General features: G+C 49.6%; 3 protein-coding genes across 3 annotated transcripts; all 3 read left to right on the forward strand.

The window, feature by feature from the left end:
• Nucleotides 1–7,045: 7,045 nt before the first annotated feature.
• LOC144158019 (uncharacterized) lies at nt 7,046–15,552 on the forward strand. Its single transcript, XM_077688707.1, has 3 exons — nt 7,046–7,103; nt 13,244–13,440; nt 15,179–15,552. The coding sequence occupies exons 1-3, from the start codon at nt 7,053–7,055 to the stop codon at nt 15,498–15,500; spliced, it is 570 nt and encodes a 189-aa protein (XP_077544833.1). The 5' UTR covers nt 7,046–7,052; the 3' UTR covers nt 15,501–15,552.
• Nucleotides 15,553–33,068: 17,516 nt separating this feature from the next.
• Nucleotides 33,069–98,170, forward strand: LOC144160162 (creatine transporter-like). The gene is made up of 14 exons (XM_077691757.1): nt 33,069–33,276; nt 42,257–42,388; nt 47,336–47,505; nt 50,485–50,669; nt 51,552–51,684; nt 56,694–56,828; nt 63,812–63,915; nt 73,766–73,890; nt 76,233–76,345; nt 78,288–78,416; nt 81,975–82,074; nt 89,292–89,392; nt 97,021–97,176; nt 97,893–98,170. Exons 1-14 carry the CDS (start codon nt 33,069–33,071, stop codon nt 98,124–98,126), a joined length of 2,025 nt encoding a protein of 674 aa, XP_077547883.1. The 3' UTR covers nt 98,127–98,170.
• Nucleotides 98,171–113,826: 15,656 nt separating this feature from the next.
• On the forward strand, nt 113,827–115,872 carry LOC144160163 (uncharacterized). Its single transcript, XM_077691758.1, has 2 exons — nt 113,827–115,219; nt 115,770–115,872. Exons 1-2 carry the CDS (start codon nt 114,084–114,086, stop codon nt 115,870–115,872), a joined length of 1,239 nt encoding a protein of 412 aa, XP_077547884.1. The 5' UTR covers nt 113,827–114,083.
• The last annotated feature ends 28,307 nt before the right edge of the window (nt 115,873–144,179 follow it).

The following is a 144,179-nucleotide window of genomic DNA, read 5'->3' on the forward strand; positions in this document are numbered from 1 at the left end:
ACCTCATCGCCGCCGTTGCGCCGGAGCGTTAAACCCCACAATCAATCAATCAATCAATTAATCAATCAAGTCTCCTCTTTCCCGCTCACCTCTCATGCTGTTCCTCTCCCGCCTCGCTCCTCCCAAGATAAACACGCTAGCGGTTTGCTCAAGTGGAAACTTGCTGTTGCCGTTTGATTTTTAAATGCCGCTAGGGAAGTTTGAAGTTGAAGTTTAAAGTTTGAACCACGGGTGAGTGCTATTGCAGTTTTCTGGACGTATATTTAATTAAATCAACCATTCGTGTAATTTTAATAAAGGAAACACTGCGACTATCACTTATGTATTGATGCCTTGCCCCAGATAAGCGTAATATTTTATTTTCGCTCAACAATGTTGACAACTATGAACACTGCCGCTGGACATAGCCCTTTAGGTTTGGCTGTGGGTATGTAAAAGTACTGTGCAGCATGTTCCACTTTGCCCGGGTGGCTGAATCGAGGAAGAGACAGACAGACCAAAATGTTCGCGTTGAAGCAGCCCAGGAAAGAGTATCGTATTTAAAAGCACCCGAAGGAAGAACGTTTTGTCTGTGTTTAACGATGGTTTGACCTGCTACCGTAAGACTTTCTGTGGCGAACGGATGTGTGCTTACGGTACACACTGTAAGGGTATAAGCATATTTCGCACAGAATCAAACCCCCAGTTTATCTCCTCACGGGATGGACACGGCGCGGGTTGTTTGAAGATGTATGAAAAGACGTCCGAATGAGCACTTCAAGTACCGCGAGATAGAATTACCACCCCTTGTTTTCAAGACGAACTGGTTCACCTCCCTCCTCTGCCCGTTCTAAGCAGTCAAGAGTCGCCTGCCACCGTCTGTGCAGGTGCACTGCTTTCTCCCCCGCGCCAAAAATACGGGATTCTGTGATCGATCTCTCAAGAAGTATCCTGTGGAGTCAAGTTACTGGTAAGTCCTTGGAATACGTTGTAGCGAACACAGCGTGTCTGCGATTCAATATTTCTCACCGGGCTACCTCATAAATACTCCGAGAGCACGCCATCAAACGATAAGCGAGCCCGATTGGCTTGCCAAGCCCTGTTTCTACCACCGCGATCCAAAGTCCGCCAATTGACCAAAGGCCACAAGTAGACGACGAGCATCTCTCTCTAATTCCTCTCGGCAGCGCTAAACATTCAGGGTTCTTAGGTGGCACGTGTAATATGACGCCCGCAAACTGCCCGACCTACCCCCCAAAGAACCGATGCAGACGAGGATATCAGCGGCAAAGGCAGCCTTACCCGCTACGGTGGGGCCCCCGGCGAGAACCTTCCGAACGAAGGGGTGCGGAATCTGCGCGCCAGGCACCTGCCCTTTGATGGTGATAATTGGAACGGCGGCGAGGATGACGACGATGCGCTATAATACAGGCTAGTGCGATCGACGATAATTGGTACGAGCCATGAAGAGAAACTGCAAGTTGGTTTTATTCGAAAGATTTCGTGTTTTATAGTGCCCCCAGCGCTTGTCCGTATACAAACGGTGCTTTATTCACTGAGAAATTAAACAATTTAGGTTAAAATTTTGATTTTCCCGCTAAATCGTTTGTTTTCGGGGTCCGCAATGACATCACAAGAACCGACCGCTCTGCAGCCTACAATACCTTCATTCACGCATCCGCCGTACAGGGTAGAGACACGTATACGCTGGCGCCGCCATTTTGGGTCGCTCGCTCGCCGTCGAAGCAAGTCATTGTGTCAAAACCGCGCCAAAATTATCGCCGCAACGCGGTTTACTGAAGAAGTTTAAATCATATTGTCTGTTCGCGTTGCTAGGTCTCGTGGGAAACGAAAAGAACAACGCGTTGATCACGTTGGCCCAACTGCGGCGGCACGGGACCGTTCAAAGGTTGTCTCCACCCTGTACAGCGGTGTTGGTTTGTTCCCGCGTTTCTTTACGTTACCCGAACCTAGATGACGCCACCATACCGTGTTAAGCGTTTGGTTTGTTTTTGCCCGTATTTAAACCTGCTTGTTTTTGTTCTGGGATAAAGTATTTGTTCGCTGAAACAGTGCTCGCTCGACAAATGTGGTCACGTAAGACACCGTTGCTTGCGTCAATCGGCCAGTGTCATCTGAGACAACCCCAAGCCCCGTAGTGCTGTGCAGCTAAACCAAGCATGCTGTGCGCAGTACGAACAGCAGTACCCATCAGTACTTCTATGTTTACATGTGCTTTCGTAACTTCCACTGTGTGTCCCATCATTCTTATTGCTTTGTAAAGAATGTGCCCTAAATTTAAGCGCAAATCGCTCGTTCGGCTAGTTTGTAAGCTGTACCTAATTTGCGTCTGCTTCTGCCGGCCTCCGCCAATCGCAGAGCTGGCTCGAATGACATCATAGGTTCTGTTGCGGGAAATGAGCTGGTGGGTCGCATGGCCATTCCCTTTTTTCCTAATTATGTAGCTTATTTGAGTGAAGTTTATGTTAAGAGTGGTGTCAGTATGATTCTAACGAGGCAATCTTTTGAATGAACCAAACTTGTGTTTTCTCTTCATGGCTCCTTTAAAAGTTTTTTCCTGAACGAGCCGCCGCTCTGTTCGCGCTCAAACTTCACACGAAGGTCGCATTTCGTGGTCTATTTTGTTTGACACCTGGAACAACGACGGTACCCACCTGTTTATTCTGAAAATTACTAAAAACGATTTTCGCCTATGGGAAAATGGCGTTTGATTTGGACGTGCAAGCCAGCGCAAGTTGATCTTGGAACGACGGCGCCACCTGGGGTATTCAGAGCGAAACGCACGTTTGAGCCAAATGGTGTAGCAGACGATCAGAAAATGTGAAAGCGGGTTTTCTGATCGTCTGCTGGCTTATTTGGCTCCTTCCTAGGTGCATTTTCTCATCGTCTGCTGCACCATTTGGCTCCTTCCTACCGTGAATCCCAGACGTGCGTTTCGCTCTACATACCACAGGTGGCGCCGTCGTTCAAGATCAACTTGTGCTAGCTCGCGCGCCCAAAGCAGCCGCCATTTTCCCATAGGTGAAAAGCGTTTTTATTTATTTTCAGAATAACCAGGTAAGTACCGTCGTTGTCCCCGGTGTCAAACAAAATAGACCACAAAATGCGACCTTCGTGTGAAGTTCGAGCGCGAGCAGAGCTGCGGTTCGCCCAGGAAATTTTTTTTAAAGTGTTTCGGTTATCGCCGCACCACCCTGTTCATTCAGAGGACAGTGGATACTCACGAGCGGGACTTGGCGCACGCATTTTACGCTTCCACAACCTCATGTCAAAACGTTTTATTTAAATCTTATAGTCTTTCTTCAGCTACTTCAACCGCAAAAATTTGATCTGTCTGCCTTTCTGTCTGTCCCTCTATTCAGCCACCAGTCTGTCCCTCTATTCAGCCAAAGATAAAGGAACTTTGAAAGGACAAGTTTAGATAGGCAAAGCTTTTTCAAACAGCTAAACTTGTACCATGCTTCAGACTTGCCAACATTGTTGAGCAAAATCAAAAAAACAAAATTAGGTATATTTGACGCAAAACATCAATACATTACTGGCATAATAGGCAGTGTTCTTTTAATAAAAATAGAAGTACGCTTGATATTTGTGATAACAAATAAAAAGTACGCGTTGAAAGCAATATTTTCATCCAAAAATACAAAAAAAATGAAGGAAGCTCACACTAACGGGTAAGACTTGAAGGTAGCGAAGCTGTACGCAACTTTCACTACCATCACGAAGGTTCGGGCCCAAGATTGCAGCCAATTTGCTGCTTATTCTCCGGCGGAACGACTTTTACTCCATCATTGTTGTTATAAGTGTGAGCTTCTTTCATTTCTTCGGAAGTGAGAATCATTGGACATCACCTTGAAAGGGCTTACACTATGACGTGTCTTTCTCGCTCCGAGCAAGTGTCGCCACAATTACGGTGAACGCTGGAGTTTTTTGGCTAATCTTGGCCAAACCCCTAAGTGGGGAGGCTTGGCTTCTCAAACGCGTGCCTGGGACGCTGGGCGGAGGTCGCGAAGCACGCGCGCACGAGCGCCAGACATTTTCTTGGTTTTGTTAACTGCCGGGTGGTCGCCGGGAGACCCGCGCTTACGTGCGCGCGCTCGGCAATTTCTTGGTATTTTTAACTGCAGACACGAAAAATCACGATTTGCTAAACAGCTTAGCTGTTAAAAAAGCTCGTCCCCGAGCCTACACCTCGTGGCAGCATTCCAAGTTCAACAATGCGAAATGTTCCAATAGACGGCGCACGAGCAGTGGAACTTTGGAAAAGAATGAGCAAACCCCGGCCGTGTTGATTGTGGGAGGAGCGAGGCGTTTGCGTGGGAGGGGCTTTCGACGGCATCTGCAGCGAAGTAAGCAGACACGCGGCCACTTAGTTACTTTGGAGGCTTGCCGATCGAGTGCTGTAGAAATTCAGCATCAAGGGCAGCTTCCGTGTCGTAGGCGGATCCCACTCATCGGTGGGAACAGGAATAAAGTTTTCTTCGAGAGCTTTATATTGCTTGGCGTAGTTCCCGATTTTCTAAAATGCATAGTGGGAGTGTCGAGTTCATCGAGGCATACGAGAAGCATTCAAGGTCTCAATCTTCCTCGAGGAGACAACGCCAGCGGTGAGAGCAGAGAACGTGATAGACGCACGGCTCGCCGTCAGTTGCTTGTCACTTTCAGAAACAACATTCCCACCAGCACAGTTTTCCAAACGACCTGTGGGTGCTGCTTACTCCTGTGTTGACTGAACTGAGACCGCTAGAGATATCAGTGAAGCTATAATGCAGATTCCAGTGACCGACACGACGCCAGAAGCACTCGGCGCCTCCTTCTCGGGGACACATGCAGGTGCCTTTAATAAGGAGCTGGCACCGAGACCGGAAGTCTCCACAAGGCGGCGCTAATGGGCTTGAAGTGGGTCCCCTGCGGCTCATGCACGCGCAAGCACCGTTCACGAAAGCTATGCTGAACAGCCGCCGCAGTTCTCTTCCGGGAACAACTAATTTGTAGGCAGGCTTACAATTCGCGAAGGCTTGGCCCAAGGTCAAGAATACCGCAGGGGAAAGAAGAAAAGACCCGATAAATCGCGTCTCTCAGCCGCGCATAATTCCATAAGTCAAGCGTTATCGCGGTCGGCCGCACAGCAGACGGCAGCACAGCCTTTAGGCTACGTCTGACACGTTTAGGGGGCGTTCTCATCAAGAGTGCGTCTCGTTTCGTTGTTGTGCCAGTGACAACCGTCGATTTCAGGCTGTATTCAACAAGTGGGGCTAAATAAACTGCCCGCAATGAAAATAAAGACCTCCGGCAGCACGTCTCGGAGCTTTTCTTCTTACTCCCTTGGCTACCATTCCCACATCCGCGGCTAAAAGATGGAGGAGGGCAACAAGCAGAGAATGCGACGCAGTGTGTTGTAGAAAAGCCCTAGCGACGGAAAGCTTGTCTTCGAAACGGCTCAGCAATTATCGCACATTTCGCCGGAAGTATGCGCTGTTTGGTTCGCCGGGCACTGGTAGTGGCTTTACTCTGCGCTTCGATCGAAGCATCCTTTCTCCCTCTGCTGAGAGTCGCTGCTAGAAGACTGTTCGGGTCAAAACCAGGTAAGAAAGACGGCGACAGTGCTTGGCAAAGTCTCTCAATTACAGTGCATTTTGCGGTTGGAATCTTGGTGACCATGGTTCCTCACTAACTTCCTTCCAAGCGATTGCTTAGTTAAAGAAGGATGTGCCTTACAGAATGGCTGAGGATATATTACCAGGCGTCTGGCTATACGGAAGCACTTTGGACGAAGGGCAAGCCCTCCGATTCCCTATGCCCCAAGCTTTGCAGCAGAACACGACGTTCTTGCTAAAAGCAAGCGCAGTTTATGATTATTTAGATCTACGAGGTTTTGCTATTTTGTTGTAGCCAGAAGGTTTCCCGGCGGAATGAATGATGTCGCGCTGAGCCGGGTTTTGTCGTACGTGGTACGTACTAACGAACGAACCCACGACCTGTGCGATCCCTTGGAGACGAGAAACCAAGCACTGGGAGCCCTTAAAGGTGTCAAGTGGCATCAGCAGGAAGGTTACGTCATCTGCCCTAGTGCATTTATGCAGTCTACTGACGCCACGACAGGCTCTGCTTTGAGCGACGCGAGTTTATAAAACACTTACGCCTCAAGAGTGCTGACGGAATTGAAGGCGCAGGAAAGCTTAATGGCCTTCGTTTAAAACACCGGCGGGCTGCAAACACACAGCTATCTGCATGCGAGTTAGCACACTGCGAGAGGGCCGTTTACACTTGCAGCAGTGCTATGCATGGGATATAAGTGTTTTAAGTACGGTTACGGGGTGATAGAGCTGTCTTTACGCCAAGCTTTTGTTGAAGACGAGATGGCAGATATTAACACGCATGAATACGCACGCATCACCTTAAATCCCGACTGATGTCTATGCTAATCTGTGGACAATAGTGCGAAGAGAAATTTGCAACGGAATTAAAGGGACTCTGCAGTACTTCCGATAAGCGCTTGTAGTCTTTCCTTCGCGTCTGGAAGCACTGTGAAAGGTATAGTTATTTCCACCACGGAGCGGCACTGCGTGATTTGCACGTCGCAGCAGATACGTCTTGCGTTTCTGCTTTGCTTTTGGGGCTTTCTTTTTAAAGTGGCTATCGAATGCGTTTATTTCTGCAACTAAAAAAAGCCGGACAATAGTCGCTACAGCGCTGTAAGAACGTAATTTGAGCGCTCGAGTAATGCCAAGATCCTTTGTCTGATGGGCATAGAGCAATAATTTTTGGCTCAGGAGGTACTTAGAGACCGCCAAAATTACTAAGTACTGCTTATGTTTGTTGACTACGTTCTGAAAGCATTAAGGATTTAGAAAAAAGTTGAAGAGAGTGTTGCAGGGTCCCTTTAAAGCCCGCATCCGTAATTTTAAGCCATGTGGCGCAAACTCGCGACTATCAACGATATTTTGACTTTACTCAAAGACGGAAAACTTACTCCCAGCATTAAGGCAATGCTCTGATGCTGCGGCAAATAGACAATGGTCTTGTTAAAATTTCGCGCAGATTCCAACGAAATGCCTCCCGGATTCCCAATACGGAGGGTCGTGGTTAATCGCCGTGTGGAGGTAAGTGCCCGTAATTTCACCGAATGCATTTATTGTAATGTGGGGCGTAACACGCCGAAGCTACACCGTGGCTACAAGGTTGGCCTAGTGGAGGGCTCCGGATTACTTCTGCCCGCCCGGGAATCTTTAATGTGCGCCGAAATCTCGACACGCGGGCGGCGTTTCCGCTTTTCGCCTCAGAAAGGCGGCCGGGATTGAGCCCGCAATGCCCTCGGACTCAGCATCACGAGACGCCTTTAGCTAACACTGAGCCGCCGCGGCGGACTGCATTTGTGTTAGAATGAGTGCCACCCCAAAAGTTGAGGGTGCTGGCCAAGGTCAACACTCGGTAAACATTTGTGCGGAACTGAAAAGCGAGGGAGGATTGTCGAAGGAATGATGAAGAGCACGGAAAACGATGGCACGTGATGAGTGTCGTCACACACACGCATGCATGCACAGGACATTCAACGTGAATGTGAGGAACAGGTCTATTCTAAGCACGCTCGCACTCTTGCGGAGTGGCCTGGCACTCCTCATTCCGCCTTTCACTGAGCTTCCGACAGGCATACCTCGGCAAAACTGGGCGCCACTCACTCACACTCACACAGAAAAATATATTTTTCCTCACGCACTAAATCACAACGCGCTCACCAGTCGCGGTGGTGGTGATTTATTAAGAAAGCAGGGAAATTAAAAGAACTGTTGATGTTGTGGAACTCAACGGGGAGTTCACCCTCATACAACCCAGTCCAGGGAAACGAAGGGGGTTTCAGGATAAGAAGAGAGAAAGACAGGGAAGAAGGAGGTGAGTGAGGGACGTTCGTCTCGTCCAAGGCTCGACGGCTACAAGCGATGCACAAGTCCTGTCACGCCCATGAAGTTGAGGAGGTGGAAGTTGAGGAGGAGGAAATCCGGACCCGTTGGGAACAGGAGCGGGGCTCAACGCGCGTGGGGCTTGCAAATTGCACTCACTCGCACTCACACTGGCCAGTCCAAAACGATGGCGAAGCTCACTCACCACTCACTCATGAGGGGGGTGTTAGTGCACTTGTGAGCGAGCCTGCAGACATATGCCGACAGGTGGCGACGGTGCGCTTTGTGACGTATCGAAGCATTCCTTGTCTAACTATCTGCATGTTCCTCGGACTACACCACAAATTTTGTGCGCTCTTTTCTGTGCTGCGGGAAATGAGCAGTGCTTTCCATAACAGCGATCCGGAAGCTGAAGGTCCTCGCCACACAGCAGCTGCAGCCTACGTCCTAGGCTCTCTGTCTTTACAGAACTTCCATCCGGATAGTATACAGAGAGGTATATAGTGCGGCGTTTGCAGCGTTTCCGCACGGGCAACGCTAAATTTTGTACGGCCTCGCAAGCTTGGTGGTGTACTAAGAGCCTTGTGTTGTCCTTGGTCATCTTTGCCGAACGGCTGGGAGACAGGAGGATACAGTGATAGCAGGGACGCGGTTGAATAAATCAGCACGGCCTGTATATACGACGAAGCAAGGCGTAGTCAGCAGCACGTCCCCGGTGCTTCCTCAGCCCCGAAGTGACAGATCATAGGCGGGGGCGAACGGGAGCATCCATACGTAACGTTATCCTGGACCAGGACAAATTTTTCTTCAACTGCAAAGTTTATGAGAAAGCTGTACAACTTTCCTTTGTAGCTGTATGGCTGCATTGAAGTGGATGTCAAATTTTCCTTGGCATTAAGGGTAACAGAGTGGATCCCTAGAGAAGGTAAGCGTAGCAGGGGGTGGCAGAAAGTTAGATCGGCACATGAGATCAAGAAGTTTGCGGGGATAAATGGGTCGCAGTTAGCACAGGACCGGGGTTATTGGAGATTAATGGGAGAGACCTTTGCCCTGCAGTGGGCATAGATAGGCTGGTGAATGATATAACGCTCAATCAAGCGCTCGGGCACGGGAGGAAAAACTTAAACAGGAATTGAGTGAAGCGCAGCGCTGTGGCGAGCAAGGCCGTGAACGTTAAACAGGCGTCTTCTCAATGTGGTGCGCATGGGACGGCCTATGGCCTGCATTCGCGTGCACTCCTCAAAACCCGGGGTCAGGTCGGGCGGGGCGCGGTGTCGTTTTGTATCGAGGTCATCCGCATAAGAAAGAACGGCGTGCCGTGCGAACTATCACTTCCGTCTGGAGTGGTCGCGTGCCTGCGGCGACCACGACCGTTGGCTTGGTTCATGTGATGTGCACTGGGTTTCTCTGCGCCCGGTACCTCAACGATTTCCATCCGAAGGCACGCGCACCTGCTGATGTGGCGGAGGGCTTTGCGCCGTCTTACAGCGTATTCTCGGATTGGGGGAAGCGATGGCCCCGGGCAGGTGTCGCCCCCTGCAGGGGCCAAGGAGCGGCGCCAAGCCCACCCTCACGTCAGCTGGGCGTGCTCGCTGGGGACTGGCCAAAAAGCTACACATATCGGCAGTTATCTTACACTACGGCATGTGGGCTAGAAGTGCACCTGTGCCGCCATCGCTTCGAGACGGCGCGGTGAGAGCCGCTGATAATGAGGTACAACACGTGTTGACTGAACCGTATACAGTGGACGGCATCTAGGGGTTTGCTTAAAGGAGCCATGAAGAGAAAATACAACTTCGTTTAATTTGAAAGAACTAGGATTCAGTATCTCACTCAGCTCCATTAGGGCCACAAAAGATGTTTTTTTAACAAAAGAAAAAGCAAGAAGTATTTAAAAACTTTCAAGTTTTGCGCCACAGTGACGTGTTATAAGCAAGAATGACGTCATACGGGCCAACAATAAAATATAATTTTCAGTGCGTTAACTGCACGTTAGCATTCAAGTGATGCGGTCAAGTGGAACTAGAGGCCCCATTACAGACGTCCAGTCATCTTTCGTCGCGACAGGTCAGTTAGGCAGCCGCCAATCGCAGAAACAAGGTTCCATGACGTCATAGAAAAGTTGCGGGAAATTGGCTAGGGGGTCACGACTGCTTCACACGTTTTCTTTAATATCTCCGTTATTTTTTTCGAAGATTGCGATGATATTGGTATCATTGTTATCGGGGCTAAGCAGTCTTTCTAATAAAGCCAACTTGTATATCGTCTTCGTGGCTCCTTTAAAGGGACACTGAAGTGAATTTGTCAAGCTCCCGTTTTTGCTTGCACTGCGTAGACTGGCTCTTATTAGCACACTTTTCATCGTTTTTACGATTGACAAATCGATAATAATTTTACAAAGCGCGAAAGAAGAAAAACTACCATGCGCGGTTTGCGGCGGCCGCACCAACTAAAGCTGTGACGTTAGGAGGAGCGGGCACCGTGATTGGACGATGTCCAAGGTGAGCAACCAAACAAGTTTCGGTTTCGGTTTCGGTTCTGTAAAACACAACCGTTGGCGTTGTTGGATGGTCATCCTCAATAACTCAGTAATCATCGTACCGCGCTTCTGCCATGTTGTCAGCTGTAAAAATGCATAAAGATAAGCCTCCTAGGACGGCTTCGAATCGTAGCATTCACTAGCCGAAACCTACGCAGTGCATGAACGCCCTCCGCGCACCCGCAGACGCCTAAATGTCATGCGCCTTTCCCCCATATTTGGAGCTTGCCTCCCTCATGCCTGTATCGTAAAAAGCGTGTTCGCACCAGGCCAAGGGTCTGTTCATTCTGGCCTGTGCCCACTGCCTGCAAGCAGTCGGTGCTTACGGCAACAGCACGCCAACGACAACTCGCTAGCGCGCCAGTGCCAGCCTGCGCGCGTTTTGTGAACTAGTTCGTGGAGCCATGAACGTTGCGGCCCAAAAAAAGGTGAACTCAATATAGAAAACATCGGCGGAAAACGAAAAAGTTAACTTACAGAAAAAAAAAAGCACGTACCCGCGGGGATTCGAACTCCTCACTTGCAAAATACTTGCGGTGGCATACCTAACGCCTCAAACCACTCGGCCACGGAGCGGGCTCCGCTGGCCTTGGTAATATAGGGTATATATTGTACAACCAGTTTACACTTTTATTTTGTTTTGGCATTTCAAGCAGCTTAGGTGACTATTTGTTGTATTGCGCTCGTGCAGTAAGCGTCGCCCGAATTTCCACAATAGCTCATGTCTAGCAATTGCATTTCGTAGACGGAAAAGCGTTCGCAGATGCGTAGTCGTGCTGCTGACCGCTGTGCTTGTTCGCCCAGCGCAACAAAGTGCTTCCCGCACCCTAGTTTTACGCTGTACGGTAAAAATATCAGTTGATTTTATTTCCTTAGTACCTATATTGACTTCGCTGACTCTTCTCCCGCCTTCAAGAGGCCTTATATTTTCCTACTGGCGTACCAGTCAGCGAAGCGTCGCAGCGCTTGTGTGAAGCGACCTTGACTTGGAGCTAGATACAGTGTAAAAACTAACCAAGTAAAGAAAGGCAGATTCTACCATTCACAAACGTGTCCTGGCTTCGTTTCAACTGAGCGAACGAATTGCGACGACCCGTCGGCGGCCGGCGGACGAAACGCTGGGCCGACTGACTCTGTCTGAAGGCCGGGGAGCCGTGCAGTAGCGCAGCCAATTGCGAGCTCGGCTCCTCTCGACGTCACACGAAAACGCCTCAGAAAATGGGCGAGCGTAAAGAGAGGAGGACAGCATTTTCGAATTAATTTTTCTACTAAATAAAATCGCGTAAACGCGCCCAGGGTGGTCGAAACATGGTCTGGGGACTCCGGACTACAATTTGCGCAAGTAATCCCGCAATGTTTACATATCACTTCAGTGTCCCTTTAATGGTCTCTTGAAGAACTGTTGAAGCAGACTGGCCATCCGGAACTGGAGCCAGTACTCACTAAATGAGTCCGGCAGAGGACGAGGAGGAGGCAAAACGTTTATTGAGAAAAAAAAAAGTCCGGCACGCGAAATTTTTATTTGTATGTGGTCAAATTGCTTTTCCCATGTAACCCCCACTCTCCCACACTAATTCTGTCCCTTTATTGGTAAATAGTGACGTTTTTGAAAATGCCTTCAAAATTCTTTGATGTTACGACGTAACGTATCATATTGCTTTTTTGACGTTCTGCACCCTGCACCGCGCAGCGAATGCAAGCTCTGTTTCAGTCGGCAACCCAAATGTCCTCCAGGGTGCCGAAAAAAAACATCGGCCACCTCCACAACTGAGACGCCGCGAAGACTGAGGAAACAGCAGAGCTGGTGCTCTTCACTGGCTTTAAGTTGGCTTTTCTTGGGTGCGCCCCTTCCTTAAGAGAAAGAGTGTTAAAAAGCGAAGCTTTCGTCGTGCAAACTGAGTTAAATCAAAGTCCACAATCCACCCTCCTAGAGTCCAAAATACAAATTTACAAAGTCCGAAGCCGACACCCGTGCTATACGAGCCCGTAGGAAAGGCGGTGCGCTTCGAATGCAATAATAGCGCAATGTAAACGCGTCGGTGGCAAAATCACTGATGCGTTATTTAGTGTTTTGTTGAGCACCTGTTTTGAGTCTAAGCAGGCAATAAAGAAAAAAAAAAGCGATTATAGCGCAATCGGATAGACGCCGGTTTCATAACGTGAAACCAGCGAAAGCGTTTTTTTTTTTCTTTTTTTCTTGAGGCGCGGACTCCTAACACCTGCTCGTGGGCTTCCTGCATCCTCGCCACTTCTTCATCCCACCCTCACACTTCTTAGCCTCGATAATTTCTCCTCTGCAATTCGCCGAGCGCAATTTCCTGTTAACGATTCGCACGGACAAAATAAAGCTCAAACAGCTATGCTGTTAAAACTCACAATGGAGTCGTCGTCACCACTGTCCACATATAAAGCAGAACTACCCTAGTGAACCTGTCATCGCTGTCCACATATAAACCAGAACTACCCTAGTGAACCTGTCATCGCTGTCCACATATAAACCAGATCTGAAAGTGACTTAACTTGAGAACTAATCGCCCCAAGAATCCACATTTACCGCCGCAATTGCTGGGTTGGCCGATACGCTTTGTCGAGATGAATTTGGTATCCCGTGACCGCGGGTTGTACTCACGTGCACATTAACTTCCTATTCATTTCATGTTTCCCGTTCAAAACTTGTTTTCGTTAATTTGTAACCTTAATTGTTCGTTTCGGTCTTCTGGAAATGGGATATCGTGATATCACGCGAACCCGCTTTGCTAAAATATCCGGGCGTGAGACGAGTCGATTGGCTCTCCCACATGCGCAGCTACTGCGTCGAGAGCAGCCCCAGATCCGCACAATCGAGCTGGATATCAACATGGGCCGCCAGCTCGTGCGCAACTTAACCAGCGTTCGTGACGTCCTGCTGCTAGAGCTGCGGAAGCCAAAGGATGACGTCGACATGAAAAAAATCCAGCTCCACCTCGACAGGATCGACAGCCTCATCACGCTCGTGCAAACCAGGTACTGCCTCCAGCACGTGAGCTCAACTCACTGCGGAGAAAGAGCAAGAAAGGAGGGGAAACGTCGCTTCCTAGGGCGGCCAGGTAACGTCACAGGCGCTTGGCCTAGGTTAAGCTAACGGCATCCGTCGCGCGCGAGGAGAAACTGCACGGCCCCAGAGATTGGCATTTCACTGCAGCGCAGCCCCGGAACGGATTCCCCTCCTATGCATATCCTTGCTCCGTGGTAAGTTGCGCACGAGTGTTACAAGCCGGCCCTTTGTTTTTCGCAGCTGCGACACACTGGACTCCCCCGATACGCTCATTATAGGGCCCGTAAAGAGGGGCGCCTAGTACGCAGTGCACTACTTCTTTGGACACCGCGACTGCATGCCTCTGACCGAAAGTTATCGAGCGAGGCGAGGGCAGCTCGCAGGTGACCTGTAAACGCGAATGCCTAAGGCATTGTCAGAAGCATCCTTAGCCTGTTGGTGCCCGTTGAAGACGAAGGCCTCTGACACAGACTCGAAAAGGCCCCTACCCTGCGCCACCCAGATTTATCCCCCACTATATCGTACCATCCCTTCGCCATGGTTCTTTCTAAGATGGGTTCAAGCCTGGCATTACCGGTGCGATGCCAAACGTTTGTTTATATTCCTGGCCCCACCTCTAAATCGACCTTACTACACAAAATAACTTCTATTTGAAAAAGGAATGCGCAGAATCGAGCTAAGATACCGTGTTAGAGTACAAAAAATTACGGGTCTTAAGAAAAAAATTCGTGTTGGGGGGCACGAACCCGGGGCGTTTGCTCCGAAACCAATGATTCCACCGTTAGGCTACTGAGGCAGAATAGCGCAGCCCTTTCATCAGTTGCGTTAGGGAATGGGAGCGCTGCAGGCGACGCGGCAGATGGCGCTGGGTGCGCGCGCACAGGCATTGCCGGCCTTGCACCCGCAAGGGTACTGAATCTTTCTGCCAAGTCTATCGCCCCTGTTTCTCTGTAGCAATATCGTGTAATTCGTAGCGATGTATTTACGAGAAAATGTGATTCATTTACAATCCGGCCACGAGAGTTCGAGCAACCTCCCGCCTTCGTTGGCAGTGCACCGATGGCGCTACGCACCTCTGTCCGCTCGCAGCAGATCGCATGCGACGCATGGAGCTGAACCAACGCCGCGTGCGGACAGAGAAGCGGCAGTGCCCACTCCCTCACATCCCCGCCTAGACTACGAGGCCAACACCGAAGGCCGATTTCCGAATGGGGCGCTGGCAGCAACGGCTCTGGCGTCAACGGCTTACAAAGCGTGATCTTGAGCCATCTGTTGTGTCAGCTGAGGCCGAGGGAGCTGCAGAGAAGTTTCTTGAGATGAAACAGCGCCGTGCAGCCGCCGGGCGTCCACGGTGCGTGACAAAGGCGACAACGAAGGCGACCGATGACAAGCAATGGCACGATATCTGTTCTTTTGTTACAAGTGAGTGGTCATATACGATGCTTCGCACGTAGTAGACAACCAGCGGAGTGGCTTCTGCACCTTCTTCCTTTTCGAAAAAGAAAGAGTCGTACAGGTGATCACCTTTCGCAAAGGTGATCATCTCTGCGCTTGTATTCTGTTATCTGTACGGTGGTGGTATTTTCTGTTCAGTTCGAGCAATCAATCAGCGTTAGCTAGAGATTCGTTTAAATAAATTAAACCAAAGTTCGCCGCACCCCACCGTGCGCGTGTCGGTCCATACAGCTTTTTCATATCTCCACGCAGGACGGACGATGCTGAACTTCGGTTTCGCACCTACCTGCACAAGATTTCCACAGGAGAGATCCGCACTGAGCAGGACAGTCGGACATTACTGCAGGCGATCTCAGCAGGCTACCACAAGTCACTCAGGGACCTGTCTCGGCGCGCGACCAGTTTCCTCAATAACATCTCCAAGGGTAATGTCTTCGATGCGCTGGTCGACGCTGGCTTGGGCGTGATCGACTTTAACCGCCTCAAGTTCAAGCCACTGGAGCTCGCACTGGACGCCATCACCAGGCGCGGTTCCTTCGATAAGCCCATCCGGGGTATTGTCGCCCCACAGTGAAGCTTGTACGAGTCACTGTCGCTGCCTCCAACCTCCACTCACGGGATGTACGCATGCGACTAATAAATTCATTTTGGTTCAGGAATAGCAGCTTGATTTCCTTTCAGCGCTTTTGTGATTGTTTTTGTAACCAGCGCGGGGCAGCTGCTCCTACTATCCTTAGTCCTGGATACCACGCGACTTGGCGGCTTCTCGAGCTCTTTGAAATAGAGTCCTGTACAGTCCATAGCAGTTGAGAAAGGCTGTCTCCCAGGGCTGCCTGGTGGGGGAAGGGAGGAGGGGGTTCTTTTGCAAAGCCCAAACCACGTGGAAATTATCGGATATATCTTCACAAAAGGGGCATCTGTTTCTTTTCTGGATAAATTGCCCCCCTCTCTGCTCCCACTACATACGACGTCGCTGTGTGGCGGGTTGCGACGTCTGGGTAGCCCCGTTCGCAGACGAGCTGAAAGTTGTGCCTTGGCCCGAATCTACCGTGCCAGACGAAGAGAAGCTCCGCACGTCATTCTTGTTCTTGGGGAACGAAATGAACCGCCACTTCCTCAGACGGTGTGTCCCCTGGATAAAGCTGCTTAGGCGCCCTTCAAACCAGGCACGCGTACGTATGCCGAAACCGTAAGAGCCTACATCTAGAAGCGAGCGTCGGAGACTATTTTGACCCCATGAAAAGGGCCAAGCAAGGGAACCAGGCAGGACCGGCAGGAAAAATGATGGTGAGCTTGCTGATACTGACTACGCCTCTCAGCTTCCTCCTACAACTGGACCGGCAAATCAGCCAGCTGCAGGCAGTGTGGGCACACGGAGATCTCTACGCGCATGCGCGGTTATTGCAACGTCCTCGGGCTGAAAAAGGCAGGTCGCGCTGCTTCGCCGGGGCCGGGACAATTCAGAGTGGAGGCGTCCGCCTTAGCTTAGGGCACAAATTACTCAACTATACAATTTAATACAGATTTCGCATTTTAAAGCAAAAAAAAAAAAACAGCGCCGAAAGCCTTGTATGTTTCGTTGAAGGGATGACCGCGAATGACCCCGGCGTCGATACGAAAAGTACGAAAACCCAACGAAGGCCAGAAGAGAATCACAGCATGTCAGCCATGTTTAGCGATGATATAAGAGAAATCTTGCAGTGGTGGCGTAGAGGTAGAGCGTCCGCCTCGCGTGCAGAAGGACCGTGGTTGGAATCCCGGTGCCGGACAATTCCCACCAGATTAAAAAAAAAATCCGCGTATTGATGGAATTGCAGATGGGGCTTGGTGTGCGGCCTGACCCCGGCGACCATTGCCGGTAACGCACTCCCTCACCAGAGCAGGATTGGCCACCCTGGTGTAGTAATGCCACAACATCCCATGAATACGCCAACTAACCCACGGCCCTCAGTCACCAGTGGCTGCGAAGCAATTGACCACGGCGGCGGTCAGACCTGTGACGCAGCAGAGGGTGCTAAGAATCCCTGGACCCGGACAGACCGCCATTGGAACCTGAGCCTGGCAACGTTTAACGCGAGAACCTTATCTATTGAAGCGAGTCTAGAGGTGCTGTTCGAGGAATTAAAGGGCATTAAATGGGATGTCATAGGGCTCAGTGAGGTTAGGAGGACAGGTGAAGCCTTTACGGTGCTGAAAAATGGACACGTCTTGTGTTACCGTGGTCTAGTGGACAGAAGAGAACTGTGAGTGGGATTTCTATTCAATAAAAGCATTGCTGGCAACATAGAAGGATACTATAGCATTAACGAAAGGGCAGCAGGTCTTGTAATTAGGCTCAATAAGAGGTACAAGCTCAAGGTGGTACAGGGCTATGCGCCTACATCCAGCCACGACGACCAAGCAGTGGAACGCTTCTATGAAGATGTGGAATCGGCAATGGCTAAAGCAAAAACACAGTATACCGTAGTTATGGGGTACTTCAATGCTAAAGTAGGCAAGAATCAGGCTGCAGACAAGTCAGTTGGGAGCTACGGTCTCGGCTGTAGAAATAAATAGCAGGGGGGACCTACTAGTTGAGTTTGCAGAACGGAATAACCTACGCATGATGAATACCTTCTTCTGTAAACGGGAGAGTCGGAAGTGGACGTGGAGGAGCCCGAATGAGGACCATAAAAATGAAATAGACTTCATATTATGCGATAACCCTGGCGTCGTGAAGGATGTGGAAGTGCTAGGAAGGGTAAGGTGTAGTGACCACCGTATGGTAAGATCTCGAATTAGGCTAGATTTGAGGAGGGACCATAACAAGCTAGTACAAAAGAAACCGACTAATGAGCTAACAGTAAGACGTAAAGTAGAAGAATTTAGGATCGCGCTGCAGAACCGATATTCAGCTCTTACCGAGGAAGCCGAGCTTACGAAACAGGAAGCCAGCGACAACCTTACGCGCATTATGACGGAGTGTGCAGTAGCAGTCGGGGGCACGATGGCTAGACAGGATACTGGTAAACTTTCCCAGGAGACGAAACATCTAATTCAGAAACGGCAAACCATGACAATCTCCACCCCAGCTGACAGAATACAACTAGCGGAGCTTTCGAAGTTAATCAATAAGCGTAAGACAGCTGACATACGGAAGTATAATATGGAGAGGATCGAATACGCCGTAAAGAACGGAAGTAGCCTGAATGCAGTGAAGAGGCGTCTTGGCGTAGGGAAAAATCAGATGTATGCACTTAAAGATAAGTAAGGCAATGTCATCACAAATAGGGATAAAATAGTCACAGTGCCCGATGAGTTCTATAGGGATCTGTACAGTAGCCGGGACATCCAGGATAATGCCGAAAGAGAAAGTAGTTCAGTAGAGATAGACATCCCACCAGTAACGACCGAAGAAGTAAGGAAGGCTTTGAAAGAAATGAAAGGCGGCAAAACAACTGGTGAGGATAAGATAACAGCAGACCTCTTGAAGGATGGTGGAGAAATTGCACTTGAAAAACTGGCAAGAGTACGGGAATCTTGGAAGAACGCGAACATCATCCTAATCCATAAGAAAGGTGACATGAAGGACTTGAAAAATTACAGGCTGATCATCTTACAGTCAGTCGTCTGCAAGGTACTCACCAAGGTAATCGCTAACAGAATTTCTGCAACCTTAGATTTCAGTCAACCTAAAGAACGAACAGGGTTCCGTAAAGGTTATTCAACAATGGACCATATTCACACGATCAATCAGGTGATACAGAAATGCGCTGAGTATAGTGAACCCCTATACATAGCCTTCAAAGATTATGGGAAAACATTTGACTCAGTCGAAACCCTAGCAGTCATTCAGGCATTACGGAACTAGGGGGTAGATGAGCATTATGTAAGAATACCAGAGGATATCTACAACGGGTCTACAGCTACCATCATCCTCCATAAGGAGAGCAGTAAAATACCTATAAGGAAGGGTGTCAGACAAGGAGACACAATCTCTCCAATGTTAATCACAGCATGTTTACCAGAAGTATTCAGAACGTTGGATTGGGAGCAGATGGGATTAAGGGTTAATGGAGAATACCTGAGTAACCTCAGATTTACTGATTACGTTGCCTCGCTAAGTAATTCGGGGGACGAATTGCAAAGCATGCTTTCTGCACTGGACGAACAGAGTAGAACCGTTGGCCTGAAAATTAATATGCAAAAAACTAAAGTAATGATCAATAATCTCGGGACCGCACAGCAGTTTGGGATAGGGGGCGAGACAGTGGAAGTGCTAAGCGAATATATCTACTTAGGCCAAGTTGTGACCCCGGATCCCAACCATGAGACAGAGATAATTAGAAGGATCAAAATAGGATGGAGTGCATACGGCAGACATTTTCACATAATGAATAGCAGCCTACCATTGTCCCTGAAGAAGAAAGTGTATGACAGCTCCATCTTACGGGTACTCACCTAGGGGGCCGAAACTTGGAGGCTCACTAAGAGGGTTCAACTTAAATTGAGAACGACTCAGAGGGCAATGGAGCGGAAAATGATAAGTGTAACATTAAGGGACAAGACGAGAGCGGGGTGGGTCAGGGAACAAACGCGGGTTAAGGACATATTAGTAGAAATTAAAAAGAAGAAATGGACGTGGGCAGGGCATGTAATGCGAAGGCAAGATAACCGCTGGTCATTAAGGGTAACCGGTTGGATCCCTAAAGAAGGAAAGCGTTGCAGGAGCGGCAGAAAGATGGGCAGATGAGATCAAGAAGTTTGCGGGGATAAATTGGTCACAGTTGGCACAGGACTGGGGTAATTGGAGAATAATGAGAAAGGCCTTTGCCCTGCAGTGGGCCTAGTTAGGCTGGTGATGATGATGAAGAGAAATGTATGAGAGATATAATCCACAAGAAAGCGAGTTAGGTGGAAAGAAGAATTGGCCTTATGCAAAAGTACTGCCCTCTGTCGGATCCAAAGCGAACCCTCCTTTCGACGCCATGCCTCCTCCTCCTCAACGCCTTCGACGCCATGACTCCCTCATCGCCTCGTGTTGTCTGATCGCCCATAAGGACCGCGTGGACTAGTCTGTGTTGCCTGGGTTCCCGTACGGCTTGGCAGAGACATTTCATGCGTCCAAAACTCAATCGCAACGGTACCAAGAGCACAGTTTACAGTCTAATCGAAGAAATCATTTTCGGTCAAGTGCTGCGGACAAACTCGGGCTCTCCTGGCGTTAAATGGGGGATACCTTTTCATGGCAAGCAGACATGCCTTACGTGCTTGTTCATCATCAGGAGTGCAGTGCAATGACACGTGCAAAAATGAGAGGTTGGCGTGGTTGTTATGAGGGAGAAAAACTATTCTCTTTAACCTGTTTTTCTCACTGGAAATTGGTGCTAGCTTGTAATCGAAAATACAGCATGCGAGGTTCATCCGCCAACGCTTATGAAAAGGAATCTGTTATAAAATGAAGTGGAGTACAACGGTCACTACACAGAACAATATGGTCAAAGAAACAGCAAACCCACTTTTCTGCATCCTCCTTTTTGTGTCACCTCCTCAAACCCGCCCTGAAAACTTTGTTCAAAACCCATTTATTGCACTAATCGCCTAACTAAAGCATCATAACTTGCCTGCATAAAAATGTACTCAAACTACGCCTCTTTTTCTTTTTGTTCTCATTTTTGCCTTACTGAACATCCTTGCACAGCGTTTTGTTTTACGGTGGGCGCGTTTTCTGCTCTGGAGGAGGAGAGAGGAGAATGGAGGAGAAGAGAGGAACAGAGGAGGTGGGAGATGGGGGGCTTCGCGTGTTTTGTGTTGAGAGTGGAGCTGATAATAATACGCGATACGAGCTGAAATGAAACTTCCATTCTATGTATTCGTCGGAGCAGCAGACTTCAGACTTGTGTGATAGCGGGAGAGGAGAGTTTTTAGGAGAAGAGTAGGGCGAGAGAGGGTGAATTGGAGGAAGTAAATTTACTTGGTCAACATAAATCCGTGTCCCAAGCGGAGTCGCCCTGCTGACGAAGACCTTACCGCATCGTTCGGAATGATTGCCCCAAGACGAGCGCGCATCGAGAAGATGCCCCTACGTGCTAGGGGAGCGCGTATCACCTCTCGTACGGGGCAGAGCGGTGGCTGCCTGCAGAGGTCGGTAAGGGTACGCCACCAGTTACATATATTGTTCCGTAATGGTTCCGCTAAATCACGGGTTACAGTCGTTTTCTGTTGCCATATTCCTTTTGAAGAAGTCCACGCAGAACGTTAATGAAACGCGCTGATACGCCAAGCCCCGAACCTAAACCGACTTTAAAAAACAAACCTCCCTAATTTCCGTAAAGAACAATTAAAACGGAGAGTATGGCGAGCTGGGTACTGACTAATGAACTCATACTTCTTGCGAACTTTAACACTGCACGAAGAAGGAAAAGAGGAGACACACGCTAGACTTCAACTTGCTTTATGCCAAAAAGGAACAAGAAAACACGTCTATATGTACATAAATGTCGGCGAGGTGGTCAGCCACCTAGCTGACCACTGCCGTAGGTGCGAGTGCACGCCGAAATTTATGCAGACGAACATCTTGCTTAGATGTTGTTCACAAACTGATAGGCTTTTGTGATAACACGTACGGAGGGCGTCAGTGCACCATCTTTGGAACTTTCAGCCAAAGAAATTTCCTTTTTGGTGAGAGAAGAACTGTCTCGTGACCATGTGTAATCGGTGACTGGTGTACACACGCGTCTGTAAAGACCATGTCATCTAATGCCACCGGGTATAGTTTGTGCTCCAGTGTAAATAGGGATGAGAGCGAGTGCAAAGACTGCGGCGTTTCATTCCCACGTACTAACGTTTTATGTGTTCTAAATTAACGTACACGTGTACGTGTTTTCTTGCTCCTTTTTGGTATAAATCAAGTTGAAGACTAGCTTGAAGGCAGCAGAAGTGGCTTCACATCCCTCTGGAGGAAAATCTTGCATACCGCGGAAGTACTTCCCCTGCCCCAAGAGAATCGTGTCTACATCGCCAGAACAGGTAACGGACACATGCCCTCTACAAGTCTCCCTGTCATCTGTCGATTTCCTCGGCGTCGCGGAAGCCCACTATCATCGGGCAGTGGCTAGGCCTGGCTCGCCCGGCGCAGATTCGGCGGGGCCGTCTCCGCCGCCGCTGAAAACTCTTACGACGACGGATTCACAACCAGCTGCCGATGCGCCGGCTGCTCCCGGACGAAGCTGTAATGCTGTCCGCACGACACCGACATCTGAAGCACATCAATTGGTGAGTGACCCGGTTTCCGAGCCTGCCGTACCAATGGACACTCAACCCGCGCTTCGGGATGGGACAACAGCCGCATCGAACCACTAGGTGAACAACCAGACTACGTCAGGGAACAAGATGCGAGACCTGTCTTCTGAGACATCCACTTCACCATCAACGCCACCAACTTATCGCGTTGGCCATAAGCGGCCCACAGGAGTTTCGGAAAAGAAAACATCCCCTCATGGTTCCCAAGGGAAGCGGTCTTGCATGACCGTGGACCACCCAGTCGATTTTACACCTCGACTAGTTCGGTAAAAGGCCAAGATTAAGGCTTACACCTAAAAGCCTTGCAACCACTCCGAACCGAATCTTACAAGCAAACGTAGACTCCTGCCTCGGCACAAAAGGCTTTCACGGCTTCGCTGCTCGCCCGAAGTCAAACACCATTGCTGTGTGGCTCCCGAAATTGCCTGAACTGGATCGCCTGCAAATACTCATGCGTATAACGATCATACCTGAAGACGTGCAGATGTACCTAGTTGAAGGGTCTGACTTGCAACGCTATGTTGCGTACGGAGTCGACTGCAATGAAGATCAAGGGGTTCTCCATCGTGAGCTTTACTGCTCCACACATCGCATCATAGCGGCGCACTACATGGAAAAAGTGCTCCACGGGTCTCGTAACGCTGCAAGGACCACCTGCACCGCCCGCCTGCTTGTTCTACTACGGTTGCATTTTGCGACCTCAACCCTATAGCCTAGCGTGGTGTACTGTTACAAATGTTTTAGGCCCCGTCATATGAGCAAGTCTTGTACAACCTTCTTCATGTCCCGATGAGGAAATTGCTGAAAGCCAAGTCTTACGAGTGTGGCATCTGCAAAAGCAATGACCGTCATATCACATCGCCTGCGTGCCCGACCAAGCGAAATGCTAACGATACATTACATCACCGTCTAAACCACAGGCTCCAAGCAGTCAACACAAACACATTCTCCGTACCGACAACAAACAGTTTTTCAGCCCTACAGTGGGTTGAAGACGACTGGTCGGACCTCCCTGATTTGCACACGGCCACTGAAGAACCGCTATTGTACAGTGACACTGCGCGCGCGCGCCAAAGAGGTCGCCATCGACCAAACATGTCCCTGCAGCACAGTCCTATGCCAGAACCCTATGATATCGACACGGCGGCTGTTGATGAGCAAATTACCAACCTCTTAGCAAAATTCACTAAACTCCGGCGGCACAGAGAGTTGCTTTTACGCCGGAAACGAACTGACCAACTCACCTACTTGTCCGCAAAAGCCTTATCTACGATGCACCAGCCGCTGCTCTATTTTGGATTTCAAAAGGTATCCGCAATTTCCGATAACTCGACCTCGTCGCTCTTGCGTTTTATGGTCAGCAGCTATCCCACCTGACATCACTGCTACCACAGTAGTTGTACTCCTGATTACCCTGGTGGCTCCACGTGTATCCGGTGTCTTACAGTGGAACTGCAGGGGCCTGTCATCGAAGATTGGGGAGCTATAGATTCGTATGGTAATCAACAAGCTGCACGTCTGGGCTCCGGTGTTTCAAGAAACAGACGCGCTGCCTATTATTTCGGGTTTCAATGGCCAAGTCCGTCTGTCCATCCATCCATCCATCCATCCATCCATCCATCCATCCATCCATCCATCCATCCATCCATCCATCCATCCATCCATCCATCCATCCATCCATCCATCCACCTATGGTTTATCATCGTGTGCACGCTGCGGCGCCACCGGGCAAGGCGGCCGTGTATGTGGCGGCCCTTTGCCCGCAAATTCAACTTTCTCTAGAACGGTGGTGCAACTAGTATCAGGAGGTACTGGCAGTCGTAGTGAAATTTACAACGGCAACTGGGGTGGTCGTTTCTTATTACGTTAGGCCAGCAGGTGGCTCTCCCTCGAGCATTAATTGGGGGTGGCTATTGGCTATCCGTCTGCAATACTTAGGGTGCCCAATTTTGGTGGGTGGGGACTTTAACGCGCCTCATTTCGGATGGGGCACACGTATCGGGTCCCCGTAGTAGGCGTCTGCGGGACGCGTTTGCGGACGTGCCTTTCGTGCTGCTCATCCAGCCCGGCGCAGCGACACATGCAGAGGTTCTAGCGGGGCGTCTTACGCACCGGACCTTACTCGGTGGTTGGGGCCAGGCACTCCTTTATGGCACCTGGAGCCCGATTGCTGGGTGAGCGATCCCCACCCCATCGTCATAGGACTGAACCCGTCGCGGGCCCGCCGGCTGCGTCGTGAGTTGGGACAGCTTCCGGTCTAGGCTGGCTACCCTGTCGGTGGAGGCGGAAACAGACCTTGTTGACAGGATACGAAGTGCGCTCAATTGTGCCACTACTACCACATGGGTAGACGTGAATCAGCCTGCGCCGGATACCGGCCTTCTTAATCTGTGGGCTGTTCGCAGGCAAGCAGATCTTGCAGCCTCTCGGCATCCTGCTTCTCCTCACGTCCGCACGCATTTACACTCCCTAACAGCAAAGGCACGCCGATACGAAAGGGACCTATCGCGTCGTCAGTGGCAAACTTGGTGTAAGGGGGTTTTCTCAAAGACGTCCAATGCCTCTCTCTGGCGAACTTTCCGGGCGATGGAACGTGGATGGCGACCCCCGGATCCGGCTGCCCATGCTTGCTTTTTTGCTGGGCTGTCCCGAATATTTCGCCAAGAAAGCGGCCAGGGCGTTTTTACCACTTTATGATGTGACACCTGCCCGAAATTTTCTGCCTTGCCCAAGATTCCTCCCTGCACATGTGGACAAGTCTCCATTGCTTTCTGACGCGAAGGTATTGGTATGTCGTTTACGATGACACATTTGCTTGCGGCAATAGACTCTGCTAAGCAGAAGACTACACCTGGTCTTGACGCTATTCTTTACGAAGCCTTTAAGAATTTCAGTAGAGATGTGCGCCCTCAGCTACTCAATTCAATCAACGAGGCACGGCTTAGTGGCGTCGTCTCTGGCAGCTGGAAAGCAGCGCATGTCATTCGTTTACCAAAACCTGGCAAGCCAGCGATGGTTCTAGAAAACCAGCGGCCAATATCACTTACGGCGACGGTTTGCAAGCTTGTAGAGAAAATACTTGCCACTCGCTTGTCGCGGTGGCATGAGCAGCATGGGTAGTACCACCCCGCGCAAATCGGTTTTCGCCCATCAGTTGGCACAGACGACGGGCTTAGTGTCTTAGCGGCATAAACAATATCGTCAGCCCGTAGTCACGGTGTTCAGATCATCCTAGCAGTGTACATCCAAAAAGCGTATGATAACATCAGTCACGCTGATATCATATACGCTCCACGTTCCCATGCGGGTGCGGGAGTTCGTCCAGTCGTTCCTTCAACCTAGGGAATTTGCCATACGTCTTCACGGAGAAGCTGTTGGGCCCTTTTTTCCTGTACGTGGTGTGCCCCAGGGATCGGTATTGGCTCCAACCTTGTCTAATATGGCTTTTCCATTGGCATGGTGCCTTCACGATACACCATATGTTAAATTTCTCATTTATGCCGATGACATCACCGTGTGGAGCACTCACCATGACTTGGGAACTCAAGCGAGTACACTGCAATAAGCCCTAGATGTCACCTCAACTTTGCTTCTTAGGTGGACCTTTAGATTTCTATGGCTAAAACAACATACACATCCTTTTCAAACAACTGGGGCCACCGTAAGCCTGTTGCTTGTGCCATCCGCCTTCAACTGGCTGGCCAACCACCGCAAGAGAGCCCAACAACCAAAGTGCTAGAGTTGCTGATACACCAGTCAGGAACAGCGACAGCTTGGCTTGCTCAGGATAAATACCAAGCTGCTCAAACGCTGGCACTAGTACGCCGTATCGCTCCCAAGGCTGGTGGGGCCAGCTAACATGTGGCACGACAACTAGTGAGAGCAGTTTTACAACCGCGCTTAGTGTATTCTGCTCAGTTCCAGTATTTGAGGGCAACGCAGTGGGATCAACTGGAAGCAATTAACAGAGAGGCTATGAGAGCAATCACTGCGCTCACACGCATCACCCCCGTGGTTGCTCTCCAGGAACATGCCCAACTGAACACGTTGGATAAACTTGTTCATCAACGTTGCGAAGCTCGAACATTGAAGGCTGCATTGTGTGATTCTGCGTGAGCATTAATCGCTTACGCAGTGTCGCATACGCCACCAGCCCTACTTCCGCGAGTACTTGCCCCTTGGAAGTTTGTACAACTGAGTGGCAACAAGCCAACTGACTTTCCAAAAGTCAGTTGGCTCCTGCAGTGATGCGTTGTTGAAGGGCAGACGTCGAATTGTTGAAATCTGGACGACGGTCGTCCAGATTTCAACAATTCGACGTCTGCCCTTAAACAACGCATCACCGAATTGGATAGCATCCTTCCACTCCGCTCCACCATATTATATACCTACGCCATTATTCAAGACACTGTGATTGCCACTGCTATTAATTGCACTAGCCATCCAGCTCTTAGCTAGACGTCCAGATTTAAGGTCTCGGAACCTCCAGCATTGTTCTGTGCAGAACGTGTAGCCATTAAAGAGGATCTGCTGACTATAACAGGCATCACTTTGCATCCCGGGTCACGCATCGTAATTTGAACGGATGCCCTTCAAGCAGTCCACTTACTGCGGTTAGTTAGTCGTAGCCCTATTCTGGCCCAAAATGTTCGCCAACTTGCGGCACGAATTTCTCACGAGATTCAGGTTAAACGGGTTCCGCGTGACCTACGGACAACCCACTGCAAGGCAGACGTAGCAGCCCGGCTAGCAGCCCCTGTTCCAACTCCGGCTTCCCCGTTAGAGATGGATGATGCCGCTGTCCTGCTGCCGAGAAAGGAGTAACTCCGGCGCAGCGCACGTGCTGCCATTCCACCGTGGGCTGTCACCCCCCCCCCCTCGGGTCTTAGCCGTGCAGAAGACGTTGCGCTTAGGAGGATTTGAGTGGGGGTGGCCTTAACTCCCGCCGTGACCTGCCAATGGCCTCACTTCCGAGATTCTTTTGCAAACCCCGGTTGCCCAATTTTCCACAGCAGTGATGCAACAGCTGACCTCCACCACTTGCTGTGGTCGTGCCTGGCCTTGCGTTCGACAAGGATGCGACATCTTGCAGCGACGCGCCTCCGCGTAGTTGACTCTCGCCTGCAGCACCTATGGTAAGCTTACTGCGGCATAGAAAAACGCTGGAGGCAGCAGAAGCACAATCGTACCTTCAAACGTAAACTAGCTCGTCTCCAACTGGACATGCAGCAACACGCAAAAACCCTCGTCCGAACCAACTGAAACCAGCTGTGCGACTCCCTCAACGGAACGCTTTCTACTAAACGTACTTGGGCCATTCTACGCCACCTCCTTAATTCGGAAAACTCCAAACTCCACACCAGCGGTCGGGTACAACAACTGATAAACTCCCTCAATCAGGACCCCGACGCACTTCTTAGCACACTTAAACAACTCTATATCTCCCCTGCTCCCGAAGTACCTGAGCAGCCCGAATACACTGACCCAACCAATGACGAACTCGATGCCTTCATCACTTTCGAAAAAGTGAAAGCCGCGTTGCTCACACTCCGCCGCCATACTGCTGCCGGAGCTGATGGGATCACAAATACACTCTTCTGCCATTCTGACGACCTCACCATTGACCACCTCACTACCGTACTCAACACACACTAGCACAACCATACTCTTCTCACTAGCTAGACCCACTCCGATGTAACACTTATCCCCAAAGCTAATAAACCTCTCGGCATCCTGCACCTCCGTCCAATCTCTATGACCTCTTGTCTCGGCAAATTATTGGAACATGTCATACACGCAAGAATCACCCACTCTTTTGAATACAACAACATTTTCCCCCTGAACATGCTAGCTTCTAGACAGCATCTTTCAACACAGGACGCTCTTGTACAGGTCCACCACGACATTCTACACCACCGCCCTACACGGGACAATGCGGCCATTCTTTCTTTGGATCTACACAAAGCATTTGATAACATTTCCCACACCGCCATACTACGTCAACTCACTTCACTCGGCCTCGGCCCCAACACTTACGCCTATATCCGGAACTTTCTCTCCCCCCGTACGGCAACGTTACGCCTGGGCACCCTGCAGTTCCCCCTTTCCCCATGCCATCCCGCGGCACACCCCAAGGGGCTATCCTATCACCTCTTCTTTCTAACATAGCTTTTATCCCCCTAGCTACAGCCCTCCACACTATCCCACACCTCCGCAGCACTCTCTATGCAGATGACATAACTCTCTGGGTTCCTTCAGGCAGCGACGCACACATCGGGGAAACCTTACAGGCAGGTCATACCACCCTCCGATGCATCTAACCACTCACGCTCAACCTCTCCCCCACCAAGTCAGCCCTACCAAGTCGTCCTCTCGCCCCATAAAACTGCCCCCCCCCACCTAAAATCTGCCTATTTGCACATGACGCCCACATCCCCCAAACCACTCATCTCCGTATTCTAGGCCTCCACATCACCTCCACTCACTCCCCTCACATAGCACTCAATCACTTCAAACAATACGTAGCCCAAACCTCTCACCTTATCCGACGGGTTGCAAACCGCCAACACGGCATAGGAGAGACCGACCGCATACGTATTCTCCAAAGCTTTCTAATCAGCCGATTAACCTTCCACCTTCATTTCACCCCCTCACACAAACCCAGCACGCACATTTCAACGGCCTTATACGCAAAGCCTACCGCCACACATTGCTTTTACCTCCCCATGTCACTACCACGCGCCTTACAGCTATGGGACTCCACAATACTACACAAGAACTCATCGAAGCGCAGCGCTCCTCCCAAATCCTCCGTCTCTCTCGCTCCACCACTGGACACCACATCCTAGCCTCCCCCCAAATGAACCCAACTCAAACGCCCTCGCCCCCACTGCCTATACCCCCACACATACGACGTCTACTCCGCATCAAACCCCTTCCTGGCAACATTTACCCTCTCCACCATGCAGGCCGCCGCATGGCACGTGCCAAGCACCACACCATCTCCCACCCACCCTCCCCCACTACCATCTCTCGGCTCCATACCCGAACAATCAGGCTTACGCCACTTCTATGCACGGTCCTCCCCACCCCACAACCATGTCTGTCCTCACCCCCTCTCCTGCGGTGGCAGAGGAAGTTGCCCTTGCCCTCGCCATAGTTCAACAGCCCCAACCCACCACCATCCCCTCCGACTCCCAGCATGCCCTCTCCAACTACCTTAAGGGACGTATCTCTCCACAAGCTCTCCGTATCATTCTCCGACACCCTCCCCAGGATCCTGTGGAGCTAATGTGGACTCCGGCCCACACTGGCGTAGGAGGCAATGAGGCAGTACATCCACATGCTCGAGAACTTGTTACCCGGGCTCCTGCTTCTTTTGCTTCTAGCCACAGAATCCCCATTCCGTGTACACATACACCGACATTACACTGCACGAAAGACTGAACCGTCGGTACCTCCCACCCCCCACAGCTCCCTATCACCAAAGGAGGCCCGCATGCCGCGCATCATTCTACAGCCCTCCCACCCCCTCCTGTTACCCTCACCCCGCTGCCCGCACTGTGCTGCGCTGGACACGCACTTTCGTTCCCTCTGTCAGTGCCCCAAGAATCCCTGCCCCCCGGCCTGGGAGCAGGCCATGCGGAGCTCCGAGGTTTCGGACCAGGTGCTGATCCCCTCCCGAGGTCTCCAGGCCGCTGCGGGCCTGTGGGGAGCCGCCACCGCCCCATAAGGGGGAGCTCTTTGAATAAATCTCTCTGCGTAGACGACGCGACTGTATACACTGCGTGGATACGTGGGCCTGATCATCGTTCCCTCCTGGACTTCATCCGCGAAGCGAACATTTTCATGTTCTTTTCATCAACTTTCCTCATCATCACCTCATATCATCTATGGCCTGTGGCAAAACAAACGCTACATAAAAAAGAAGTCTAGCGTGTGTTTTGTCTTTTACTTCTTCGTCCATGTGTTAAAGTTCGCTAGCAGTATGAGTTCAGTATACCGCAAATAATGCGTACAAGCGAGCCAATAAACATTTTTCTTGAAAATATTGTTCAAAAATGCTTCTTCAAAAATTTCGAGGTTCTTCAAAAATTTTAGCACCGCTGGAGTTACAACGCAGGTCGTTCGCGCCAACCTGGAAATTCTACGCCTATCGGCTACTGAAGTCGAACAGCCCGGCTCATTTAGCAGTTCAAAATAATAAAAGGAGCGTTCAAGGCGGACGAGAAGGGGGCGCTGGCTGCGTACAAGAAGTGGCCGGCTTGTACCTACGAGAGAATGGAATCTCGCCTAAAGCGTATATTGCGTCTAGAACGACGACGATAACAAATTGCATCCGACGTGCCACGAACCGTTTCGTTGTAAGAAAAATGCGAAGCAAAACAAAAACATTCAATCCGTCAATCGAGGCGTGGTTTTCAAAAACAGACAAAGAGCATGTCTAACATCCATGAATAAAAACTAGGCTACAGTCTCATTTGTGTTAGTAACTCCGCTTTATTTTTGTCTCGGGCGACGCATTTTCCCCTTTTCTTTCGCCTAGCAACTACGCGCCAACTTTTGAGGTGAAGTAGACGTAGAAGAGGACCACCGGGACCTTCCACCACCGGGCGCCGGCAGGTTCTCCAGGTACTTTGTTAATGGCTAGTCCGTGCCGCATGCAAAACACGTGCGTTTTAAACATCGCAGTTTTTGTGCACACGGTTGTTTTACTAATGAGAAGCTTTGGCGGGTTGGTGCTTCACGAGGTCAATACAAAACAGCGTAATATCTCCGTTGCTTGACCGGCGGCGCGGTGTTACTTGTCCTCGTGTCTTTTCACGCGTGATATTATAGTACGCAAGGTTAGGGGTTGCCTTGAAGGGTATATTGTGGGCCGCCGTAACCGCGTCGCGAGTGTACGCTGTTACGAGCATTGCTGTTCTTGTGCGTTTTACGTCGTCGCGCAACACCTGCAACCTGATAAGGTTTTTAAAGGGACCCTGCAACACTTTTTCAAACTTCTTTTGAAATCTGAAATTCTTGCAGAACGTAGTAACCCAACAGACCCAGTACTTAGATTATGGGGTCGCAAATTACCTCAGACAAAAATTACTGCTCTATGCCCATAAGATAACTTGTAAACTCGCTTGAAAGGTTTTGTTCTCTTTCCTGGTCTTGATGTTCTTCGACGGCCCGAATTACGTCACTGAGGCCGTGTAGCGGCTGTTGGCCGGTTTTCCTTCAGTTGCAGCAATGAACGCTTTTGGATAGAAACAAAAAAAAATGCTACAAAAACAAAGCAGAAATGGAAGGCGTATCTGGTGCGACGAGCAAACCACGCAGTTCCGCTCCGTGCTGGCGATAACTATAGTTTTCACAATGGTTCCAGACGCGAACGAAAGAGTGAAAGCGCTTATCGAAAGTGTTGCAGGGTCCCTTTAGGCACTATTTTGTCATCGCTCGCATGCTTATACATTTTTCAGTTTTCGCATAGTCAGTGGCGTCATTATTGTGAAGATATATCATGCGTTAAAGTGGAAACAGCGGAAAGGGTGCAGGACAAGAAAATGAGGCACACACACCCAACACCGTTTTACTAACTGGTTTGTTAAGGAAAAAACACCACGTTTATATGCGTTTCCTGAGTAGGCGCACACTTTTAACAAGCGAAGCAAAGAACTTAGAAATAACTCATTTCCTCCCCACCCGCCCACACTTAGGCCGAATCACCGAAGGTTTGTTTATTTATTTATTTATTTATTTATTTATTTCCAAAAGGTGTTTATTGACAGGGAATGGTAGCGTTCCAGGTGATGGTATTCATGTAGACTACGAGAGGACTAGCCGGAGACCGGCGCTATCTCCTCTATGTCGAAGCCGCAGAATATCGGCATAAAGATGCATTCGCCATTGTTGCAAATCACTCCACGTCATCTCCTCCTCTTGTAACCCTCACCATTCACACCCGTCACCCGCATGTGGCGGAAGAGGCGGTAATCGCACTGGCATTAACCTAAAGCCCCACCCCTGAAAGTGTATTTTGATATTCGAAAATGGCCGTTCAAAATTTTGCCAAAGGGCTCATTTCCGCTCCGGCACACAAAATTCTCTGTCTAAATTCGCTATCCGACACGGTCGAAATCCAACGGTTCCCGGCTGACACAGGCATTGGAGGGATAGAGACGGCCCACACGGCAGCCCGAGCACTTGTCACCCGGGCGTACGATGTGGAATCTTCCCTCCATGGAGCCAGATCGACCGGGGACAGTCTCCTCACATTCAGAGAGGTCACACAGAATTACCGCCTCTCCCGCCGCAAGCTTCCGCCCGCTCACTCATCCCTCACTCTGGAGGAGGAACGCCTCTGGCGTCAACTCCAAACAGAATCTCTACCCTGCAGAGCCGTCCTTCATCATGTACACCCCTCCCACTACCCATCCGCACTCTGCCCCCGCTTCGGTGAAAAGGCTACGGTCCAGCACCAAATGTGGGCTTGTGCAGAGGACCCATTCCCTCCAATTAATTCTCAAGACCAGTGGATGGAGGCGTTGGGCCGCTCGAACCCCCAGCTCCAGAAGGAGCTTGTGACTTGAGCGGCTGAAGTCGTCGTGACCCTCCGGGTCGTGCCCACCGCGCCCTAACCCTTTATGTAAATAAAAGTTGTTTCTCTCTCTCTCTCTCTCTCTCTCTCTCTCTCTCTCTCTCTCTCTCTCACAGTCCCCATTCACCGCATAACCATTATTGCCCATGGCCAAATATCAGAGCATACCCACACGGGGCATAGTGCGTCCTTCGCAGTGTCTAATAGCATGCTCTAAATGGGCGAATCTTGTGCACTACAATTTATTTATTCATCACAAGCTGCCGACTCTTCACCATGGCGGAAGCGGCAAAGGGCACGGCGGCGGGCGCTCCGGAAGTAGGGGACGGGCTCGCCTCCGCAGCGGCCAAGACTGCGGAAGCCCTGCCGCTGGAGCGGGAGCGCTGGGCGAGCAAGATCGAGTTCGTGCTCGCCTGCATCGGCCTTTCAGTGGGACTGGGGAACATCTGGAGGTTCCCGTACGTCGTCTACGAGAACGGAGGAGGTAACCTTACCTTTAATACGCCTCGAGCTTCGCGACCGCTGCGCCGCGTGCCGCCGCTTCTCTGTGGCATCTGCGGGATGAGCGTTGGGTGACTGATAGGGGCTCATGCAATGTTTTGGTTCGCTTTCAATTCTTTTTGCCTTTCCGCACGCTAACAACTTGTCATGGTCCCGTCTGTAAGCAAAGAGTACTTTTGGAGCACTTTCTGAACCAGCTGCGGCTTGGTAGTGTGCTCGCAGGCCAACAAAAGCTATCCGGAGACGCGGTTCTGCGAGCTTCTTGACCGCTTTTACGGGCGTCAGCGACGGCAGCACCATATCTCCACTGTCACCTCCAAACACGTCAGAGATTGAGGGGCCAAGAAGGTTGTCTAGTTTAAGCCGCGAAGTAGGTCACACGGAAGTCAGCTGGTGGTTGATATTCGTGGAATTTTTGGACAGACAGGATGAGAGGGTGCTTATTGACCCGCCGCGGGGTATAGGGAAAGGATCTCAGAACCGCCGGAAGCAGACCAGGCGGTGAGGGTGGGGTCCTTATCAGAAACTATCTGCAAGCCTCAGGTCAAAAGAAAAGATAGATCGGGGGGAAAACTAACTAGGTCAAGAAAAAAAGAAAAAAAAGGAGAAAAAAAAACAGGGAGGGAAACCACATAAACCCACACACAAAAGAAAAAGCAATGACCCGGCAACTGAAATGGCACGTGTCACCCACGGCAACATTCCTGGAACAGGCCTGTCCTGAAACTCAAAAACGAAAAGATAAAGTTAGAGTGACGTACGGGGCACAAGACCACGCGGAGTAAAAAAAAAGGAGAAATTAAAAAAATAAAATTGAATTCCAAAAGCAAAGGTTGGAGGGATGAGGGCGAGAATTAAGCTAGACGCTAAGGAATGAAAAAAAAAGAAAAAAAAAGGGAAAAGAAATTAGGTGACCAGGTACGGAGCAGAGTGAACGGTCATAGTCTTTGGATGAGGTATATGCACGTAAATGCCTAATGCTGCATTCCCGGTGAATATCGCAAGGATTCCAAGTTGCCCTTAGACGCATTAATTCCAGCAGGTTCCATGGAGTTGAATTTGTGAATTAAGTAGGATTCTCGGTATTTCCTGTCCCTAGGAGACTTAAAATTTGACTGAAGTATATATAACTTAAGGTAATCAAAATTGTGGCCTGGTTGGTTGAAATGCTGCGCTACAGCTATGGAGGATTTGCTAAGAGTATCTGCCTGGTGACCATTAAGCCGTAGGCTCATAGGTTGGCTCGTTTCGCCTATATACTGTTTGTGGCACATTGAGCATTCCAACATATACACAATGTTGGATGAAGTGCACGTAAAACTTGAATTAATCTTGTGGACATAATTACTGGCTGTGCTTTTTACAACGCAGTCTGTTTGCAGGTGCCTACAAGTCTTGCATCTGGGGCGGGAGCAGCTGGCTATGACTGGTTGCTTTGAAGGCCCTGTTTTAGCATGCACTAAAATATCTTTTAGATTCCTGTTTCTCCGGTAGGTAACCCTTGGTGCTTCCGGGAAAGTCTTTTTAAGTCGGTCGTTACTGGCTAAAATGGGGTAGTACTTCCGCAGTATATTGTTTACGTTTGGGAGGGCGTTTGAAAATTTAGTTATTAGGGCAGGTGGCCTGGCGCTTTTGTTTTGCCGCTGTTTGTTGAGAACGTCATCCCTTTTGAGATTAGACAGACGTTGGTACGCCTGATCGAGCGAGCTTTTGGGGTGGTTCCTGTTCATAAGGGTGGCCTTGAGTTCGTCTAGGTGCTCTACGTAGTCACTGCCATCACTGCATACTCTTCTAAGCCTGGTGGCTTGTCCTACAAAGATCCCTTGTTTGCAGTGTCCGGGGTGATGGCTTTTATAATCTAGGTACTGCTGCCTGTCTGTTGGCTTTCTAAAAAGCGTGGTTTTAAGTTTACCGTTGTCTAGAATGACGGTAGTATCTAGGAAGTTCACTTCTTTTTCAGAATATTGGCAGGAGAATTTAATAGTCGGATGCGAAGAATTGAGATGGGATATAAACGTTTCTAGAGTCGCGCGACCGTGTCCCAAATCATAAAGATGTCGTCTATGTAGCGGAGGTAAACCTGAGGTTTATGCGGAAAAGAGCTTAATAGGGTAGCTTCAAGTTGCCCCATGAAAATGTTGGCATAGGTCGGTGCGAATGGAGTACCCATGCTAGTTCCAAAAACTTGCAAAAAGTAAGAAGAGTCAAATTCAAAATAATTGAGAGTTAGAACTAGTTTTAACAAAGTTGTGTACACTTCTGGTGCATGTTGGTGCGGGTTCACTGCTAGAGATTTTGAAATCGCTTGAATTCCTTCGGCGAACGGAATGTTTGTATACAATGCAGCAACGTCAAGAGTAACAAGGAGGGTTCCACTGGGTAGGCGCCCGCCCATATTTATCTCTTCTATTATGCGGAGGAAGTGGGGGGTGTCCTGAACAAATGAAGGAAGAAGAGCCGGAATGTCGGATAGGTGATGATTCAGAAACAGAGATAGTGCTTCGGTTGGGGTATTGTTATTCGAAACTATGGGTCTGCCAGGAATGTCGGCAGTGAACAATAATTCTACGGGGACTTTATGGACTTTTGGGAGGAGGTAAAAACGTCCTGCATGCTTATTATTCGGTTTCATGAAATTTAAGTCAGTAGTCGTTATTAATTCTCTAGATCGTAGATCTGTGAGGGTCTGAAGGATTTTTAGGCTGTATTCCTGGATCGGATCGTTATCTAAGGGCTTGTAGTGGCAAGGGTTATTGAGCTGCCTATAAGCTTCATCTTTGTATTTTCCCATAGGTAAAACAACTACACTGCCACCTTTGTCGGCTGGCTTTATGGCTATGTCGGTTCTGGCTGATAAGCAATTCAGGGTAACTTCTTCCGACGGAGTTAGGTTCTTGCGCTTGTTTGATCGCTTAGTTGTTGCCAAAATTTCTCTTGATACTGATTTTAAGTACAGATCCAATTCTGGAGATTTATCTACATCTGCAGTCCAAGTGCTAGGAGGGTGGAGGGTGCGTTCGTTAATGTCAGGTTGGTCCTGCTTCTCCGAAAAAAACTCGCTTAGCCTCATTCTCCGAGAAAATTCAGTGAGATCTTTGTGTAACTCGTATTCATTCACACTGTTATTTGTGGGACAGAAAGTTAGACCTCGTTCTAGGATACCTTTTTCGTCGGCCGTTAGTGTTTTGGAAATGTCAATAACGTTGCTGGGGCAGGTAGCGAGAGAGCTCGTTTTTTCGATAGGATTATTGGCTGGGGGAGGAGGTTCTATTAAAGCGATCTCTGTATCGAGGGGGAACATTACATGACCTAGTACTTCATAGTCGCGGCTATTGAGAGGCTGATCTCCTACAGTACATGCTGCATTTTGCGAGGGAAGTTGGTCACGCTGAAACTTAACCGCTTGCTTATTGCTAAGATCATTTTCCTTACGATTTATGAAAATATTGAGATCTAGTTTCTCCTGCTCGGTTAGTGGAAGAACTTCAATCTGGTCGTTGAAGAGGCTGAGTTGGCTAGTACAGTGCTCTCTAAGAATTTCTAGGAGGGAAAGAGAAGCATTATTCAGAATATCTTGCCACCTGGTAGCTAGTTCAGGAGGGAGCTCACCAAGGGCACATCTAACTTTTAGGCGGAGGCCTTTGGGGATCTTTTTGCTTTGGAGATACGAGGAGTACGTTTTTAGATGAAATGTGTAGTTGGTTTGTCTGCAGGCTAGTTTTCGAGCTTTGAGGAAAGAGCGGGATTTAGCGGTTGGAGCATACGGCCTACTCGGTGGTAGTCATTTGTGTTTGTTCCGAGCAGACCTCCGGGGTGATACTTTTTTGCTTGGAGTCAGTAGTTTAAGGGGGCTTCTAGGGGTGAGGTCCACATCGATGCCTGTTTGGGTGCCTGTTTGCGTTATACTGCCTCCTCCCAAAAGTCCATAAAGTCCCCGTAGAATTATTGTTCACTGCCGACATTCCTGGCAGACCCATAGTTTCGAATAACAATACCCCAACCGAAGCACTATCTCTGTTTCTGAATCATCACCTATCCGACATTCCGGCTCTTCTTCCTTCATTTGTTCAGGACACCCCCCACTTCCTCCGCATAATAGAAGAGATAAATATGGGCGGGCGCCTACCCAGTGGAACCCTCCTTGTTACTCTTGACGTTGCTGCATTGTATACAAACATTCCGTTCGCCGAAGGAATTCAAGCGATTTCAAAATCTCTAGCAGTGAACCCGCACCAACATGCACCAGAAGTGTACACAACTTTGTTAAAACTAGTTCTAACTCTCAATTATTTTGAATTTGACTCTTCTTACTTTTTGCAAGTTTTTGGAACTAGCATGGGTACTCCATTCGCACCGACCTATGCCAACATTTTCATGGGGCAACTTGAAGCTACCCTATTAAGCTCTTTTCCGCATAAACCTCAGGTTTACCTCCGCTACATAGACGACATCTTTATGATTTGGGACACGGTCGCGCGACTCTAGAAACGTTTATATCCCATCTCAATTCTTCGCATCCGACTATTAAATTCTCCTGCCAATATTCTGAAAAAGAAGTGAACTTCCTAGATACTACCGTCATTCTAGACAACGGTAAACTTAAAACCACGCTTTTTAGAAAGCCAACAGACAGGCAGCAGTACCTAGATTATAAAAGCCATCACCCCGGACACTGCAAACAAGGGATCTTTGTAGGACAAGCCACCAGGCTTAGAAGAGTATGCAGTGATGGCAGTGACTACGTAGAGCACCTAGACGAACTCAAGGCCACCCTTATGAACAGGAACCACCCCAAAAGCTCGCTCGATCAGGCGTACCAACGTCTGTCTAATCTCAAAAGGGATGACGTTCTCAACAAACAGCGGCAAAACAAAAGCGCCAGGCCACCTGCCCTAATAACTAAATTTTCAAACGCCCTCCCAAACGTAAACAATATACTGCGGAAGTACTACCCCATTTTAGCCAGTAACGACCGACTTAAAAAGACTTTCCCGGAAGCACCAAGGGTTACCTACCGGAGAAACAGGAATCTAAAAGATATTTTAGTGCATGCTAAAACAGGGCCTTCAAAGCAACCAGTCATAGCCAGCTGCTCCCGCCCCAGATGCAAGACTTGTAGGCACCTGCAAACAGACTGCGTTGTAAAAAGCACAGCCAGTAATTATGTCCACAAGATTAATTCAAGTTTTACGTGCACTTCATCCAACATTGTGTATATGTTGGAATGCTCAATGTGCCACAAACAGTATATAGGCGAAACGAGCCAACCTATGAGCCTACGGCTTAATGGTCACCAGGCAGATACTCTTAGCAAATCCTCCATAGCTGTAGCGCAGCATTTCAACCAACCAGGCCACAATTTTGATTACCTTAAGTTATATATACTTCAGTCAAATTTTAAGTCTCCTAGGGACAGGAAATACCGAGAATCCTACTTAATTCACAAATTCAACTCCATGGAACCTGCTGGAATTAATGCGTCTAAGGGCAACTTGGAATCCTTGCGATATTCACCGGGAATGCAGCATTAGGCATTTACGTGCATATACCTCATCCAAAGACTATGACCGTTCACTCTGCTCCGTACCTGGTCACCTAATTTCTTTTCCCTTTTTTTTTCTTTTTTTTTCATTCCTTAGCGTCTAGCTTAATTCTCGCCCTCATCCCTCCAACCTTTGCTTTTGGAATTCAATTTTATTTTTTTAATTTCTCCTTTTTTTTTTACTCCGCGTGGTCTTGTGCCCCGTACGTCACTCTAACTTTATCTTTTCGTTTTTGAGTTTCAGGACAGGCCTGTTCCAGGAATGTTGCCGTGGGTGACACGTGCCATTTCAGTTGCCGGGTCATTGCTTTTTCTTTTGTGTGTGGGTTTATGTGGTTTCCCTCCCTGTTTTTTTTCTCCTTTTTTTTCTTTTTTTCTTGACCTAGTTAGTTTTCCCCCCGATCTATCTTTTCTTTTGACCTGAGGCTTGCAGATAGTTTCTGATAAGGACCCCACCCTCACCGCCTGGTCTGCTTCCGGCGGTTCTGAGATCCTTTCCCTATACCCCGCGGCGGGTCAATAAGCACCCTCTCATCCTGTCTGTCCAAAAATTCCACGAATATCAACCACCAGCTGACTTCCGTGTGACCTACTTCGCGGCTTAAACTAGACAACCTTCTTGGCCCCTCAATCTCTCCCCCGACACACTCCGAAACCAATCAGCTTGCTCAATTTCCCTTCCATCTTTCCCTCTCCTTTCACCTGGGGTCCTACCCCTATATAAACCCTGCCTGCCTGGCGAGAGATTGCCCTGAGGAAAGCAAGTTCTCTTTGCTGAAACGTAGGCCACAATCGTGCTTTTACCTTGTTCGAAGTTTTTCTTCTCTTATATATATATATATATATATATATATATATATATATATATATATATATATATATATATATATATATATATTCTGGACCGGTATTCTGGAGGTCGTGGGTTCGGATCCCACCCGGCGGGCATTTTTACCACTTTCTTTTCGACTCAAAAAATTCTTCATCTCTCTCTATGACCCACAACAACCTCCCCTTTGCTTTCCGAGGTTTTCTTGACTGCCAACCCTTACTTTCTGTCTCATTTCACGGAGCCCCTCATTTCCCATTTTCTGATTCGCTATATATATATATATCGCAGGAAAATATTTCTTCGACACTGGCAAGTCGTAGCAAAAAAAAAAAAAACGGAGACACGTCGAAAAAGGAAAAGGTTTAACGTTTCGGCCGAGGGACCGGCCTTCGTCAGATAACCATAATCAGAATAACCAGAATATTCTGACGAAGGCCGGTCCCTCGCCCGAAACGTTAAACCACCTTTTCCTTTTTCGACGTGTGTCTTTCTTTTTTTTTGCTATATATATATATATATATATATATATATATATATATATATATATATATATATATAAAAAATATATATATATATATATATATACACAGCCGATCCCGGATATATCGAAATATTGCATATATCGACCACTGCAAACACCCCTTGTAAATGCTATGCGAAAGTATAGAACTTTTGTACGCGTGCATCGAACTCTTGTTCGCCGTCAAACTCCATATATCGAACCCCGCGATTAAAGTTCCCTTGGAAGTCCGCTTCTCCTGATGGAGTCGTAGGGTATAACTGTCCGCCCGTCGCACACTTGGCGGACAATACTTGCGAAGAAACTATACCTTCAATACCTGCTCGACCTTCTCGATGCGCTTGCAGGACCGCAGGGTGTGATTGGGAGGCCGACGGAAGGCGTTGTGACCCAGCGGCGGCTCTGCTGGCATGGAGACCGGTGCCGCGTGGGGCGCGTTTGTTTTGTTAGCGGAGGCGTGTCTTTGGAGCCATGGCCGCGGAAAGAACGGAAGAATTTGGACTTCGCAGTGAAGGCGGACGCCATAAGACAGGTGGAGGCCAGTGAAACGCAGTCGCCGGTTGCAGAGGCATTTGAAATTTGAAATTCCTCACAGTACGTTTGAGCACGACACTTCGTAGCAGGCTGATGTAAGGCGAAGGCAGCGCAGCCCGGCCATTCTGGAGTGTGTCATAGGCGTGTTACTGCAGCTGGTTCAGAAGGGCGACTTCGTCGCGGCTTTGGGCGAGAGTTGTGCGGACACAAAAGAGGATAGCGTTGAGTGTACTGAGTGTGAATTAGAGAGTGCTCAATATTCCCATGCGCCATTCCGGATGCTGCAACAGCACGTAAATTCGTAAGTGTCGATCAACAGTGGGGTAGATCGCAACGATGCGGCGATCACTGCGGAGATCGTCGTTGCCTAAGTAGCCAACCTCATTAGCGACCGTGATGACGTTCCCAATCGCCTACAGCAACCCAGCCTGCGCAATTCGCGGCCTTGCCAGCGCAGTGCACATGGATGGCGCCAGGCTTTCTCAATTAAACGCCGTTAGCAAGCTTGAGGGCAGTTTGGTGAACTTCCTGACGCAGAATATGCAGCAAGCGAAGCTCACGGACTTTCCGACGAGTTTCGTATTTTCCGTGCTTTGAGGACGAAATCGGGTAGCTACCGTTTTCCGCAATCATGGAAATCTCTCAATGATGTGCGGAGGTTGCAGATAAGCTTCAGATGGGCACATTTTCTATTTCTAATTGTCGATATATCGAACTTTTTCGTGATCCCCAAGGAGTTCGATATATCCGGGATCGACTGTAGTCAGAAATGTGGTTTGGCAGTCAAGAAAACCTTGGAAAGCAAAGGGGAGAATGTGGTAGGTCATTGAAACAGATGAAGAATTTGGAAAAACAGAACGAAAGTGGAGAAAAAATGCCCGCCGGTTGGGATCCCAACCCACGACCTCCAGAATACGCGCCTGGATGACCACTACGCTACCGGCGGGGCTGTATTCCCCTCCACTTTCTCGGGTATTTATGTTAGGGTATTTTGTTTTTCTGCGCTTGGGGGTGGAAGCCAGCGCCACTCTGACTTCTCGGGGTGAAGGGGACCTTCTTTTTAACCACCGGGCCGTGACTCGAGCGTCTAAGACAGGTCAAGAGTGGTCGACCAGCGTTGAACCCCCTTAAGCTACCTATGGCACCAACCCTCTTAAGCTACCTATGGCACCAAGACTGCCAGAACAGAGGCCCTCGCTATGCATGTAGCGAATCAGAATTGCAACCACATTCTCCCCTTTGCTTTCCGAGGTTTTCTTGACTGGCAACCCTTATTTCTGTCTTAATTCCTTTTCCCCATTCTGATTCGCTAGACACACACACATACACACGCACGCACACACACACGCACTCACGCACGCACGCACACATATGGACGCACACACATAGAGAGAGAGAGAGAGAGAGAGAGAGAGAATGCGGACCAATTTCAGTTGCTGTCAGGGCTCTCTCATTGGGCAGTTCAAACAGAGCGTAAATAGGCTCAGCCGCCTGGTGCCGTGCTCGAGCGTCACAGAGAGTGCCTCGACTCGCAGCGGCCTTCCTCATCCCCTACATTATCATCGTGGCCGCCATCGGAAGGCCCATGTACTACATGGAGCTCGTCATGGGCCAGTTCAGCAGCAGCGGATCCGTCAAGGTCTTCGACGCCGTGCCCCTGGCAAGAGGTACGTAGGGCCCAATCTCCTTGTGTTCTATCGCGTAGGGTAGAAAGCTGGGCAGCTGCGAACGTTTCATCATTGAATAAAGCTCCACGCAGGCAAAACAAAGGAGATGGTGAGCGCTGCGTACTCGTCTTTTCTCTCCCTTGCTGTGTTTGGCGCATATGCCAGCATCCCAAATTGGGTCCAGCCCTGTTTGAGTATAGGCGCGTACAGTTGTTTCACCAGCTCCTAAACAGTGCGCATATTTATTGAAAAGAGCCCTAGGGATTGAGCACGATGCCAACGACGTGGTCTGTTAAAATTCAAAGGTCGTGCGTGTATGGACGCGCGTGCCGTAACCGCCTCTTGCACAAAACAGTTGCAGTTTCTCCAATAAAAAGAAACTTAACAATACCACAGCGCTCTTTTGCCTTTGTATTTGGTATGCTTAATAAAGTTACTGCACAATACGTAACCCGGGGAAGCTAGCCGATACAGACGTATTGCAGTCAGTGCCCGCCATTTCTGTCATCGCGCCGTCGATATTTACACACGCTATTGTCACTTGTCTTCCTATAACTTAAAAAGCGATCTTTGTCGACAAAAATGAAATTTATTCAAGCAAAATGTAACCCGAGTATACATGTCCCACGTAAGCCTGTTATGTGGTGATTTTATTTGCTGCAAGTATGCAAGTTTGCATCACTCCTGCCTAGGCCACCAGCAGGTGACTGGCAGTGTGCATTAAGTAAATAAATAAAATCAAAATCAATGTGGGTGCGGCTTAGCTCAGCTAACCTTGGATACGCAAACCAGAGGCTCGGCTTGGTCCGCTTGAGTCCTGGTTTCGCTTGGTTAACCTTTGATGCAGCTGTATTGCCGACCACGGCTCGAATCCGTTCGCTCCCGTGCAACGCCCACAGAAGGAGGCCGGGCGAACGCGGCGTTCATTCATGGCGAACGCGCCGTTCCTCTTTGCCGGGCGCGAGACGAGCGACCCAGCGCCGCATGCATGGGAGGCTGCGGGGGTGTTTGGCTTCCTCGGCCGCAGCAGCGGAGGCGACCACTGTCGCCGCCCGCACACGCCAACAGCGGGCCTGGCGAATCACGCGATGCGCTTCGAGGGGTGTGTCTCCGGGGGTGTGTCTCCGGTCAAAAGGTCATTTGCGCATCCTCCATGAAATCGCCGGAAGAAAGTAGTAAAGCGTTTCTTTAAAAGTTGGTAAAATACTATCAAATACAAAAAAAATCTCGCTCGCAGCCTCGGTTGGCCTTCACCTTCTTCGGAGAAAGGGTCGCCGCAGCGGGCATAGCAAGCTTTAGCAATATGGGGGGGGGAGGGGGGGCTACATGCTGTACTGAACTATAATGGCGGTGGCCCGATGTTTACGTCACAGACTTACGACCAACATGATTGGTGGATAGAGACAATGACGTGTCTCTAATTACTGGTTTAATTATTGGGGCTGTAATTATCGTAAAGAAAGTACTGAAATTCATATAATTATCTGCATATGCACTGCTTGCACCGGGAGTTTTAATTGTTAGTTTTTTACAGCCAGATTTGACCACAAGTAGCCAAATACGTTGGGTTATTTTCTTTTATAGTTATTCTTTGTTTTGTTTTTTCGTCAATGATTACACTACTACAACGATTAATAGGGTTAACTTCACCAAAAAATTCATTTTTGTGCAAGTACAGGACCTTGCAGGTTTGGTCCATTTTCGAGATGTTTTTATTTTTCTTTACGTTGGTCTTTTTGAAGCCGCTTTTATTTTTGCCTTCGTTTTTGGGGTGGTGTATAAGGTAACGTGTTTTTGATTTCGTTAGTTCGTTTATACATTTCCTCAGTTTTTTATTCTTGTCATTTGTTGTTTGCTATTTATTCCCTTCGACCAACTGCCTCTGTTAACGCTAGTAGAACGATTTCGCCAATTTTACATTTTTGTGCAAGTGCAAGACGCTGCACGGGGGTGGGGGGTGGGGGAGGGTCGTGGGTGTATTCGGCAAAGAATGCTGCACATTAAAAGCCACAGCCGCTGCCTCGCCCAGTGCTGCCTTAGCTAGGTTTATTCCGTGCAAGAACTATCGCACTGCCACACAGAAAGGGCCCCTGTTAAAGCTGACTCACGGAAATTCGACCCCCTGGGCAATTTGAAGGCACTGTCAAATTTTGCACATGCATAGCTGAAGCTTCACGCAAAGAGGATTCTCTTCAACGGAAAGCAAAAGTCGACGAAGGTAGCAGAAGTCTGAATGACCGCAAACGCCAAAAAATAACACATGCTATGGGCAGGCACAAACGGTGCCAGCGTGGTTCACTTCTGTTCATCGACGTTTACATTGCTATAACAGGTGGGTTCGGACTGATCAGTAAACTCTATGGGTACTTACCGGTGTTATAAGCGTGGGACTGACCTTCCTGGCGGCTTAACCCGCCGTGAGGAGGTCACGCTCCGGAGAATTCGCCTCGGTGTTGCACTGACGCCTGCTGTTCGTGCAACATGGACTTCTGGCCTTGCGGTTAACTATGCAACCTGCCCCTACTGCCCTGTTTCCGCTGCGGAGGCGACATTAGACCATCTCCTGGGGACATGTCCAGGACTCCAACCAGCCCGAACCCGGCACATGGTAGCCCCAGGACACTTACCAGGCCGCCCGCATCGGTGGACGCTCTTGGACTTTCTGACTGAAACTGGCCTATACGGCATTCTGTAGTCCATGAAGCCGCTAGCCTCCCGCCACTTTCGCTTGTGTTATTTTTTTTTTTCAATTCCTCTGATGCCCTGGGGCAAAATGGCACAATAATAAAAAAAGTAGTGGTTTTTGTGATCGGTATTGATTGGTACCCGCCGCGGTGCCTCAGTGGCTAAGGCGTGCTGCTGAGCACGAGGTCGCGGGATCGATTCCCAGCCCGCGGGATCGATTTCCAGAAAGCGGCCGCCGCGGCGGCGGCCGCTTTCCTGATGGAGGCGAAAAGCAAAAACGCCCGTGTGTACGAGATTTCGGTGCACATTAAAGATCCCCAGGTGGTCAAAATTAATCCGCAGCCCTCCACTACGGCGCGCCTCATCACCTGCGTTGCGTCTGCGCGTTAAACCCCACAATCAATCAATCAATCAATCAATCAATTGATTGGTACGATCACTGCGTTTTATGCCAGCAGTCGCTGGATCCACTGCGATCGAGGCGAACTGGCGAAGTTGAGGATTAAATTTAGCGCACCGTCTCTACACCCTCCAGTTCGTCGGCGTTCTGGCTCCTGTGAGTGCCGATTGCTATAGGCAGGTCGCTATCTATAAATCCGGACGTGGTAGATATATGGGCGTTCTTCCGTTTGACTGTGTTCTGCGTGCTCATTCGCTTGTTCGAAGGCAGCCTCGAAGAGGGAAGTTCGTTGAAGACAAGCTCATGCAACGTCTGCCGTACTCGTTTTGTCAACGGAGACGACCCCTCACGGCCGGCTACTGCTGCTGCTGATGATAATTAGTGACTCTCCCTTTGAATCGGGGCGTCGTTTGTAACCAACCGACTTGCCTATTTCATTCCACTTACTTGCCAAGCTACTAGCTAACCTAATACATTTGCCCCCCCCCCCCACCCCCCCCCCCACCCCACCCCCCCGCAACCTCCCCTTACCCTTGTTTTAAACTCTCATCACTCCCACCCCCCTTTTTGTAGCGTAAGCTACACTGCCCGAGGTTGAGAAGTTTTGCGTGGACCCTGAAGGGCCGTGCTGCGCAAGCGCGAAGAGCATTGAAGTGGATTAGATTGGATTGGATTGAATTAAATTGAATTGAATTGGATTAGGTTCCAATCCAATCAAATTGTAGTACAGGTGTGTAGAGAATTGGGTCTGCACATTCGCCGGTCTGCGCATTCCATACTAGTGACGTCATAGCCACGGCACACGCACTGGCGCCGGCGCGTACCCAGCTGTGCGCCTCCGTTGCGCAGTAGCCAAGTCTGACGCTGCGCCGGAGCCGCTTGATAGCCGTTTCGCGTGGCTCCTGGAGAGCCGTGCTGCGCATGCGCAAAGAGCAATGACTGGACTGGACTGGATTAGACTGGATTGGATTGGATTGGATTGAATCGGGCTGCTGAACCTTATAGCTCACGCTACGTACATCCTGGCATAGCCGAGCTAAGCCACTGCTAATTTTTTTTCCTTCCCCCGCTGTTCTAAATTCTCATCCGTCTGATTACTCCGCCTGCGTACCCATCCCTTCCCTACTTTTTCTCCACCGCCATTCCAGTCGCCTCTTCGTCCCCTCTATGGCCCTGAAGTTGAGGCCCCCTCACCCCAAATCCCACTGCCTCCGCCAACGTCGTTTCCCCCTCACTACGCGGTGGTCCTATCTCGGTGCAGCCCCTGACAATACGGTCTATAGTTTCCCGATCACCACGCAGCATGCACATGTTTCATCCTGCTGTCTGAGAACCCGGGTATCCCGTCCAGTAACGGGGTGCCCCGTCCAGTAACGGGGTGCCCCGTCCAGTAACGGGGTGCCCCGTCCATGCTTTCGTCTGAAGGTTAGCCTCATGCGCGTGCGTGTAGTGTAATCTTCGCGGTCGTTAAGTCATACTCTTAAATATTTATACTCTTTTACCAGTGGTATTTCTACTTGTTGCAGTGGTACTGCTTTGTGCTCCGAACCGTAGTTAAAGACCATGATCCCCGATTTTTCTCTGCTAAAGGATAGCCCTATGTGCGTCGCTTCTTCACCGCATATATCCATCAAGCCGTGCGCACTTATCCGGTTGTCCGCCACCAACAGTATGTCGTCTGCATACATTAATCTTGGGACCCGTTGTTCTACCACATGCCCGTTTTTCATGTATGATAAGTATAAGAACCCCAGCGTGCTGACCTCTAGCTTCCTTAGGCTCTTAGGGCTCTTAGCGCGGAGCGACGACGAGCCTCGGAGCGAGGGACCATTCGCTATGGTGGTTCTTCGGCGTGCGCGCAGGTGTGGGCATGTGCATGCCGTACGTGTGCTTCGGCATCAGCTTGTACTACAACGTGATCCTGGCCTACGCTCTGCTGTACATGTACTACTCGTGCTTCCGAGTTCTGCCCTGGACAACCTGCGACCCCGCCTGGGCCGACGAGAACTGCTACGAGCGAGGAGAAAACACGGTACGTTACAAATGTCCTCGTTACGACACTTGACGCACTGCGGAAAACTTCCGCTCGGGGCTGTTGGCTGTTTCTTTTTAATGCGTAACATTCTTTGCAGAGTACCGCCACAGCCAGGACCGTGTAACGCCCTGCATTTCCATAAAAAATGCAGATATCGCGGCAGTTCCACCTGTAATCGCTATAATGGCGTAAACAGAGATAACTGGTCGCAAGAAATTATGAAAAACTAAAAAAAAATAAGAAAAATGCAAAATAATTACGAAAACTGGTGAACCGTGTAACGCCCTGCATTTCCACAGTAATGCAGATTTCGGGAAAGACGTTCCAAACGTAATCGTTAAAATAACGTAAATGGAGATAATTGGTCGGACGAAATTTTAAGAAACTAAAAAATATAAAAATTCAGCAATTACGGAAAATGGCAATTTGTATAACACCCTGCATTTCACAATAATACAGATTTCGCGAATGTTTCACTTCGAATCGTTATAATAGCGTAAATGGAGATAATTGGTCGGACAGGATTTGGAAAAGCCCAAAACTTTGATGGTAAAAACTCACAGTCAAGACAAGCGGCATAAGAATGTGACAAACGGCTTCGTGACACTATGCATTAGTAGATAATACTCTGAATTCCTGCAGAATTTTTCTTTTGTCCTTCAGGCGCCCATTTCCTTCTACAAACGATGTCCAACTAAGTTGAACAAATGATTTTTCACAAGCCATTTGTACAAACGAAGTTTTACCAACTAACCGCCACCAAGCTAACTCAAGTGGATTTCTTTCGGCGCATACCTTCTGATGCGTGCACCGACATTCGCTCTGTCCAATCGGAGCAGGCGGAAATAAAATCGTATCATTTAGACTTGTTTAAGAAACAACACTAACCATATCCCTCGGGGAGGCGTTCTTGTAACGCGAATGCCTCGCATGCCCACACAAGCCTCCTCTGCTCTTCGGCAGAGGCATACGCGCCACCTTGTTATTAGTGCGTGCCGCGCGTTCTAACCTGCAGCGCATCTTTCTTCCCAAATTAGCTTCGAGTGGCTGGAGTGAGAGCTTACCTGCAGGAGCTCCATCTCTTGTGTGGATGCTTTCAGGTGGCCCGTAAGCGGCTGCAGCGCCCGAAAGTCACGCCCAGAGGGAATATAGCGAGCCGGAGAGGAGTGAACCCCGGCTTAGAATACGGTCGAAATGGATGACGCGTCTTTGTAGCGTAATACACTGGCCGAGGTTGAGCAGTTTCGCGTGGACCTTGAAGGACCGTGCTGCGCATGCTCGAGGAGCATTGCATTGGATTGGATTTAGATTGAACTGGATTTGGATCGGATTGGATTGGATTCGATTAAATTGGATTGTATTGGCTAAGAAGAACCAGCTGAACCTTAGCTCACGCTACGTATATCCTGGCGTAGGCGAGCTAAGCCACTGCTAATTTTTTATCCCCAGACTCACGCGTACCGTTTGACTACCCGTAACGTCTTTACGGAAGAGGTTTTCTAAGGTCTGAAGGCGGGCTACGTAGTTCAGAATATTGGCGAAAATAAAAATAAACAACGCAAGGAGACGGAATGGAAGGACGAAGCACTGGACCAGCGCCCGTGTTTGTCAACTTCTTCGTCTTTCATCTCTTTTCTTTGCACTGTTTTTTTTTTTTTTGCAAAGATGTTTTGCGTTCGGTCCTCTATTGCCGGGAGGGGTCTAACTACTTAGCGGGCAGTAGTACCACATAAGCGACGGCCCGTGTGCCTTGAGTGTGCATAACAACACCAAGATTTCAGCCTCGCGCATATTACGAACGCTGACCCTTCAGTGCTGATGATTCAGCGAACAAAACAAATCAGAACCCTTGCACTCTGTGAAGAGGGACGTCCACGGAAGCTGGCGCTCTGGTTGGATTTGCTACGTTAAGGTTTAGCAATATATTGGGTACTGGCTATACTGATTTATAATGGTGGTGGCCCGATGTCTACGTCACAGACTAAGGACACACATGATAAGTGGAAAGTGGCAATGACATGTTATAATAGCGCGGATGCGCCAATCACACTGCAGGCTGTAGTGCGCCGCACAGCTAGCCGCAGAAGAACGCGCCGCATAGCGCAATGGCCGGGGGGCGGGGGTAGGAAGCGCGCGAGGAGAGGAGTACACGCGACTTGGGGAAGGAGGGGGCGGTGCTGTGCAGGAGTTTTTACCCACGCTCCTACCGTAGATGGCCATGCTTCACTGTGTAGCAATTTCGGAAAGCCAGCTTACAAAGATCAATCTTGCATTGAGCCATCTCAAGTCCGCTTCCTGTGTAAAGACGAATGCATTGCCGGGAAAAAAATTTCTTCGGGGGCAATAAAAGCCTTCTTGTAAGAAAATATGGAGAACCCAAGACCTTTTTATTATGAATTTTCCCGTACACTGAACACACGCCACTGAGAAAATTGTTGGACTGAACTTCCTTAGACGAGGGTTGATCTCACGGCCCGAGCGTTGTGCGCGGTTACAGTGCACTAGAAGGGAGAGGTGTGTCGTTCGGCGCCGATTAGGGGGGGGGGGGGGGGGGGTCCCTTTTGCGATGAAAATTTCTGCTGAGGAGCTCCTGTTGTAAGCAGCGTCCCTGGCGGCCGCTGATTACCGATTAGTTTCAGAAGTTTTTTTTTGTTAAGTTAATCCTTATTTATTGCCCTAAATAGCTTTATTTCTTTATTTTATGATATAAAGTTTTATAAAAAAACCGTCACATAACTGTTTAGTTTGATTTAAAAACTTACAAATGGTGCTGGCTGCAAGAGGAGTTCTCCGGGGAACGCCTGCGCTCCATACAGTTTTTTCTTCTCGCAAAAGGTACCCGCGCTCTCCATTGGTTCCCCCCCCCCCCCCTTCCGCACAACCCAGCGCACCTTTTAGCACACTGCAGCTCGGTGGTGACCCATTGCAGGGAGCGTGATTTTTAGCGTTTCGTGCGGCAATCGAATGACATCGCAGACCTGGACGTGCCAGCGGGTGAAGAATGAGCTCTTCATCTTGTACGAGAAGAACAACTCTACCGACATAGATGCCGTGCCGGTCAAAGTGAAGGACAAAGTGGTCATGGTACCGGAGCAAGTATTCGCCGACCACATGCTCAACTGCACCAACGCCACCCACACGGCGACGGAGCAGTTCTTCTGGTGAGCCGTCCGGCTTTGCGCTTGTCTTGCCCGTCGGCATGATGCTGCGGCCAAGGTGTCATCTTCCCTGTTGGTTTTTACATAAAACGGACGTCATAGCAGGCACGTAGTCCTGGTTTCTGTTTATTTTGAGCCTTTAGTCCTTTAAGCAGGTGTTGTAGTTACCTCTTCTGCTTTGTTTTTTATGCGCGCCTCAACAGTTTAGGATCCCCCTATTGCATCGTGTCAAAATGCTTCACCGTCCTACGTGTTGTATATTCTAACCTTCTCTGCATCGTTCCAGTTCTATCATGTACTTGGGAAGCATTCAGAGTCGCAAGCGTGTGTACCAGGTGCCTTTGTTACCGTCCGCAGCACAGGCTCGCTGCCATGTCTGTCGGCGCTCAGTTGACGCGCATGACATTTTTGCAGGCTCTGTGTGGTTCCAAGTGGCCGTTTTTGTCACAATTGTTTTGGTCGTTTGCCACCGTGCACCGCCGACTGGTTCAGTAGCGCGCTCTACTTAAACTGAATGGCCGTCGGGATAGATGGCTATAACTCGTTTATTGTCGCCCAAGAGGGCATGGCAGGCAGCATCTATAGTGGTGCAATGCTGCACTTGCGATGGCTTCTGTCTATCTCTACGTTGCGTGAACTTGTTGTGTACCACCTGCCCTGCGAAACAGTACAGAATTAGGAAAAATTCACGGTAATCATCGCATGCAGCACCGTGAAAAGATCTTGTAAAAGCATGTGCATCAGAATTGAGAGCGCCTCATTACAATATGTGCGTCGTTTACGTGTATTCACGCTTCTGCGCACGGATGACCGAAAAATACCAAATGCGCACTTTGGCGAAGATGCGCTCTAACAGGCGTGCGTGCGCTCCACGGGATTGTGCAGGAAGAACGTTGTGAATCTAGGCACGGGGATCGAAGACCTTGGCCCCGTGCAGACCAAGCTGTTCGCGTGCCTGCTCGTAGCGTGGGTGTGCATCTTCTTCTGCGTATTCAAAGGCATCAAGTCGTCCGGAAAGGCGAGTCCGCAGCCTGCACTCGAGCCACTTCTCAGAGCACAACACCAATTGCAAATAAGAGGATGCAATAGACGCCGAAAGAACGACTTTGCAAAGCGGACAGTGATTTGGGTATATATCGCGCACTTCAGGGCCAATGACACCAATACACATCCCACGCCAATTGTGTGCGGGCATAACGCGATAGTCAGGTGAGCGAATCGACTCACGTCTGATGGCGGAAAAAAACGCGCGAAAACAAGCTTGGGTTCCAGGAAAGAGAGGTGAGTTCCTTGAGGCATTCCCTGTGGAAGGCAAGTGCAGTTGTCTGCTTACAGGAGATGAAATTCTCGATCACGAGCGCGAGCACAAGCAACGCGCTCGACTGGCTCTGTAGGTTTTGTTTCTACGGGCAACTGGTGCGAACATAATTTGCCGACTAACATAGCGTACATATATGGTGAGCGCTCGCCTTGTCTTGTCGCGCGTGCAGCCGCTATACCATGGCGACCGTCCGAGGTATAATTCCGCCCTCGCTTGGGGATCTAGATGCGGGCTTTGTAACAATTAAGGACGCGTAACGTAAACAGGCTCACAAAGTAATCGGGAACATTTTGAGCTTGTACTTGCCACGTTAATCTATTTCAGGCGCACTGATTGGCCGTGTTGCCCTGGTTGCCGTTGGCCAGAATTACTGGATACATTGAGTAACTCAGGCCGTTGGCATCAATTTGTTGCGTTAGATGGAGGTTACGTTCGGCGCAGTAGCTGAGATTTTTTTTTTTTTTTTTGCGCAGCTCATGCTATTGGTTGCCTTGCATGCCCGAGTGTGCAGGAACCCAGTGGATGACGTTCGAGCTGTGTTTGGGTCCCAAATTCTACTTACGAATGTGAAAATCTGCATTTTGTGCCGCTGTTGACGAATCGTGTGTGTTTATCTTATAACCATGTTAGATTATCTTCCTGGTTGACCTTGCCCCCACCCCTCCCACTTTCGTAATACAACGAGAGGGATCTTGAAGAAAAGAAAAGGAAGTTTCATTATTATTATTATTATTATTATTATTATTATTATTATTATTATTATTATTATTATTATTATTATTATTATTAACTGCTTACTTTTAGGTAAATTTCCTTGTGCATGGAAGATCGCTCGAATTTTTCCAATATTTAAGTCTGGTGATAAGTCAGCCGTTTCTAACTATCGCCCGATCTCACTCCTTTGTGTCGCCTCAAAACTCTTTGAGTCAGCTCTGCACAAAGTTCTTGCTGCCTGCGTCAAGAACGTTGTGATACCAAATCAGCACGGCTTTTTCTCGGGTCGATCGACGGTCACAAATCTTTCAAGCTTTATGACACAGGCTTCGGCTGCAGTTTGTGAAAACGGCCAGTTGGACGTTATTTATTTTGACCTCAGTAAGGCGTTTGATGTGGTGAACCATCTGTTATTAATTAACAAGCTTGCTAAGTCCGGTGTAGACGCAAGCCTTGTTGCCTTGTTGTCCAACTATCCCCTTGACCGGTCCTTTTATGTAGATGTTAACTACAAAAAGTCTAGTGTTTACCCTGCAACAAGTGGTGTACCCCAGGGTTCCGTGCTGGGTCCCTTATTGTTTTCTGTCTTTATCAATGATGTTTCAACAGTGTTAACAAACTCTTCTTTTCTTCTATATATGCTGATGATGTCAAACTATTTAGGCACATTAGCGGTGTTCAGGACTGCTGTGCCTTGCAGAGGGATGTGTCGGAATTATCGGTCCGGTGCAGGAAAAACTGCCTAATTTTAAACCCCACTAAAACAAAGGTTGTCACCTACAGCCGGAAAACCCACCGTCTGCTGTTTTCCTACAGTATTGAGGGAGCTCCTTTGCAAAGGGTTGATGAGATTAGGGACCTAGGGGTGCTTTTCGACAGTACCCTCTCTTTTTCTCCTCATATTAGGCTCATCACCCGGCGAGCACTCCGAAGCCTTGGAAATGTGTGTCGGATTACAAAGGAATTCTCTTCTCCAGATCCATTTCTAATGTTATACAATGCAATATGTATACCACAGTTAGAATATGCTTCTGTTGCCTGGAACGGCATCTCCAAATCTAGTAGTGAATTAATAGAACGTGTGCAGAAGAAGTTTTTATCCATATTTAAGCACCGTCATCACAATCACAGTTTTCATCCTGATTCTGACTTACCCATAGTCCCTTCCATCCCTTCCTTGAACTGCAGACGTATGCGTGCAGACCTTACATTTCTTCACAAAATTGTTCATGGCAACCTTTCTTGCGCAGACCTGCTTAACTGTTTAGAGTTTAGTGTACCACAAAAGCCCACCAGGTCGCATCGCCCGTTCTTGACCGCTGCGCGCAACTCCAATCATTCTCCTGTGCGCAGAATGCAGAATTGTTACAACCGCTTCTTTGAACGCCTTGACATCTTTCAGAAATCCTTTACAATTTACCGTACAGCGCTGTTGAATACAGTATGTTAAACACCTATGATATGTCTGTCGCTCTTTTTTTTTCTGGAATTTGGTTTCTCTGCGGTTGTGTCTATCCAACTGATAGTTGCCTATTTTTGAAACTGTTTACTGTCATTTGTTCGTATTATCATTTGTCTCTACACTCCGTTGTTTTTGTTGTATTACTGTCAAACTTTGTTGCTCTGCCTGTCGTGTGGCCTTTACGACAGGCAGAGCAACATAGGCATCTTCTTTTTTTATTTTTTACCTGTACCCAGGCTCCGCCTGTGCTTTATTTGTCATTTTCACTACTTCAATTTGTGTGTCTTGTCGCTTGTTTGTTTCTTGCTATATGTTTCTTGTATTTTGTTTTCATGTAACTACCCGTGCGCCAGCACTCAGGCCTCTGGCTGTTCCTGGGCACGTAAATAAACATGATTGATCGATTGATTGATTGATTATCATTATTATTATTATTATTATTATTATTATTATTATTATTATTATTATTATTATTATTATTAGCCCTCAGTAATTCATTAATTCACGATTGCCACTTTCTCTAATATGCTGACGATGTCAAAATACTTAAGACTGTTGCAAACACCTCAAGCTGTTCTGCCCTCCAGCGAGCGATCACGTCTTTTTAATATTGGTGCTCTCGCAAAAATCTTCTTATTAATACATCAAAAACTAAGGTAATGACATACCCTAGAAAAACTGACAGCATATTGTTCTCCTATAACATTAACGGTGAAGCACTACCACGTGTTGTGGAGGTTAAGGATCTTGGTGTTAATTTCGACGGTAAGTTGGGCTTCTCCCCGCATGTCCGGGAGGTCACTCGGCGAGCCCTCCGATCCTTTGGCGTTATATGTAGCCTATCAAAGGAGTTCAACGAGCCGGGCTATTTTCTCAAGCTGTACACGACTACTTGTCATCCGTAGCTCGAGTATGCTTCTGTGGTATGGAATAGCACATGCAAAACACTCTGGATGCCTATTGAAAGTGTCAAGATAAAGTTTATAACTATTTTCAATCATCGCTTTGCTAGCCATAATCATTTTGGGTCATTCTCTGTACCGATGTTAGAGGGCTTAAACTCCAGACGTATTAAGGCTGATCCTCTTTTCCTGTGCAAAATCATTCACGGCATAGTGTCTTGTGGTGAAATGCTGCAACATGTTCCACTCCATGGGCCGCAAAAATCCACCAGAAGACACGACACATTTTTTAATCCCAGCTGTCTGTGTGGCTTGTGCCCTATGCTTCGCCTCCAGTGTACGTACAATGCGTACTCCAAATATTTAGACATATTTAATAATTCCTGTACACAGTTCCGCAAACACGTCTGTGAGCTTGTCATTAAGTGACATTTTTTATCCTCTGTTCAGGCGCGGTCACACGAGCACGAAGTGATGACAACACAATCCTCTCTTTTGTTATATTCCCCTTATTCAATGTCTGGTTTTCTCTACATGTATGATCCTTCTATGCTCCTTTTCTTATATATAAGCTATCTTGATTCACTCCGTTTCCACGCAACTAAAGATTGCTAACATTTATGTATATTTTTGAAATTATCTGTGTATGACGATCCCTGGCGTGGTGTCACATGCCTTACAGCAAGGCACTGTACTTGTTTTTGAGTGCATATGTGTGTGTGTTTTTTCTGTGGGTGCCTGTATATTCTGGTGTACGACAGTGTGTGTGGGTGTGTGTGTGCTTGCGTGCGTGTGCGTGTGCGTGTGCGTGCGTGCGTGTGCGTGTGCGTGCGTGTGTGGGTGGGTGTGTGTGTGCGTGCGTGCGTGTGCGTGCGTGCGTGTGCGTGTGCGTGCGTGCGTGTGTGTGTGTGTGTGTGTGTGTGTGTGTGTGTGTGTGTGTGGGTGTGTGTGTGTGTGTGTGTGTCAGCAACTCTGTCATTTAATTGCACTACCTATGAGGTGCAGGCATCTTACATTGCCTGGCTTTTTTTCTTCATGCGCCCGCACAAAGGCCCTCCATCTGTTCCTGGGCACGTTAATAAACGATTGATTGATTGATTGATTGATTGATTGATTGATTGATTGATTGATTGATTGATTGATTGATTGTTACATTATCGCAGTCATTTTCATTGAGTATTTGCTTGTATATTTCCTAAAGTTTCACGTGCCTAGAACGTTGCGCTGGCTTAGTGACATGACTTGCACCACTACGATTCTTGTTTTTGCTTTGTCAGGTTTCTGTAACTATTTTTACTTTATTGTTTCTGTAATATGTACGGTTTTTGTGTGTTGTGTCGCCTTAATTTGTGTTTTTTCTGCTTTGTATATGGTGTACCAGCACCAAGATCTTAGTGTTGTTCTTAGGCACCGAAAATAAAGGTTGATTGAGTGATTGATTGTTATTATTATCATTATTATGTTGATGATGCGCAAACTGTTACTTGGGTGCAGCTGCCGCGCGATGTTCCGCAGGGCTCGCGCCCTGAGATGCAGTGCCGTGCGTTGTGGGCGATGCGTGGCGGGCCACTTTGCTTCCCGGAGCGTGTCGTTCTGACGCAGGGCCCGGTTCCCGCTCGCACGCGCAGGTGGTGATGGTGTCGGCCGTGGCGCCGTTCTTCATCCTCGGGGCATTCCTCATCCGGGGCGTCACCCTGGAAGGCGCCACGAAAGGACTGGAATACTACTTCGTCCCAGACTGGTCCAAGGTCATGCGATTCGAGGTATGAGGAGGCCATGATCTGCTTCCTCAACTAGTTTTTTTTTTTTTTTTTTTTTTTTTGGGGGGGGGGGGTACCTCCGGCAAGGTCGTTCCGTTCCTTGCAAAATCATTCCGCCGGGCGGAACGCATCATCGCATCACCTACGGGACGACTTATATTCGACTGGAACTCCCTGAATTCAGAAAATTTGACATGGTAATATGGACCCGCCGCGGTGGCTCAGTGGCTAAGGCGTTGCGCTGCTGAGCACGAGGTCGCGGGTTCGATTCCCGGCCGCGGCGGCCGCTTTTCTGATGGAGGCGAAAAGCAAAAACGCCCGTGTGTACGAGATTTCGGCGCACGTTAAAGATCCCCAGGTGGTCAAAATTAATCCGGAGCCCTCCACTACGGCGCGCCTCATCGCCTGCGTTGCGTCGGCGCGTTAAAGCCTACAATCAATCAACATGGTAACATGGAAAGCTTAGAAAACGACCCTTCACCTGCGCACCTTTACACCCTCACAAAAACTCTTGGGCACCCACAACACAAACTCACTAAAGTTCACCTTCAACTTTCCACCTAGCATATTCAGAAGTTCTAAGCCGGAAAATTGACCCAGAATGCAATACTGCAACGACTAAGGACACGATTACACACATGGTGAAGGGGCGTGTTGTCTACTGGAATAAACTTAACATCCAGTTTTGTTCAGCACACATAAAATGAGAAATTGAAACAAGCAGGAGGAGGAAAAACACCTTTCAAGACAATTAGTGTAAGTGTAAGTGCTTTTCATTCAAGTTAACAATTTTATGCTTTCATATTTCCCACCCAGGATTTTACCAACTGAAGGTAACAGGCTGACGAATATTGATTTCCTTGCACTTAAAGTCAACATTTAATGCCCATATGTAGGTCTTGTGACGTGGCGGCAGATGACACGGACCATGTAGCGATGAAGCGATGTATTTACATAATGGTTAAAGAACTATTTACATAATGCCAAAACGGAGCCCGGCCTGGCAGCGCGACGCACACAGCTCTTCTTCGTCGTCACCATTATTGGAGGTGGGCCATGGCGCCACGGGGATTGTCCGCCACGTCCAGTGACATCACCCCGCCGGTCGAAGACGACCGTCCCGGTCGACGCTGACGCCAGTTGGCGAATGAGTGCGGATGAGTGTGCGATGAGAAATGCAGACGAATCGCTTGCCGTCACGAATGACGATGATGGTGTTGATTGATGCCTGGCCCAGCAACAGCAATGGCTTCAGCCGCGACGAAGCGCCAAAGGTCCTAAGGCCACGTCGGACGGAAGGGCGGGGGAATCCATCTTCGGCTTGTATGGGCACGGCTCATCTCGGCTTGTCGTCACTTGGGTCTTTCGGGCTGGGGACACGAGGCGGGGGACATCGTCGTGTGGTGGTCTCTGCTGGGCTGGGTCAGCAGAGACCACCACACGACCACCACCACAGAGACCACCACCACAGAGACCACCACAACTATAGTGTCAGCTCTCTGACACTATATTTTTGGAGACAAGAAATGCTTAAAAGATGGAAGCATATTACATATTGTAATGTGAAAGCATTAAATGGCCCATCGAGCAAAGAAACATCATCTGGCATATGTAGCAGAAAAACAGATTTTTTATGAAAATTTGGGATGGTATCAGAATACACAAGTGTCTGGAATGTGATTACAGTACGCATTTCCGACACCAGTGTGTATTATTGTGCCAGGTGAAGGTGGGCTTTGTGAATACGTTGTGGCTTTTTACTCAGAAAATGTGGACAACCGGTACAGCTCAATGTACCGGTGCAGCTCAATGTACAGTGATTTTGACAGTGCTTGGAACGTAAACAGGGTCAACATTACAGTAGTAGCCACGGAGAGAGAGAAAGAGATGAAACTTTATTCTGCAGCTCAAGTCCGAGCCGCGGAGTTATGAGTCCTCGAAAGAAGGGGGTGTCCCATGGTCCTCCGACGGGAACGGGCTTGGCGGAGGCGCACAAAGAGTTTCAATGTGGGCAGCCAAGAGGGACCACAGGGCTGCCCGTAGGTTTTCAGGGGGAGCGGCCCAGCTAGACCACGAGTAGGGAATATCAGGGGGGAAGGGGTTGGTCGACAGAAATGTGGAAGACGAGGCCGCCCGTACACAGCGCCAATATGTATGTTCATTGTCCGGATAGCCACCGCATACCTGACAGTGCGGATGGCCTGGTGACTTCTGTATGTAGTGGAGGAACAGATCACAGGGGAGGGACAATGTCTGCGCCTGTCTAATATATGTAGCGTGTCTCCGTGACATGAATTTAGATGGGGAGGGAAGTACTATTCTTGCTTTGCGGAGGTTGCCGAGATGTTCGCGGCGCCTTTTATGGTGCATTGCTCTATCCTCTTTTGGATTGTATTCCTCAGGCCACGGCTGATCGAGGGCTGCCCGGGAAATGAGCGTCGCGGGCCAGAGCGTGAGCTCGTTCATTACCCTCTATGCCCTGGTGGCCAGGGATCCATTCGAGGAAAACGTGTAGGTGGGGATGAGCGTGCATGTCAGGCTAGTGTGGACAAGGGACGGAATGTCATTCGAGGCGAAGCTTCGTAGTGCTCCCTGACTGTCCGTGCGGACTGCAGTGTGGGCGGTCCGATGCTGGTGAAGTGTAATGGCTTCTGCGATGGCTTGAGTCTCTGCAGCTGTGGGCGAGGGGACGTTGACGTGATGCCGTACGAGAGCTGTGCAGGGGCCAACTGATGCCGTAGTCGTTGTATGGTCCACAAAACGGGCGTCCGTGTAGTAGGTGTCATGGATTGGTTCGGGCAGATGTTGAGCGCGAGATGCTCTACGTTCTTGATCTGTGGCTCGACTCATGTGTTTTGGTATGGGTAGCACAGTGATTCTTGGTATGCTTTCCCAGGGTGGCGGCGAGGGAGTGATGGGTGGGAGGTGGTCGGTGGGTAAAATGAATATTGGCATGACGACATACCAACTCAAGTGGATTAATTAGCAGTGACTACAGCTGCCATCAGAAGCACACGGCCGTTTCACCAAATCGAATTTGCCTGCAACTTCACACACACGCACGCACACACACACACACACACACACACACACACACACACACACACACACACACACACACACACACACACACACACACACACACACGCGCGCGCGCGCACACACACGCGCACACGCACACGCACGCACACGCACGCACACACACAATTCTCACATACCCACTCAAAGGGGGTGTCTAACGACAATTACCACTGTTATCAGAAGCTCATGGACAATTCCCTCACTCTCATAACCAACCTAATTCTCACGTACCGACAGAGTACGACTGGAGGCTGACGATGAAAAGTACTGTCAAAATTCACAGTGGATTCTCCAGTTCCTGTTGGCTGTGATGTCAACATACCCACTCAAAGGAACACATTATCGCATTCTTTCTGTATTTATTTATTGCACCATTTTGCCACAGGGCATCAATGTAATGGAGGGATACAAAAAAGGAAAGTGGCGGGACGCATTAATACGGAGCCCTCCACTGCGGCGCGCCTCATCGCCTGTGTAGCGTCGGCGCGGAAACCTCATAATCAAAGGAGAGGTATACAGCTTTGCCGTGAAAAGATAGGGGGTGGGGGGGCGCAGCGTTTCACAGTTTGTGAGTAAAGCACGCGCTGCGCGCTTCTAGCTGCCGTCTCAACAGCGCACTGGCCACGCTTGCAGATGGCGCAATTAAACAATTAACGCCAGAAAAACGGCTGGGGTGCGATCGCTCATCGCCGAGGGCCCCAGGCCTGAAAAAGGCGTCCTGCGAAATAGTAGCGGCCAGCGACATGTGGTGCAGACCCCTACTGTATGCTGGCTCGAAGACGTGAGCCTGGGTAACGAGTCCACAAAGGACGACGACCATTGCGAGCACCACACCCACAAGCGGAACAAAAAATGGCCGCGGCTTAGCTCGGATAGCCCTGGGTATGCAAAACGAAAGCTTGGCTTGGCCTGCTTGTCTTGGTGCCAGTTGTCTACGGGTGTGGTCCCGCCTCGGGCATTTTCCGAGCCGAACGGCTCGCAGGCCAATGTCCGCGGGGTGGCCAGGCGCCGCTTGTCGACGACGGTTCAAAGCCTGAAGGGGCCTCTCGGGTGCACACATTCAGTGGCTTCGCCATGTGTTAGGCGCTGGCCCGCATACCCGCAAGACAGCCGCCGAACCGCCATCATGCTCAGCGGCATATTTCACTGCAAATTTCCCTTTCATGTTTTACCGATTCCTGTGACAGAGGAATCAACCACAGTTTTTTTTTTTTTTGCTGTGCCTTGGTTGTAACTTTGTGTTTTATTCATGTATGCACTCTCTACAACAATGCCTCAGAGAGAATGTCGGCATGTTAAAGGAGTACTGACACTAAATTTCTCGCTTTCGGTTTTTATGCTCTAAGGGATACCTAGTGGTCCAGTAATTACAAAAACCGAACCAAAAGCGGTCAGCCGCCAGCGTAGAAATAATTGGACATCCACGATTTACCAGTCCTGGACGGTCCGCGGGCAGCCTGAGGACTGCGTTCGGACCGGAAGTCCCATTGGAATACATGGGAAATCGAGCGCCTGATCGCGTCTAGGCTGTTCGCGGACGATCCTGGACTGATAATCGAGACCCGCCGCGGTGGCCCAGTGGTTAAGGCGTTGCGCTGCTGAGCACGAGGTCGTGGGTTCGACTCCCGTTCGCGGCGGCCGCTTTTCTGATGGAGGCGAAAAGCAAAAACGCCCGTGTGCACGAGATTTCGACACACGTTAAATATCCCGAGGTGGTCGAAATTAATCCGGAGCCCTCCACTACGGCGCGCCTCATCGCCAGCGTTGCGTCGGCGCGCTGAACCCTACTAATCAATCAATCGACTGATAATCCAGGAGACCCATTATAATGCATTTATTCCAATCAGTTTCAAACTCGGTCGTCGCGCGCCAAACGGCCGTCCAAATGCAGGACGGCGAATCTTACGTCACGGTTTCCGTGTCGTCAGGGACGTTTGCCGCATCGTCTGCTACGATTGCACATGGTCCGCACTCGCCCGCGCAGTCGACATGTCGTCTGAATCGTCGGACTCGGAGGAGTCGATGCCACCCGACAGACAGACAGAACAACTTTATTTCGCCAGGCCAATAGGCCGGCTGACGTCTTCGCCGACGTCCGTTTTTAATAAAATCACTGCGGCTCGAACCGGCGCATACTGTGATAGCAACAGCTTGTCGCCACTCTTCTAATCAATCTGATCGCGAAAAAGAAGTTCCACATGCGACAAAGTAGATGTTAGTGTGGTGAAAAATTGTTCTCGGGGTTGTTATCAGAGCTGAATTGAAAAGCGGCGTTCAGATATTTGCCGTGATGGTAAGCCTACGCTGACCGGAAGCGGAGGTTCGGCCGGTTCGGCGCTCCTACCCAGCACTGCCTGCACCGCGGTGCGGCGAGCGGCCGAAAGATGGCGCCACCTGCGCACTAGAATCAAAACAGGCCACTGCAGATGTCTTGGTCACCGATCGCTGAAACGGCAATTATCGCCAAAATAAAGCTCCACATGCGAAAAAGATTATGATAGTGAGGTGAAAAGTTGTGTAAGGGATGGTCATTCGCAGTTGTACAGATAGCGGCGATCAAATATTCGTCCCGATACTAAGCCTAAAGTTACCAATACCCAAGCTGACCCGAGCAACGCCGAGCCCGCTGGCTTGGCCGACAGTTCTTGCGGCCGCCGCCGCGCACGACCTCAGTCCACGTTTAGCGCTGCATGTCGTCGCGTGGAAAATAATGCATCTTGGCGTCGTCCTCGATTTGCTCGGACAGGCTTCCACGAGCAGTACTTCGCATTCCGCGAGCTTGCCATAGCACAACTTGGGCGAGCTCGGCGACGGGCACTGCCGCGTCGCCGCGGTGCGCGTCGACACTGCGCAGTTTTCGGCACCAGTGCAAGGGAACACCATGGGCCGGCCACGAACTGAAGAGCAAAGACGTCGAACACGCAAAGTGCGCAAAGTTTTCAAGCATTGCTCACACAGGTACACCCACGTCTCCTGCCCAAACGAATACCACCGACAACAGCAGCGCAGGATATCGTTTCCAGTTCCAAAAACGGTTATATAGCCGCGTTTACATGAATGCGACGAGTGGCGCATCGCATCGCATCGCATCAATTTTCTAGCACATCGCATCCATGTTAACGGGGCTAATGCGCTAGGAAAGCGCGTCGCATTAATGCGCCAGACCGGGGTAGATTGAGACGCGTAAGTCGACTTTCGAAGTGCATGTAAACGCGAGCGCATCGCATTAGAAATTATGTCGACAAGAAAAGTAAGCCCTGCAAACGCAGCTTTGCATTTAAAAACGTCTAAATCGAGTGTAAGACGCCAGAAAATGCAAGTCCTGAAAAAAGAACAGAACCAGCCGTGCCGGAAGCTTTGGAAGCGCCAGAAACGCTGCTTTACCTTCGATGTGCGACACCGTATGGCGCCACCATCGCACCACGGGTAATGCGCTACATGTAAACGCTAGCGCGTCACATTACTCGTGATGCGCCAGGAAATCTGACGCGCTGCTATCGCATTCTGTCGCATTCATGTAAACGCGGCTTATGACGTCACCCTGAACCGGACAGACACGCCGGCCAATGTTTCGTCGCGCCGAAAGCGATTTCGCTAGTGCTGCCGATTTGTGGAAGCTCGCGGACGGGACACTCAAAATCGATTTTACACGTGATTCCGGCCTCGGATCGCTGTAAAAATTTCTGCGGGGCATCTGTACAAACTACTGAAGCCAATTGTATCATTTTTTAGGCGTCAAAATTTGGTGTCAGTACTCCTTTAATAAATAAGCCAACGCAACGCATGCAACAGTGCAAGTGCTTGCAGGTGCGTAAATGCATAACGTTGATGAACACCGTGTGGGAGCGTCCCACTGAGGAGCGGGCAGCAGGCGGCCCCGCTGAGGCGCGCTCACGTGAACGCAGGTGTGGCAGCAGGCTGCCCAGCAGGTCTTCTTCTCGCTCAGCGTCAGCCAGGGCGTCGTCATCTGCATCGGCGGCTACAACGATTTCCGCAACACGCTGTACCAGTGAGCTGCATTCTCTTCTCATAGGACCCGGAACGCTCGCGTCATTGGTGTTGCTGACGCGTTTCCCTCTTACGGTGTTTTAAGCGAAGCTTATATTGCCACGGTTCCGTGTATTTTTCTTGCCTGCGAACAAAGGCTCCTGAGGCTCCGCGTGTGTTTGAAACGCGAGCCATTCTAAATGGCGTTGGAGAACTAACGCCCTGGTGTGGGCTATTAGCATGCGGTCCCTACTAAACATAATTTGGACCTCAAGCTCATGCGTCTCATCACTTAGTTACAGTGGATTAGTTATTATTAATAGGCAGCATTTTCAAGATCAGTAGAGTCAAAATACAAGTGTGTGCGTATATGTACGTGTCTTTCTTGTGGATGACCTCGGTCAACGCTGAGGCGAAATAAAATTTGCCCATAGCCTTCACCTAAACTCTCTGTCGCCTCTCACATCCGCTCATGCACATCGACCTCCTGGCGTAGCTGCACGTTTCTACGGGTGTAGGAAAAAATGGTCCCGGAAAAAATGGTCCCGGAAAAAATGGTCCTGGAAAAAATGGTCCCGGAAGAAATGGTCCCAGAAAAAATGGTCCCAAATCCAAGGTAGGAAAAAATGGTCCCGGAAAAATTGGTCCCGAAGCCAAGGCAGGAAAAAGTAGTTTTGTTCGAGTAAATCCGGTTAATCGCACCAAGAACGTTTGTTTTACTGAAATTCAGGTTGGGTTGCTTTCATGGCCTCTCCCATATTTATTTTCTAATTTGCCGTTACGCTAGCTTAATCCACTGATGTTTCGCATTGATGACGTCTCAACTACATATAGCATGTATAAATCTCAGCACATCTCTGTTTTGAACCCGCACGTTGTGTGAAGGAGAAACCACTTCTACACAACCTCGGCAGGTGAAGGTATACCGACACGAAAAACAGGATCCTGGTGATGTGTAGTGAAAGGAACGAGCGTCAGAGGGGGCTGCCCAGGGGGCTAATCAGGCGTGGACGGGGGCTTTCGTACGACCTTTTGTAAAGTTTGTACGAAAGTTCAAGGCATATCAAGAGAAAATTTCGCCTTCACATTCTCAGAGTTGTAAGCACCCCCTGCAATTTTTTACATGTTTTTTTCCTTAACTTTTCCTTACACTATTTGTTGATATTTGTTTCTCTTGAATGATTTTTTCTTATGTTTATTCATGCTTTGGAGTTAAAGATTGTATATTTTAATTGTATTTACATTTTGGTGGCCGGACATTTCGGTGCACGCACTTTTCAGCGCACGGACGTTTCAGCGCACGGACGTTTCGGTGCACGATGTCTCGGTGCGATCATTTCGGTGCACGGGATGTCTCAGACATTAACTTAAAGCTTTAGCTTTAATATTTTAATTTCGATATGACTTTACGTTCGAGAGTTGGGTTTGGGCCGCACTGCGCAGAAACGCAGGCTAAACCAAGGCGGAGCATCAGCGCGTAAATCCCTATTTCAATTTACACCGATTCTGATAAAACCTCGCAGCGTAGAGCTTTAATGACCTTCCAGACACTGAGATAGCTGTGTCCGACTAAGCTTCTAAACCGGCGGTTCCAGTCCTCGCAGTTGTTTGTGCGGTTTTAATCCAATTACTTGCACTAAATTTTTAATCGATGCTCAGCCCTACCATCCATCCATCCATCCATCCATCCATCCATCCATCCATCCATCCATCCATCCATCCATCCATCCATCCATCCATCCATCCATCCATCCATCCATCCATCCATCCATCCATCCATCCATCCATCCATCCATCCATCCATCCATCCATCCATCCATCCATCCATCCATCCATCTGTACATACATCGCCCACCCATCCATCCATATTTTAGCCTCCACAGGAGTTCATTTCTGCGGGTTCGTTTCTCGGCCGCGGCGGCTGCTTTTCTGATGGAGGCGAAAAGCAAAAACGCCCGTGTGTACGAGATTTCGGCGCACGTTAAAAATCCCCAGGTGGTCAAAATTAATCCGGAGTCCTCCACTACGGCGCGCCTCATCGCCTGCGTTGCGTCGGCGCTTTAAACCCTACAATCAATCAAGTTCATTTCTGCCCCTTGTAGGAATATTAAAGCATTCCATCTCTTTCTCAACCCTTTAACTAAAACGCAAGCGCACAAAAGCAAAGCCGCAAAAAAGTTCAGATCTGACTAACTTGAAGAGAAACACGTCGACTGGAGCATGGGACCATTTTTTCCTAGATGGTCACTGGGACCATTTTTTCCGTGACCATTTTTTCCGGGACCATTTTCTCCGGGACCATTTTTTCCGGGACCATTTTTTCCGGGACCATTTTTTCCGTTTCCGGTTTCTACAGATAGGAGTGAGCCGCTTGAATGGCAGAAGTTCGGTAACTTCTGCCGAGGCGACGATCTGCAAATAGCGGCACTTCTCTGGCATCGTCAACGTGCGCAGCTGCTAACCATTCGGAGCTCTCCCGGCGGTCAATCATTGGCCCACCGTGGGTACGTGACAATTCATCGAACGCCGTTTCATCGAAGTGACGTCACTCGTTTTATCAAATGCTGTGCGGAAGCTGCGGTCGCGATGAGTATTGCTGCTAGAAATGTTCAAGTTTTTTCATCATACAGACATGCATGAGGAACGAAAGGCTTTATAATTTAGAGTCGCGTAAGAAAACCCCTCATTTTTCAGGCACAAGTCTTTGTCACTGCCACTTCCCGCGGCGATTATTGGCAACATGCAACGTGTTCCGGGTGGTGATGCCATTTGTGTTGTGATTTTTGAAGTTCCTTTCTTCTGGTGTTCTGATATTCTGTTTAGACAAAGGATTTGATCGCCCAAATTGTCAGAAGACTCTCATTTTCAGGACGCACTAAAATCCCACTGGCAGCAATCAAGTTTATTTTTCAAGGACGATATGAGCTGTTTATGTAACCACATTGTACAATAACATAAACATGTACGAAAACGCTGTAGCTGTTTTAATTGATGAGCGTTTGCATTCAAAAAGCCCTTTACTGGCATGTTTCTCCGGTGATTCCAGATGCACTTGAGGGCCTCTTCTTGGCAAGCACAGCCTTCCTCTGCTTAAGGCGGCTGCCGGCTACGCAAATCACTTACTTTCAGTCGTTTGTCCGTAGCTTTTTGCTCGTGTTGCAGGCGGCTAAGGAAACACCAAACGCCGGGGTGTGAGATTCCCTTGTTCCTCCGAGTGCTGAACAGACCAGAAGGCCGGCAAAAACCTGGGTGGCGTGCGGATCGCCAATCCACCGGCAGCTGGCGTGGCTTTCCACGACCTAATTTTTTTTTCGAACCAGCATGCCAGCTCGGAGACTACTGGCACAAACTCCTTCTTCAGCTCGTCGAACTCCTGCCAGTCAGCAAGATTTTAGTAATGCGCGCAGTAACTCTAGTCAATTGACTTCCCGTCGAATTCTATAATGTGGCAGGAAGGTCAAAGCGCAGAATTGTCAGACGGAGACCGAAAAATTGGTGTCGCGTGTTGAGGCTTATACACTTGTGTAGATGACAGTATCTAGCGAACAGCTAGCTTATCACCAAAACAAATCAAAACAAATCACCAGTTTCTTCTGCAATAAAGTGGCCATATCGAAACGATCAGCATGAAAATAGAAGCTTGCAAAAAAAAATAGCAGTCTCATTTGGTTTCGTTTATGCGCCCTTAAAGCGACCATAAAGACAAAATGCAAGTATGTTTCATTCAAAAGATTGCCTCGTTAGGATCATGCTGACACCACTTTTAACGTAATTCACTCAAATGCGCTGTATAATTAGGAAAAAAAGGAATGGTCATGCGACCCACTAGCTCATTTCCCGTAACAGAACCTATGATGTCATACCAGCCAGCTTTGCGATTGGCGAAGGCCGAAAAAAGCAAACGCAAATTAGGCCGAACTTATAAGCTTGCCGAACGAGCCATTTGCACTTAAATTTAGGGCACATTCTTTTTATACCAGTTATAATGGTGGGACAAACACTGTAAGTCACGAAAGCACACGTAAACATAGAAGTACCGATGCGTACTGCCGTTAGTACTGCACGCACTATGATTCGTTTAGATGCACAGCACTGCAGGGCTTTGGGGCGACACTGGCCGTTTGACGCAAGCGATGGTGTCTTACGTGACTATATTTGTCGAGCGAGCACCATTGTAAGGGTTCCAGGCGTCAGCGACGCTGCAAAGTCGAACGCGTGGGAAGCGGCGGTTCCCTGAAGGGCTTTATGGCAGCCAGCTTGCTAAGAGCGAACGGCCTTTGGATCATGCCGACTGCGCGGAGTCGAATTGTTCTCAGCTGGGCTACGACGTTGTTTTGAACAGTGTGTTGCAAAGCACAGTACGGGCGTGGGAAAGCGTGGGTCGGATGCTTCGGGGGCCGCCTGCGCGCGCGTTTAGCCATTAGCAGGTTGTAAAACCATTTGGTCCGTCGAGCGGCTGGAGACGGGGAGCGTGGAGCTGTCAACTGTGGTTAGACAGTGGCCGATTTATGGCGATAGCTTTCCTTTTGTTGGCCAGTGCGCGCGTTGCGGCCGGGGATGGGCGCGGCAGAGGCGACGCCTGAGCCGGCTGCCGTGACCTTTTGTCCCTACGCGCTGTTTCTGGCCCACGGTCCGATTAACGGGGCATCGCCTGTCAACGGCGGAGAATCTTGGGACGCGCCGGGTCGTTAAGGCGGATGTTTATGGGTTTCAGCTGGCTTGAGTAGCTGTCTTGTCTTGCGTGGGAACGGGCAACGCAAGCCGCGTGCGTAAAAGCTTGCCCCGGGCGCTTGCACGTGTTTCCCCGGGTGTCTGAGTGTTTGTCGTATTTGTTTGGTTTACTTTTGATCTCTTCCTTGTTTTTCTGGTGGGAGAGAGTGACCAGCGTTTGAGGGTTACGGAGGGGCGTTGCCCACTGTGGTTTAGACCCGGATTTACCAATCCATCCTATCAGGTGCCCAGGAGATACCGATTGGCCTGTGTATCGGGGGTGGGGCCTAAGTAACCCATTAAAACCACGAGACACGAGGTCTCGGGGTCGAATCCTCAGGGTTTTAATGGGCTACGCACGGCCGGCGTATTGCCGGGCTAGCCAGGTCAGGCTAGGGAGGATCTCACCACTTGGGTAGTCTTAGGTCAGGGTCCATCGCTGACGGGGGTGCCGCGGGCACAAAGTCTTAGCTGACCTAGAACCCCATTTTTTTTTTACTCTGTCTATCTTCAGTTTGTCAATATTCTGTATATATCTTCTGTGTAAATATACAGTTTGAAAAACCCTCATTCAACCATCGTCGTCGGGTCATCAGTGCCGTCACCATCAGGCACCAACGCAGATCATCATCATCATCTTCAACAACACCGAAAAGAACATAAAAACATTTACTACCATGTTTCATGAAACAATTATTTTCTCCATGAACAAAAACAATCCAGGTTTAAACACGGTCCCAAACAAACCAAAGGCAGAAAACGGCTTGCCGCGGTGTGGTGGCGCCATCTAGGTTGACTAACAGTAAGGAAGTCTCCGCTACCAAGTTTAGCTGAAAGACCTGTTCTTATGATGTCATTGCAAACGTCGTTCAAACACGTTTTGGCGTGAGAATCAAAAATGATTAATTTCGCAGTGAATAAAGCATCGTTTGCTTCCAGACAAGCACTGGGGGGCACTATAGAACAGATTTTGTCTTCATGGCGCCTTTAAGGCTCTTCTCTATTGTGTGCGACCAAATTCGATGAAATGTCCTCGATGAAACGTCCTTCTACCAAACGGCGTTCGATGAAACGGCTTCTATGAAGTGGCGTTCGATGAATTGTCTGCAACCCGCCCGCCGTTGCACCAGCCACACAAGTCAACGCTGACGTCTGTCTAGCCGAGAAAAAGAAACGAGGACGCATTCTACCGCTTCGTGCATATAACATCCACAACTTCGATGCAGGATAACTTGGAGGGTACGCCTGCTCCAAGATGGCGGTGCAACACCACGTTGCGTTTCCCGCGGCGTGCAACATGACAGAACGCAATTCTCTTCCCAACGCGAAGACGAAAAGACGATTACTAGGAGCAATGTTCGTCTGCTAACATCTATGGAGCCTCTCTGTTGGTAATCAAAAGGTCGTCGTCACAGTCCAGGATCAAACACCCCTAAATGCTGAAAGTGAGGCTGAACGCGAAGACATGCCGGCGGGGGCCAGCAACGAGGCATCGCCCAAAAGAACGACGACAAGCCGTAAGAACACAAGCTTGAGCCTGTCGCAACCTTGCGGTGAAGGTCAAGCGGCGCAAAGGACGCTGTGACGCCCCCGATAACCGCTACCAACTGGGCGGGTCCACACGGAGTTGGAGTTAAAAGAGGCAACACAGGTTTTGCTAGAGAAACAATTTAATTAACAATAAATTTGGGCCGGTGCCGACACGCTCACCCGGCGAGATGATGTGACTCGTAGGAGCGGGTCAGGGAGGCGGCTGGCGCTGGAACTTGGGGACGGGTGCACGGTGTGCGCTTGTCCCGGAAAGGCGGGGACACTCGTTCCCGGGCGCGGTGGTCCCCACGCACGCTGCAGGGGCGAGGAGGCGAACTCAAGTGCTGCTGAGGGCTCGCTGGTCTGCGGCGATACCGTCGTCTCGATCTCGGCCGGGATGCGGGCGCGCCCTCTCAGATGTCTCCTACCGCGGTCCCGACGGCGGCGGGTGGCAAGCGTGCGGCGGATGGAAAGCTTGCGGGACTTCTTGTCCCCTCCACCGGTGCGTGGAGGGAAGGCAGAGCTGGCTTGGGGAACAAAGGGGCTCGGCCGGTGGTTTCTCGCTCCGGTGACGCCTCCATCGGGCGCTGGGGTCAGCATGGGGACGTCTCTGAAGGACGGTCGTTGCAAGGCCGCGTCGGCTCTTCTGTAAATCGGTGGCACGCAGACAGCGGCCGGTGTCAACGCCCGGCGTTGTGGTACGCACGGCAGCTCCTCCGGGATTCTGTGTACATAGTCAGAAGCCTGTATCAACATCCGAACGTCACAATGGGGAGGCGACATTCGCCTACTGAACAAGACACGTTTGCCACTTGGGCTGTACGAACAGAAGGCTATTCTGCCGTTATCTCGCAGCGCGTCGCCGCCGCCGAGCATGCTGTTGTAAATTGTGTTTGAACCTCCCGCGCCAATGTCACGTGGTTTGGATGAGCCACGCAACGAGGAGGACGACGACGAAAGACTGATGTACGGGGTGTAGCCCGAAAGAACCCATTCCCGTTTGACCCCTTCCCGTTTGAACCCGTTCCCGAAACGCCCTTCCCGCTTGACCCGTCCCGTGTGCGCTCGTTCCCGAAACGACCTTCCCGTTGGGGCGCTTCCTGTTTCAGCCCGTTCCCAAAACGCCCTTCCCGTTACAACCCGCTCCCAAAGCGCCCTTCTCATTTGAACCCGCATTGTTGCAAACCATTTGAATTTCTGAAAATATGCGTTACCGTCTTCGAAACTGTTCCCCAAAATGTGCTTACAAGCTACGGGTCATGCACTCAAAACTTGTATGCACCAAATTTTCCGGAATCGACCGGTATTTCCGGCCGATAAAAGTTTCCGAATGCCTTAGGTCGATACTGCCCTCTTGACACAAAATTTGTAGCGGCGAAAGTGTACTATAAAGATACCCAATGTCTTGAGGAATGCACGCATTGGATTTTTCTGCAGTTGGTGTTCGTACGTGCGGCTGAAATTTATTCATCAGCCGCTCTTATTCTCATTCTTTGGAGCGTAGCTTTGTCTTCGGGTTCGAGAGATCTATAGATCAAAGATGTCCGTAGGAGAGACTTTAAAAAAAGGCAAAAAGATGTGCAGAAATCTGATAATTGGCTACAAATGCCTTTCCTACGTGAGTAATGGGCAGATATTTTTATTTATTTACTGATACTTTACGGCCTGGTCGGGCTCATGCAGGAGTGAACATAAAAGCACATCAGTATTGGTTGGCGTAGTTTAAAAACGCCCCACACAAATAAGTAAAAGACATAAATATGTAAAAGACGCAAAGGGGTCCGAACAAGGATAGGCATTCGTAATGTATTCCAATTTTAAAATACGACGATTCAACCAGAACACATATTTACAATACGTGGGGAAAATTCTTCTAACGATACCGAGTTCACTGTTCGTTCAGTTAACGTATTCCAGTAAGAAATTGCACGAGGAAACGAAGAGAACTTTCGAATAGTAATTCAGCTGATTGGCTGCCTAATAGTCTTACTATGATGTCTTCTGGCTGAACGTCTGAAAGGCCCTTGGAGGTAGTATTCCCGCGACAATTTTAAGTTTCTGTAGTAAAGAAAATTTAGGCTAGAGACGACCCTGCACTGCTTAGGTTTTTGAAGGTTTGCCCTATTATGAAAATTGAGTACGCTAGAGTGCCGGGAATAAACAGAATCAATAAAACGCAAAGCTAAGTTCATAATTTTCGCCGCTTCTCATGACTGTGATTTTTTTATAGCCAGATGTGGCATATGTATCCAGATACATAGGGTTACTTTATTTTTATACATCTTTTTATCTTTTATAGTTTTCATCTGTTTCTTTTCGACATTGATGTACACTTGCGCTAATATAACGATTAAATGTGTTAGTCCGCCAAATACGATTTCTTTCAAAATGAGGGTGTTTTTGCGATTTTTTATTTGTGCTTCCGCGGCGCTTTTCTGGGCTTTTTGGTTTTATCATTTTTTGGTTTGTTAATTTAAAAGACTTGTTTTTTAATTTAAAAGATTTCTTTATTAATTTGTTAATTGTTAATTTGTTTGTTAGGCTTTGCTCATTTTAAAAAAAATGTTAATTGGTATGACTTGAATTGTAACCAAATTTCGTCGTCTGTAGATTCAAAAAGTGAAGCCCAGGTTTGAAAAGCAGTCAAGGACTCTGGATGTACTGAGCATGCTATCGCAGCGACAAACGGAATTAAATGAAAAATAATATGAAAATGTTTTTTATAACATTTCATAAACTGGGTACGTTATTCCGGGAACGGGCTAAATAAATAGAAAAATACGAAACGGCAAGGTTCTTTCGCCCCGGGTTGAAATGGGAACGGGTTCAAACGGGAACGGGCCAAGCAGGAAAGGGCGAAACGGGAAGGTCGTTTCGTGCCGGGTTCAAACGGGAGGGAACAAGCGGGAAGGGTGAAATGGGAATGGGTTCAAACGGGAACCTCCCGATGTACGTGCAGCATGCAGCGCGTGCTGGGCTTCTGTGCTTTTTCGAGAACTTGAAATAACAAAGCCCTTGCTTTCATGGATGCCTGGTTTCCCGTCTGCTTTCTGGTGCTTCACTGGACGCCGAGGCGCGGTTTTCACACACGCGCCTGGCGCGGCCTCGGCATTCTGCCCTCCCCCTCACACTTCCGCCATACTTTCGTCCTCCGCTTTCCTGCGGGCTCATCTTCGGTGGCCTCTTTGTTCTCTCGGTTATCTCGTATCGTGTCGCCGCCGGGGAGCGTCTCGGGGTGCCTCGGCGTATACCGCCTTCCCTCCCCCTCTCACCTCAGTTTACCCACTGTCTTCAATGTCGCCCTCGTTCGCTCGGGTACGAGGTACGATGGCGCCGTCAAACCACAGCAGAGGGCGCTTAAGTGCTGCGCACCAAATGCGCATTTGATGTTTTCGTTCATTGGCCACTGATAGCGGTCTTGTTTATGAACATCGGGATAGGCAATTAAGACATCTGAAAAAAAGCCAAATAATTTTTGTCAGCACACTCGCAGAAACACCAAGTATTCGCATAATACTCACCCGTACCAACAAAAAATCCATTCCCTTCGGGAGGGAATTGCACGGCCGTCTCGCTGTGTAACTGAACAGGGGCGGCGCTAACGTGTGCCGCCTGCCCCTTCCGCGTGTTAGGGACGTGTACCTGATCGCATTGGCCGACCTGATGGTGAGCTTCGTTGCCGGCATCGTGGTCTTCTCGGTGCTGGGCAATTTGGCCACGAACCTCGGCGTGGAAGTGCAAGACGTCGTTGCTGGTGGTAAGTGCATGTCGCTCGCCTTACTTCTGCTGCTACCGACGATGGTTGTTATGCAATGGTGATGGGTGACTTTTTAACGCAGAAGCTTTAATCAGGTTCTGCGAAAGGCCTGCGCTTTCCGGTAAATAAAATTGAACCAACTGTAGAGTAAAAAAAAATAGCTGCGGCTCAGCTAACCCTGGCTATGCAAAGCGAAAGTTTGGCTTAGCCTGGCTCACTCTTTGGTTTTACTAAGTTAACCTTTGACTTAGCTGTTTTTAATGTGCTATTCGTCCAAAGCCTGCCCTTGTCTGTGGTAGTGGTCCCGTTTCCAGCATTTTCCGGGCCGAACGGCTCGCCGGACGATATCCGCGGGGGGGTCAGACGCCTCTTGCCGACGACGGTTCAACGCCCCCAGCTCCCGTGCAACGCTCCGAGAAGACTTGCGGGCCTCGCTCTCATTCATGGCCAAGCTCGCATGCACGCGGAGAGTCACGGGGTCAGGCGCGAACCAGCTGCGGAGAGCGCATGCGCCAAGCCGGCAGGGCAGCGGAAGCGGCGGCGGCGGCGGCGAACGCGGCCGTCCGTGGAGCTCGGTCTGGCGAATAAATGCTGTCACCACCACTACCACGTGGTGCCATGCCAAGGATACGGCCCAGCTGCGGTCATGTGACAGCCAAATTTACCGCTATATTGATTTCGTTCTCTACTGCCAACATTGCTTCCGTTCAGGAGTCCTAGTTTATTATCGAGGAATGTAGCACTCTTCTAGGAATACGCGTGGTAAACACGGGACCACGCTTGTCCGAGCCTCGTCTCCGGGTGAGGAGTGCGTATCCTGATCCCCCGGACGGGCCCGCTAACGCTTCGTAAGACGCTCCTAGTTAGAGGGTCGGGGAAAGTGACGCCGCCACGGTACCGAAATTATTTGCGCCATGCCTAGAATCTTGATTGGGAGAATCCAGGGATTTACGCGTAAATGAAGAATACTTGAGCCACTGGAGATTCGGAAATGACACCATCTTGCTCGGTGGCTCAGCAGATCGAAGACCCGCAAAGAAGGCGTCCGTCACTTCTCTCAGAAAGTGTTGTTTTGAGAGCAAGAGGGAAGTAATATTCAATTAGTCTAGGCAATGAAATACATGTAAGAAAGGAGGGTGAAGCTCACTATCTAGGGCAAGCTGAGTGCGTATCTGAACCGCTAGGAGAAAATCAGGCATGGAATTACTTAAGGCCTGAAAAGAATTCGGCGAACACTCTGAAGTGATCAACAGTAGCGAAAGGCATAGGATCAATGCGTGCTCCTGGTTACGATTTATAGCGCAGAAACTCGAAGACACGTTCAGAGCGCCTGAAAAGAAAATTTAAGTCGACGAAACGAGCCACGGAAAAAAGATCTGATGGGGGTCCAAGACAGAAAGCGGATGAGGGAGCGAACTCGGGTGGACCCCGGGTCGAATTGAGAGAAATGAGTGGAGCAAAAGATGCAATAATGCGGAGAACTGACCACCGGGGTAACATAGTGGCTGCCTAGAGAGAGGGAGATAACAAACTTCATTCTGTGGCCAAGAGGTTTGAAGCCGATGGTTTGAAGCTTTACGGAGGCGTGCTCAGTACAAGATGCCTTGAGCCCAGCCGGCGTTGACGGCCGTTTTTTTGTGCCTGCTGAAGATACTGTTGTGAACTGTAGATAACCACGGCGAATTTATCGATGGATAATCATGTTAGGACATGCAAGGTCGCTGTACCAGGAGGTAGAGAACTGACGAGGCCAGTACAGCTGTTGTGCCAGTTGAAGTGGGCGAGTGCACTTTGTCGGGCGCGGAGGATGTTGTAAACTGTATTTGATCCTCGTGCTGAGCTGTCGCGTGGTTCGAATGAGCCACGCAAGGAAGAGGACGATGTAGAAGATATGTTACGTGTAGCACGGAGCGCGTGCTGTGCTTTTTTGCTTTGACCATTGGGAAGAACACAACGCTCGCTGAAATGGATGCCGGGATTTGAGTCTCTTTTCTTCGGCGCCATTAACAGCTGAGGTGCGGTTTTCCCACAGATACCCTAGGTTAATGTTCGAGAAGACCGATAATTCGATGGAGCGACGATATAAGGAAATGTGGTGACAATGAAAGGATTCGGAGAGCGCAGGATAGGGGCAGTTTAAAGTCAGCGGGACAGACCTATGGTGCACTGCACATAAATATTCTGAAGATGATGTTCGCCTCTTGCAGTCGTGCCACCCAAATAAACCTAATCAGAGTGCACGACTAGCGTGCTGTTTTCATTTCTTTTTCTTCGTTTATATAGTATGGATCGGGGGGAGAAAAATGGGACGATATGAAATTCGGCGTGACTCTCCTTTGCAGGCTTTGGTCTGGCTTTCATTGCCTACCCAGAGGCAGTGACGCACATTTCCTTGCCTAACGTTTGGTCCCTGGCTTTCTTCCTCATGCTCTTCTTTCTCGCCTTGGACTCCGAGGTGAGTGTGCCTTTATTGGTTGTGCCGAAAGTGTTGATAATACTGCGAAGCTAGACCGAGGGAGAGCTCCCTCTACATACAAAAACACATGCATACATACGTGAATGCAAACATAATCCATACGTACATACATCATCATCAGTAGCAGCAGGAGCCTAATTACGTCCACTGCAGGGCAACGGCCTCTCCCATAGATCTCCAATTATCCCGGTCCTGTGCTAACTGCGACGAAGGAAACTTCTTCATCTCATCTGACCACCTAACTTTCTCCTGCCCCCTGACACGCTTGGCTTCTCTAGGAATCCACTCTGTTAAGCTTAATGACCAACGGTACCTTACCTTCGCATTACATGCCCTGCCCACGTCCATTTCTTCTTAATTTCTACTAATATGTCCACAGCAGGCGTTTGTTCCCTGACTCACTCCGCTCTCTTCTTGTCCTTTAATGTTACCCCTATCATCTTCCGTTCCATTGATCTCTGAGTCGTCGTCAATTTAATTTGAACCATTTTAGTGAGCCTCCAAAATTCTGCCCCGTAGCTGAGTACCGGTAAGACGCAGCTGTTATACGCTTTCATGGTCAGGGACAATGGTAGGCTACCATTCATTATCTGAGAATACCTGCCCAATGCACTCCACCCCATTCTTATCCTTCTAATTATCTCTGCCTCATGGTTGGGATCCGGGGTCACTACTTGGCCTAACACTGCCTCGCCACCTATCTCAAACCTATGTGCTCTCCTGAGGCTATTGAGCATTACTTTAGTCCTCTGCATATTAATTTTCAGGCCCACGGTTCTACTCTGTTTGTCCAGTGCCGTAACCATGCTTTGTGATTCTTCCCTCGAGTTACTTAGCAAGGCAACGTCATCAGCAAATGTGAGGTTAATGAGGTATCCTCCGTTATCCCTTTCACCCACCTGTTCCCAATCCAAATTTCTGAATACCTCTCGTAAACATGCTGTGAATAACATTGGAGAGATTGTGTCTCCTTGTCTGACACCCTTCCTTATGGGTATTTTACTGCTTTCCTTATGTAGGAGTATGGTAGCTGTGGACCCATTGTAGATATCCTCTAGTATTTTTACGTAATGCTCTACACCCTGATTCCGCACTGCCTGCATGACTGCTGAGGTTTCGAGCGAGTCAAACGCTTTCTCATAATCTATGAATGCTATATATAGGGGTTTAGTATACTCCGCGCATTTTTCTATCACCTGACTGATCGTGTGAATATGGTCTATTGTTAAATAGCCTTTATAGAACCCTCTTGTTAATTAGGTTGAGTAATATCCTAGGTGGCAGAAATTCTGTTAGCGATTACCTTGGTGCGTTGTAGACTACTGACTGCATACATACAGCGCACACACACACATACGTGCACACATACATATATATACGCTCATACACGCATACATACGTACACACGTATGTACATATACGTACACACTCACATACACACATACATATACGTTCATGCATACATAAGTACACACATACATGCGTGCTTACATATGTACATGCATACATACATAAGTGCATGCATGCATACATTCATGCATACATACATACATACATACATACATACATACATACATACATACATACATACATACATACATACATACATACATACATACATACATACATACATACATACATACATGCATACATACATACATACATACATACACGCATACATACACACACACATACATACATACATACATACATACATACATACATACATACATACATACATACATACATACATACATACACGCATGCATACATACATACATACATACATACATACATATTCTCTCTCTCACATACATGCATACATACGTGCGTGCGTGCGTACGTAAATTTGCTGATTGAAGTGTGTTACGAGATGGATTACGGCGCAAGAGTCGGTGCTCTTCTCTCATGCCCTGTGCAGTTCGCCCTGGTGGAAGGCGTCCTGACGCCCCTCAAGGACGCGTTTCCCGCGCTACAAGGCCGCCTCACGCTCCTGGCCTTCGCCATCTGCCTCGTGGAGTTCCTCCTGGGCATTTCCATGACCACCCGGGTTAGATGGGCAGCGCCAGTGCATGTCCCAGTCAGCGCGTCGCGAAGGACACCTGTGGCCACGTACACTGACGTCCCTTTAGCCGTTCTTCGTGGTCATGGCACAGATGCGATGTGGTTGCCGATTACGAAACGATCACGACGGTCACATCGAATGCGACTCAGGCTCCATCACGAACGCAAGACACGGAGGCCGGTCCCTCATTCAGCCAGAAAAGGAATAAAGCTACAAATAGTAACAAGATTACGGTAGCAGGCAAACAGCGCCATTCCTTTACCGTCGCATAGAGGCTGGATAACTGCGAGCCCCGCAAGCCGTGATTATAGCTGCACAACGCACGCGTCCGTATTGCGTGCGGCGCCATCGTCCATGCGGGCCACTACGACGCCGTTCCTCGTTGAAGGCAATGGCTAAGGTCCCCTTAGCAATGGCACGTCACGAGCGCCTGGTGTTGCCCGCGTCAGCTGGCGTCATTAGTCGCTGCTTCAGCCTTTGCCGGGACGGGCGCGGCTTAGTTTTTCATGGCCATCAAATGGCTTCTCTCTGGCCTCTGCGCATAGATGGCAAGTGAAAAGTCGTTCCAAATGTTCTGCAGGCGCTGCGGAGACTACCGTGCGGTCGACTATAGTCACTAAAGGTCTTGCAAATGCCACTTCTCCCAAATAAGCCAATAAGCAACCGCATGTATACTACTTACCACATTATTTGACTATAAATGTATAATTACCATCACTAACAATTCTGTTACGACACTGCACTCGCTTCCAGATTATTTAACTATAACTATATAATTAACTATATTTGCCGACTCCTCCGTGACACTGATAATTGAAAACTTGCCAGGGGGCCACCGAAACGGAGGCCGACGATCGCTTCGCTATACTCAATGCGCGATAACTGGAAGGTGCCTGTGACACCTTTCACTTATCGCGCATTTAGTGTTAGTCCTATTGCCTGCCGCAGAGAGGAGGACTAACGCACGTATATCGCGCGCTGGAGAGCACTAACCGGTGCACTAAAGGCCAGATGAGAGGCCCAGGCAATTCGAACAAGTCACAGCAAATCCAAGTAAAATTTTAGCAGACGCAAACCATGGCTAATTGGAATACATTTTAGGAAATCATCGCTTGCACATGTTTCCAGTTCGGTCAGTGCCCATGTTCGTGTCCCTGAATATGTGTAACACGACGCTCAATGCGTAAATACGTACAAGCTTAATGCTTTTCTCCGTGAGAGTGTCTCTCTCTCTTCTGTGCAGTTTAAAGCGAAGCTTTATATGGGTACACGAAAGAGAAATCAGGCGGCCCTGTGTACGCAGAAAACTCCTCCGGTGAAACCCGATAAAGCGTACGCGACTGTGGCTGGGTTGCCTGTCTGCAGAGCGCGCACGCAGCGAGCTACTGCGTGGAGCACAGATCAAGCGATAGCGGCGGGCAGGCAGGTGGGGCGATGGCAACCACCTGCCGCACGTTACTTCGTAGTGGGAAGACCACGCGTCATGCCTACTTCCGAAAAGCGAGGCAGCTGACATTCAGCGACGCTTCGAGCAGGAACAGGAACGAAATACAATGCCACAACCACGCAACTTGCAGTGAACTCCCGTTAAGACCAACTCGGTTAAGGCGAATTCTCGCTTATGCCGAACAACGTGGGAACGTTTGTTGGGTTTTCCACTGACCCACTGCCAAAAAAAAAATCCGCTCAAGACGAACAGCCTTGCACACGTACTCTTCGGTTAAGACGAACAACTTTCGGGGCGACCACCACTGCTGGCGATTCAGGGTAGCGAGCATAGCAGCGGTCTTGGCGGGGGCTGGCGGAGCAATCCCGCGACCAGAGGGAAATAAAAGTGAAAGGAAACTACTGCGCGTAGCGAGTAAGAAAGACAGGCGGATAAAGCTACCACTTCTGCCGCCCTTCAGCCGCCGCGGAGCCAGCGGCAAAGCAAAGTAAAAAAAGAACGACGGCGACTTTTGTAGCCACTCTGCTCTGGAGGAAAAAGGCGCAAAACTAAGAGGAAAAAAAAACTAAAAAAAAGTAGCAGCTCTCCTGACCAACGCCGTTTCTCAGCGGGAGCATGGAGTTCGCGTCGGTTCGCGTCGCGAGTCCCACCGTGTCACCGCCGAGAAAGCGAGGAGTTACCTCTGTTTCTGCTGTGTTGTCACTTAGGGTAGCGGGTGTACGTTCTCCGTCGCCGCTTCGACTGGATAAAATCAGGTACGTGCACTTTAAAACAATCTTCTATCAAGTTGCGCACTCAAATAAATGACTTTCTTTACTTTTTCCTCTATTGTTAGTACATTTCATTCACCGTCCTGAAGAAAGATATTTTCATGCCGATTTTTTTTTTTTTTTTGAAGGCTTTTGATGAGACGTACTTCTAATCCTTTCAGTTCGTCTTAACGGGAGTTCACTGTATAATAAAAAAATAACTTTTATGAACCGTGAACCGTAAGGAGAGAGGGAAATTATTTTTATTCAAAACGGCCCCCCTTAAGCGGGGCGGTGGCGGTTTTCCACGGGGCCGCCACGACCTGAACACCTCGAGAGGGCGACTATAGCACCTGGTCCGAGACCTCGGAGCTCCACCAGGCCTGCTTCCAGGCCTGGGGTGTGGGGAAGGGCGCGTATACGAATCTTTGGGCACTGGCAGATGGAATGAAAGGGCGTGTCCAGTGCCTCTAATGAGGGTAGCGGGGTGAGTGAAACAGGTGGAGGTGGAAGTGCGCTTGGATGATGCGCCATAAGTGGGCCTCCCCTGATGTAGTGGGGGGGCTTTTATAACGGGTCGGAACACATGAGTGAACACCTGCCGCGCGTTCCAGCTTCGCTGGTTAACCATTTGTACAGAGTGCATGGGCGCGCTTCAAGTGCAGAGGGGCTCTCCTGGTCGTAGTTCGCTGTCACGATGTCACGCGACTGCCGGAATCAGGTGTCGCAGCGAGGTAACGGACCCAAGTAGAGCTCCATGGCGTACCTTAAAGGCGTACCGTACCATACCGTACCACAGAGGCTTCAAAAGCCAAGCGGTTTATATAGTCATAACCGTTCGAAACTCCTGAACCGCTGGTGCTTGTCACTCATCTCCCCGTTGTTTAGCGCAAAGACAACTGCAGGTACATTTTAAGATCTGTGTATACAACCAGCAGCCCCCGCGTCCATTTAGTTAGTAACGCCCGTTGGGTTGGTTTTTACGATAGCAAGCAAAAGTGGCCGCCAAGAACGACGCGTTCCGAACTGCGCAGTAAGGCGCCGGCTCGTGCGAGATCCCGCTCGCGCTGTTCCGGGCAGGGGGCGCGCGAGCACTGCCAAGCCGGGAAATTTGAATTGCATTGGACAAACTTCCGTTCAATTAATCAAAGCGGATTGAGACAGGGAGGCCAAGAGCGTGATGGGCGGTAGCAGTGAGCGGATCACGGCGCCACAGCCCGTTATGGCGATTCACTGCTCTGCCCTTCCGCCAGCCTTCACTTTGAGTGGAACGACCTTTTTTTTTTTTTTTTTTTCTTATTCTGCTCCTTCGTTTCCTGGCTGTTTCCACCGGCTGAACCTGTGCAGGGAGGCATGTACATCATCAACCTGCTCGACACGTTGATCGGAGACAAGATGCTGTTCCTCATCGCAGTCTTCGAGTCCATCTCCGTGGCGCTGCTCTACGGTGCGTCCCTTTGTTTCCCGCTGCGAGGCCCGTCGCTTGCTACGTGGCGCCAGAAGCGCACACCCGCCACCGCGTTCCAAAGTCATCACGGAGTTCCATAAATGAGCAGACGCTAGCAGTGGAGATAAAGCGGCGACATTGCACCAGAAAAAAAAAAAAAAGTTCCTTGAACGTTTTCCAAGCAATTATCTAATGCCCATTGTGATGCGAAGAAGTCGGTGCTGTTGGTAAGGATGTTCATTTTCTAGCCCCGCTAGCGTGGTTAGCGGGCTTAGCCCTGAGGAGCCAGTAAATGAGTTGGTCGTGTGATGGAACTATGGGAGAGGGAAATGCAGTAAAAGAATGTGGAGCTAAACTTTACACCTGCCGGCCGAAAACAGCTGAGCTGTTCGACGAGTTGGATGCGTCCGGTCAAATGTAGCCGCGCATTTACTCTGGCCGACGTCCGCCAAGGGGTCCCCATCTGACGCCCACGCTGCAGGTGCTGCTGGTTGACAACGACGCCGAAGAGCTGATCACGCGCTGCAGAATTTTCGAAATGCTCCCACAGCCGAGGCACACATCTGCTTCCGCGGGAGTACGCCAAATTTCCGTGAGAGGCGGCAGCAGCACCGATGACGGCGGGAGCGCAGATGTACGGGGGCAAGATGCGGGCCCGCTTCGTGCGAGCTCTCTCCCGCGCTTGCTTTGGAACCCGGGAACTGTCCCGCCTTACGCAAGTGGATGACCAGCGAAAGCGGTTGGTTAATAACCAAAATAAATTTAGTTTACGTTATTTCAAATAGAATTTAACTTTGCTTTGGTTAGCCCACCAGCTTTGCTGGCCATCCAGTTGTGTAAGACGGGACGGTTCACGAAGGATAGAATCAGTTGGCGCACGCACAGACGCATGAATGCATGTTAAATTAATGATTTTATCATATGATCGTAACAGTACCAACAACAGCCGCATAGACCCTGTGGTAGACTCCTGCGGTAGGTTTTCTTGTCTTTACGTTCGGGCCGTTGTACTATCCGCACCCGGGCCGTTCCCTCGCAGACTTCAGGGACCACGCGTCAATTGACTGGCTTAGAAACATGCACATTAATGTGACTAACAATGATGACAGGCCTCTGCACTCCTGGCTGAAGCCTGCCGCTGATCGACCAGCCGGTTTCTATTTTCTCAAAGTATTTTATCGCGTGGTCATTTTATTAAGTTTCACATTTTTATTTTATCATCGTTTTAAGTTAGATTTGTTTTATTGAGTTATCATTGTATTGTTTTCTTTCCATTATTTTGTTTCATCTATTAGTATTAAAGGGACACTGAAGTGATATGTAAACATTACGGGATTACTAGCGCAAATTGTAGTCCGGAGTCCCCAGGCCATGTTTCGACCACTCTGGGCGCGTTTACGCGATTTTATTCAGTAGAAAAATTAATTCGAAAATGCTGTCCTCCTCTCTTTACGCTCGCCCATTTTCTATGGCGTTTTCGTGTGACGTCAGGAGGAGCCGAGCTCGCAATTGGCTGCGCTACTGCACGGCTCCCCGGCCTTAGGACAGAGTCAGTCGGCCCAGCGTTTCGTCCTTCCGGCCGCCGACGAGTCGTCGCAATTCGTTCGCTCAGTTGAAACGAAGCGAGGACACGTTTGTGAATGCAAGAATGTGTCTTTCTTTACTTGGTTAGTTTGTACACTGTATCTAGCTCCAAGTCAAGGTCGCTTCACACAAGCGCTGCACAAGCGCACATGCGACGCTTCGCTGACTGGTACGCCAGTAGGAAAATATAAGGCCTCTTGAAGGCGGGAGAAGAGTCAGCGAAGTCAATAATGGTACTAAGAAAATAAAATCAGCTAATATATTTACCGTACAGCGTAAAACTAGGGTGCGGGAAGCACTTTTTTGCGCTGGGCGAACAAGCACAGCGGCCAGCAGCACGACTACACATCTGCGAACGCTTTTCCGTCTAAGAAATGCAATTGGTAGACGTGAGATATTGTGGAAACTTGGGGGATGCTTACTGCACGAGCGTAAAACAACAAATAGCCACCTAAGCTGCTTGGAATTCTAAAACTAAATAAAAGTGTAAACTGGTTATACATTATATTATATATACCTTATATTTCCAAGGTCGGCCGCGCTCGCCCGTGGCTGAATGGTTTGGAGCGCTAGGGATGTCAGCACAAGTGTTTTGCAAGTCACAAGTTCGAATCCCCGCGGGTACGTGCTCTTTTTTTTATAAGTTAACTTTTTCGTTTTCCGCCGATGTTTTCTATACTGAGTTCACTTTTTTTTGGGCCGCAACGTTCATTGCCCCACGAACTAGTTCACAGAACGTGCGCAGGCTGGCACTGGCGCGCTAGCGAGTTCTCGTTGGCGTGCTGTTGCCATAAGCACCGACTGCTTGCGGGCAGTGGGCACAGGCCAAAATCAACAGACCCTTGGCCTGGATCGAACACGCTTTTTACGATACAGGCATGAGTGAGGCAACATCCAAATATAGGGGAAAAGCGCATGGCATTTGAGCGTCTGCGGGGACGCGGAGGGCGTTCATGCACTGCGTAGGCCTCGGCTAGTGAATGCTACGATTCCAAGCCGTCCTGGGAGGCTTATCTTTATGCATTTTACAGCCGACAACATGGCAGAAGAGCGGCACAATGATTACTAAGATATTAAGAACGCCCATCCAACAACGCCATTCGCTGTGTTTTACAGAACCGAAACCGAAACCGAAACTTGTTTGATTGCTAACCTTGGGTATCGTCCAATCACGGTGCCCCCTCCTCCCAACGTCACAGCCTTAGTTGGTGCGGCCGCCGCAAACCGCGCATGGTAGTTTTTCTTCTTTCGCGCTTTGTAAAATAATTACCGATTTGTCAACCGGATAAACGATGAAAAATGTGCTAGTGGGCCTCCTCGATTTACCAGTCCTTGACCGTCCGCGGGCAGTCCGAGGACTGCGTTCGGACCGGGAGTCCCATAGGAATGCATGGGAAAATCGAGCGCCGGATCGCGCCTCGGGCAGTCCGCGGACGATCTGGGACTGATAATCGAGCAGGCCCAGTTTGAGTCAGCCTACGCAGTGCAAGCAAAAAAATTACACTATCTTCCCGTGGGGAACCCTGATGAGGATGCGAAGCATCGCGGCGGTTCCGTGTGGTTCCATTGTGTTGCCGTTATGTTGAGTGATCTGGTTTTTACTAGCGCCAGAGGGAATTCCGCGTCCGGGTCCACACCGGTGGCAAAGGCACGCAAGTGCTGTTGTGTTACGGTGAGTAGGCGGTGGTTCTCGAGGCGCCGAAACTCGTCCATCATGTTCTTGTCGATGTTGTCTCTGTGGTATAATCGGTAGTCTCCGTCAGCTTTGGTGAGGTAAAGGTTGTTGACATTGGTGCACCGGCTGAGAGCAATGTACACGCCCTCCTCTTCGCAGCTTTGTCTTCTCGTTTTTCTTCTTCTTCGGCGGTTCCCGTACGGGAAGATGACGACGGTGGTTGAACGCGAACCTATCTCGTGATGGATTCTTTGGTTGGCCAATCCCGAGGGGCATCCTGCCACAATCAGCATCAGAGGCGCTGCGGACGGGGCTGGTTGAGCTGCAAGGCGCGTGGCGCTTCCCGCCACAGCTTTCCCACGGGAAATTCAGCATCCCCCTCTAAAGTTTTCAGTTCGTCGTTTCCGTTGACGTTCAGCTTCGCGTGCCTTCGTTGTATCAGTAGCTTCTTGACGTAGTTTGAATGAGTCAAGGACATAAGGCGCGTTCGTAGCACTTGCTCCTGTCCCGGATTTGTAGCGTAGTGGGAAGAGCACCGCGTACCTCCCGTTGCGGCTAGAGAGTCGTGAGATCGAAACCGGGCCCGCTAACTATTTCTTTTTTTATAGTGTAGTATCGCGGAGCTGTGGGTGTAAGGAGGAGAGTTGCGCATGCGCAGTGAGCGTGTGGACGGCGCCGCCATAAACGACGGAGGACCAGGCGAGCCTAAGAAATGCTCCGCATTTAAAACGGGAGCTTGACAAGTTCACTTCAGTGTCCCTTTAAGTTAACGCAATCATCTCTACTCAACGCCACTGCGTCCCCAGAATAAGCGTTGGCTGGGATGCACCTGTTCGCCTCACGTGCCGTCGCGTTACTGCTTTGTGCTGCGCCGCTGCGAGGCCTCTTTAAATAAAAAATTACTCGGCGCAAAAACAGGGACAAAGAAGAAACACGTGACACACAACACAGTGTTTTAGCGCCGAGTAATTTTTTTTAGCGTAATGTACCAACTCGCCCACATCAAGCTTTTGTTAGTTTTATTTTATCTTAGCAGACGGACTTAGAAATCCCGACCAATACGAGTCTAGCAGCTTCCCGCTGGAGCGATGAGGACACCCAGGCAATTTCTATGTCCCATCACTTGCCTCTGAATTTGGTATTGCGGCGTGGTGTGAGTTGCGCGGCTGCAACAGGTTTCTCTGCATTGCGTCGGCGGCAGTGAACTGGCGCAGCAGAACAGCCGCCGCTTTCCCCGTGGCTCTGCGCGTCCCCAGGCGTTGCGTAGCAGCGCCAGATCGCCTTCCCTGTGCACGAGCTACGGAACGTGTCTCTCGTTTATTTTGTGTTTTACTTCTGATGCACGTGGAACGGAACGCGCCCATTGAAAATTTGGTGTCAGTTCTACCGCCAGAATTTTTTTTTTGTCACGATGATAACAAGTTACTGCAACTGGGCGCATTGAATTTCTCGAATCACATGCCTCCAACTCACCACCACGGAAAGAGCGACCCTCCGCCGGCCAGGGTATTCGACCCCACAACAGCAAGACGAGAAGACACGCATTCCAGGTCCCATTCGACAATACATCAGAGTGGCTCAAATACAACGTAACATGCATCCGACCTATAACAAGGCACGACGAGCAGCAAGGGCACGAGCAATCCACGTGCCGTATGTCCACCTCCCCTTCGCTCGCTATGCAGGCGCCTCTCATGGATACCCCCACAAATCTGCCCACGCTGCCAGTGTGACTGACGCCAACGGAAAAGAATTAACCGCAGTCACGACCATTAAAAAATCTGTAGAAAGAGCTGAACAAGTTGCTATCGCCTTAGCCGCTACCACTTGCGAACACTACACAGTTATACTGGCAGACTCCCAAGCTGCATGCCGCGATTTTCTGATCGTACGAATATCTCTGCCGGCATTGGCTATACTAAAACAAATTAAACGACTTCCAGAACAGATCGTCGCGTCACCTGGCCACGAAACTCGCGCACATACACACCGGGCCGTTTCCCAAGAGGGTGATAACCTACAAGATGACGACATCCTCAAGCCTACGCCCCTGAGAAAATACGCCGACATACTCGCCCACTACCGGCGCGGGCGCCAAAAATACCCACACCCCACCCACACCTATCCATAACCGAAGCTACAATATTCCGGCGACTACAAACGAACTCTTAGCCCCACGCACAGTACCCTACTCCATGCAATGTACCCCACCCTCTACCCCGCATCTTGCAAATACTGCCCCCACCGTGGCACCCTATACCATCTGGTATGGGGGGTCAAAAAACCCCGTCCCTTACTCCTAATCCCCAACCTGCATACGAGCAGTGGGTGGACCGGCTGACCAGCTCCTATCTCTCCTCCCAGCGTAGCCTGGTGGAGAGGGCCCGGGTGGCCAGCGTAGGCCAGGGTATCCCGGACTAGAGGAAACCCCCCCACCAGGCGGGTGCTCAGACATCAGCACATAAGGCTCGCCTAAACAAAGTTTATTCCTCCTCCTCCTCCTGTCACGATGATCCAAGTAGCGCACTCAATGGCTCTGATACTTGAAACGAAGCTTGACATCCCCAGCTTTCGCGCTCAAAAAAGCCAACCCCCCAGGAACATAGTGAAATTGTAGCAGATAAGCGATATTTCGCACAGAGTGTGGAATAAACTTGGATATGAACACTGTAAAATTTTTTTGCAGAAGCCTAAATAGTTGTTGCGTAATTGCTCGCCAAAAATTATTGCTCATATATTTTTCAAAGGGAAGGTATACATTGCCTTGGAACCTGGTAGAGCGACGTTCTAAATTTTAAACTCCGCAGAGCGCAAGCTTCCGCCTTCAGAATTAGCTGAAGGAAAATATTGTTACGAGAATATTGTTACGAAAATATTGTTCTCTCACGGCCGCTTTGCAGATAACACAATAAAACCTCCTTAATTCGAACTGCAAGGGAACGCCACATCAGCTCGAACTGACGAAAGTACAAAGTAACAAAACGGGGAAAAAAGACGTACAATGCCATTGGGGAGCAGCAGAGCATGTCAGTAATTGAATGCTTGGAGAATTCAGCGAGTGAAGCAGCTGCCTTTTATCCTCGAAGGTGAGAGCCGGCGCTTCTTGATCAACGAGGGAATGCAGCGGAAGGCCTCCTCTTCGCCTTCTTCAAGACTCTACAAGAGACGGACGGCATTCCGCACGGTCGTTAACTCCGAGCCATGCATGCCCCACGGGTGCTTCGTCCGCCCCTCCACGGGCTCACTCGCAGCGACAGCTTCTACGCTTCTAACCGCAGAAATAATGCCGTCTGTCAGCACGCCCCGCGGGTACAAAAAAATGGCCGAGTTTACGTGAAAAGCTGCTGGTAAAATGCTGCCGGAGACATTTCCGTAATTTGCACTCGTATCGACGCTCCGCAGAGAAACTTCTCTCGAAAGCTCCTCCATGGACCTTGGAGGTTGTAGAGCGCTTTTAGCTGATTTAGCTTCCCTCTCAGCTTTTCTCTCAAGTTTCCGGAGGCGACGCAGCCTCGATGCGTACGCAGCGGATGCGTCTCTCTGGCCCTGGGCCAGCCAGGCCCCGAGTTGCCGGCCGGTGGCGCGTGGTTCGCATTATCCGTGGCACAGGCCATGACTCGTGTTCGAATTTGCGATCGTTCTTATACATAGAGTTATGTGGGATCTTGGCCGTACCGAACCGTACAGTTCGAATTATCCATGAATTCGAATTATTGAAAGTCGAATCAACGAGCTTTCACTGTAATGTAAACAAATCGCTCGTCACCTTCAACCACGGTGCGCGTCATTTGTCCTGCCGCCACGTAACAATATTTTTCATTGCGCTGAATACCTCCAGAGTAATCAGTCACTCGTGAAAGTTGAACTGCGACGGGCCGCAAAACTGCACTTCTGCTGCGGCCTGGCGCCGCACAATTGACGAGCGTGTAACGCCGGCTATTGTTTCCTCGCATCCCAGGCGTCAACCGCCTGTCTTTGGACATCGAGTTCATGCTGGGAAGGGTCTCCGGAATGGCCGTCAAATTCTGCCTGCAGTTTGTCTGCCCAATCGTCCTGAGCGTACGTACTATATAGTGTTCTCCTTATCACGGTATACAATCTGCACGCACCACGGGGGGGAACTCCTTAGACCATGATTACACTGCAAGAAATACTATTTAGGTGAGGACACTGCACACGAACGGTGCGACAAGGGCCCCTCGGCGAGCCCTGATGGACCGAGACTCGTCCGTCGGCAGGTGACGCTGATGTGAAAAGTTTCCCCACCATTGCGTTGTTTTGAAACGCAAATTTCGAGAGAGCGCAGCTGTCGAGAAAATTTGATTCAGAGGTTAGTGGGCGGGGAGTGATTGGAGAGAGTCTTGCGCATACTCGCAAGTCTGGACCGTCTGCTTTTGCGGCGGCACGCACCACTGGGTCCTGGTGCGCCCCGCTGACCGTCTGCTCGGGCGGCAGCATGTTTGGCAGCAGTAGCCCTAGATCGATAATTTTGTACACTTGAGGCTTGTCTGTATCTCGCGGACGGACCGACATCTGCGAGCACCGTTTCCTCCTAAAGACCAGCACTTCCCGCTTGCAACCTGTGACGCGTGAGCTATTCGCACCGATTGGTTCGCTCCCGAGTGGGCGGCCAAGGAGCAGACGTCGGCATCCACCCATAAAAATGAATACCTTGTAGTACCGTAAACTTGGGCAAGCCCCGAAAGTTAAAAAAAAAATAAAGTCTCGGCGGTTCCACGAATGCACACTTATTTGTGACGCCAAAATGATTTGTGGTACCAAAATGATAGTTTTAAGGCAAACATTTACAAATGCCCACGTGATAAAGAAGACTGCAGCGACTTTAAAGGCCAACTGCACTCAAATTTTCGACAACGTAAAAATAAATGTCACCTAACAGTTCATATAAAAAGGGTGCGAAATGCAAAATATTGCGCTCCAAACATCAACGCGCGCGACGAAAACGGCTCGCGACATTCGCGTTTTCGGAACCGAAACTGAATAGAAAAGGCGGCCATAGCAGCGGCCGGACGTGACGTACGTGAGGGAACGGAAGCGACCGCGCCAGAGCCGGCGGCCGCTCAGAGCCGCCTTCAAATGCGCGTGGTAGCGCCGCGTTTCGCTTTTTTATTTCCACAGAAGAACTCCCACTAACGTTTGCCCATGATAATGGAGTTGGGCGCAATTCCGGCATCCCGTTGCTATCAATCGAGGTGAAGTAGACCAGCCGACAGTAATTTTTTCCATCATAATAACTGCCGGAATGGCAATTTTTGGCATTGCAAGTAAAAAACGGACCCTGATTTACAAAGCTATTTGCTCGTATACGATATCGAAAAGCAGCTTTTATTATCAATCAATCAATCAATCAATCAATCCTTTATTGGAAGAAACCAAAATATATCGTGTGCTACAGGGACAGAGACTAAAGGCTAAATCGCCTGACGAGGACTCTGTCCCTCTGCAGTTCAACAACGTTGCGTGTACATTTTACGCAAAAGATATTGACAAGTTGGGTATCTGTACAGAGCAAAGCTTGCCACAAAAAAAAAATCTAGAACAACTTGTCTAGTAAAAGAACACCAAGAAAATAACTACATCCAAAATATATACGAGCAAGTTCACATCATAATATAAAGCAGTTCATACAACCGATACCCAAAAAAATAATAATTAACAAAAAAAAACGCTTACAACTGATCAAATTGTTACAACAATAATACATGAATTTCTCATGACACAGTGAATAACTATACACACGTGTATAATATTTCGCTAAGCACGGTAACGCCATTCACAAAAGGAAAGCAAGAAAACAAACCAGAAAATTTCAGCTAGATTGCGTGAACAAAAATGGAAGGCAATATCAATTGCTGTAGTGGAGACCGAGTGACTGCAATACATTCTTAATGTGCTGTTTAAACGCACTTGCCGAACGCGTGAAATCTATTTTACCATTTAATTTATTAAGTATAAAAAGTGTTTGATATTCAGTTGTGTGTTTGCCATAATTTGTCCTGGTTTTCGGCATTCTCCTCTTTTTTTGTCGCATTGAATAACCTGAATCGTGATCTACGCCTGGCCTGCAAAGGTTATTTTGTTGTATGTACTGTAGCAGCTTAAAATAGTAAAGCTGGTCTGCTTTTAATATATCGTGTTTCAAAAACAGGGGAGATGTCGGCAGACTCTGGTAGTTTCCGTGATAGTTTTCAAAACATCTAAGCACTTTCTTCTGTAGCACAATCAATTTACTATAATTGCCGCACGTCGTTGTTCCCCATACTAATAATCCATAACAGAGCTTCGAATAGAACAAAGAGCGGTAAAGAAGTTTTTTTAGCCAAAGCGGAATTAATGTTGTTAACTTGTACAGGGTGCCAACAGTTCGAGCCAATTCTATGCATAAGTGTTCAACGTGTGCTTTCCATGATAATTCCTCCTGAAACCAAACGCCAAGGAATTTTTGCTCTCTAACCCTTTCAAGGAGCTGGTTATTGAACATAACTTTAAAAGTGGTGCATAACGGTTTATTTATAGGGCGAAATATGATGTACGTAGTTTTTTTGGCATTCAATTGTAACCTGTTATTTTTCAGCCAGTTCGACAGGCGTCGCATGTAATCGTTAACGCTGCTTTCAAGTGACGCGAGATTATTAGACGTAAAAAAGATATTAGTGTCATCTGCATACATTATGAGTTGTGGTGAAGGGGGTATCGAAACAATATCATTTATATATGCAAGGAAGAGGAACGGTCCTAAAATCGAGCCCTGTGGGACACCCTGTTTCAACATTAATTTTGAAGACATTGTGCCATCAACATTCACAGTTTGGTAACGGTCTTGCAAATATGACTTAATAAGATCTTGGGCAATTCCACGTACACCATAAATGAACAACTTATTAAGCAGCAGGTCATACTGTATGGAGTCAAAGGCTTTCTTAATGTCTAAGAACAGTCCAAGCGTGTATTTTCGATTTTCCATGTTAGCTAATATTGCGTCCTTGATAAGAAGTAACGCCTGCTCAGTCGAACGCCCTTTCCGAAAACCGTATTGGCTGTCTGTTATTATACCATGTATATCAAAGAAAGAAACGAGTCTGTCCAAAATAACACCCTCAAAAATTTTAGATAGCGTTGTTAGCACGGAGATAGGGCGGTAATTTGATGGGTTTTCTGGATCACCGCTCTTGAATATGGGAGTGACTTTTGCAACTTTTAACTTTTTTGGGAAGACACCAGTGCTCAAGGTAAGGTTTATTATATATGCTAGAACTTCGGAGATAAACGGTGCAATTGACTTTATCTCGGACGGCCCGATGTCATCAATTCCTGCTGCGACGTTTAGTTTAAGCTTTCTTATCAGTGATTCTACCTCCATAGAATCAGTAGGCCTTAAAAAAATTGACTCGGAAATACATGTGGCAGATGTCGTAGTTTCAGCATCATCGCTATCATTCCAGCTGTTGTATGAACCTGCGTTCACAAAATGCGCGTTCATAGCATCAGCTACGGCCTCCCCACATATGCTCCTACCGTCTAGTGTAATTGTGGTCATTTTGCGATGTGTTTTCGTTTTCCCGGTAAGCCTGTTGACCTCGTCCCACACCTTTCTGGGGTTTCCCTGTATATATTCAAACTTATTGTGGAAATATTGTTCCTTCGCTTTCTTAAGATCGGTTGTCGACATATTTCGGTATTTTTTATATTTTGTAAACAATTCACCATCGCTCTTTTTAAGATACTCATGATATAATTTGTTCTTCGTTTTTATTCTGGCGTATAGGATTGAGCTCATCCACGGTTTGCGAAATTTCTTTGTTTGCTTGGAGGTACATTTTTCTAGGGGAAAAGCAGCGTAGTGACAATCCTTTAATATGCCCTCAAAAACATCGTAGGCGTTCTCGGCGTCACATTGCAGGTAAACAGGGTTCCAGTCCGCCGATTCAATCGAGCGTAGGAATATTCCTAGAGCTTCGTTAGTAATTTTTCGCCGAAAATATACCCGTTCGTTATTTACGTGTTTGTTTGTAGCAAAAGAAGGTAGTAGAAAAAATATTGGTAAATGGTCGCTCAGGTCGCATGATAGCACACCACTGCGACATTCGTGTGGACGCATGTTCGTCGCGCATATGTCTAGTAAAGTAGCACTGTGCGTAGTTAATCGTGTGGGCACATGGATAAGATTTGCAGCATCATAAGTACATAATAGAGCATTCAGTTCTTTCGCATAGTTATCATTACAACAGAGATCAATATTAATGTCACCCAAGACAACATAAGAATGCTTTTCACATATTGAAGAGGACAAGAACATCTCGAAAAATTCTAAAAAGTTGCGTTTTCGCCCTTGCGGGGGTCGGTATAATAGTAGCACTATCAGTTTCGATAGCCGAACAGCCAAACATTCCACATCTGCCGAGATAAAGGAAAAATCATGTAATACTTCAGAAGTCAGTTCTTCTTTGAAATAAACGGCTAGGCCACCGCCTCTTTTGGTTTTGCGACATAAGTGCTCGGAACGATAGCCATTCAAACGCGGCGCATTATCAGGGTTTGTAACCCAAGTCTCTGAAAAGGCGAGGATGTCGTAGCGCTCATTAAAGGATTCCAGAAAGAGGGTAAGTTCATCCATTTTGTTTTTTATACTTCTGATATTCATATGAATGACTGAAAATGAAGTTCCAGGACTACAGAATTCACGATTAAATTCTTCTGTGCTGTAGTAGTTACCACTAACGTCCGAGTTCGTCGCCATATCGCTACAGCGTAGCTATCATCCCGTTGAAGTCCCGTTTTTTTTTTTTCCTTTTTCTTTTTCTTTTTCCCTTTACGCGATTTTGTCCAGGTCAGCATGGGTCGAAATTTGGACGCTTTTTGCTTTTTCGTCTTTGCGTGCTAGCACTTTGCAAGAAGCCGTCCAAACAAATTTCCATCCCACTTCTTTTTTTCTTTTTGATCGCCGCAGAAAGCAAAGCCTTAGTTGCCCGAGTCAGGTGCTCGTTTACATAGATTGCATCTTTCGCTTCACTGCCCAGAACAGAGGTGGCTACTCTGCTCTTCCGGCATTTTGTCAATATGCTGTCTCGCTTGCTGCGGTGAACAAACCGTACAATAATGTTTTGTGCATCCGAATTCTTTGTGGGCACCCAGTGACACGTGTCGATGTCCGTGCTATCAACTTTGATGCCAACGCTCTTGCCTATATGCTGGATGACGGTGAGAGGGTCGTTGTCAGTTGGCACGCCTTTGATCTCAAGATTATTAAGGCGTTGGTATCGTTCTAGGTCCTCGCACTTGTTCGCCAGCCTGTCATTCTCAGCTTTTAGGTCCCTGTTTTGCTTGACAAGCTCATTCATTTCTTGTCTCAGTTTTTTTATTTCTTCAGTTGCCGTCTTTACGCCATTGCAGACGTCAGTGCAGAACGAAATAGACTTTTTCAGTTCATCAAATTCTGCCCTTAGATCACGTGTGAACTTGTCAAACGCTGATAATAGCTCACGCATGTCCTTCATGTCTGTAACATCTTTTTCAGGAACCTTGCTACTGGCTCCCCTTGTGCCGTCTTTCCCCATCCAAAAACTGACAACACCGCAGTGAGTTCGGCAGCAGTGCAATCAAATACGACCAGTGGGGTAGTTAACTTGATACTAAATTACTCACCTGCAAAAGGTGGCAAGCGTAGTTTAGGCTGGCGTCCCTTGTGCACTGCCGCCGAACTGAGGGGTGCGTCCTTTTCACTGCCTTTTATATTGCAGCAGGCCTAGGAGCGCAGTCGTCGCCGTCACGTGTTGAAGCGCACGTCGTAGATTCCGGTGGAAGGTGACGACCGAAGTAGCCACCACCGGCGGTGAATCCGAGATTGCGACGATCCGCGTCCCTTCTCCTGCCCAGTCAGGATGCGCAGGAAACCAGTGCTGCAAAAGGTCGCAAGCGTAGTTTAGGCTGGCGTCCCTTGTGCACTGCCGCCGAATTGAGGGGTGCGTCCTTTTCACTGCCGCAGGCCTAGGAGCAGCAGGCCTAGGAGCGCAGTCGTCGCCGTCACGTGTTGAAGCGCACGTCGTAGATTCCGGTGGAAGGTGACGACCGAAGTAGCCACCACGGCGGTGAATCCGAGATTGCGACGATCCGCGTCCCTTCTCCTGCCCAGTCAGGATGCGCAGGAAACCAGTGCTGCAAAAGGTGGCAAGCGTAGTTTAGGCTGGCGTCCCTTGTGCACTGCCGCCGAACTGACTGTGCACTGCCGCCTACACACTGTGTCCCACAATCCGACCCCTCGGCTACCACGTCGCCCTCTCTGAAGGGAACAAATCGCACGCGGGCGGAGATAAATCACTATTTCTACTATACATTACATACAAACAGCTTCGTGAATATCGGCCCAGTATTTTTTCCCCTGTGTGCACATCGAGAACCGAATTATAAAAGGGATCTGAAACTATAAGCCCGCCTCCAGAGCTAAATGACGCACTAAAACACGAAAACACTTCCTATCTACCGCTGCTTTCTACTTTAACCAGAGACAGGTACTGTTGAAAACGTTTTACTTTCAAATAAACTAAATCTAACGCTCAAAGTAAATACTTCACTTGGGAATCGAACAAAAATATAATCTATTGTTTAGGAGAGGAGCAGTTTAGTTTTTGCACTTCCCAAATACGATGGCCAATATTTGTGCGGGTGTATTTGTTACTACGAGAAAGGCTGATTTTGGTTCACTTAGCTAGCGAGACAAAAGTCGCACAAATGTTTATAGCCCCGTGTACAAGAACTCTATTTGGGTCGTAAAACTTTTGGAAATGTCTAAAGGATAGAGGTGGCGTAGGGCCAGCCAAAATGAGGCCAATATTGGACGCGAAAGTGCAAGTGGTCAATAATTTATAATATATATCTTTTTTTTCTGTGGTAAGTGCAATAGGAATGACAAATGTAAGGCAAGTGCTTCTTTCGCGCTATTTTTTTCTTTGAGTAAAATATTATTTTCAAGTAAAAAGAGTTTTGCTAACTCCAACACGTTCGCAAGCGCCTGAATACGGTTAGGCTTCTAATCATTTTTTTTTTTTTTTTTGCATTGAGAAAAATGGGGGATATTACTGCCTATGCGGTTAGTTCAAACATTTGATGGCGACGCCGGTACAGCGCGCTGGTGTAGCAGAGAAACCCCGGGTGAACGCATCATTGCGCCCGGCGAAGCGCCCTGCAAGTCGCCGGAGAAGCGCGAGCTTCACGGGACAGGTTCCCCAACCTCCGTCACAGGCCGCTCGGAACTTGTTACGGCGACTCTCCGCCAGGTGCAAACGTCGTCTGCTCGGAGGTACTTTGAACGGCGGTACCTAGCGCTCTTTGTGATTACGAAGCTAAGGATTTCGCCATGGTGATTTTAAGAGCATAGACTACTTATTTGGACAAAAAAAAAATGTGAGTGCAGTTGGCCTTTAAGCCGTATGCGGGCCATGACCATTTGTTGCATACTGCAGTTTTCCCGGATACATACTTGTACCTCGCACTTCTGTTGCGTAGCGAGTTCGCGTATTTGTGTATTTTCGTCAAAACAAGAGCAGGCCATTGGGCGCAGCTTGGTATCTGTCAGTCTGTGGGTGACAGACCAACTGCGCAAACATATAGCACATCCTTGGTGGAGCGTTTACTTCTTCCTTCGTTGTCCTCATTTACCATTGCTACCGCAGACCATCCTGGTGACCGAGTTCTTCACGTACAAGCCACTGACGTTCGCCGAGTACGTGTACCCGAAGTGGGCGCAGGCTGTCTCTCTCATGCTTGTGCTCGTGCCTTTCCTCATGATGGTAGCGGTGGCCATCCGACACTTCTACCGCTGCGGACTCGTAAGGGATAGCCAACAACACCTTGATCGCTTAGTGTTTAAACGAAGGTGCATGACTTGCGCATAGTAATATGCGCAGATTTTTTTGCACGGAAACTTCACTGTGCATGAGAACAGTGGCGTCAAAAGAGTCTGTGCGGTGTGGTGGCACTGTCCTCATGTAGCAACTGGTCGTCCGTGTCGATGCTTACGGGAACTTTTCCTTTACGGGCTTCCAAGGTTTGTCAAATATTGTACGTGTGACTCCGTCAACTGGGTGCATGTTTCTGCCACAAGATTTGGGGAAAAAAGCTTTCCTTGTCAATTAAGAAATCTTTGCAATCAGATGCTTTGTTTTTGCCACGGACACTACTACGGCTGAGATAGCTGTCTTAATTGCAATACTTGGTTACGAACGGACATACAACAGAAAATAACCGGAAAATATGGAAGGAGCGCACAACGACGCCATGAAGGGCTGCCGAAGGAAACGTCTGCACCGAATAGAGGTCCCGCAGGCATTACAACTTTCAGTCCGAGTTACGCAAGTCGCGTGTTGAAAGACTTTCACGTTAGAAGGAAGCGAAAGAGAGACAACGTCGCCGGAACAACCAAAAGCGGCGTACTTCTTACTTATTGGCCTAAATTACGTGCGATCGACCTGCAGGCTGAGTTCGCCCGTGCGAGCGCTAATCGATCTTGCCTCCAGTTGCTTATACCGCGTGTGTCCCTCCGCAGAGCTGTTCCAACGCCGTTAAGCCGGCGCTCCAGTGGGGTCCCAAGGATCCCGGGCTGCGTCGCGAGTACGAGAACTTCCTGGCGGCGCGAAACTACCCGACCGTCTCTCCGGAGGAGCTGAAGGAAGTGCTTGCCGAGCTAGAAGCGTTGGCGCCAAAGCCGGAAGCGGCCGCCGGAGACGGAGCGCCCCATCCTGCGCCTCCAGAGGCAGGCGAGGGCGAGAAAGCGGAGTAGACCGCGAGCAGATTGGACGCCACGCCAATAAAAAAATTCCTCGGAGCCCTTGTGTCGGCTTATGTGGCTTGAACTTCTTCCGCGCTTTGAGCTTGCTGGCGTTCTTGCATGCGGATCAGCGCGAAACCCTTTCCATGCCGAGGCACGGCCCGAGTCAACCCGGACGAGCACCGGGCTTCCCCGGCGCTCTGCGGAGCCACCAGGGGCGCGCGCTTCTTTACTGCGACAGCGCCCCATAGAGTTTACACTCTATGCAGCGCCCAGAGGGGGCTGTCCCTATCCGCACGCCTCGCGCGGATAATTTTAAATGCAGAGCATTTCAGTAACTCACGATGTCACCCGCGTTGGCGTCCGTAGTCCGCACGCTCACTGCGCATGCGCGTCGAGTCGAGGCGATAGCGAACACTCTCTCGCGAGGGACATTGGATTGGATTCGAACACTCTCTCGCGAAAGGCATTGGATTGGATTGGCTTGGATTGGCTTAAATTGGCTTGGATTAGATTGGATTTGGATTGGATTAAAGTGGATTGTGTTGGATTGTGTTTTGTCATAGCCGCGGCTCGTTGCGTCCTAGCCGCGGCAGACGCGCTGGGGCCGGCGCATGTGCAGTGCTCTCTCTTCCGCGGTTCCCTCTCCGTCGGGCGCGCTGCGCATATAACCGGTGTGCCGTTCTCCGGCGAAGCAACATCCGCGTTTGGCTTAAATGCCTAGAGTCCACGCCGCTTTACAAGTACGCCAACGTCGTCGACTGGGACCGGCTTACGCAGTCCCCTCAACGTATATAAGCGGCGGAGCGCGCGTTCGGAATTCAGTCAAGGACGTCTTTGCTTGGCTTTCGCTTGACGTGACGCTTTGCTTGACTCGAGTAGATGCGACGCATTTACTCGAGTTCCCCCCGTGGGAAGATGCGGGCGGCTATTTAAAGCTGTCCGCATGCCTCGCACGAATAACTTTCAAAACTGTCCGCACGCCTCGCGCGGATAACTTTTAAAATCGTCCACACGCCTCGCACGGATAATTTTTAAAACTGTCTTTCTCTTGGTGACCATGGCGTGCATCATATGACGCTTATCTTAAAGTGTCTCCGTTCTCGCCTTTTGAATACGTGCGAAGATTGAAATTGTTTTATGAAACAGTAAAGTTCCCACTTCTGAAAGATTACATACACAAGAAGCTATTTGCATAGTTGCTCAAATTAGACATTTCATGTCAGTATTCCTTTAAGGGCGCAGGGTAAGCTGAATTTTTAAAAAAGGGGAACTCTTCGTCTCTGTATTTAGGGAAGTTCACCTCCTTTTGCACATTTTCCATAATCACACTTATCTTAGAAGGTTGTATTTCTAGTTCAAAAACAGTTTTTCTGTAGGCAAGTAGCAACTGGCCACGTCCCATTTTAGAATCTGCTCGGTGCTTATTGTCATTTTGTCCATCAAGAAACTCCCAGCTCGAGATAAAAACGCTAGTCTTGAACTACCTGTATTAAGAAATTGCTTAGCAACCATTGCATAGCTGATGCTTCAGCCAAGATAATCCAAGGACGTTGTGCACGCTTTTTCCACATTTGTGCTTCAAAGCCGCGCACCAACAAATGTCTTTGCGGGCTTCACCCTCTCAAGATTGCAACAATGGGTGCTGTTCTTTCATTCAATGATGGTAGTAGCATCGTACGAGCCAGCGTTTCGAAATAATTCAGATTGAGCCCTGGGCGCAACACCACCACCAAGTGGCTAAAAGAAGTCTACCAGAAGCAAAGATACTTTGCGAACAGAGCTGCACAAGAGCCCAAGAACAGAGCTGCACAAGAGCCCAAGAAATAGGCAAGGCAGAACAGACGACTCGCTGTAAAGCGAAAACATGATTTAGACAGTGATTATGAAGCTGGCGCCTTTTAAATAAATGACACGCGTGGTGTTTGAGGCAAAAAATTAGTTTTTTTACCCAATTTCTTACTTTAAACTCAATTATCTCAAAACTGTTTTTTTACATAGGTACCATTATTTCCTATATCTTCCAGGATAAGCGGCCGATTCTTTTTCCCTGTCATCTACATAAGTTGTCACATCTACTGTGCTAGAATTAAAAATATGCACGCAATGGTTTTCTTGTTACAAATTTTTTTAACATGTAAAGTAAGCCAAAATTTAGATACTGGCATAAAAAAAATTTTAAAAGTTTTAATTTTAGTCTGATTTCAATCATTCTGGTACAGTTTACACAGCCCTAAATCTAGGAGAAAATTGTGTACGCATTATGTAGATGCCTTTAGTAGGTGCCAAGAAAAATGTACCTCAATATGGCCAAACATGCATGGGAAGTATAGGGCTCACCCTGTGACCTTAAATCACCTTCATTCTTCACAGGGGCAAGAAAGACGAGAACAGGGCTGCTTTCGACATAGGTGCCTTAGTAACACCACTCTTCACTCAGCACAAAGGAAAAAGTACAAACTTTGGTTTCAGGTTGCTATAAAAGGGCCATTACCTTGTTCATAATTTTGTAATGAAAAGGAAAATGGGCGACATCAGTGCCGAGAAAGGTGCCCGGAGGTTGTTTTCATTTATGTCAAGTGCAGGTAGAATGCTTTTGGTGGTATTACGCAAAGGTAGGGGTAGTAATGTGGAGTGATATGCGTGATTGTTAAACGCATTATTGTTGCATTGTATTGAGTGCCGGAATCACCACAGTTGAAACACCTTACATGATACAATTTTAATGTCGAGGCAGTGCTGTTGCCTAACTCACCGTGCTTGTGATGTCAGCTTGCGAAATGAGAGCAGCCTTAGTAAAACTTTACTGAAAGAAATGCTGAAGATAAACTAACCTCTCAAATCCACTTTCACTCGCTAGTAACTTTTTCCGAAAGAAATTGAGCACAATAAAGTTTTTGCCCAAACAGCCTTATATCGTTTTCAATTTTTTCTTGTGGATCATGCTCCTCACCTTTTTCCCCACAGATGATAACTCCGGGTGGCTGATGTTAGCCTCAACTGTAGCTTATAGTCTACTTTTTTGGTGAAACTGTGCAGACATTTAGTGGGTGTTTTTTGGATGGAATCGGTGCAACAGAAAGGAAGAGCGGGAAAAAATTACACCACCTCCCCGAAGGGAACTATGTGGTGATGCAAAGCATGGGGGTTCCGTGTAGGTTCCACACCGGAGCAGAACCGTCTCAGGCGGTGTCTCGGAGCAGACTGAACGCCGCCCAGCGCGCGCACCTGCTTTTTATACAGCTGGAGGAGAGGAGAATGGAGGAGAGACGCGCAAGCACAGTGGGGGTGTGGACGGCGCAACAACAAGGGAGGGACATAGCCCCGACCATGAGATGGCTCCTGGAGTGACAGTGTTTCCGGTGTCTTCCTGAGCCGGCACGAGACGAGCCGAGAGGTGAGGAGGAGCGGCGAGGAGGAGAGCGGCGTTATCACAGCTGGTTAGGGCTCCTGGAGCGACAGTGTTGCTGGTGTCTTCCTGAGCCGGCACGAGACGAGCCGTGCGGCAAGGAGGAGAGCGGCGTTATCACAGCTGGCGTGGAGAGGGGGACGTGGAGGAGAGGTGCGGCCGCCGGACGCCGACGGACGACGGAGGGTCGACTAAGAGATGCTTTGCATCTAAAAACACAAGGACGGCCGCTGGCCTAACGACTCATGTTACACATGTTGGATTTATCACGTAGCCATAGCTTTAGCCAAGAAAAACATTATGGCTTCTGAGTGCATGACAAACTTTCCCACTGCACTATAACTAACGTGAAGTTGATAGTGGAAAATGTTCGGTATTTTTAAGCAGGCTATTCGACCGAAAATGGTACCCTTGAGCCAATGTGCAGCGAGTTCATACATAGTTTCACTAAGCCTGCCTGTGCAGAAAGAGCTACGTAACATGAGGCCAAATGTGAAGAATACGCAAGATTTTGAAGTGACAAAGATTTAGTTTCATCTGTATGCATTAAGTTGACTTAATTTCTGAACCATATACTGGGTCTTTACAGTGACATTTCACCCGTTGTCCACGGGTAGTCACAAGATTCTCCACATTACAGGAATACATGTGAGCAAGAAATGCCAGATTGCCTCTCGGGGAGTTCGTAGAGAGTCCAGGACTGATAATTGAAAACCCCTACCGTTGTTGCATAACAACTTCTCTTGAGCACTATCTGGCTTGCAATTTTTTTCTACTCCCCCTACGCATTTTTTTCTTCCTTCACAGGTTGCCTTTTAGAGCAAAAAAGGGAGACCTAAATGGAATTGAGAAGAAAGTGAGCAAAAGGCTGGGAAAGGCAGTAAAGGAGAGGACAGTGAAGAGTAATCATAGCGGGAATGGTGCAGTGCTATCAGCAGTCTCTCACACTGGTCAACAACCAATAGACTACCTTCACTGCACACACTGTCGAGAATGGCCTTGGGACCACAGTGGATGATCCGCAACCTCCTCAGCAATAGATCGGCCGGTCAAGACTGCATTTGAGTTAGAGGAGCTTCCTTCTGCAAACAGCGCAAGGCAGAGAGCAGGACATTAGAAGGCAGAGATTTTTGAGCTGCCTTTCCTAAGCGAGGCGTATGCGTATAGAACCTGGGGATTCTCCTCCAGCTGTGGGGCCAGGGCCTTGGCCCGTGCATCGCGCCTCCCGTCGTCCTTACCCGAGGTCATGTTCTGGGGGTAGGGGCTTGGTTTCGATTGCCTCCTTCCACCTCTCTGGTAGGGGCGCCGTCGTGGGTATCGGTTCGATCCGCCATCCCAGCTTGCGCAGGACGGCGCGTCCGTGTTCTATGCTACTTAGCCTGACGCGTTGATTAGAGAGGTGAGCTTTCACCAGTTCGTCCACCATGTTGTGGACGCCCACGTCCTGCAGTCGTTGGGTCGACGAGTATATGGGAACGCCCAGAGCTTGCTTCGTTGCCTTGCGAATGAGCGTGTCGATGGTGTTTCTCTGCGTCCTCGTCAGCTGGAGATACGGGACCGAGCGTGAACTTTTGAAGGGCCTGTTTCTGGTTCCGTGCCCATTCCTCGTAAGTCTGTGTCTTGTGCTCTCGCCCGTTGTCTTCGCCCGTGGCGTCTTCGTCTTCCTGGGTGAGCTTTCTCATCTTGTACCAGTTGGTGATCCGCGCCTTGGCCAGCTCGGCTCGGAAACGGGGACCGCGGACGGTGATGCTGATGATGCTGTGGTCCGACCCCAGGTCGACCTCTTCGTATCTCCATGACGCGTCAAACGACCCGGCCAGCCACGACAGGTCCGGTGTGGTGTCCATGGCCACGCTGTTGCCTCTTCTCGTGGTGACTCCCGGTTCGTTAAGTAGGACCAGGTCTTGGTCTTCCATGGTTCGTACCAGGGCTTTTCCTCTCTTAGACAAAAATTTGTAACCCCATAGCGTGTGTGGGGCGTTGAAATCACCGAGGATCAGGAGCGGCCTGGCCCCCGCCAACCTCTTCGCCTCCTGCACGGTGCGGTCGAAGTCGTACTGCCTCTGCGACTGCCTGCAGTACGCACTGATCGCGAATATATTTCTTGTGCTGCCAATTTCCCGTGCGTTGACTTCTACCAGCGTGTGCTCGCACCCGCTCTGCGCCGTTACGTGCTGCGTAGCTTCCACGTTGTTGCGGACGAGAACGGCCGTCCCCGTTCCCGAGGGGTCCGTTTAAGTGATTTATCCCGGTAGTCACGGCTTCCCGTTCGTTTCTTGAAATGCAACGATGGCAGGCGGATCATCCTGTCCGCTGATGTACAAATTGTGCTCCATCTCCTTGTGACGAATGCCCCTACAGTTCCATTGATAGATGCCGGTGGGCTCGCTGCCGTCCACTCGCTTGCGACGCTGCTTACTTGGGTTCTGTACCATCCTTGTTGCTAATGTCCAGTCGACCGCGCCTCTTCGCGATCGCGTCTTTGATCCTCTCGGCGCGTTCCTTCTTCAGGGACGCAAAGCGGGTGCGAACCTTAATTGCAGCAACCCTCGTTGCTAGACGTTCGTGCTTCACTTCCAGCGTGTTGAGGCGATCTTCTATCCTTCCTAACCATGTTCCTAATGCTGCCAGAATGGCCGTCAGTGCATCCCCTTGAGGTAATTGCGCTTGCTCCTCCGCTTTCGGTGTTTCAACGGCCGCCTTGCTAACTGGGGCCTCTTCGGAGTCCATCGCCTCTTGGGTGCTGTTCTGTTTCACGCTGCTCGCTACCGGCATCGCTCTATTCGGGCTAATGGCGGGGGGAGATCCCCTCCGCGGTACCTTGCGCCCTTGCGCGGACCTTCAGCGACGTTAGCCATCACCGTCGGGACTTCCTGCGGTCTCGCTTGGGTCGAGCCTGCGCTGCCCGCCAACTTCTCTATTTTGGACATAAGTGCCCTGATTTGGGCATTCTGCTCCTGAATGTGTGCGTTCTGGCGCTCGATAATTTTCATGAGTTCTGTTACCTCGCCATCGTCCTATTGCGGGCTCGGGGTCGATTAGGGAGGGGGAAGGGGGAATTCGGAGTCGGGGACTCGAGCCCCGGGAGACCCGCTAGCCCAGCCCACCTTGTTGCCGGTGTTCCCTCGCTGGTCTCCGCGTCCGTCCCTCGATCTCGAACGGCCGTTCGAGATCGAGGGACGGACGCGGCCACCCGGACTCGAACTGGTCCCGGACTCCGGTCCATTCCCGCCGGCTCGCCGTCTCGAACAACTCCTCTCCTTCGACGTCGCTCTGCCCGCCGTCTCCCAGCGCCGGTTGACGCCAGCACTGCCGCCGCAGCCGCCGCCGCCGCTCCTTGCGGGCTTCAACTGGGCGCGGCCTTGACGGCCACCTGAGCAGCTCCGCAGCCTAGATTGCCAGCGGAGGTCCCACTCGCACTCCTCCTTTTCTCTCTTTCGCGTCTGAGCGTCCGGGCAATTTATTTCACGCCTCCGGGCCGGCGTCTGCGAACTTCCTCGGCCGCCGCGAGAGAGAGAGAGAGAGAGAGAGAGAGAGAGAGAGAGAGAGAGAGAGAGAGAGAGAGAGAGAGAGAGAGAGAGAGAGAGAGAGAGAGAAAATTTATTTGCCCCCTAGGTTAAGGCCTCCTCATTCCAGGGGGCCACTGGAATTCCTCGTTAGTTGGTCTTCCAGGGGTCTTGCCGCGGGAAGGCGGGGTGCCTATGGTCTTCTGGAGAAAGCTTGCCAACGATAGCTGCTGCTCTAGCGTGGCCGGTTGAGTCAGCCACTCCCTGCGGATACTGCATCTATCTACCATGGGGCATAGCCATAACATGTGCTCTTGATTGATCGGTACGTGGCATTCATCACACCCTGGCGGGGAAGTGTTCATACAGCCTTTGTACATGTCTACTTTGTCTGATGTGAGTAGCGTTTACGTTTGCGTCAGCCTTATAGTGGTTTGCTGTTGCCTGGACAATGTCTTGTGCGGAGGAGTGAATTTGCGTTTGCGTCTGCGTATTCTTTACGCTGCAGTTTTGGCGGTGTCACGGGCTTTCGGGTTTGACCACAGTTGGCAGGTGCCTGGAGAAGCGCTTCGCGGGCGAGCAGGTTTGCTCTTTCGTTTCCTGCCGAACCTGTGTGTCCTGGTACCCAGTGTACCCTTATAGTGCCTTTAAATGGACCCAGAAAAGCCTTTTTGTAAATGTTACAAAAGGCCTGTATTGTCGCGTAGTACCAATATAGCGATGCAATGCCGTTGGAATTATTGATCTACATTCAGTATTAGCTGCGCGAGAAGCAATTAAGTGCACCTCTCCCCCTTGCCGATCGATTCCTCCTCCCTTTCTGCTTCTTTCAAAGCAGCTGGAAACACTGGGAATAGCCATGTGACATCGCGACGCTCGACTTCCGTTCTCCGCTAGCTACATTCCTGCGCCTAGGCACGCGTCAATCGCTGCGGACCCGCCTTTGCCTCGGGATCGCGCAGGAAGGAGGAAGAGCAGCCGGAAGCCGATGACAGTGACGTTGCCGGCGGCCGACGATCGGCCGAATCCGGGGGGCGCCTCGCCGTTGCGTCAGCCGCGGTCGGCTCGCTGCGGCGTCGCGCTCATCGGCTGAGAAAGGCGATCTTCAAAAATTGTTTACAAATTATCCGTACAACGTATGGGGCTTCCACCTGGCTCAAAAATCCTCCGTTATGTGTTCTACCACCTGAATGCATTTGATTGCCACCTTCACAAAGCTTTTCTGGGTCCTTTTAAGGTGTTTAAGCTCTTCCAAAGCCGGTTTGGGAATGAAGCTGATTGCCTCCACACAGGCTACACTTGGGGTCGCACGTGTGGTCGGCCGTCGGCCCGGGGGTTCCACAACCCCGGCAGATCATGTTCGAAGGGTCTGGGCACACGTCCATGCGGTGGCCCAGTCGTCCGCATGCGTAGCACACGTCTTTCTGCTTTTTGTGCAACGTACACTCCATCAGTATGTTGCCGTACCTGAACTTAACGAGGCACCTTCTTTCCTGCGAAGGCAATCACCACCGACTGGGTCCTGCCAATGCGGTTGGCCTGCAGCGCCGTCGGGTTGAATTCATGGACAACGTTCTCTTGGATTTCTTGAGGTGTGTCTCTAGTGGCGAAGCTGTAACCTTGCCTTCAGTGGCAAGTTATGGCTGCGATTATGGCAGTTCAATAGCCTCTCCTGGGGTGGCGGATTGCGGAAAACGTAAGGGTAATAACTTACGTACGGCGGCGAGATATGGCTGTGAAAATGGTAAGTGTAAACCTTATCTTTGGCGGCGAGTTTTGTCTCTGAAAATGGTAAGGGCATTAACTCCCCCCGTGTGAAGAGTTATGGCCAGGGCTCCAGCCTTGCCTTCGGTGGAGAGTTGTGGCTGTGAAAGTGCCAAAGGTGTAGCCTTACGTTAAATGGCGAATTATGGCTGTGGTAATGGCAGCTATTTCAATAGACTCTCCTGTGGTGGCGGGTTGCGGCTGTGAAAATGGAAAGGGTATAAACTCCGGCGGCGGGTATGTCTGTGAAAATTGCAAGTGACTAACCTTGCCTTCGCCGGTGAGTATTGGCTCCGAAAAGGGCTTACCTTCAGCCTTACCTTCAGCAGTGAGTTAGGCTGTGAAAATGGCACGGTACAGCCTTGCCTCCGTCGGAAAGTTACGGCTGTGAAAATGACAAGGGCATATATATAGCCTTGCCTTTGGCGACAAGTTATGTCTGTCATGTTAGAAGCCTTACCTACGACGGCGAGTTATGACGGTGAAAATAAAGACGCTTTCACTGCCCTCAAAATTTCGGCCGGACCAGCTGGGCTGTATTCTTACTGCTGTCACGGCCCCTAAAATTTCATCTGGACCAGCTTGGCTATAGCCCTACCACTTTCACTGCCCCCAAAATTACCGACCAACCAGTGCCGTGCTATCACCGCTCGCACTCCCTAATCAGCACAACCGCTGGCGAATCGCAAGCGCCCTTAGAACAAATCACTCGAGTCTGGCTTCCACGGCAAAATTACCGGCAAGAATATTTCTGTTCTTGTCCTCGAACGGATGAGAGAACCTAAGGGAGCGACGGGCTTTTAGAGGCATACGCACGCGACTTGGCCGGTACATCACGACGCATTTGCAAGGCTCCGCAGTTTTTACCGGTCTACGTCGTGCGCCAGCGCGGCCAGGTACAGCCATCTCGGGAAGCCCGACGTAACAGAGACGCTGCTGCACATACATGGCGGCACACACGGAACGCTGCCGCTTTCACTTCGCCCAAATTTCCGCCGAACCATCTGGGAAGCGGAAGCCGAACCACCGCTTTCACTGCCCCCCAAATTTCAACTAGACCAGCCTTACCTTACCGCTTCCACCTGCATCAAATATCAGCCGGCCACCCGGGTTATAGCCTTTCTTTTCAGCCATACCAGCCATTCAGCCATTTCAGCCATACCAGCTGGGTTATGGCCTTAGCGCTTTCACTTCCCCACAAATTACCGCCGAACTAGCTAAGCTTAAAAGCCTTACCCATTCCACTGCCCTCAATATTTCACCATCTGGGGTGCAGCCTTATCCATTTGACTTGAACCCAAAATTGAAACTGGACCAACTCCGCTATAGCCTTAACGCTTTCACTGCCCCCAAAATTTCTGGCGGACCAGCTGGGATATAGCTTTTTTACCAATTTCACTGCCACAAAAATCTAAGCCGGAATTGCTGGGCTATAACATTAACGCTTTTACGGCTCCAAATTACCACCGGACCATCCGGATTATAAGCTTACCACTTTCACTTTCCCAAAAGTGTAAGCCGGAAATGCTGGACTATAGCTTTATTGCTTTCACTGCCCCATAACTTTCAGCTATTTCAGATATAAAAGTTGCAGCTCTTCCGCTAAAATAGATATAGTAGCCGAGGAGTTCTATAGAGATCTTGTACAGTAGGCGCGACATCCAGGACTACACCAACGAGGACGTAGTTCAGAGGAGATAACATCCCACCACTAACGACAGGAGCAGTAAAGAAGGCTGTGAAAGAAATGCAAGAGGGCAAAGCACTGGTGAGGATAAGATAACAGCAGACCTCTTGAAGGATGGCGCGCAAATTGTACTAGAAAAACAGGTATACGCAATGCCTAATCACCGCGAGCATAGCGTAATCTTGGAAGAACGCGAACATCACCCGAATCCATAAGAAAGGTGACATGAAGGGAAAAATTACACGCCGGTCAGTTCAGTGACAGTCGTCTACAAGGTAATCGCTAAGAGAATTTCTGCCACCTTACATTTAAGTCAACCGAAGGGCCAATGAACAAGCAGGGTTTGGTAAAAGTTATTCAACAACAGATCATATTCACACGATCAATCAGGTGCCAGAGAAATTCGCGGAGTATATACTCAGCCCCTATATATATTAGCCTTCATAGATTATGAGAAAGCATTTGACTCGGTTGAAACCTCAGCAGTCATGCAGGCATTGCGGAATCAGGGAGTAGGCAATCATTACGTAAGAATACTAGAGGATATCTACAATGAGTCCACAGCTACCATCATCCTCCATAAGGAGAGCAGTAAAATACCTATAAGAAAGGGCGTCAAACAAGGAGACACAATCGCTCCAATGTTATACACAGCGTGTTTACAAGAGGTATTCAGATCATGGGATTGCTAGCAGGTGAGAGTAAGGGCTAATGGAGAATACCTAAGTAACCTCAGATTTGCTGATGACGTTGCCTTGCTAAGTAACTCGGGGGACGAATTGCAAAGCATGATCAGGCATGATTACCGCACTGGACAAGCACAGTAGAATCGCGGGCCTGAAAATTAATATGCAGAAAACTAAAGTAAAGCTCAATAGCCTCGGGAGAGCACAGCGGTTTGAGATAGGTGGTGAGGCAGTGGAAGTGGAAAGCGAATATATCTACTTAGGCCAAGTAGTGGCCCCGAATCTTAACCATGATGCAGAGATAATCAGAAGGATAAGAATGGGGTGGAGGGCATTCGGCAGGCATTTTCAGATAATGAATGGCAGCCTGCCATTTTTCCTGAAGAGGAAAGTGTAAATGCTGTACATCTTACCGGTACTCACCTACAGGGCAGGAACTTGGGGGCTCACGAAAAGGGTTCAACTCAAATTGAGTACGACTAAGCGAGCAATGGAACGGAAGATGATAGGTAACGTTAAGGAACAAGAAGAGAGCGGAGTGTATCAGGGAACAAATGCGTGTTAAGGAGGTATTTTTGGAAATTAATAAATGGGCGTGGCCAGGGCATGTAATGCGAAGGCAAGATAGCCGTTGGTCATTAAGGCTGACAGAGTGAATCCCTAGAGAAGGCAAGCGTGGCAGGGGGCGGCAGAAATTTGTTAGATGGGCAGATGAGATCAAGATGTTTGGAGAAATAAATTGGCCGCAGTTAGCACAGGACCGGTACAATTGGATATCTATGGGAGAGGCCTTTGCCCTGCAGTGGGCGTAGGCAGACTGATGATGATGATGATTAACTTTCAGCTGGACCAGCTGGGCCTTTCAGGGCCCCCAAAATTTCTGTCGGACCAGCCTGGCTATATACCGTGTAGCTTTACCGCGTCTACGCCCCAGAAATATCAGCTGTGCTAGCTGGGCAATAACCGTTGCGCTCTCACTGGCCCCAAATTTCCGACTGACTAGCTGGTCTGTGGCCTTGCCCCTTTCACAGCCCCCAAAATTCATGCCGGAAACGCTGACCATAGCCTTACTGCTTTCACTGAACTGAGCCGGACTATCTTGGCTATATAGCCGGTATTCAATGGCGTGGAATGCATGCAGGCAACCATGAAGCGTCTCTTGCCAAGGCGACGTTGTGTGCACGGCCCCCCGATCAGGCACCCCTCTTCTCCTCCATGCCTTCATGGCGGCCAGGCAGGCCGCGGGCCACGACGTGACCTTGTGTTTCCATGCAAGGCATGTGCGAGTGTTTTGATAGTTGATAGTACCGCGATAGCGTTGTTTACGCGAAAAGTCACGATTCCGCTCATGAGTGTGACAACCTTGTCTGCAATTCAGCCCCAGCCTCCGCGCACACCTACGAGCGAGTGCGAGTCGGTCGTAGCACAAAGGTTGCAACGTGAGCGCAGTGGCCCGTTTGACAGCAGGAAGTACATGATTTCTAAACTGTTGCCCACTGAACGTAAAGTAATACCTCGACACCAAGTGCTGTTGAGTGCAGCACAGTACAATCTACCTATCGCCAGACGCGTATGAAGTAGCCGCCGCAGATCAGCTGATTGCCAGCCGCCGCTCTAACGTCAGACGCGAGTTGTTTTGCTGAGTGTGAAACATTTAGCGCACGAGAAAGTCAGCGCTAAATCGGTGTACGCGTAAAGGCCCAACTACATGCAGTGTATTGTCGGCGTCGCGCGAGCGTCAGCTTCGTTCGGCGTCAACGCGCGGGCCCGCAGGAGAGGGCGAGTAACCGCGTGGGACCGGCGAAATGAGGCGCCGGCGTGCGCGCTCGACGCTTCTTTCGGCGTCCAGCACGAGATTGAACAGCCGCCGGTATTTGCCGCGCAGGGACTTCCATTTTTACGACGATAGTGTTTCTTGGACTACTTAACCCTTTAACCCGCAGATCAACAATATTGTAGACCCAAGAAAAACGGTAGCATTTCGGCTGGCGTACCCGCAAATTATCCCGCCATTTTTTCGCGGAGCTACCATGGTTGCCAGACCAGGACTGCCCTCTGTTGATTAGCTCGCATCATCCGTAAAGGCCGCGGATCTGTCAGCCCGCTTTGGCTACAAACCCCTGTGCGCTCGCCGCGCGGGCTCGGGCTCGAGCCCGGGGTTTTTTTTTTTTTTTTTTCGCTTCGTCCCCACGGGAGGTACTACAACCCCGGCTCGCTCGCGCGTGGGCTCGGGCCTGTTTTTTTTTTTTCGCTTCGTCCATATGGTTGCCAGACCAGGACTGCCCTCCCCTTTACGGACTGCCTTTACGGGCCCCATGTTTGTAGTACCTCCCGTGGCGACGAATCGAAAAAAAAAAACCCGGGCTCAAGCCCGAGCCCGCGCGGCGAGCGCACAGGGGTTTGTAGCCCGCCTAACGGTTTGTACAGGCAAGCAGAAACAGGCAAGCAGAACGCCCAGTCACGGCCGGGCGGCTGGATCGAGCGACAGACTGGCAGACATACATACATACGGACAGACAGTTTTCGCGGTTGAGTAGCCCAGGAAGGACAACCACATCTTTAAAACCCGTGCGCTGGCTGTGTCTCTCAGTCGGCGCTAGCGCTCGCCTACGGGGACCACCCCGCTCCGTTCCGAAACCAGTCCCACGGCCGCTGCATGAAGCGGCCGTGCCAGTCCCTAGGGTGCCTCGATGCACCCTACCAGTCCCCGAACGCTAGTGCCGCGAGGGAGTCAAGCGGCGGCAAACGTAAACACCGCCACTCACGCCCTCGCCCGTTGAAATCCGGGCGACGCGGCAGGCCGCACTGCACCTTGCGTGCGCTCTCATCCAGCGGCCGTGAACGTGCCTTTGGCGCCTTTGGTTGGTTCTCCGTCGCACCAAGGAAAGCAGGCAAGAGGTAGCTTCGCCAATGTGCCGCAAGGGCGTCTTTGGATTCAAGTGCGCTAAATGCGGTGTGAAGAGCGGAAACAACTGCTTTCTGACTTTTCGAGCCCGCTACCATTTTGTGAAAACTGATAAAAAAATCACCAGAGTAAATGCGTCAGAAAGGTCGATAAACAAAAGTTTTTTAAGCCATGCTTTTTTCTGTTAACTGGCAGATCAACAAAATTGTTGACCTCCGCTATCTTTTTTAGTTTTTTATGATACATCATGAAACTTGTTTTGTTGGTTCTGTGGTTGCTCTAAAGAAATAAACCAGCAAAAACATTTTTCCGCTGTTTTTGCTTATCTTGCCAGTTAAAGGGTTAAACTAAGAAATTTCGGTCAGACTGTATGTATGCCTGTCTGTCTGTCTGTCTGTCTGTCTGTAACTCAATTCAGCCACCCGGCCAAAGTAAAATGGCTATTGCGCAATAGTCTTATACACTCACAGCCAAATGTAAACGTCTAAGCCCGGTTTATATGTTCATATTTGCCAACTTTGTTGAACAAGAACAAGACATTACGCAAATATGAGACAGGAAATTAGTACACAAGGGATATTTACGGTGTTGCTTTATTAAAAAATTTACAGATGCCTGGTTTTTCGATAACAAATGATATTCTACACCTACTGCAGAAAACCACCGCCTCCTGGCGGCATATAAAAAATCACGCGGCAACAGCAACGAAAGGTTCCACTAGCTATAGGTTCCACGTTCTGCTTGGAACGTGGCTGATCACCAGAAAGGTTGATCACCACTGGCTGCCTGCGAGGTGCAGTTATCAAACTTTACATGCCTTCAGCTTCCCACTGATTTACGATTTAAAGTTTACTCTGTTCACCAGTTAGGCAATGTAAAATAGTATGTGAGGCACTTGTATTTGGAAGCCCGCATCATACAGCTGCCTGCAAAAATTGCTGCCCGTGCAAGCATCGCACTCAGCCACCAAGAGCGCAGACATCAAGGGCGATAGCAAGCTAAGTGCAATGGCTTGGCTAATCTCGCCTTTACCATAAAACAAATTGTCCGTTAGTGGGACTGACCTCTTCAGCTTCAGCTTTCATTAAGGGCTTTCTCTCTCTCTCTCTCTGTCACCGTGGAATTCGTAGATATACCAGAACACAGTGAACTCGACCACGTCTCATTTGCGCATTTACCTGTTGCCGAAATAACAAGCCGAATGTGGTACGTCCAGCTTGGCACCCCAATGCACACAATCATTTCCACATCACTGAATTCGCTGCATCACAGCACGGCATATCCTCGCTTGGTGAACTCTTTTGCTGCATGTTGTTGCTGACGGCAACGTGACTTGTATACTTGTAGGATATGGGCGCGCCCAACTAGTGGTGTCACACGTCCTAGATTCGTCAGGGAAAAGATCGGTGTCGTCGTGTTGTCGCCGTTTCACCTGCGAGGGCTCAAGGTGACGGCTTCATTCGTGAGCTGGCTCAAAGAAGCAGAACACGACGCCGAGGGAGACTTCGACGATACACTTCAACATATCACGCGGGTATCATCTGCGTTGACAGAAACTCTATCATTAAACAAACGCCAAAACGAACCTACCGCTGCAGTTGGGCGTACTTGCGCAATAGTGATAAAAAACACCTTACCGCAGTGCATAGCTTTTTGATGCTACGCGATGAAAGTAAAAACAACAAAAAAGCCCACGACTCAGGAAGTGACGAAAATGTCTTTATCACGTGGGGACGTGACGGGTTCGGACGTGGCTCGTTCGGCTCCTGCTTTTTTGCAAAGTTTCCGGAGATTTTTCGATAGTGTTCCCCTGAACTTTCTGCATTTTTGGATTCGTGAAGTCAAGAGGAACACGCTGATACCCGACTTTTATGGGTGGGTGGACGTTTGTGACTTTTATGGCCGCTTTTCTAGCGACCACGCCGTGACTGTGGAAACGCTAACCGCGCTCGTGCGGCGAGGCATCGCTCGCCTGCCTTTTCTCGCCGGGTGCTTTTTTCACGGACTTTGTGATGGAGTGCGAGGTGGAAGGGGAGCCCTTAGCCCCCGAGAACTTTACTAAAGACTTCGGGTGGCAGCACGTTGTCTCCCGACGTTCTTCAGTGCGAAACTCGGCCATCAACCAGATTGGCGGCAATGCGAGCGGGCTTAAGCCTAACGCCGATTCGAACGCTATGGGCCGCGCCGACCGCGCCGACCTTAAAAGCAAGATCATTCGAGGGGGCAGGATGCCTCCGCTGCCCAAAGAAGAAGCGAAGATCGTCGTGCGGCCCCGGGGAGGCCTGTCTATCAGCAAGGTTGGACCTACTGTCGTCGCCGACGCCATATGGCAAGCTGCCGGGCTCGGTCTAGCGACGCGGGACACCGACACGATGTGTCCCAACTTTCAACAAAATATCATGGTGATAAGCACACCCAGCAGGGACAACGCTGCATGCTACGTCGGCATCGAGGGCATCACCGTCACCGGTCAACGCTTCGAGGTGAGCGCTTACGAGGCAGCACCCCACTCCACGTGCAAGGGCGTCATTCGAGGCGTTCCTCTTAGCGACGGACCCGCGGAGATCGAAAAAAAGCTAGTCAATTCAAGAAACCCCGCGGCGCTCGGCGCCAAACGAATCAAGAAAACTACCACCGTAGTGGTCCTGTTCGACGGGTACAGGGTGCCTAATTTCGTCTCCTATGGCGGCACAATGATCAGGTGCACTTTATTTCGCAAGCAAATGGACGTGTGCTACAGCTGCGGCCGCCTCGGGCACCGCTCCGATGTCTGCCCTTCGCCTAACGATGCCGTCTGCAGGGGATGTGGAGAAGCAAACCCCGACGCTCAGCACAGATGCCACCCCAAATGCAAGCTGTGCGGTGGCGGTCACCTTACGGCCGCCAAGGAGTGCAAGCGAAGATTCCAGACACCGTACCTGGTCAGGCGCAGACGGGGGGAACGCTCCCGCGCCGCGGAGAGTTCGAGACAGACCGTCACCTTCAACGACGACGATTTTCCGTCCATGGAGACCTCGAATCAAGCTCAGCAATCACCGTCTCAACGCCCATCCGCCCGCAGCCGCTCCCGGTCCAAGGGGAGATCCAGATCTCGTAGCCGCTCCCGGGGCCGTAGCAGGAGCCGTTCCATCTCCAGGATCCGGTCCAGGTCGAGATCCCGAATCCGATCCAGACCCAGGTCCCCATCCGGATCCAGGGGCCGTTCGGTTTCCAGAACCCAGCCAGCATCCGGACATCAGCCCGTCTCTACACGTGGCGGGAGGCAACCGTTCCTCGCTTGGGCCGATTTGGTGCGTCCCAACCCCAGCGCCAATACTGGGGCCGCTCCGGGCGCTCGTAACAACCCGCTCCCAGAGCAAGCTAGGGACGCGGAAATCATTCGTTTACGCAAAGAGAACGACGACCTTAAGAAAATGATCAACAGGCTAGTTAATGAAATGGCAGAAATCAGAAAACTCGTTTCGAATACGTCGGGTAACGGTGAGGCAGTCAGGGCCACCGAGACTCCAGTCGCGGCTCCGGTAGACGGTACTGCAACATCCTCCAAACGCAGGGCAGTGGTCGATCACACATGCGAGTCGGGAGTGTTGACCGCAGAAGTTGGCGAGATTAAGCAAACGCTCACTGCGCTCGCAGACGGCCTCAAACAGGTCACCGCTAACGTCAGCCTTCTTAGCGACAGCGTTCGGCAAATTCAGGTTGCGCTCGGGGATCCCAACAGGGGCCTCGGAGCTCTCGCAGATCGCATCGACGCCAATGAGGCGCGAATGGCTTCACCTGCCACTGTCGTACATCCTCTAACCGTTCCCACCGTACTGAGGGAAGCTACGCTTAAGTATCCCACCAACGCGGTGACAGAATGTCCCATTTTTAGCGCAACCTTAACTGCCCCGCTAGGCGGTAGTCAGTTCGATCAGCCCCATAATGGATAGGTCCAAAGAAAGTTTTCGCATTTGGCAATGGAACTGCAGAGGGTATTCTACCAAGAAAGCCCCTCTGCAGCAGTTTTTCAGGTCTTTGGCGGTTAAACCTCAGGTCGTCGCACTCAAAGAAACATTAGTCTCCGCCGCATCGCTTCAAGGCTACAGAGCCGTATCGGGCCAGCCTGGTGGCCGTGGTATTTGTACTTTGATCGATAAAAGGCTAACTCATCTCACCCACGACCTCAAGCTGGCGAGCGGTAGACTCGAATACGTCATGGTGGAGGTACTGCTCGACGCGCCACAGCGGAATCAGCGAAAAAATAGCGTCTTCGTCCTCAATATCTATAGCAACCCTAGAGACTCGCGCCAACAGTTCAAGACCATCCTCAAAAAAGCGACCGACCTGGCCGGCCCTCGACCCTTGGTCGTCGTAGGTGATTTCAACGCCCCGTACGGCCTCTGGGGTTATGTCTATGACACTACCAAGGGGCGCAACTTGTGGCAAGACGCCAACGAGATGGACCTTACTCTGGTAACAGACAAGGCTTTTCCCACACGCATCGGCAACTCCGCAACCCGAGACACTACACCCGACCTCGCCTTCGTCAAGAACGTGGAGGACGTGGGATGGGAGAACACCGCCATGGAGTTCGGCAGCGACCACTACATTCTCGAGACGCATTTCAAGGTCGCTCGGAGTAGGGTCAGGGAATTCACGTTCGTCGATTGGGACCATTTTCGCAAGATTCGGGAAGAACCCGGGAGAGCGAGTGCACCTGCCAGCCTCGAGGAATGGTGTGAAGGCATCCGCAACGACGCTTCCGCTGCAACCAAGAAAGTGGTAACCGATCTCGACGTCGAGCAAATGGATAGTAGGCTTGCCCACCTGATCGCGGCCAAAAATGCCCTGCTCCGCCGATGGAAAGGTCAAAGACTCAATCGCAGACTTCGAAAGAAGATTTCGGAGCTCAACAAGGTTATCGATGACTACTGCAAAGTGCTGTGCAAGCAGCAGTGGGACGAGCTCTGCGAATCCATCGACGGACAGATACGTAACGGCAAGTCTTGGGGCATGCTGAAGCACCTTCTCGACGTAAGCGGCCCCAAGTCAAACCAGAAGCACACATTGGCCCGGGCCCTTCACGAGGCCACATGGACTCACACGGGCGACGAACTAGTCTCCAAACTCCTTCAGAAGTACCTGCCCATCCGGCACAACGGGGATGTGGTGACGCAACTCCCGGACTACCGAGGCCCTCCTCGCCCCGTACTGGATGAAGACTTCTCCGTTGCCGAGGTCAGACAGGCCATCTTCGCGCTCAATCGCAAGTCTGCGCCGGGTCCCGATGGGGTCACTAACAGAATGCTGCGAAACCTTGACGCCCCATCGATTGCCTTTCTGACCGACAAGATCAACGAGGTCTGGAAGAATGGCGTTGTTCCTGCAGAATGGAAAATGGCCTGCACGGTGCTCATCCCAAAACCCGGCAAGGCCCCGAACATCGAGAACCTCAGGCCGATTTCTCTAACGTCTTGCGTCGGCAAGGTAATGGAGCACGTCGTCCTTAATAGGATTAACAGGTACCTCGAAGACAACGGGATTTACCCGTTCAACATGATTGGCTTCCGAGTCGGACTCTCGACGCAAGATGCCATGAAACTAATCAAGCATCAGATCGTGGATGGCCGTTCCAGGGACGTAAAGGCCCTGCTCGGCCTGGACCTCGAGAAGGCTTTTGATAACGTGCTCCACACCTTCATCGCTAAAACAATTTCGGACCTGGGTCTCGGTTCCAGATTCCACAGGTACGTTATCTCTTTTCTAACTGACCGGAAGGCCACGCTTCGCATTGGAGACTTCCGCTCCGACGAAGTGCCCCTCGGAGGACGGGGAACTCCTCAGGGCGCCGTAATCTCCCCCATGCTATTTAACATCTGTATGATTGGCCTTTCGGAGAGGTTGGCACGAGTCGAGGGCGTCAAGCATACCATCTACGCCGACGACATCACCATCTGGTGCTCCGGCGGCTGCGAGGGAAGAGTTGAAGAAGCTATGCAGGAGGCGATCGATGTGACCGAGCAGTACCTCCGCCCCACCGGACTTCGTTGCTCCCCCGCGAAGTCGGAGCTTCTGCTTTACAGAAAGGAGAAGGGAGGCAGACCCAAAGACTGGAAGCCAGTCTCCGAAAGCAACATCACTCTTCGCACCAGTGACGGGGGGCTGATACCCAGGGTCGACGTCATTCGGGTCCTGGGCATGTTTGTCGAATTCAATGGCGGGAACGGAACGGCTCTCCGCAAAATCATTGCAAAGACGGAAAACGCTTTCCAGCTCGTTCGAAGAATTGCAAACCGACACCGGGGTATGAAGGAGGACAATCTCCTCAGGCTGATCAATGCCTTCGTACTGTGCCACTTCACGTACACGATTTCCATGCACAACTGGCTCAGAGCGGAACGAGACAAGCTCAACGCTCTCATCCGTAAAGTAGTCAAAAGGGCTCTCGGATTGCCCATCAGGACTCATACAGAGGATCTCCTCAAGCTCGGGTTACACAACACCGCCGAGGAGATTGCCGAAGCCCAAGAACGCGCACAGCTCGCTCGCCTGAACACCACAGCAGCAGGCAAACGCATCCTCGAAGAGCTAGGCTACCCTTCAGCAGGATCCTCGAGGAGCAGTACCCCGATCCCTAGGTGCATTCGAGAGAAGTTCATAGTGGCCCCCGTGCCCCGAAACGTGCATCCTGTCAACAACGAGGGCAGACGCAAGGCAAGAGCAGCAGCGATCCTCAAACAGATCAAGCAAAAAAACATTATAGCAAGCTTCGTTGACGCTGCGGAGTACAGCAATGGGAAGACCTTTGCCGTCGCTGTGGTCGACTCCAGCGGAAATATTTCTAACTGCGCTTCCATTCGCACATCAGACCCCCAAGTCGCTGAGCAAGTCGCCATCGCCCTCGCCCTGCTAGACGGTCGTGGGTCAGAGATCTACAGTGACTCCAAAACGGCAGTGAGGGCTTTTCAGAATGGCCGCATAGCTGAGCAAGCTGCTCGCCTTCTTAGCGTTTGGCGTACAGATGCTCTCACGCATCATTCAATTCACTGGTTCCCCGCTCATGTAGGATCTCTCGCGGGTGCTCCCCCGAACCTCAATGAGTCTGCTAACGAGGCTGCGCGCGACCTCACTGACCGCGCTTCCTCTGTAAGGAGAGCTGACTCGCCTCCCCCTTACGGCCACAGGGATGCTCCCGCTACTTATAACGAGGTCACGAAATTTTTCTACATGTCTAGAAGGGTCTTTCCACCCCCTCACCCCAAGTTGAATAGGGCGCAAGCCGTTTCCCTTAGACTATTACAGACCTGCACATATCCGTGTTTGGCAGTTCTACACGAAGTTTACCCCGACGTATATCGCGACGACGCCTGCCCGTCCTGCGGACAGACCTCTACTCTAGCTCACATGCTCTGGGAGTGCGGGTCCGCACACCCCAAGTTCAGCAAGGAGGAGTGGGACTCTCTTCTGCGTAGCCCCGCTCTAGACAAGCAAATCCTGGCAGTCCAGCGTGCCCGCGACCGGACCGGTGGGCTAGACCTGCCGATCCCGACGTGGGACTAGCCGGGTGCGCGACGAGCTCGCGTCATCGCCGGACCCTCAATAAAGTTCTTTCACTCACTCACTCACTCACTCACTCACGTGACTTTTGGCTGTGACGTCACGACCTCGATCTGTTGATGGCCGGTCAGAGCGTCCCGAGTGGAGCACGGCCACGCGGTTCTATAAACCTTGCAGTCGGCCGCCTCCATTCACGCGTGTCTCCGCCGTACTGCAGCGCTGGCATCGAGGAACTCTCGCGCCGAACACTAGTGCCGCTGTCGCCTATGTAATGCCCCTCCCCCCCTCTTTTCTTTTTCTTCTCTCTCTCGCTCTCTCTTTTCTGCCTGTCTTTCTCTTTCACGCCTTTTCTATTCCACCCCTAACCTCCTCCCAAGTCTTTTATCCCCTCTTCCCCTTCCCACCGCACTGGGTTGTATGCAGGTGAGCTCCCTACTGAGCTCAATAATATCCCCAGTGAACTTTCCTTTCCTTTCTTCCATCCAATCACTTCTCTCTCTCTCTCTCGAGGAACTCGGCCTCTAGCAGTGGAACGCGGTAAATTCGAAATTGCCTCGCGCAAACCTTTAGTGTGTTTACCTTGGGATGAGCGCGAAGATACAGGAACAGCATGGCGCTAGCGGGAAAGCAAAGGGGGGGAATTTCCTCGGCAAATGTCTACAAAGACTATCGTCTTTTGACGACATTTGCAACGAAAGGAGCAGATACGCGGCCAATTTTTTTTTTTTTCTGCACGGTTTCTGCGGCACAAACACACGCGCACAGGCTGCAGCGCAGGTGACAAGTGCCTTACCTCCGTCCGCAACACCAGGCGCCACGGCTGCTGCCACTTCATCCCACAACGTCTGTTTGCGGGATTTGTTGTTGTTATCTTTGTATTTAGCCTGCCATAGAGCGGGGCGGGCTGCGACTGCAGTTATTAATGCCTCAGCTTCCCCCCCTACCCGAGCGATGGGAGATCTTGATGTCCAGCCCCGACCTGTCGACGCAGCAAGAGCTCGCGTCCAGGGGCCAGGAGCATATGGGACTCGTGAATAGGGTTTCACCCCGTCTGACGCCTGCGAGCGTCACCTGAAATGGGCTCAGCGAAAGTTGTTTCTCTCTCTCTCTCTCAGCGTCGATGTTCGGCATGCCGGCCACCATTAAAACAGCGAGACGGACTGGCACAACCGGAAACTGGCACCAGCGCCGCTTCCGCCGCTCGCGCCGGTATCTGGCGAGCGTAGACATTGGCGTCGCCCGAGCGTCAGCCCGCGTCGCCATGCATTTCGGCGCGCGCGCTGACGCTCGTCGACGCCGAACGCTGACGCTCGCGCGACGCCGAAAATACGCTGCATGTGGTTGGGCCTTAAACCAATTCTCCAAAGAAATTATTCGGTTTTTGTACTCAACCACGTATTAGAGTGCACTAACCAGACAAAGTCCTGGATGCGGTGCGGGTGCACTTGCGTCGACATCCGCGGCGACAGCTAACTGCAGCGTCGGACTTATGCTGCATATACGCGGCGTTCGCAGCCGCGGTTTCATCCTCCGTGGATTCGAAGTCCTCGAGGGTAGGTAGAGCGCCACCACTTAATGTGAGTGCGATTAATATTATATCTGTTGACGCCACTACCGATAATCGGGCTGAAACGAAACAGACGATGTACGCTAGTTTTTTTTTTTTTTTTTTTTCGAGATGCGGGAGCAAAGCGCATGCGCTGGCACGGTTGCCAGCGACATGGCGGTTTTCAGTGTTGCCAGGCGGATAAATCGCCCGCTAAACTTTTTATTGAATACCACCTATAGCCTTACCGCTCTCATTACAAAATGCCCTCCCGACCCGTCCGACTACAGTAGCCGACAGTCTTTTCGGACTCCGAAAATTCAGCTGGATATTTGTCCCAGTTGTCCCATAGGAGTAATGACTCACGGATTTTTCGCACTGCTCTTTTATTCAGACTATTTTTCGTTCCCCTCCAAGTTTGAAAAATCGGTCGGCTACAGTATTCGCCCCGAGCGCGAACACAGTCGGCCCCTGGCGGCGGCGGGACGAACCGCTCCTAGTGTGGATAGCGCTCTCGCGTCGTCTGCTTTTTCACGTTGCGTGCGGCGCAAGACGCGTGCTGCACACGACAAAACAACCAATATGTGTGCTCGTTTGGCAGTAAGCAATGACATAGTAACCTCTGCGTGCTCGTTTCCTCTAGAAACGCAAGAATCAGCGGCCGTTGCGGGTTAATGCGCTGGTTTAATTCCACGAAACATCTTCGCTGTGGTCACCGCTTGAGTGTGAAACGTGTTATAAACATTGCTTCCACACATTGCACTTTTCTTATTGTTGAGTGCAGTCGTCCGCCGTTTCGGGAACGTCGAAGGGTGCTTTTTGAAGGTGGCGTGGTGATTATTTAAAGGATAAAAGTTTAGTACGCGAAACGGGTAAGAAGCGACAAGACCTGTGCATACGCGTGCAAATTCCACACCCTTGTAAAATTGCGCTGTGTCCTTATAGAAAGAAGAAACAAACAAAAACATTTACACTGCATACGACCCGTGCGCTATCGCCCATACATTACCGGACACGTATTTTACACCCGCAAGCGTCTTTGTGATCGTGTCCTTCCCGTACCTTTTCTAAAATACATACTACTTTTAGACAGTCGTTGGTTATACTCAGGAGGAGGAATAAACATTTATTCAACTGTACCGAGTTGCTAATTTTACGTATTATTTAAAATACGTTTCTATGGATGCGCAAGAGTATTTAGGGGGAATGTTTCGGTAAAATTAAGCAGTTGTGAGTTTGCGTCAGTCATGTGGCATTTTGTGTGTCATTTTCATATATATCATTTTCAAATCCGACATGAATCACCTTGTCCAGAAACGTGTCTCACTCAGCATAACCAAATGCCTAATTTGGTCACGTCTTAACCTGGACCTAAGTTTAAAGAAAGAGGAGAAAACGCGTAATATATAATGCACGTTGTTGCCCACATGTGTGTGGAGTGTGTGCCATGACTCGCTGTTTTTTTTTCCCACAATGCTTGCTTTCAATACAATTTTGAAAAAGGCGTCCCACAATTCCTGGACAACCTCGGACCAAAGGGGGCTTAATCATTTTGGAGAATACGTGTACTGCTTTTTCACCGCTACAGAACACGACGCCTAGTGTAGTTTCGATTGTAAATAATACTGATAACCATAGTTTGGCTTTTCGCGCGTGTTACGTGCGTTCTCTTCTCGCTGCTCTTGCAATGTTGGCAGGACCCCCCTCCCCCTTCCCGAAAAAAAATAAAATGCGCAGAATTTCATTTTTTAACCAATCCTCAAGAATTAAATGCCAGGACAAAGGCGATATTCAGTTTACAAAACAAAGTAGTTACCGGGAACCCGTTACGCTGATTCGCAACAATAAATAAAAAGAAAATGTTTTGCTACATCTGCAATAGCGCAACTTCATTTATTGCCATCTTTAGGGTTCGTAAGCGACCTTATACGCAAGAATGCAAACACATCTCGCTGTTGCAGGCACCTGTTAGATATTAAAAGGAACGCAAATCGTCAACAGAGCAGCCGTCACAGAAAATTTGTGCTCACTATGAGGTCCCAGAAGCAATTGGTTTGCACACACTAAGCCTGCTTGGCACTTTGCGAAAACCTAGCTAAACATGAGATGCTGATTGTACTGCGTGCGATGACAATTCAATTCGCAAGTTCACTTGCGACGAAAGCCGTAAATAAGTGATCCGAAACCGTTATTCATGAAACCTTCCTTCAGAGTCGCTAAAATTTCTTTTAAAAGACCCATTAGGGCGGTTACATTTATATCACTGCGCTGATCAAAATTCAGTAATTTTATGTTGCCTTTTGAACACACAAAAAATATAGTAAGCTCTTAGAAGGAATTTCGGGGTAGTTAAGTATTGTTACCATTTCAGAGCATCCCACAAATGCAAGAATGCGTCATGCTACCAGTGAAAGCGACTGAGATTGCCGTTGTAAACTGAATTTCAGAGATCGAGGCTTTCTGATTTTTTCTATTTATGCTTTTATTGAAGGCTCAAAGCCATAGTCTGGAAAGATCGAGCTTGCTCCACAGCGTACAAGTTCATTGTCACAATTACGGCCATTCTGAGATTCCCGATGAGTCGTCGCGTTTTTTGGCATGATAATGAAAACTGACTGCCGCTTCCATGCTATACATTGAACGTTTAGTAACCGAACTACAGCATACCACTCCTGTTTGCACCTTTCGTGTGCACATACGTCGAGAAAAAGGCACGAAGCGCGCCCACAGTGTGCATTCTTACGGGCCGCTCAGCGGAGCATCCACACTAGCAGCGCGACGCTGTCGCCACCTACATGTCGAGCTCGCGGCGAATAGACTTGCAGCTTTTACCGCCCCCTCAAATTTCTGTTGGATGAATTACCACGTTCACTACCGATGAAATTTCGGTGGACCAGGTGGCCTATAATCTTACCGCTTTCACTTCTCCCAAAGTTTCCGCCGGACCAGCTGGGCTATACATTAGCGCTTTCACTTATATCCAAATATCTGCCGAACTAGTTAAGCAATAGCCCGAGCACTTGCATTGCCCCCCCCCCCCCCCCCCCCCTTAAATTCCGTCGGACGAGCTTATAGCGCTGCCGCTTTCACTGCACTCCAAAACTTCAGCCGGACTAACTGGGCTATACCCTTAACACTTTCACTGCCACCAAAACAGTAAAAACAGTAAAAGAGAAAATAGCACAGGCATAACCTGTGCACACGAACAAGCGCAAACAAGACAGCGGGACAGGAGAACTTGGCTTACAGAAGAAAAGAAACTCGTCTGGGAACCACAGCCCTCTGGTGCGCCTTCCCACAAGGGGTGTTTATTGCAGCTTCAGGGACACAACTACGCGCGCAGTCACGTGAGCCCCGCTGTTGCCAGTGCTCCTCTAGCTTAGACAAGCAGCACAAGCTCTGCGCCTGCTACTGTCCCCAGCAAATCCTCCGGCGATCAAGATTTACCCACACAAGTCATCTTGCTGGCTGAAGATGGCACCGTGCCCATAACACCTACACAATGCACGCACATATTGTTTTCAGTCCCTTGGCTGGCTACCGGAGGTGCAGATGTTCCGCTGGCTCAACAGGCGGGGGGCACACATTTCACATTTGGTGTTCACATCCGGAAGTGCACTCTTTAGGCCAGGAGCAAAGTCCAGCATGCGTAGTTCGCAGTGCTGGTTGGTAGGGCTACGACCGTGGCACACGGCCACAACAACCGCTTACCCTCTGTGGACTCGCGATATGACTAGAATTAGTGCCTGGCAAATGTCGCCAAGGGTGCAGCAGATAAGCTCTGCTCAATTTTGGTTCAAGAAATGAGATCATTTTTCGTCTGCATTTGAACAAGTGGGCATCAAACCAATGATCATTGAAAACTTGGCCAGAAACTAAATGTCACTTGAAGTTTCTCTGAAGGGACCATGAAGACAAAATACAACTTCTCTGCAATCTTGGCCGGAAAGCACTCAAAAATTTCAATGCGAATTTCAATCAAAAGAGTGATGCATTGAAAGAAAAACAGATCAAAAAGGGGTGACTGGCTAGCTACCTTCCCAATCTTAACTTGTAATGTGATACATCTAACTTACACAGCTGTCGGATGCCAACCAAATTAAGCAATTTTTGAAATAGTTTTGCTGGTTCACAGCTGAAGGCCATAGCGTTTCAAATAAAAAAACATTATTTTGTGGTTATAAGGCAATTAACAAATGACACCAGTAAAGCATTGTACAGGCAATCAGCAACAATGAATAGGTGGACAGGACACTACAGACGCTCTCACAAGCTGTCGTGACGCTGCGTCATCTCTTCAGAGGCTCTCACATAAGCATGACAACGTTAGAATTAGAAAGAATCATGAACAAAACAAGCTCGTTGTTTTCTCGCAAAGTACCGAGGGTTCAGGTGAGCTCAAGTTGTCCAATTCTGGGAACTGTCATCATCCAACAAAGAGCCTATGGATTATCTTTTATATTGTATATGGTTACTACCAGTGTGTCGAACCGGAACCGAACCGAGCTAAAACCAGAACTGAACCGGTACTTTTGCCGGAACTGAACCCGAACCGGAACTGAACCGAAAAAAGAAATAACGGTTACCGGTTCATAGCAAAACAGTTCGACCCTCCATTGTTGATACTGCACAGTCAATGCAATTCAGGCCTTTTTTTCTTTCACGTCCCATCAACTTTGTACCCGCTCGCGCACTTTCCCCTCAAGACAATTGAACACTATCACGCTCTATGCAACAACAAGGAAAATGAATGAGCACCAATGTAGCAATGGTCTGTTGCTGCTGGAAGCGTGAGCATAGTGCAAGCTGACCAAACGAAAAATCATTCTCGGCAGCTTGCAGGGGATATAAAACAACTTTGCCCTTCCCTAGCTGCGACTTTATTGGAGCAATCAGTCTGCAGGATGGCTGCACTGCGCAACGGCGAAAGCCCACACCCGATGTGTGCAAACTTTTTGCAGTTCATGATTTGTTTAAAAGGTCCAACACCTGCAAATTGTTAATACTTGACAAGGGTGACTGCAGGAGCTGCTCGGTGGCTAAGCCGTTTGCTGCTGACCACAAGTGGCCTCAACCTCCCTTCCCCACGACCGTTTTTCTGAAGTAGATGGAAATCGAGAACGCCCGTGCATCGAGATTTTGATCCACGTTTAATATCACCAGCTGGTTAAAATAACTCTGCCGGCCTGCAACATAAGCTACGCCTCGGAGCAGAGATATAGCACGGGGCATCAAATGCGGCAGTTTTTTTAAAATGTGTTTACACGGAAAACATCAAAAAAGAAAAGGCGAATCACGTTTTAAAATATTACGCAAAAAGTAAGTAAAGCCGAATAAGTAAAAAAAGCACCAAAACGTGAATATTGCTCTATACTTTTCTTTACCCTGCCTTTCACAACCAAATGCGTCATCAATGCGAGGGAAGTGAGTTTCGTGGTCAGTTTTTGAGGACAGTACAGTGGACAAGTTCCGTTTTTTTACAGATACAACTAACAACAGATGTCAGGGAAAACTGTTAAGGGGCGCACTTAAGCCCTTGGCAAGCCCTCGACATTGTTTTGGAAGCAGAAACAGTAATAAAGCAGATGACACGTGCAGAAAGGCAGGCCAGTACCTCACACTGTCCTATTCGCCCAGCGATCATCTTTTCTGCTTGTTCTGCAGTTTTGTCTCTTTCAGATCTGCTTTTTTTCGAAGGTGCACTTGTACTGACTGCCCAACTCGCTACATTACTTCTACTGCTACTCGTTCCGGAAGGGAGTACTGCTGTGGACGAATTAAAGAGCGTCTACTCAAAAAAAGTTCAATCTCGTGCTTCGCGCGTCAAATTTTCCTTTCATTTTGTAACAGCATAATCTGATATAAGATTTCGCAATGTAGCACACGAAACGATGGCCAGGGGTCAGGCGGTACAATGACATACTGATTGTAATGCACACGTCCGGTATAGCTATCGCAAAAGGAATTGCACTGGTCAGAGCAATAATGCAGTGACAGAGTTAACTAAAGCTTACTTTTAACAAAAGTGTGGCTAACACATTCGATATGGTGACAGCTAACAAATTGTTCAGGGTGACCAAATAATCTAATTCGTTGGTAGTATTTATGTGCCTGTTGTAGGATTTTTCTGCTTTGTTACAAATATAAAAAATGTGCGCCATTGGTGGTATTTGAACGCGCCAGTAAGCAGGCGTAAATTTAAGGCTTCAAGGTTAGCGTGATGGGCGATTCCATAGCGACGATTTCGATTTCAACAAAAAAGGAAAGGGCAGAAAATATATCCCACCGTCATATCTCTTGGCGGTGGCTTTATGAATAGTCGCTAGGACAACATAAAGTCTGTGCGAGAAAGTAGGAGGTAAATCATCGCCACTTCATCTGTTTTTCTAATATCTCATATTGTTTAAAGTTTGCTTTGCAATTGCACCACTGCCCTTGGGGAACAGCAGCATTTTGAATTTTTGTTTGTATTTTGATTTTACTGTCGTTTTAAACTACTAAAGGTTTTTTTTTTCTATAATTTCAGTGATAATTCAACTCATCAAACCGGTTCGGTACGTGATTTTGTCGAACCAGAACTGAAACGGAAAGAAGTGATTTTGCCTGAACCAGGACCGTAACCGAACCAGTATTTTTTCCGGTTCGACACACCAGTTACTACACACTGAAATGCCACTTTATGCTTTAATGTGTTTGATCAGGAATTCCAAACTTTCGGTTTCTTTCTGACAGCAGCGAGTCAGTGTACTGACTTCCCATTTTTGGAGTGCTTTTCGTCACATCATATAAGAGTGCAGAAAAGAAGCAACTTGAAATCCACACTTTCCAAAACTAATTTTTAAGAGGCCAGCGAGGTGTGCGCTGCCCACTCTTTGGAATAAAGCAAGGTCTTATGCTGTCTTTATGGCCTTTTATAAAGCAAAAAAAAAAAGAAACCTACAAACTTTCAGCAAAGTGTGAGTAGCCTAATCTTTTGAATAAAGCAAAATTTTATGTTGTCTTTATGGTAGCTTTACCAGCAAGAAGGTATCTGAGCAGATTCTGCAGTGGTTGTACACACGTCAGTTCCTTGTTCTGTGCTAGAGCAACTGCACCCACTGCAACTCTCTGTATACTATGCCGAGTGGATACATGACTACTGTGGTAAATATTTTAAATAAATACGTAAAAAACTGTCGGAGCTAGGTAACAGGCAATGCAGCACTTAAGTTCAAGTGTGTGTTTAGCGCATTAATCAAAACCATTGTTGACCAAACACAAAATCTCAACCATTGGCCGAACCTTTGGCACAATTGATATTGCAGCCAAAAAAATAGCGAAAATTTCAAATTCACAAAACCAGTGGAAACAGTAGAAATTTGAAGTACAAACAGCTTGAGTGCTTCTGATAACCAATTGCCATCATCCCTGGTCGCACAACGAAAGCAACAAAAAAGTGGTGCTTACCAGACCACGTGAAATTTTACAGTGCCAACTTTAAATCATTGACAAAAAAAAAAAAAAAAAAGAAACAAGCTTATGTCACTGCAATAGGTTTCATGCAAACAGCTGTCAGTGACAGTGTGACACCATAGCGGTAGGCTAGCCTTGCCTTGCCCCAGTGATGCAAAATGTACTGGATGCACGCGCTATTTCAGCCAACGTTTCCCCTTTCCTGGAAGTGGATCTGCACTGTTGCAGGCTTCCGTCTATGGTGAACGAGACGCACGAAGTTCAGAAACAAGACACGAGGGCCAGCCTCGCCCAGTTTGTAGGGATTTACGCATGCCTTCCTCCACTGATAACTGTAACGGCAGCGCAGGCAGTGGCCAGAAATTTGGCACCACCACGGTGCTTCAACGCGAACAGACTTAGATTGCTGCCCCCTTGAGCCTGATCACATTGGCCATGCTGTTGGGCAGCGAGGTGTAAAAGCCGCGCACAAAGTCGGGCGTCCTGCTCAGGACGTCCCACTCCTTCTGGACGAGCGCCCACAGCAAGTCCGGGGACGACTCGGGCACGCGCTTGCGGCAGATGCGCCTCTTGACCACCTCCCACACACTCTTGATGGGGCTGAGGTCCTCGCTCTTGGGCGGCCACGGCATCTCCGAGATGCCCAGGCCTTCCAGGTGCGCTCGCACTGCGTCCGACGAGTACACCGGGCTGCAGTCCTGCTGCAGAAGGAAATCGCCCTCCCGGAACGGCCCGTCCAAGAGGAACGGCACGAGGACCGTGTCGATGATGTCTACGCAGGCCTCTGCCGTGGCACTGCCCGTGACTCGGACCAGGGGCCCAAGCCCTGCACAGGTGAGCGCGGCGTAGAGGTTGATGGACGTGTGACCGCTCGCAACCAGCTGCCGCACAGAAACAGGGTCATTCCTGAAAGGAAGGAAAAGAAAGGCGTACAGCAATGAACCACAAGCGACAAAACAGCCAGCTCTTGGCGGCTCACTTTGCACCTGTTTGAGAGCACGGGGATCCTCAAGACAGGGCCCTAGACTACACCGACTGTTGCTGCTTTTTGACACAAAATGTGAGCAATGCGGCTGGTGCCATTAAGATATGGTTTAAAAACAAACCCACAAGAATTCCAGGGGCCAATTCTCTAAAATGAGGCCTGCCATCCTGATGAAATGACATGGCATTGGCCTGCAAATGCATGTCTCTCTCAGTTCGGGAGCCCTGTTGGCAGGTGGGACACTGTAGAAATCCCATACGGCATGCCCTGATCAGGGGGATGTCATTTCTACAGTTAGCCGACCCTCCACAGGACTCCTGCATCAAGGATTACATGCATTTGCATGCTAATATCAGATCGTTACAAAATTATGGTCTTTGCTTTAGAGAATTTGGCCCCAGATTCCCAGTCTGCACACGTGCAAGTGTGTTGTGTTCCCTATTGTACGCAATTTAATTAGCTCTGCTCACCACTTCCAGAATTTGTGATGTCAGAAGCAGCAGTACAGGAAATTGTCTGGCAAGGCAATACTTTTTTCCATTCTCTAGATCATCAGGGCACTGTGAGGACACGTTCATCACCCAAAAGAAACTTGTTTCTCCCATTCAGAAACCCTGTAATGGATCACCAGTTATGTGTTGAAAAATTTTTAGTTCCCTAGTAAACGCCTCAGGCCACAAAGCCAGTGAATTGTGGACAAGGCTAGCACATCTCCTCACATGAGCTTCCAAAGGCACCATTATTTCTTGTGCAATTGTGCAAGCCCAAACATGTTGACAAACGCCCACTTCTCTGCCTTCAGAACAGAATTAAGCACAAGAGAGTAATGTTAGCGCTCTCACAACAGCATCATTTCGCCGTTGAAGTTTGGCTCCTGGTCGCCTGTTTGAACTCAGCTGTCTCGTGAGAGGTCACGCTACCTGGACAGGTTCGCCTGTTCGGCTGAGCCACAATCTCGCCCGTCGCTGCTGAGCTAAGGCCACGGTTGGTCCCCCCTTGGTGTTTCCCGCTTGCGGCAGCTAGCCTGCATACCAGCTGTGCATGGCTTTCCAGGCTTCTCGGTTGGGGTCCCACTTGAGGCTCATGGTGCACTCGTTGGTGAAGACCACACTGCGCCACTGGTCCGCACTCCAGCCGGCGTGTTCAGCAGCAAACGCCAGCCGGACCTCCCTGAGACTGGGAGTGAGGGCCCGCCGTGGGTTGCTGGTGAAGCAGGTCAGGCCAGCCTCCCGCAGCCGCAGCCGGATGGTGTTTTCACTGCAGCCCAGGCCTGCAGCAGACACCTGCACCCATCACTTGGGGGACTTCACTGCATGGTGCCAACTAATACGCTTTGTGGCAGAGCCAGCTTGGTGGCGAAGGCAGACTTTCAACAAAAGCCACCCACACAAATGATGCAATGTCCACAACCTCCACCAGCGCAAAGGATGACATGTGGATCACAGGGCAGCACGAAGGTAGGCAGAAACCAAGAGAGAGCACGGAACAAGGCAAGCGCTTGTCCTGCGTTCTCCCTTCGTCTGCCTTCAACCTGCAATCTCCCTGCTTCCCAACAACTTGCCCAGCCACATTTTCTTCTGCAAAGGATGATGCCACACACACACATCTCCATAACTGACACCAGGGGCCCAATTCTCTAATACAAGAGGCCATCGTTTAGAAATGACACGGTAGCGCAATGCAAATGCATCTGTTCTCACACGGAGGCGCCGCTCTGAGAGAAAGTGGAAGGACGGAAAGTGCGCAAAGCGACAGACAGGCACTGCCCCCCGTCGGTCCAATTACAACTTTGTGCCCTTGCCACAGTACTTTTCTCGTCCTTCCACTTCCTCTCAAAGCAGCGCCCCCAAGAGCACATGCATTTGCGTGGCGCTACCATGTCATTTCAAAATGACGGCCTCTTGTTTTAGAGAACTGGGCCCCAGATCACCCTGCAAACTTGCTCCAGACGTGCCTTTGCCGACAGAGGGGCCAGCTGCAGGGCTACACACAGCGGCAGAGCCATATGCGACAGTGTGAGCAGCACTGAGGCCACAAATTGATCTCACCGCTGGTGGCACCTGTGTTGTCAGTGCAGAGAGAGCGGCAGGAAACCAAAGACCTTTCAGGAAACAGACAATTAGCAACAAACTACTTTTCGCCGCAGACCAAATCGCTCAGTTCTGGGTCTCCAGCTCTCGTCAGAAAAAGTCACTCACCTCCCAGAACGGGCCTCAGCGACTAGCCAATAGGAGAGCCATAAGGGGCGCTAACTTCCAGCTTATGGGTGAACAAGGGGACGGAGCAAGCGGTGGCACAGTGCATCCTAGAAAAGTACGTACGACCCCTGCTTTTATTGAAATAAGTTTATTTCCCATTTTTGTGACAAATGCACGCATAAAAAAACCTTGCGGATATGTGTACTTTGATAATCGCATTGGGCACTGTGCGGCAATATTGGGATCGCGTTTCGCTCATGCGATCGCTCTCATGCGGTTGCCTCAGTGAGCGATTGAGCCGAGCGATTGCAGATCCCCGTCGCATCGCTCGTTGCGTTGCTCGCAAAAATCACTCGGTTACTGCTTACTGCTATAGAGCAAGCCACCCCGTGATGCGTTTCCAAAGCTTTGCTTCTACCAGTTGTATCGCACCTCCTACAGGTCACAACACAAGTCCCGCTCGCACGGTGAGGCACAGCAACAGTAAAGCCAACATTACGTTGGCTAAAGCTGCGTCAACGCTCCGCGAGGTTTTTCTGCGCACGTTCACTGGCCAAACCACCAGCTTAAATTTTGAGCTAGTTGATTGAGTTAGCACTGAGAGCGAGCGAGCGAGAGAGAGAGAGAGAGAGAGAGAGAGAGAGAGAGAGAGAGAGAGAGAGAGAGAGAGAGAGAGAGAGAGAGAGAGAGAGAGAGAGAGAGAGAGAGAGAGAGAGAGAGAGAGAGAGAGAGAGAGAGAGAGTACCCAAGACGGTAATAACAAAAGGGCATTTGCTGGGACCGTTTGTTGTGGGGAGGCGAGATAAATTAACACACGTACGACTTTAGTTTTAGTAAAAGAAAAATAGAAACTGATCTAAGCGTTTTACCACAAGTTTCGCGTAGACGTATAAAGAAACTGAGGAAGAGTAAATGGTCCGGAAAACCCATTGAAAGCCCAATGGTACCGTTTAAAACACCACCGAACCAACTGCAAGTGCTGGTACACGGGTGTTTTGGACAGGTTTTGTACTTGCAAAGGTTGTTTTCGGCTGGGGAGGGCCCACAGTAAATAGTGTTTTAGTGATACCAGTCCCACTCGCCTAGTTCCCGGCGAATGTCGGCGGCAGTGAGGAACGGCTCGTCCACCACGGCCGCGATGATGAGCCTGTCCTCTTCCTCGGTGGTCATTCGCGGCCGGTGCTCGCGCCGCATGTCACGCACCGTGCCGTAGTCGCGGTACCGCTGCACGGTTCGGTTCACAGTCTGCACGGAGCAGCCTACCACTTTCTGAATGGCCCTCTGGGACATGCCATTCTTGGAGTACTGCACTATCTGCATGCGCACTTCCCTGCTTACGCGAGGCATGCTTTTCACGGGGGCTGCCATAACCGCTACCGGCGATAACGCCAGTAGCGAATTTCTCTATGTCCCAGCTACAGAGAACACTACAGCCCAGCCCGGCCACCATAGCCCGGCGAAGGCCGTCTCCCTCGCAGGCTTGGTTCGGCTTGGTTCACGCTAGCCATCACGCTAGCGGCTGTGCTTGCACGGGCATCCAGGTGGGAAAGGTTTTTTCCATATATACAGGAGGCTATGGGTTTTTCGCACTCATCGCACTTGATCGATCAAGTGGTGAGATCTCACCACAGAATTTCTTATATAAGTAACGAAACTGGATCTCAGCCCCACAAGTTTGAACCGAAACCGAGTTTCATATGGCGACGGCGTCCTGGAAGCAGACGACGCGTCTCTGTTGCTATAGCAACATGGCGCATGCGCAGTGGGCAGCTCCCGTTTGACAGGCGGCGTTGACCCATGGTTGACCCATGTCGTAAGCCGTAGCTTGACGGACGCCTTCCCTTGCGACGCCGGTAACGTCTTCCAGGTATGAAACCACGGCACATCGTTGAGCCAGTGTTGAGTACCTCTGGTATGAGTGCTGTTACCACCGCTGCTGCCGGCGTCTGCCGAACTTTCCTCACACTTTGCCTGCCAACGCGTTCACTACCAAACCAGTGCAACCGTCTACGCATTTTGTTTCCAGTTCACGAACTTTCGAGGTTGAATCACGTTTTACCTTGGCAGAGCACCTACTGCTTTCTTTTTAAATCCAGTGTTGCAGATCTGCGTCGTCATGTATGATTTGTGTTGCTCGTTATCTGCGGTGATAAATAAACTAAAACTCGTCATAGATTTTTTTTTTTGGTTTAACTGTCGAGCGTGGTATAATTTGTGCAAAATTTTGTCCATTCGAACGCGGTCAAAGTCGTTTTCGACCCCGTAGGAGCCCATGTAAAATTTTGTTGACGTATTTGATGCCCAAATCTTATGTAACTACACCCCGAGCTGTAAAGAGAGCGTACAGCTCGCGCTTACGCGTGCATCGCCTGTCCTTGTAGTGGTCGGGCAGTAGGTGTGGGTCGGACCGTAGGCTAGCTGTAGCCTGTAGGTGTGGTGTGGGCATTTCGCCACTACCTGCTCTCGTCAACGCCCTCCAGGCCAGAGGAAACTATTTTAACGCCCTCCAGGCCAGGGATACTGTTTTGAGTTGCTAGCTAATAAACATTGATGCTGTCATTTAAACATAGTGGACTTATTGTTTCAACTATTCATTAGTGGTCGGTGACTTGGTTAAACGAAAAAGATGAGTACTCCACTTAAATGCTTGAAATACCAACAAAATGCATTGCACTCAATGGGCCACAGCAAACTTAATTGTATCAGTCCGCCATCTGAAATGAACATTCCCTTTTCCCTTGGTTCCAGAGTTGAGGCCCCTGCAAATGGCGTGCCATGACTGAAATGGCCGGAGGCATTTGCCGGTCGAGTGCACTGTGCAGCGAAGGTGAAGGTTGGACCTGCTAAGCCCTCGGTCGGGCTGCAGTCGGCGAAGCCGTGCGCGACCCAGCTGAGCCCCATGGCCCGCATCAGCGTGGAGAAGCGGCGCCGAGTGATCGAGCTGCATGAGCAGGGCCGCTCGCACCGGGACATTGCCGCCCTGGTGGGCTGCACCAAGGCCTCGGCACACCGCATCATCCGTGCGTACCGGGACGAAGGCCGCATCGGCGACGCGTTCCGCTCGGGCCGGCAGCGGGTCACCACGGATTTCGAGGACCTCATGATCGTGGCCGCAGTGGTGGACGAGCCGTTCCTCACCTCGGCCGACATCAAGCGCGAGTTGGGGCTCAAGGCCAGCGAGCACGTCATCCGGCTGCGGCTCCAGGAGGCCGGGCTCTCCTGCTGGAACGGCAACACCAAGCTGAGCCTCACCCCCGAGTTCCGGGCCATGCGGCTCAGCTTTGCCACCGAGCACAGCGGCTGGACCGCCGAGCAGTGGCAGAGGGTGGTCTTCACCAACGAGTCCACCATCTGCTGCAAGTGGGACAAGAGCAAGAAGTCCTGGAGGGTCCTCCAGAACTGGTACGTCTCTTTGGTCGCTCACTGGGCCTCGAGACTACGGTCGTGCCCCACTGGTACAGCCGGATGCCTGCCATGGCCAAGTGCAAGTTTCTCGTCACTTTCATCCATGCCCCGGGGTAATGGCTGGGATGTGCACAATGCCTGCAAACGAGTCTTTTGCTGCTGCTGCACTCCTCGTAAGCTAGACATTTCTTGTTTACAATGTTGTATGCAGAGATGAATAAACTTAGAGAAAGTACCACAAGGTGGTGGGGTCAGGCCCGAGAGGTGAAAACAGCTATTCCGCACACATTATAAGGCCCACTCAGCAGTGGGATTAGAGGAAATTTATCGCTAGGCAAGAGGCCCCGCAGTCAGTGTAAGTCACCACCGAGAAAATGCCCATCAAACATGGCACACCAATTTGGCTGGTGTGCCAAAATCCTACCAATTTGGCAGGATTTTGACTTGAGGGGCGCAGACCCCTTGTGTTGCGGGGGGAAAGGGAGAGGCTGGGCGGAAGGGGCCAATGGTTCTGGTGTGGCTGTGGCTTGGGGGGAACAAGTGCAACGGAATCGACAGCTGGGCTAGTTGGTACCCGTCCATCCTAAACAGCGCTTAACAAAACGACGACGAGGAAGAAGACAGCGCCGTCTTGTGTCCCTTCTTCCTCGTCGTTGTTTTGTACATTGGAAGCAATTATAGTTTATATGTTATTTATTTCAGTGTCACAATTTTTTCCAGCACTGAACCACTCCAAAAGTTACCATTACCATTATCTGATGAAGCGGTTCAGCTTATGTTGGTATGAGTGGTCAATGGAATATTCTTCTTTCACGTAGTTAGTTCATTATGGGTGTTGCATACGAAAATGTCAGCATGGTAAGGAATTGGGCTAGTTGGTTTTGCATGTTGATGACTGCGCTTTGGGTTACAAGGGACACGGTTTAAAGGGGCCATGCAGACAAGACAGGTTTGGTTCATTCGAAAGATTGACTCGTTAGGACCATACTGACACCACTTTTGCCCAGATAAGCTATATAATTAGGGAAAAAGGGAATGGCCATGTGACCCACTAGCTTATTTCCCGCAACAGAACCTATGCTGTCATATGTGCCCAGCTGCGTGATTGCCTGAGGCCGGCAAAAAAACAAATGCAAATTAGGCACAGTTTATAAGCTCACTGGGTGAGCTGTTTGCACTTAAATGTAATGCATATTCATTCTACGGCTGTAAGAATGGTGCAGTAAACAATGAAAGTTATGAAAATACTTGTAAGTATGCACTGCTGTTGGCACTGGGTGCACTATGCGTGTTTTAGCTGCACAGCAGTCTGCTGCTTTGGAGTTGTCTTACACGACACTAGCTGATTGGTGTAAGCGACGTTGTCTTACGTGACCCTGGTTGTCAAGGATACCCCATGTTTCGTGAAACGATTAGGTTCTACAGTAACAAAAACAAGCCAGGTGCAAATATGGTCAAAAACGAAGCAACGGCAGACAATGGTCCATGTATGGTAGCACCATTTGGGAGGACAGACGGCAAGCAAGGCTGCAGAGCCGAATGATGCAGTGGAAGTTTGTCTGAATGTGTGCACTTATGACATCATTGCTGACGTCCCAAAAACACGCGATTTGGCGGGAGATTCAAAATTTTAACCTAAATTGATTAATTTCTCAGTGAATACAGCATCATTTGCTGCCGGAGAAGCACTGGGGGCACTATAAAACGCGAAATCTTTCGAATACAACAAACTTCTATTTTATCTGCATGGCCCCTTTAAAGAAGAAAAACCGACGAAGTGGGCAGCACATTATTTAGTCGGTCAAGTAGACAAAATGTCATTTGATAGGTCACTTGTCGCCATTTTAGTCGTAGTGTTAAGTTGTCACCACCTAGTTGTCATCGTTGCTTCTTTTTTCTTGGCATATACCCACCTGGGGGAGCGACCAGGAACTGGCAGCTGCGGGGGCTAATGTGCTTGCTTCGCAGATTTTGCAAAACTATTACTTGTAAGCGTAAAAGCTGTAGAATAGTCTGTGCCACATGACACCTGTGCGCGATGCCGTGTGAATAGGTGCACACCTGCTACGCAGAACCCTGGCTCTAGGGAAGCTGTGGCGTGTGTCTGTCTGCTCACTGGTGTAATTTGTGCCGTGAGACAAAGAAACAAATGCGAATAGAGGGGTGCATACATGGTGTAACACAAAGGAGGAGTAGTTTGCGCCAAAAGAGAAATAAAGAAATGCAAATGTGATCTGGCAGTGAACCAGTTGCATGCGAGTATCACCAGGCTTTCGCCTTCAAAGCACCATGGCAGACTTCTGTACCGCGAGAATGTTTTTGTTGTTCTTATTGTCCGTCGCAGTTAATTTGTTCTTGCTATGTCAAGTGTACAGTTAAATTTTTGTGTTTAGCATCGGTACTGGAATCACAAAATGGCTCGCTTTGGTCGGGGTGGCGACTTCGCGCGTGTGTAAGCTTTGATAAATGGCAGTGTAGTGGACATGAGGAAGTTCGGCAGAGTAGTGGTATGGGCGAGTTGTACGTGGCGATGTGTCGTAGCGTACTGCGTGTCTCCTTCTGTGTTTTTGTCCCTCGTCCTGTGCTGCGCTTGGACACGTCGTTGGATGTGAGTATCAGAAGCATGGGCGACTCCAAACACTCAGTGCAGCGCGTAAAAGGCACAGAGCAATACAGACTCGGTACCCTTGTGGCGTGTTCATAGGTGGTATTCAATGAAAAGTTTAGCTGTCAATTTCTTCACTTGGAAACACTGAAATGGCCACGGACATGGTCGAAGCGCCACGGACATGGCGCGGTTTATGCTACTGCGGCAGCACGCCAAAGAAACAAAATAACACCAGCGGGCGTCGTCTGCTCCGTTTCAACCCGATTCTCAACGGTGGGGTCAACAGAGTTGTTATTAATCGCACTCACATTGTAGTCGAGGCATTACTTTGCATTTGGCGGGCTAGAGCTTGGAATGTCCAACCCATATCATGCGCGTAGCACGGACAAGTACCGCCATCCCACGGAGCCCTACGTAACTAGCCACGGCGCATTTCACATATTTGCCTGCATGCGTGCCTCGCTATTGAATACAGGCTATACCCATTTTTCATGCTGCATTTGTGTTCTAGAAGGGCCCCTTTGTGCTCACTGGTCCGATGCTCAGTGAATACAGTGAAATGTTTTTGCGCTGTTTACTCAAGTTTAAAGGAGCCATGAAGACAAAATATAAGTTTGTTTTAATCGAAAGATTTCGTGTTTTATAGTGCCCCCAGCGTTTCTCCGGATACAAACGATGCTTTATTCACTGAGAAATTAATCAATTTAAGTTAAAATTTTGATTTTCCCGCTAAATTGTGTGTTTTCGTGGTCTGCAATGACATCACAGGAACCTACTGCTCTGCAGCCGTAGGGTGCCTTTATTCACGCGTCCACCATACAGGGTGGAGGCACGTATGCACTGGCACTGCCATTTTGGGTCCCTCGCTCACCGCCGAAGCAAGTCATTGTATCAAAACCGTGCTGGCGGTTTACTGGCGAAGTGTGATACGTCTTATCTGTTTCGCGTTGCTGGGTGTCGTGGGAAACGAAAAGAACAACGCGTTGAGCACGCTGACCCAATTGCGGCGGCACGGGACCATTCAAAGGGTGTCTCCACCCTGTACGGCAGCGCTGGCATCGAGGTACCCTACGGTGGTGTTTGCGCGTTTGAACTGAGATGGCTTCAACATACCGTGGCAAGCCGTATTTAAACCTGGCTTGTTTTTGTTCTGGGAGAAAATAATCGTCTTGTGAAACAGTTCTCGCTCGACAAATATGGTCATGTAAGACACCGTTGTTTGCGTCAATCGACCAGTGTCGTTTGAGACAACCCCAAACCCGCAGTTCTGCGCAGCTAAACCAAGCATAGTGTGCGCAGTACCAACAGCAGTACGCATCACTACTTCTACGTTTAATGTGCTTTCGTAACTTCCACTGTTTGCCCCACCATTCTTATTGCTTTAAAAAGAATGTGCCCTAAATTTAAGCATAAATAGCTCGTTGTGCAAGCTTATAAGCTCAGCCTAATTTGCGTTTGCTTTTGCCAGCCTCTGCCAACCACAGAGCAGGTTGGTATGGCGTCATAGGTGCTGTTGAAATGAGCGAGTGGGTCGCATGGCCATCCCCTTTTTTTTATAATTATATAGCTTATTTGAGCGAAGTTTACGTTTAAACTGGTGTCAGTATGATTCTAACGAGGCCGTCTTTTAAATGAACCAAACTTGCGTTTTGTCTTCATGGCTCCTTTAAGTGATGCCCGAAAGAGTGCGAATATGCTGGTGTGAAGCAACATAAACGCCTAACCTAAGCTGTCGCATTCCCCATTCTAGTCAAAACAAACCTGCTGTGCAGCAAAATGTTTTCAGCCCGAAACCTGAGCTGGAGTGGCGGTTCTTTTCTTCTCTTTGGCACTGTTTGCATTGCCTACGGGCGGCCTGAATGACTTTGCATGGGACCGTCATTGTTGGTGTCGCGTCGGAGCCTGTGGTTGCAACACGGGGACCGAGGCGAGCATCTTACCTGTGCGCCCGGTGGCACGCTGCCTCCCTGCAGGAATGACCCCGTGTACGTGCGGCAGCTGACTGCCAGCAGTTGCCCCTTTGTCAATGTCTGGACCATGGTCACCTACCAGGGCCTGGGCCCGATCGTGCGCGTCCACCGGGGGTCGCTCGCACCCGCAGAGTACGTGAAGCTCATCGACGGCACCATGGTCCCCTTCCTGCTGGACGGGCCCTTTCGCGACGGCAGCTTTCTCCTGCAGCAGGATGCCACGTCCACGTATGCCTCCGAGACTGTGCTGGACCACTTGAAAGCGCACGACATTGCGCAGCTCGCGTGGCCGCCCAAGTGCGAGGACCTGAGTGCCATCCGCAGCGCGTGGGGGCTGGTGAAGGAGCGGCTGTGGCGGCGGCGCCTGGCCGATCCCACGCCGGACAACATGTGGGCCCTCATCGAGAAGGAGTGGAACAAGCTCAAGGGCATGCCCAACCTGGTGCGCAACTTCTACTGCCGCATACCCGACAAGATCCAGGAGGTCATTGCCCTGCAAGGGGGCGCCATCTCCCAGAAGGAGCCGGCCGGCGCGCCTGGTGGGAGGGCAGCGGGTGCTGTGGAAGTCGCTCGGCCAGCCGGTGGGGAGCCAGAGCAGTCGGTCGGGGCCAAATGCTGACAAGGGTGGTGCTGTGCACCCATTGGCTCCCTCCGCTGGCTTGCCACCGGGCTGGACCCAGTGTCGTTCCAGTAAAGTGTACACCAAAGTGCAGAGCGTTTCTGACATTTGTGACACTGTGGGTGCCAAAAATTGTGGCCACCTCATCCCGGTTCCAGCTCCTTTTACTATAAAGGAGAAATCGCAATCAGAGTGGAAGAACTTGTTGCATGCTACACATGTACATAAATATCTTCAGCTTGCATGGTGTGCTGAACCTACGATGGCAAAGATAACACTTTCGTCGGCTTACTCGGGCTGCTTTTGTGGTGTGCTGGCTAGCTTGGCCAGCTTCATTATGTTGTTGTGCAGAGAGGGTTGCCAGACTGCAGTGCCGACGTTTTTGTGAATTTTTCTTGAAAGAGCACGGTATTCGCTTTTTTTGAAGCTACAGTGAGGGAGTTATTTTCTGTGCAAAGCCATTGGCCAGAGTTTGCTGCTTCCCTTTTTTTGCCTTCTGTTCTCCTGGATGGCTAAGTGTTGCACCAAGCCCCTTCAGCGGTGTCGCGTGAATTGTGGAAAGTGGGGCCAATATTTGTTTCCTGGCTGGTGTGTTGTGCAAAGACAGAGCGATACGAAGCCAGAGAGGGCCTGATTCGTATCCATCTTTGAACCTAGCTTTTTTTTTTTTTTTGTGCGTAATCGAGATCAAATTGTCCGCTGGTTGGTGCAACGTAGATATTGGAAAACTGCAACAACAGGCTGAGGCACGAGCAGCACTTGTTGGATGCAGGGCCTGTTGGTAGCTTTTTCTTACTGGATAAGCACATTCTCTCACATGGCCAAAGCAAATGATGTGGATCTGCAGAAAAAGGCCGCAAATGCCTGCAGTGCATGTTCATCTCCTGCCAAGGATGGCTTTTCCAAGGGACGGATGCAAGCCAGATGGTGTAATGAGGCCGCATTTTGGAGACCTCACAGTGGGACAGGACTAAGGGTTGTGTACAGAGATCGTTATTCAACACATGCTCTGTCTTCTCGTTCTGAACCTCCGAAATTCACGTCTTTTGGTTCAGAGCGCCCCTCGTTACACGGGCCGTTTCTGCCTTTTCTGTTCTTTTTTTCCACTGACGTCTGCAGTGCTGCTCTCAAGTTGCGTGCACATTGCCTATCCTCTGCCTGCAAAGGGCGCAGGTAAAAGACGAGTCTGATCATTTGCTCGTGTCCTAGTCTGATTTTCTCTCGGCCTGTTTGGTGATGTGTCCTCTCTGCAGCCTATGCTGTATTTATTTGCAAAATAAATGAAGTGCTGTTTCTGTGGGTGCACTTGCAGCTTTGGGGGCCACACGCCATTGTGCCCAACGAAGCGCGAGTTCACTAAGTGCAGGCCAGCCGTGTGCGCGTTGCCACAGTTTGAGCAAGGGAAGAAAAGCCCCTGGCTCTGCCTTCTCCGCAGGCTCTCGGAACACATTTTTGCAGGTTGTGGACACAAAAGGGCAGAGGAAGGATCCCAGGTTACCTTCTTGCCTGATAGAATATCTGTAGGTGGCTCTGGAAGGGCAAAATTTTATGCACAGTGGCTTGTTTCATTAGTGTGCTACAACAAAGTGTCTCAAAGGCCTTTGATTGCCTCGTCACTCGGGTGAATTTTCACTCGCACACTTCTACATTGCAGGCCTTGAAGACCCTTTAAGTGGATGGAGTCAGAGGAGGTGCCTGAAACCCCTTTGAGAGTTGCAAGCTTTGAAAATGCAGAACATACAGCCTTATTCGGAGCAGTAACGCAAATATGTGGCATGAAAAAGCATTCATAAAGGAAACCTGTACAAGGAATTCATGAATATTGCTTCCTAATTCTTGTCAAACCTCTAACACCAGGTCTAGTGATTCTGTACTCGAGCTTCAATGCTAGTCTGTGTCAACAGTGTTGCAATGAACTCGCAGCCTGGTGGATTATGATTTTGGTGCCACAACAAACACGAGGCCAAAGCTTTATACAGGTTCCTTGCTTGCCTCTCGCACTTAGATTTTGGCCTTGTATTTGGTGCCTGCCACATCCCTGATGGTTTCTTTTAAAGTAAAGCGTTTTACCTCTACCCCCCCAGGGTTCTATCACAACCATTGGTGTCAACAGAACACTCCCGCTAACAAATTAAAGAAGTTACTGGCATTGCCAGGAATCGAACCTGGAATGAATAGAGAAACGGAGCGAGAGCCTGTTGTCTTGCCGATTGAGCTACGAGCTGACTTGCTTGACTTTCTGGAGTGCCAATGAGCAAGGCGGCCCGGTGTTTCGTATTTGGTGCAAAGGCACACCTAGGTATTTAAGTGCGTCCTTATCCCAAGTAATGCCAGCAAATAAAGTGGGTTTTGTACCCCATTCACCAAACCAAAATCCCTATGTTTTTTCCATATTCACTCACCAAACCAAAATCCCTTTGTTTTTTCCATATTCACAGCCGCTCCGGATGCATCACAAAACTGCCCGGGCAAATTAAGGGCTTCTTCAATGCTTTTTTTATCAACACAAAAATAGGCAATGTCATCCGCGTAAGCAACGACCTCAGCCTCGCAGGGTAGTGAGGAAAAAAATTGGCTCTAATTCTTGCTATGAAGGTGATTGGAAAGCAAAGCTTCAAATGACACCCACAACAATTGCCCATGCGACGCCACTTGAATTTACAAACGTGGCTCTACAAAGAGCGAAACCACAGATTCTGCCAGCCATTACCTGGAATTCGTGGGGCGGCGTCCCGAACGCAGTAGCGTCGGCTCTGGCCGGGCTAGAGCGGCAGACGCCGTCGCCATAGCCCGGACCTGCGTCGGCAGAAAGAATACAGAAAAGAGTGTCTTTTAAAGGGTGAGACAGTGGAACCTAGATAATGATGTGCTAGATCGGGGCTACAGCACCGCGTGACACAAGCGCAGACACCGAAACAATTGGGCATGTGAGCTTAGTGATTCCCATTTATGCCGCTTAAAACTAGTTAGTTTAGTAAGTTTGAGAATTGCGGGAAAGCTGAGGGAACTTTTATAATCGCTATTTATCAGAACCAGTTGCTCCTTTCGCCTTTTGAATACCCCTTAAAACACAATCGAATTGGAATTCACCAATTGGCGCGGAGTCCCATTCGTGGCAAGCAGTGCGCAAAAGGTAGCATTTCTGAACAAGTGAACTGAGATGGGCTAGTTGGTGCATGATGCTACTTTGTTTAGAAAAAACAGCGCCAAAAAATGAAACGACAGGGAGTAAAGACAAACTCTGTGCTGAATGCGGGGTCGGTAAACAGCAAAAAAATGCAGCAAGAAACATGCCAATCGCTTCAGGGAGTGCATAGAAGGTGTGGTGTACAAGATTGAGCTCTCGTGTGGCAAAAGCTATGTAGGGCAAACTGGCCGCTGCATTAACGACCAGCTCAGAGAGCACGCAAACACTGTACAGACAGGCACCCGCAGCAATCTAGCTGCACACTGCAAAGTGCCAGCAATGCCAGCTATCCCCACCAGCATTTGGTAGCGCCGTCATCTTGAAGCGGTATCGTAAGAGGCGCACGAGGGAAATACACGAGGCTTTCGTTATCCACACAATGGGAAATAGGTGCGCGAGCACACCCTCTATCGAGTTGTATGACGGAGATAAAATACCTAGGATCATGATCGACGCATTACACGTGGCTGCTTTCATTTCCACAATCAACTTCCATTTTGTGTGTTTGTGTTATGGATTTCCTTCTCTCTTCCTTGTTTTAGATTCTAGTATAAATTCGTTATTCTTTTAAATAAAACTCAGTTGGCATTTCAGCGCGG

Source organism: Haemaphysalis longicornis, unplaced genomic scaffold (genome assembly GCF_048455015.1).
Source record: "Haemaphysalis longicornis isolate Haplotype H1 unplaced genomic scaffold, Haemaphysalis longicornis Haplotype H1 scaffold_10, whole genome shotgun sequence".
NCBI classification, from domain to species: domain Eukaryota; kingdom Metazoa; phylum Arthropoda; class Arachnida; order Ixodida; family Ixodidae; genus Haemaphysalis; species Haemaphysalis longicornis.

Coding starts and splice junctions, on each gene's coding strand:
- LOC144160162 (XM_077691757.1), top strand. CDS start 33,069: ATGGCGGAAGCGGCAAAGGGCACGGCGGCGGGCGCTCCGGAAGTAGGG. Junction 42,389..47,335: donor CGCCGTGCCCCTGGCAAGAG/GTACGTAGGGCC, acceptor GCGTGCGCGCAG/GTGTGGGCATGTGCATGCCG. Junction 89,393..97,020: donor TCTGCCCAATCGTCCTGAGC/GTACGTACTATA, acceptor TTGCTACCGCAG/ACCATCCTGGTGACCGAGTT.
- LOC144158019 (XM_077688707.1), top strand. CDS start 7,053: ATGCCTCCCGGATTCCCAATACGGAGGGTCGTGGTTAATCGCCGTGTG. Junction 7,104..13,243: donor TGGTTAATCGCCGTGTGGAG/GTAAGTGCCCGT, acceptor CCACATGCGCAG/CTACTGCGTCGAGAGCAGCC. Junction 13,441..15,178: donor ATCACGCTCGTGCAAACCAG/GTACTGCCTCCA, acceptor ATCTCCACGCAG/GACGGACGATGCTGAACTTC.
- LOC144160163 (XM_077691758.1), top strand. CDS start 114,084: ATGGAGTGCGAGGTGGAAGGGGAGCCCTTAGCCCCCGAGAACTTTACT. Junction 115,220..115,769: donor ATCTCCAGGATCCGGTCCAG/GTCGAGATCCCG, acceptor CGGCAAATTCAG/GTTGCGCTCGGGGATCCCAA.